The sequence below is a fragment of the Halichondria panicea genome, chromosome 14 (assembly GCF_963675165.1).
Source record: "Halichondria panicea chromosome 14, odHalPani1.1, whole genome shotgun sequence".
Taxonomy (NCBI): Eukaryota; Metazoa; Porifera; class Demospongiae; order Suberitida; family Halichondriidae; genus Halichondria; species Halichondria panicea.
The window spans coordinates 4,088,582-4,229,363 of record NC_087390.1 but is presented as its reverse complement, the minus strand read 5'-3'; the positions used below and the strand labels follow the sequence as shown (position 1 = coordinate 4,229,363).

The 140,782-nt window shown below is 40.7% G+C and overlaps 12 protein-coding genes, 1 long non-coding RNA gene and 1 pseudogene across 20 annotated transcripts in view; 9 read left to right on the top strand and 5 right to left on the bottom strand.

The window, feature by feature from the left end:
• Nucleotides 1-9,333, top strand: part of LOC135347762 (vacuolar protein sorting-associated protein 41 homolog) — a 19,354-nt gene extending 10,021 nt beyond the window's left edge. Inside the window, exons 9-35 of the mRNA XM_064545795.1 lie at nt 1-90; nt 140-213; nt 293-334; nt 736-889; nt 1,114-1,175; nt 1,273-1,326; nt 1,575-1,637; nt 1,749-1,810; nt 2,014-2,098; nt 2,245-2,337; nt 2,596-2,667; nt 2,969-3,024; nt 3,112-3,159; nt 3,283-3,379; nt 3,439-3,480; nt 3,550-3,606; nt 3,704-3,841; nt 4,119-4,173; nt 4,241-4,305; nt 4,498-4,573; nt 4,764-4,825; nt 5,295-5,369; nt 5,473-5,516; nt 5,650-5,705; nt 5,802-5,846; nt 8,292-8,365; nt 9,145-9,333. The exon at nt 1-90 is cut by the window's left edge and continues 7 nt beyond it. Coding sequence (XP_064401865.1) covers nt 1-90; nt 140-213; nt 293-334; nt 736-889; nt 1,114-1,175; nt 1,273-1,326; nt 1,575-1,637; nt 1,749-1,810; nt 2,014-2,098; nt 2,245-2,337; nt 2,596-2,667; nt 2,969-3,024; nt 3,112-3,159; nt 3,283-3,379; nt 3,439-3,480; nt 3,550-3,606; nt 3,704-3,841; nt 4,119-4,173; nt 4,241-4,305; nt 4,498-4,573; nt 4,764-4,825; nt 5,295-5,369; nt 5,473-5,516; nt 5,650-5,705; nt 5,802-5,846; nt 8,292-8,365; nt 9,145-9,222 — 1,919 coding nt within the window. The 3' untranslated portion in view covers nt 9,223-9,333. The remainder of the gene's footprint in view (nt 91-139; nt 214-292; nt 335-735; nt 890-1,113; nt 1,176-1,272; nt 1,327-1,574; nt 1,638-1,748; nt 1,811-2,013; nt 2,099-2,244; nt 2,338-2,595; nt 2,668-2,968; nt 3,025-3,111; nt 3,160-3,282; nt 3,380-3,438; nt 3,481-3,549; nt 3,607-3,703; nt 3,842-4,118; nt 4,174-4,240; nt 4,306-4,497; nt 4,574-4,763; nt 4,826-5,294; nt 5,370-5,472; nt 5,517-5,649; nt 5,706-5,801; nt 5,847-8,291; nt 8,366-9,144) is intronic.
• LOC135348116 (zinc finger MYM-type protein 2-like) lies at nt 6,650-8,285 on the top strand (annotated as a pseudogene).
• Nucleotides 9,334-10,886: 1,553 nt separating the features above from the next.
• On the top strand, nt 10,887-22,803 carry LOC135347761 (uncharacterized). Of its 3 annotated transcripts, none has more exons than XM_064545793.1 (19): nt 10,887-11,079; nt 11,528-11,626; nt 12,153-12,251; nt 12,421-12,525; nt 13,024-13,122; nt 13,200-13,281; nt 13,501-13,568; nt 13,680-13,778; nt 13,963-14,061; nt 15,592-15,681; nt 16,079-16,127; nt 16,219-16,710; nt 16,872-17,029; nt 18,737-18,901; nt 19,125-19,340; nt 19,642-19,751; nt 19,886-20,091; nt 20,702-20,812; nt 22,196-22,803. In XM_064545793.1, the coding sequence occupies exons 1-19, from the start codon at nt 10,975-10,977 to the stop codon at nt 22,585-22,587; spliced, it is 2,844 nt and encodes a 947-aa protein (XP_064401863.1). In that variant the 5' UTR covers nt 10,887-10,974; the 3' UTR covers nt 22,588-22,803. The 3 variants fall into 3 exon arrangements, with proteins under 3 accessions (XP_064401863.1, XP_064401862.1, XP_064401864.1); XM_064545792.1 differs by having other exon boundaries at nt 13,200-13,298; nt 13,470-13,568; XM_064545794.1 differs by lacking the exon at nt 12,153-12,251 and having other exon boundaries at nt 13,200-13,298; nt 13,470-13,568.
• A 967-nt stretch (nt 22,804-23,770) lies between these two features.
• On the bottom strand, nt 23,771-26,777 carry LOC135347767 (E3 ubiquitin-protein ligase TRIM71-like). 2 transcript variants are annotated; one of them, XM_064545810.1, is made up of 3 exons: nt 26,693-26,777; nt 26,378-26,421; nt 23,771-25,980 (listed from the first exon to the last, which is right to left on the bottom strand). In XM_064545810.1, the coding sequence occupies exon 3, from the start codon at nt 25,959-25,961 to the stop codon at nt 23,925-23,927; it is 2,037 nt and encodes a 678-aa protein (XP_064401880.1). In that variant the 5' UTR covers nt 25,962-25,980; nt 26,378-26,421; nt 26,693-26,777; the 3' UTR covers nt 23,771-23,924. The 2 variants fall into 2 exon arrangements, with proteins under 2 accessions (XP_064401880.1, XP_064401879.1); XM_064545809.1 differs by lacking the exon at nt 26,693-26,777 and having other exon boundaries at nt 26,378-26,466.
• Nucleotides 26,778-28,193: 1,416 nt separating this feature from the next.
• Nucleotides 28,194-32,304, bottom strand: LOC135347771 (beta-galactosidase-like). Its single transcript, XM_064545817.1, has 2 exons — nt 32,144-32,304; nt 28,194-30,184 (listed from the first exon to the last, which is right to left on the bottom strand). Exons 1-2 carry the CDS (start codon nt 32,269-32,271, stop codon nt 28,396-28,398), a joined length of 1,917 nt encoding a protein of 638 aa, XP_064401887.1. The 5' UTR covers nt 32,272-32,304; the 3' UTR covers nt 28,194-28,395.
• Nucleotides 32,305-32,309: 5 nt separating this feature from the next.
• Nucleotides 32,310-39,650, top strand: LOC135347778 (phosphatidate cytidylyltransferase, mitochondrial-like). Its single transcript, XM_064545824.1, has 8 exons — nt 32,310-32,497; nt 32,746-32,925; nt 33,253-33,345; nt 34,534-34,687; nt 35,120-35,256; nt 36,107-36,191; nt 36,319-36,381; nt 39,437-39,650. Exons 1-8 carry the CDS (start codon nt 32,378-32,380, stop codon nt 39,499-39,501), a joined length of 897 nt encoding a protein of 298 aa, XP_064401894.1. The 5' UTR covers nt 32,310-32,377; the 3' UTR covers nt 39,502-39,650.
• On the bottom strand, nt 33,611-34,352 carry LOC135347784 (uncharacterized). The gene is made up of 3 exons (XR_010398546.1): nt 34,073-34,352; nt 33,943-34,012; nt 33,611-33,891 (listed from the first exon to the last, which is right to left on the bottom strand). It is a non-coding gene; the product is annotated as an uncharacterized LOC135347784 (long non-coding RNA).
• Nucleotides 39,651-47,306: 7,656 nt separating the features above from the next.
• LOC135347775 (influenza virus NS1A-binding protein homolog) lies at nt 47,307-62,558 on the top strand. Of its 2 annotated transcripts, XM_064545820.1 has the most exons (11): nt 47,307-47,515; nt 47,573-47,620; nt 47,950-48,060; nt 48,196-48,261; nt 50,106-50,177; nt 51,044-51,115; nt 52,788-52,844; nt 53,487-53,558; nt 55,737-61,875; nt 62,236-62,285; nt 62,335-62,558. In XM_064545820.1, the coding sequence occupies exons 2-9, from the start codon at nt 47,579-47,581 to the stop codon at nt 56,700-56,702; spliced, it is 1,458 nt and encodes a 485-aa protein (XP_064401890.1). In that variant the 5' UTR covers nt 47,307-47,515; nt 47,573-47,578; the 3' UTR covers nt 56,703-61,875; nt 62,236-62,285; nt 62,335-62,558. The 2 variants fall into 2 exon arrangements, with proteins under 2 accessions (XP_064401890.1, XP_064401891.1); XM_064545821.1 differs by lacking the exon at nt 62,236-62,285.
• Nucleotides 59,801-67,881, bottom strand: LOC135347781 (uncharacterized). Its single transcript, XM_064545827.1, has 6 exons — nt 67,622-67,881; nt 67,359-67,528; nt 66,845-66,995; nt 66,348-66,427; nt 65,727-65,865; nt 59,801-60,114 (listed from the first exon to the last, which is right to left on the bottom strand). Exons 1-6 carry the CDS (start codon nt 67,767-67,769, stop codon nt 59,987-59,989), a joined length of 816 nt encoding a protein of 271 aa, XP_064401897.1. The 5' UTR covers nt 67,770-67,881; the 3' UTR covers nt 59,801-59,986.
• Nucleotides 67,882-69,195: 1,314 nt separating this feature from the next.
• LOC135347769 (BRCA1-associated RING domain protein 1-like) lies at nt 69,196-78,574 on the top strand. Of its 3 annotated transcripts, none has more exons than XM_064545812.1 (12): nt 69,196-69,509; nt 71,065-71,121; nt 71,253-71,962; nt 72,869-72,957; nt 74,460-74,540; nt 75,045-75,217; nt 75,695-75,815; nt 75,936-76,007; nt 77,621-77,684; nt 77,736-77,837; nt 77,929-78,059; nt 78,126-78,574. In XM_064545812.1, exons 1-12 carry the CDS (start codon nt 69,424-69,426, stop codon nt 78,456-78,458), a joined length of 2,019 nt encoding a protein of 672 aa, XP_064401882.1. In that variant the 5' UTR covers nt 69,196-69,423; the 3' UTR covers nt 78,459-78,574. The 3 variants fall into 3 exon arrangements, with proteins under 3 accessions (XP_064401882.1, XP_064401883.1, XP_064401881.1); XM_064545811.1 differs by having other exon boundaries at nt 69,202-69,509; nt 71,253-72,016; XM_064545813.1 differs by lacking the exon at nt 77,736-77,837 and having other exon boundaries at nt 69,197-69,509; nt 71,253-72,016.
• A 591-nt stretch (nt 78,575-79,165) lies between these two features.
• Nucleotides 79,166-85,812, bottom strand: LOC135347779 (cyclic AMP-responsive element-binding protein 1-like). Of its 2 annotated transcripts, none has more exons than XM_064545825.1 (8): nt 85,678-85,812; nt 85,335-85,402; nt 84,586-84,727; nt 84,072-84,174; nt 81,182-81,349; nt 80,880-81,027; nt 79,552-79,660; nt 79,166-79,475 (listed from the first exon to the last, which is right to left on the bottom strand). In XM_064545825.1, the coding sequence occupies exons 2-8, from the start codon at nt 85,378-85,380 to the stop codon at nt 79,328-79,330; spliced, it is 864 nt and encodes a 287-aa protein (XP_064401895.1). In that variant the 5' UTR covers nt 85,381-85,402; nt 85,678-85,812; the 3' UTR covers nt 79,166-79,327. The 2 variants fall into 2 exon arrangements, with proteins under 2 accessions (XP_064401895.1, XP_064401896.1); XM_064545826.1 differs by having other exon boundaries at nt 79,552-79,600.
• Nucleotides 85,813-85,829: 17 nt separating this feature from the next.
• Nucleotides 85,830-87,095, top strand: LOC135347782 (sperm microtubule associated protein 1-like). The gene is made up of 4 exons (XM_064545828.1): nt 85,830-86,153; nt 86,220-86,530; nt 86,601-86,735; nt 86,821-87,095. Exons 1-4 carry the CDS (start codon nt 86,020-86,022, stop codon nt 87,006-87,008), a joined length of 768 nt encoding a protein of 255 aa, XP_064401898.1. The 5' UTR covers nt 85,830-86,019; the 3' UTR covers nt 87,009-87,095.
• A 624-nt stretch (nt 87,096-87,719) lies between these two features.
• Nucleotides 87,720-110,125, top strand: LOC135347760 (serine/threonine-protein phosphatase 6 regulatory ankyrin repeat subunit B-like). The gene is made up of 18 exons (XM_064545791.1): nt 87,720-88,183; nt 88,529-88,753; nt 88,810-89,507; nt 90,484-90,647; nt 90,774-90,960; nt 91,270-91,455; nt 93,042-93,211; nt 94,664-94,758; nt 95,568-95,617; nt 96,131-96,289; nt 96,574-96,719; nt 100,633-100,765; nt 100,835-100,945; nt 103,236-103,393; nt 103,457-103,661; nt 103,718-103,834; nt 104,702-104,872; nt 109,940-110,125. The coding sequence occupies exons 1-18, from the start codon at nt 87,934-87,936 to the stop codon at nt 110,024-110,026; spliced, it is 3,312 nt and encodes a 1,103-aa protein (XP_064401861.1). The 5' UTR covers nt 87,720-87,933; the 3' UTR covers nt 110,027-110,125.
• Nucleotides 110,126-125,615: 15,490 nt separating this feature from the next.
• Nucleotides 125,616-132,428, top strand: LOC135347783 (histone acetyltransferase KAT6A-like). Its single transcript, XM_064545829.1, has 8 exons — nt 125,616-125,756; nt 126,131-129,247; nt 129,339-129,491; nt 129,564-129,784; nt 129,849-130,418; nt 130,539-130,976; nt 131,052-131,276; nt 131,333-132,428. The coding sequence occupies exons 6-8, from the start codon at nt 130,620-130,622 to the stop codon at nt 131,375-131,377; spliced, it is 627 nt and encodes a 208-aa protein (XP_064401899.1). The 5' UTR covers nt 125,616-125,756; nt 126,131-129,247; nt 129,339-129,491; nt 129,564-129,784; nt 129,849-130,418; nt 130,539-130,619; the 3' UTR covers nt 131,378-132,428.
• The last annotated feature ends 8,354 nt before the right edge of the window (nt 132,429-140,782 follow it).

Here is a 140,782-nt window from a genome sequence, read left to right as displayed (position 1 = left end):
CTGTGCAAGAGGGTGAGGAGGAGCAGAGATCTACTCTCACAACAGAGGTGGTGGACGTGCCACCAAAGAAGAAAAAGTTCATGTTTATATGTAAGATTTCTTCTCTTTTTGAGTCTCAACCAATTTTAATTTTCAACAGCTGCTCACAATACATTCCCCAAGTTCTTAGTGTGTGGAGTGGTCCCACTGATTGAGAACAAGCAATGCAAGCTGGTAGGGATGCAGTTAACTAATTCAAATGTTGCGTTTAATACTCTGCTGCATGCATTTACATTGTGTTACTATCTTACAGGTTATGCTTGGCTATAGTGCTGAAATCAGCCCAGATGCAACTGTAAGTGGGGTGTCAATCGTGGCACGAATCTGCATACTTGTATGACAGATAAGTCGGTCATGTTTATTTCAGGGACCCTGAGGCTTGACAAACATAGCTAAGAGGTGGCCTGGTACCACACTTTGAAGCACATTCCATCCTAGTCTTACAGATCAGTCACACTCCTGCAGAGAAGCGTCTGCATGAGCTCTTTTATTTGACATTATATTCATGAATTTGTGTTTGTTGATTGCTCGAATTCCAACTGACACTGACAAAAATCAATGGAATATTATAAGCGATTTCCCCCTCATATCAAGCTAGTAATAAATAAAACTATACGTAACGGAAATAATTATCATGTCATGTATTATTACGTACTATATATAGATCCTTATCGAAAGCTCCCATTTCCTATGTAGAGAAGTGCGCAGGTCCCGCCTCCCCACCTGGTCGTGGTGTCCCCAGGATATTACAACCCAGTTGACAAAGAATTCGAGCACCCAGAACACATAACCAAGGACAAGCTACTGCCCAAGGGATACCAATACTGTCACTGCGAAGAGTATCACTTGGGTGGGTACAAGCACTATATTTATTGATATTTCAGTGGTACGTATTATATTGCTGGAAGGGTCTGTATGATGTTGCACATTTTCTGATCGATAGCCAAATGAAGGTCTTGCATGGGTGCATAGGTCGGGCTTATGAATAAACCTACGTATGTATGACTGGTACTCATTAACATCAACACATCAACACATGTTAATAATTATTGTTCATTAATAATTATTTTGTAGAGAGTGTTGTATATGAAGACCGGTTCTATATTGTGACGCCCATTGACATCATCCTTGCTCAGGTTAGTTAACACAGCTTACTATTATAGTATAGTTATTATATAATGCATAGTCGTATTGGGGTGTGTATTCATTTCCATTTACCATTCTGCTGCTTAGAAAAGAGATGCTAACGATCATATTGACTGGCTGGTCGACAAACAAGATTTTGAGGTGAGCTACGTTGCTTATACCCCCTCTTCACAATTCTCTAGCTATTTATTTTTCTACAAAAGTAGCTATTTATGTATATCTTTGAGCTCACGAGTGTTTCTGTTCATGTACAATATACGTGAGCAAATAATAACTGGATTTCTCCAGGATAATAAAAATATGTTATTTGCTGTTCCATTTGTATTGCCTCTTCTCTTACATATACAATCATGTATGTATGTTATTAACTGAAGTTTTAACCTGTGCAGGAGGCTATGCAGTATGCTGAGAATCCTAATGTTGCTAGAGTTGTTGATCAGGGAAAGTTGCAGGTTAGCCGTCTACTTCATAAGTATGTGTATTTGTCCTGTATGTACATGTATATAGCATATACACATATTATTATTGATGACTTGCACACTGGCTCTTTTTGTACACTGTAGGAAATTGGTATTGAGTACATTTACTATCTCATGAAGAAGAAAAACTTCTCAGAAGCTGCTCGGTAAGACTAACAATGAATGAAGATTACTGATGTGTTGATGGAGTGAACGAGCAAACAAAAAAATGATCTTATAGCGTAGTTAATGCTCGTCTGTCATCTCCTACGATTAACAGTTGCTTCAATTGCAGTTACATGTATACGTATCTTTTGTATGCGAATTTTCTGAAGCAGCTCTCTACTTCAGTTTCACTGTCATATTACAGGAAATGCCACGAGGTGATTGGTAAGACTGACAAGAGGAGATGGGAGGACATTATTGTCACCTTCATGCAAAAGAAGCAACTCAAAGTTAGTCGCATACTGCAGTACAATTATGGTAGTAATTCCCCACCACAATGCAGTTGCTGCCCATAACATAAAAAAATGGCCTCATAAAAATTACACACTTCTAGATTGCTCTGTCAAGCTTATAAACTACATATTTTCATGTATAGGAGATCCGCCCCTTCATTCCAATCAGTGACCCAGTACTTAGTCCGGCCATCTACGAACTGGTGCTCCACGAGCTGCTGCAGGAAGACTGCCAGGTATCAACTACGTAGCTTGGGCTAACCTATTGACTCTTTGCCTTTTACACTGACTATTATTAATGTTTTCCTGTGAGCTACATAATTATATTAATTCTGCTAATTTGCCTGTTGTCATGATGAAATCTGCTTCAATCATGCCCCAGACCATGCAGCTACATAAGTTAATTGTAAGTAGTTTGACTGTTACCAAGCGATTGTACATGCAGCTGTACGATTTATAACAATTGCTGTTATTACTTTCTCTTGTATGCACAGACGGTGTACCAGGTGATCAAGGCATGGCCCACCACCTTGTACAGCCCTCAGGTCATCATCAACGCAGTAGAGGTACAAGTTTTGGCTCAGTTCTTCAGAGTATACGTGCACTGAACAACAGTCACTGTATTTCGTTAGTCATTAACAGCTAAAGGGTCGTGTGTGTATTAATTTTGTCACGAAGTCCAAGTAGCCATCAATCTCATCCATAAACTTACTTGCCAGAGCCAAAATATACATGTACGTATGGAATACATAATGCATGAGCACAACAAATGATCACCAGCTCGACGTATATATATAATTATGGAGTATACCTATAAAAGCCACTTCTGCTTGCACATATATGTATAATTGTGTTGCCTTGATTCAGATGAGAATGCAGTATGACCCAGGCAATAAGGGGCTACTGAAGGTCAAGGCTTGTCTGTAAGTACAGTAGAGTACTTTACTATTTAATGCTCTTTATGTATTCAACAGCATTAATTTTATAGTGGATAGTTGATTCCACTGCAGACACGAAGACCTTGAGCAGTTCGATGAGGCTATGAAGATCTATCTACAGTATGTTTTGTTTTTAGTAACCATTCCTCATTTCCCCATCTGCACTTCGTACGTAGATTGTATACAATACTAAGATTTGGCATATAGATGACTGTATGAAAGTAATGTTTATTCTCCTCTTAGACAAGGGCACATCGAGGTATTTGAGCTAATCCAACAGAAAAAACTCTACTCGGCTCTAGTGGAAAACCTCATACCACTCCTGAAGGTGGACACACAGGTATTGCTGTGCATCAAATTCTCAACTATTCTCAATGACGGTTTGTTTCATCTTTCTAGCGAGCTGTTAAACTGCTAGTGGAATGCAGACAAGATGTACCAGTGAGTGATCATTTCTCTACATCTAAAATGATACTGCTAGAGTAATGATCTTTATTTACTCCTGTACAGCCTCAAAAAGTGGTCAAGGAACTGGATGTATCAAGCCACGAAAAGTATTTGCACATGGTAAGAAAGCATTTACCCTTAGTTACTACATTTAGTACGTACGCGTGTGGTGCTTCAACTATCTTCACTAATAACTTGTTTATACCACCACGTGCAGTACCTTGACTGCCTGTTTGAGCAGGACCCCAAGTGTGGGGGTGTGTACCACGAGAGACAGGTGGAGCTCTATGCTCGTTTTGATCCCGACAAGCTGCTACTTTTCCTCAGATCCTGCAATGACATCCCACTACAGAAGGTGAGGGCAGCATTTGCCATTAGTTAATTATGCATATGAGCATAGCATAATTTTAATCTCTAGTTACGTCTTCATGTGTACTATTATAAGCTAACAGCCCGAATGCTTATACTCAAGAGTCGTTGTTGACGCGATTAGCTCTAGTGGTACACGTAGGAATTGGTCCAACCAGCATTGCCATTATTAGTTCATACAGGTTTTTATTCGAGAACGTTTACTAGCTGCCCTAAGACTCCTTGGCGTAATTTCACTCGTCTTACTGTTCTGAAATTTGCAGGCTCTTGAGGTGTGTGAGTACAACAAGCGCTACAAGGAGATGGTCTACTTACTAGGTGAGATAGCAGCACTTTAAAGCTTTGTATTGCTATCATAGCTAGCTCTCTCTTTCGATACTCACAGGAAGGATGGGTAACCAAAAGGCAGCCTTGGAGCTCATCATCAAGAAATTGGAAGACGTTGACATGGTAAACTCAGTCATGTATGTACATGTATTGATGATGAGCTCTGCATGGGAAATCAACGTGTTATCAAAGTGTACATACTGTTCTCACTGTCTATAACGGGATCTTCAACATACTGAATTTCAAGTGTTAAATGTATTTGACAGGAAAAATTACATTGTATGTTATACTTCTGTATGTTTATCTATTATACAGGCAATTGAGTTTACGATGGAGGAAGGAGATGAAGATCTTTGGGAGCTGCTCATATCACTTTCTATACACAAACCAAGTACGTATGTGCTGTGCAAACACTAAATACACGTAGTTTCTACTAACTGATCGGTAGCCCTAAACATGTACATTGTATATACCGGCCACCTGTGATCATGGCCCCTACTCAGTGCTCGACACGTATAAAAGTAGTTGACCCATGTGTTGCTTAATTTGTATGTATAATATCTTCTGTTTCTCGAGCACAGCGTTCATCACCGGTCTGTTGAACAATGTTGGAACACACATTGACCCCACAAAGCTCATCAAGGTGAGGTGTTCTGTGAAGTAGTTTAATGACAAGTGTAAATGTTATAGTTTCTGATTCACGTATATACTTGTATGTACTTAAATGTACGAAGCAATGAATTTTATTCATGCATGATCACCACAGTTAAACTGGTTTTCTTGTTGTGCAATATAATTATGTGTCACATGCTTCTACTGTATATGCAGTGTCCAAAGTACTTCCTTGCATTATATGTCGGAATTGAAATTGGACTTCATAGCCTAAATGAATCAATATTCACACTTACATGTAAACATTACGCGAGAGCGGCTTTCAATCTGAATAGCTATAGTGCTGCTCACCGTTATGACAATAATAATTTTTAGCTTAGGGAGGTGCTTGAGCACCCTGATCCCATAGCTGGATACGTCACTGACAAAATCACCAATCACTCATCGTAACAACATTAATGAACTGTGCATGCCTGTTGAATGTGTTGTTATTTCTTCAGAAAATTCCAGAGCGGACAGAGATCCCTAATCTTGGGCGCTCATTGGTCAAACTATTGCAAGATTTTCAAGTTCAAGTAAGTATATCCCAAAGTGCTAGTTGGTGTTTATGGTGGGAGTATAATTAATAATATTACGTTCAGCGTTGTTTACGCAGTTCTTCCCTTTATACATGTGCAGGTAAACTTGAGGGAAGGTTGTAAGAAAATCCTTGTTAAAGACAGGTATGCAATGCCATCAACTTTTTGCTGTTGCAATACCAGCAATGTAACGTGCTAGAAAAACAATTTTTGCTCTTGCGTGGTTGCTGTCACCTGACTCTTGGTTTGTATAATTATAACTCTATAACTTTCACAGTCACAGCCTCATGGAAAAGTTGCATCGGCTCCAAAAGCGTCCAATCCATGTTGACAGTAAGTAAGCCACCGATTCTATGTTTAGGGAGTCAAATAGTTCTTTTCCCCTATAATTATAACCTCTGCATGACATCCGTCTATTCTTCTCTGTAGATGATGCAAAGTGTAAAACCTGTTGTGGAGAAGTTATTGACATGGGTTAGTGGATACAATCAAAACATGCATTTTTGTAAGGACTTTGCTTTAACTGACACCACCACCACCAATCAGTTGGCTTGACAAGCTAGCTAGCACAACTAAGCGGTATAATTACCGTATAGCGCGACATTTTCAAGGGGCTTAATTTTCGCGGATTTCGTGGGTTAGCAATCCTACACGACAATTAAGTCCACGAAAATTGTTCTTTAATTAGAATTATTGCTATAACGTGCAAAGATTAAAGGCATGGCTTCCAGTACAGTTGTTCCGCGAACATTATGCAATGAAATGCTTTTGGAGGCCATTCCACGAAATATAAGTGCCTCGAAAATTTTGCGCTATACGGTATATAGATTTATGAGAATAGGGGCCCATTATCTGTATGACAGTAGATTTTTCATTGCAAAGTAGCAGCTTAAAAGTGTGTGTGATTCAATGTCACACAGAACCTGGGTGACTTAGCCAATTTTATCTTGACCTGATATTTACCCGCCTGTGTGCAAAGATTTTATGATATTATCCTATGGATAATGCATTTATTGCTTGGTTACCTTGAGATAGCTACATGTACAGGCACAAAAGCTAGCTATAAAACGTTGCATAGTAACCCTTTATTTAAATAACTCGCTATGAACAGCTCCCTGCAAGACTTCTTTGACAAAGAGATATTCCGAGACTTTCTAGCTGAGCCTACACTTCTAACTACCCTAGCAACTGAACCTACATGACTGACAACCCTAGCAGACCAGCCCCACCCCTTAATTCCAATTACTCGTCCCACTCCTCCAAACTCAGTCTCTAATATGGACAGTGCCCCAATTCCAGCCCCACCTATTGCTCTAATACCACATATCCCAGCAGACCTAGACGATGAAGAACTGGAACGCTTCGTGGAAGAACAAAAAACGAAAAGAAAACAAAATATGACGTAAAAAAATGGTATGAGTGGTCGAAGTTGGTAGGTGAAACAAGGCCAATTGAAGATCCCACCAGTCGAATTGAACCGACTCCTGGGACACTACTACTGCAAAGTGCGAAAAAATAACGGTGCAGCATACAAGCCAGATACCATAACGTCGCTTCGAAGTAGCCTTGACAGACACCTCACCAAATACCACCACAAAAGCTACAGCATCATTCGAGACGTCCAGTTTGCTTCTTCAAACGAAAAGCTTAAAGCCATTCGAAAGCAACTGAAAAAAGAAGGGAAAGGAAACAGAGCTAATGCTGCAGAAGCACTCGAATAGGACGAGATAAGAAAATTCTGGGACTGCGACGCCTTAGGTTCTTGCTCAGCGGAGAACCTTCAGCACACGATATGGTTCCTTCTGACCATGCACATAGGTATGCGAGGAAGAGACGAGCATCACAAGCTCACGTTTGGTGACTTCAGCATCCAGTCTGACAGTAATGGTCTGAAGTATGTCGTATTTAACGAGCGTGACACCAAGACCAGAAATGGACAAGCAGGCGGTTGTCGTCCTTTTCGACCAAAGATGTGGGCCACTCCAGAAAATCCTGAGCAGTGCCCAGTTGCTCTCTTTGAGAAGTTTATCGAAAACCAACCACCATCCATGTGTCTGCTGGAGTCTCCATTCTATTTGGCCATTAATTGCCAGGCAAGTGACAAATGTTGGTATAAACGGCAACCAATGGGTCGAAACAAGATTGGAACGATCATGAACACTCTTGCAGAGAAGGGAAACCTACAAGGGAAAAAAACAAATCATTCAGCAAGAAAGACCATGATAACTCTACTATCTAAACAAAATGTTCCAGACACCTAGATCCAGCAACAATCAGGACACAAAAACATCCAAAGCCTAAACTCCTACAAGTCAACCTCCCTTCAGCAACAAAAGCAAATGTCCCGTATAATCAGTGGAAATTCAGCTGGGACATCTGAAAACTCAACGCCCGAACTAAAGATGCCAGGTGGTCAAACAGGCTTATTTCAAGGAGCTCAACTCAGTGGATGCACTATAAACATTGGATTTCCGTTACAACAGATATCTTCTGTAGTAAATACGTTGGACTTACTGCCTCCCGCTCAAAAGAAGACCTGTCGAGATGAGAACTCTCTGGTGTAGGTAAATCTACTCACAGAAGTGTCCTCTGAACACTAACTATAGCTATAGCTAGCTATCTCTTCTTATCACGATTGTTTTACTCATCATGAAACGTTCATTCCAAATAAGAATCACTTCCTAGTGTGCAATAACAAGTGTGCAATAATACTTTCGGGTGTGCGATATGGAAAAATATCTGCACACTTGGTGATGAGTCGCTTCCTGTGCAATTTGAATGTAAAATGCTGATGTCAGCACTTATTAAAAAGCAATAATATCATGCATATACGTTACAACTCCTGAATGTGTGCTATAATTATAGTAACCAAGCAATGAGAATATGACAGTCTTTATGATAGTCTTGTTGTCACTATAGACGAGCAGTCAGACTATGTCATCTTCTTCTGTGGGCATATCTACCATCAGCGGTGTGCTCCCAAGAGGAATGATGTAAGTTGCACACTATTGATTTTTTGTATAATGATCACAATGCTGTTACAGTTGGAAAGACGTACCCAATAAGTTAGCCAAAATACGCCCATCCCTTTTTTGTTACAAACTTCTCACAAAGGAATTTTGACTTGAAAATACGCCCACCCAGAAGAGTTTGAGCATGCACAGTAGCTAAAATATCACCTGTTCACAATAAATAGCGAAGAACAGCAGTTTCATTAGTGAGTAGCGCTAGTAGACTCTACTCTATGTTGGTACAGCTAGAACATAGTTATAACGTGTCGTTCTGTTTGCCCTCGAAGATTTGAACAGAAGAAAAGTAGATCACTCAATTATGCAAGTTACCTTGCCTAATTGCATGGCTTGCTGTTTCTTCTGTGGAGAAAGTACCCAGAATGTATACTTGATACGTGTATATAGGTCTCTAGGAAGATGCCCAACTAACTACTATCCCTGCCCTTACATGAAGAGCAACGAATACGTTTCCATGTTCAGTAAAATTTCCCCTTTAGATCATAATTATAGCTTTAATTTGAAATGTTCATTTTGTACAGTACGTAACTCATCAATGATACAAATAACAGGTGGCAATGATGCTAGACCTTCAGGTAGTGGGCGTATTTTCGAATAAAACTTTATAGCTGTTCGTAAAAAAAATACGCCCTTCCCCTCTCATGCCTAAAGTTCTGGCCGAAAAGTGTGGGCGTATTTTTTGCGAGGGTGCAGTAATACTACAATGTTTTCTTGTTACTGATTCATGCAATTCACTGTCACAGATGATGGTATGCAGATCTTGTTATTCTGGAAAAACGATAACAAGTCAAGTACCAATGAAATCGAGAAGACTGCACTAACTACTATAGATGTATTGTACATTAAAGTTGGTTGTGTTGTTGTATATATATTAATTTTTATTGTGTGATGTAGTAAATTAGTGCGTGTGTTGATTATTTTTTAATGGCTGGGTTGTACTCAAGGGGTGATTGTTTCAGGAGGAAATAAAGCCAAAAAACCCCAAAAAATAATAGGAGTTAATTTCAAAGCTCTATTATGAAACTTACTGTACGTGTCATGTACAACCAATTTTTAAACCAATTTAAGCCTATAGCAAATTTAAAGAGGAAAAAATTCGAAAACACAGTTTGTGTTTCTCATTTTAATTCATTCAAGTAGATCATAATTATTATAACTGCATGTTTCTGCACTTGCACCTCAACCTAATCTCTTTAATTTGTTTGCTTGTACTATAATTATTAAGACTGCATCGACCTAGTGTTATTTTAGAGACAACTGATGATTGCATACATGTGTGTGTGCTATAGTCTTCTACATTGTACCATAGATAGAACTATGATTGTACAGCATGACTACAATGATATAACTCTGTTATAATAATTATAATTATGAAGTTCAAAAACAATTAAGAAGTATATATATATCTAGTGCTGCATGGACCTCACTTGAACCATGCCATAATAATTATCGATCAATGACCATCACCAATTACCCAGTCTCATGAATCAGCCGCACCTCTCATGCAGTGATGAGGTCTTCCCAATTGAAGAATGAGACTACATCAACCCATGCATGCATGGTTATAATTGTTTGCGTCTTTTATGGCCAATATTATACCCTACTTCAATCGATATTATATCCCTGGGCCCCCATGCATGCATGCATGCATACAGGGCTCTCCTTTGAGGGGGGGGGGCAATAATAAATATTTTATTATGCAAATTATTAATTAAGGTTATACACATGTAGCTGATTCAAATGACCTTTGAACCACGAATTCATTATTCCGAGCGATCGAAGCGAGGCTATAATTGGGGTAGGTTCAATTGAAATCAACGGTGGTAGTGCATATATATAGTGGTAGTGGTATAGTGCTAGTGGTGATGGTTGGTTGATTAAGACTAGCTCCAGTTGCTATCCACTCAAGCGGTTTTGCTCTAAACTCAGCTTCATTACGATCCGCCACAAAAATGATCATTACACAAACATCTCCAGCTACATGTACTGTACTGTGATGGTTGGTCGATTAAGACTATAGCTCCAGTTGCTATCCACTCAAGCGGTTTTGCTCTAAACTCAGCTTCATTACGATCCGCCACAAAAATGATTGATATCATTACACAAACATCTCCAGCTACATGTACTGTACTGTGTAGATCTAGCTACTTCTCTACCCTAGTGCTTCTCACAATTATTATGTATGTAGTGTACATCAATACAAACACAAGACTCTCTGGCCTATGCCGCCCACTTCGGATCTCACAAAGAGGTCTTTATTTGCTTTTGTTGTCTATGTTTCTGTTTTTTAATAATTTTTATTGTGCTGTCATGTCTTGTTTTTCAGTTTTTAGGTTCACATTACCATTAGCTATAATAAGCTATTTTCTGTCCTTCCCTGTATGCAATACAATGCATATATTGTTTACATGTATATATAAAGAAAAAAAAATTGAATACACAAACCTAGCTTTCTTATGTGCCGATCATTACATTACATTAATTTTCATGTCATAAGCCAAGCAAATTTGTACCTACAGTAGTAGTTATTTTTAACATGTAAACAAAACTTTCTAGCCACGCTTAGATGAGAAATGGCTAGTCAGTTCTTTAATGCAGCCAGAGTGGGCGACAAGAAAGCTTTGAAGAGATTCATCAAGCAAAGCCAAGGGTTTGACATAAACTCTCATTACAGCAGAGTGAGTTCAGTAAAACTAATTATTGTGTACTAAAATTTATAATGTAATAGCTAACTAGATAAGTAGACATCATTATCCTATTACAGTTCATGATCAGAATATTAGCGGTATATATCTACACGTACATGTAGCTAGGCCTACTGACTTAGCCAATGGTAAATCCGGCAGCACTTGGATAGGTAGCCTCGATCGAGACCAGGCTTGAGTAGTTGTGAACATGACTGTGGTAACTGCAAACACAACAAACAACATAGCTAGCTGTATGTTACTGTAAGCATCATAATTATACTCACGGATAAGTATGGTTGTTGTGGGCAATTATCGGTCCAAGAAATTCCTGACGAGTTCTACATTGGAACTTGACCAGGGGTTCTTTCAGACAACGAACGGCCTGGTCTCAAGGCCATCGGATAGGATATCCATTTAATTTACCATGATTCCCTCACAGAACAAGGACACTGCTCTGATAATAGCTGCCAGAGAGGGTCACAAAGATGTCATGAAGGAGCTGATAGCATCTGGAGCAGAAATTGACAGATGCAATTGCGTATGTTAATTTATAGAATTAACCATATTTAAGTTAGTGCTTGTCGGTATTTTTCACAGAGGAGGTCCGACATATGTGCACGAATCACTACAAGTTCAGTGCATTAATGTCATTGCGGTCACGTGATACCATCCTGGCCAAATGCACTGAACTTGTAGTGATTCTTGCACGCATGTCGGACCTCCTCTAGTATTGCATATAGCTTCAAGACTTTAATTTGTAAACCCTGAAGTGTGTGCATGATCAATTCACATTAATTCTCGCTTGACAATGCCCTTAGTAGCTGCCAACAATGTTGATGTGCCTTAAGTAGGGAGAACCCCCTCCCCCGTCTCCTTGTATTGGGTAATCCAACAACAATATCATCTTTAAGTGGAATGTTTAACTTTAAACAGCAGCCTTGTAATGGAACCATCACACATGCAATCAGTCGTATCACTATAATGCTATTTATGCCATCACCTTCAAGGTGTTAAAACACTAAGTGCTTGAAAACATTGAAATTTATGCACTACTTTATGCTCAGATTGGACGCACTGCATTGATGGTTGCTAGTCACAAGGGCAAAGCCAATGCTGTTAAATTACTGCTATCGAGTGGTGCAAAGCTTGGCCTATGTGACCAGGTAGGTAGAGCAACATAGTATATTCATACAGTGGAACCTTTGACCGAGAAAAGTCTGTGACAAATCTATGCATTATCCATTATCGTACAATTTCTATGCAAAAGACAAATCCATCAGAATGCTGACGTTGTACTAGCTGTTGTTGCAATCATTCCTTCCTTCTCCTTAGAAGAGGGATACAGCGCTAATTCTTGCAGTGAGAGAAGGTCGGTTGACAGTGATAAAGGAGATTCTAGCAGCAAAGTCCAAAGTCGATGTGAACCAAATCAATAGTGTAAGTACAAGTACCGTATAGCTCGTAATTTTTATGGAGAAATATTAATTTAACACTCGTGGTTTTCATGGTTAAACACTGTACCAAGGGTGTATGAAGAGAAGAGGGCATGCAACTCACAATGTATACTGTGTATGCGTCGTATTATTGATGAGTTAATCATTCTTTACTATTTTAGACATAAACCCCCGCCCATTTGTAATAGGATAGATTGTAGTTGCATGCCCTCTTCTCTTCATACACCCTTGACTGTACCATGAATATTGTACCCACGAATGAAGCGACCTTGCCTACCTTTACCTGCAGTGCAAGCAGCAACCACGAAAAAGTGACTCAATATTGCTCAACCACGAATGTTTTGCCCCCTGAAAATTACCCGCTATACGGTATAGCAAACAAGTTATGTACCATATAGCGGGTAATTGTTGTCGTTGGTGCAAATCTTCGTATTGCGATGGTATTATGATTTGATACCCATTACTGGTTCATTGTATTCAGGAAGGACAGACTGCTCTGATGGTGGCAAGCACAACCGGTCGAAAAGACATTGTTCAAAAGTTACTGTCACATGGAGCAACTGTGAATATGCAAGACAATGTACGTCTAGTCTCACAAGTATTAATTTTTATGTGTGTTTTGGTTGAGTTGCTCATAATAATATGGTATCCATGTAGGGTGGAAATACAGCTCTCATCATAGCTTCTGTAGCTGGATACCCAATGGCTGTGGCAGATCTGATCAGTTCAGGTGCTCTTGTTGATCAGGCAAACTATGTGAGTGCAGTGCAACAAAAAGATTTTATACAAGTTTACAACATGTACATGCACATACTGACCATGCTATTCTGTATGAACCGGCCCTAACACACAGATGAAGTATGATACGCACATAATTATATTACAGTAACACTGACAGTAGTTAATATTGTGTCTCCTCACATGCAGAAAGGGAACACTGCATTGATAATAGCCGCCAGAAATGGATCAGTAGCAATTGTACTGACACTCCTATCATCTTCTGCGTCAGTGGATAATGTGAATCATGTGAGTCTTGGTACATGTACCTATTATTCTAATGCACTTGATATGGCATTGCTAGATATAAGCTACATGCATGCACTGTGTCATTATAAGTGCGGTTATTTTTACATGTAGCTTGGACTTTCTGCACTAATGGAAGCTGCTATCATTGGTAATGTGGAGGTAATCAGAGAATTAGTCTCGTGGGGAGCGAGTCTGGAGCTCGTGGACAAGGTATGATATTGTTTTCATGATGTATACATGTAGTTCTAGTCCATATCCTACAATCATTGTCACAAACTGTAATTTAAAAGCGGTTTGATTTAAGCAGGTAATTTGTGCCCTGTTATAATTATAGCCATAATTTAAGCAATGTAATTAGTTTTCAATGGTGGTCATTATTACTGTTTCTTTGCAGGAGGGGAACAGTGCCTTGTTAATTGCATCTGTCCAGGGCCATATCGTTGTTGCCAGATTCCTGTTGTCTATTGGAGCTAATCTTGACCACACAAATAATGTTCGTGCAATTAATAGTCATTACATAATATTGTTTTCATGACAGTCATACCCTCCATGCTGCATGCCAACATTCTGTGGGTTTCACCATAGATTGCATGAGTAGAGAGGGATTGGAAACGAGGTACCCTCGAAGTACCATCCGTGTTTCCCCGCGGTTTTAATCGAGGCTTACTTCCAACGTGGGGTCTAAACAGGAATAATTCATGAGAATTGTTTTTACTGTCTGTAAAAAGCCCACGAGCACTTTTGCTGCTAAACATCAACTTTATCAAATACTTGTGGCCATTTGGGACACAGCATACTACTTAGTGACACAACCTTAGCTATATCATAGTAGCTAAACTAACATAAGCATGAAAAATCGCTCTGTGTTAGACTAGCTACTTCATGACAATCACGATTGTATTTTCTTTGTTTCCAAATGATACTCACCATCAGGGGGCATTTGTTTAAGTGTTAGAGGGGTCTTTGAGACACATGCATAGACTATGATTAGACTCAATAAGTTTCCCGGTAAACTTACCCGGGGTAGAAAGCGAAACACGGATTGCTTCTGAGCTCTACATAGACTTTATTGTAAAACATCACGTGAACCACTTCCGTTGTCAATCCCCTTCTACTGTATCTATGGTTTCACTAGGCATGGTTTGAGCCCTGAGGAGGTATGACAACATCACGTGCAGAACTATCAAACAACTTCATGTGGTATCCTGAAGCATTGAATAAGCATGCACTTTTGATTAACTATACTCTAAATATTTTGTCAATGAAAACCTTCGCGAATTTGAACATGCACTTTGCGTTCTAAGTTTGCACTAGCTGGTATAATTATGTTTTTGTTTTCGAAATTCGATGCTACAGTAATACGGTATCATACCATATTACTAGAATACTTCGGAGAATCGGAAGTACACTATAATTTGTCTGTTGCACAACACTGACAATTTGTGGTAATGACGGAATGTGGGGGTATTTTTGTATAGAAATCTCTTTGATCTTGTGCACACAGTCACTACAGTCACTGCTAATAATATATCATTGTAAGCATGCTTGTAAGAGAAAAGCCTCACGCTGAGTTGTTTTTAAGTAGAATTTTAGGAGAAAGAAGAAGAGTAGACTTGCTAGAGAGTAGAGAGTGAGATTTGAATATTATACGGATGCGTAGATCTATAAAATATTAGTATTGGTCAAAATCGGTCTTTCCAGATCTCTGCTTTCAGAGTAGCAAAACGCTTGGCCCTACCCCTAGTGTCGCTGTTGGCTTTGTCAGACTCGTACAACATACATATCTATACTAAAATTTATTTATTATGCTTCAGCCTAGCTAGCACAATGTAAGTCCTAGCATACCGTAGAAACTGGATTATTAGCGCTTACTCGACTATAAGCGTGTCTTTATTTTAAGCGCATGCTCAACTGCAGGCTTTTTATACTCGAATTGAAGCGCTTTTCCAATTATGCTAGCTACCTTTGATTTAAGATTCATGCATGCATGTTTATGATGATCGATGTACCAACATACATGCAGGAAGGATACACGGCTCACTCTTTGGCACTGAGAGTTGGCCATACTCTTCTAGCGTGGGAGCTCATGAAAGCGTGTGAAAATCGTCCAAGTGTAAGGAGCAACGCAATGCACATACAGATGTACATAATGTATGTACATAATACGTACGTATAAATTATACGATAATTAGGCCACTCTAACTTACTTTTCGTCCACAATTCAAAAAAGGAAGCAGGCGATACATTAAAATTGATCAATAATTGCACTTAGCATACACGTAAAAATTTCAAAATGGCATTATTATGCAGTAACTCAGTGAACTCAGTGCATATGTGGGCGGTGGACAAAAGTAGGAGTGGTCTAACTTAATTATGGTGTAATTATGACTTGCTGTAAGTGCATATGGCATTCTGTCCAAGCACACATTTGTACCTATAGTCTATAGTCTGCCTATTAGTGCCACAGTAACACTGTATGTTAATTGGTGTATTCGTGCTTCTCTTTGTAGAATGCCTCTCCAGTTTCAGTGCCACCGCCTCCAAAAGTCAGCAATAACTGTAAGGAATATAATTATTCTGTGAAAACATGTATACAGCAGAGTAATTATACATGTAGTTCGTGTCTTGAATGTAGTACATAATAATACAGATCCATTGATGAAGAGTTCCTCATATCCTCGTGTGACTTTTTATGATGAAGCTCTGAAGACAGACTTCACTTCTGAAGGTGGTCATACTGATTTTACTAATGGTATTGAGGTTACTGTCCCTCCAAACACTGTGGCACCTGGAGCTACTGTGAGTGTCAAAGTGAGGCCCAGCTTTGCACAGAATGATGTGTTTAAATTACCTCGCGGAATGCAATCAGCCAGTCCGTCTTATCTTGTCGAAACTAATCATTCTGGTGAAGTGGCTCTGATAATGGACCATCATGCGAGTGTGAAGACACAAGAAGAAGCTGATAGTCTTTGCTTCCTCAAGGCACTTTCAGCACCAGACATGATGGGGAAGTATTGTTTTGAGGAAGTACATCGAGAGTCAAAGTCAGAGTTCACTGCAGGAGGCAACGAAGGACGACTCACTACTAACGCTTCGTCTGGTTTCTTCAAGATAGGGCGGAAACTGAAAAGATTTTTTAGCAGTAAGTTAATTAGGTATCGATAATTATGGATTCATATAATTATTTGTCCACATTTTCTGTGTGTTTCCGGAACATTATACTATCAACTATCTTATTCGTGTAATTTGGTTGTACGAAGCGAGGTTTTTCTCTGAACTGAGCCCTGAACATTTTCACCACAGAACCAACTCCTTCGATCTCTAATCCATCATCCCCAGTTAGCCCCCACCCCCCAACTGCTAACAAGTACTCTGTCAGGATTTACCGCTCTCCCGCCCTCTCTCTCTACGACAGAATGGTATTGGTTGTTGTCAGTCTCTACGGCAGGCTCTATACAAAGGTGTGTGTTGAACTAAATTGTTTGTAATTTATAAACGTACATTGTGGACTTACGTTGCACAGAATAAGAGATTGCCTGTCACAATTAATGTACTCTATGAAAAAAGCCCATATATATACATAATTATAGTCTCATGAATCACACGCCCTTCCTAGGGGAGAGATTGTCTGAATACTTTAGTCTGAAGTTATTCTACAATAGAATGTTAATTGACATTACGCCAGTGTCATAAACGTAATTATTGTGCAACGCATGCAAAGGTGAACCGCGAACGCTTGACTAGGATGCAGCTGTGAATTTTTGTTTGGCTTGCTCAAGAATGTTGCTGAAGGAACAAGAATAGTGTTGCGCAGGCCTAGTGCAGTCAACTCGACTAACATGTAGTATTATTAATAGCTCCAACAGTAAAACTGACTAGCGCTAGATAAATGCATCCCACTGCATACGCTTCTTGTCATTCTCTAATTGTATAAATTTTTTATTTGATTGGTCAGGTCGGAATTCTGACCTAGCCAAAAAAGTACAGACTAGTGCTCAGATGGTCTCTCCCTAGGAAGGGCGGCTGATTTATGAGACTAATTAATAATTATACATGCATGCCATAATTATAGTGCAACTGTGGCAACCACATCATGTAAAAAATTATGACACCCACAAACTGGGTATTTTAGCACGGTGGTTGAGTTAATATTGCGCCCAGTGGTTGGATAAACGCCACTGAAGTCTCCCCAAGAAACGAGAATAGCTTACGAATTTCATTTTACCAGAGTGTCTTGGCTATAATATTATGCAGCCATTAATTATTCTGGTGTGTAGAAGAGTTTTAGCTATTGTTGCAAGCCAGCTAGCTACATGTAGGTACATTTATCTCCAGAATCTGTGAGGTGGCAAAATCTGTTTAGAAAGTTGCTGTTCTACTTAGCAGTACAATGTACATGTAACTCTAACTGGAGCGCTAGCTATTGGTAGCTGCAAGAGTGAGAAAATGCTGCTGCAAAAGCTGCTGCTAAATTACACATGTAGTATATGCACGCGTCTTGTATAGGGATATCAAGGAAATGCAGAATGATCATGATCGACGGTACCCATGTAACTCTAACTAGAGCGTTAGCTAATTGGTAGCTGCAAGAGTGAGAAAGTAGCTGCAAAAGCTGCTGCCTAATCAGTAGTAGCCTCAATTCCAGGCCGCTCTCAATTGAGAAGGCCGTGAGAGGGGCTGGGATCGAGGCTAAATCAGTAGCAACCAACTACAAACCAGTTAATGTGCACCAATCACGTTCGTACTTGGCGGAAATTATTGGCTTCGCGGAACTTCGGCTAATAATTTCCGTGAGTGCTTTTAACTACATGACATGTACATGTACATGCATGTAGTACTTACAGTATGTAGTCGTCACACATATAGTGCATGTCGTCACGGTTAACTACGGTAGTGTTTTTATCTAACCTAGCTAGTACACAAAGATTAGTAGACGTTTAATTGCTTAGAAATTGAATCCCCCTATATGCAGATCGCGCATGACATTTGTATGCATGTCCTTATATGGTATTATCTGCAGACTACAAGAATGTTTGTGCTAGCTGCGAATTATATAAAACAATTTGTGCACGCAGTAAAAAGGCATTATGACATACATGTACAATTCTATTGCCTAAGTGACTACAAAAACACGCAAGTCACCCCCCCCCCCCCATCCGCACACACAGTTTCTTGAGCACTTTGACCGGGAGGTGATACCCCACCAGTATCCTCAGGTATCCCCCCACCCCATAGACCATACAGTGTGGGACTCCCTGTGTCTAAAGGAGCAGTGTGTCAGACTGGAGGTGGGCGAGATACCAGGGTGGGAGGTCAACACCGACAAGGAAACGGTACTCACTCGCTTAGTAACCATTAGCTGAATGAGAAATGTTTAATTTCACGAGTAGCTGAAAATATGTATGCCCGAGAAGATAATTGACTGTCATGTGCTTCTCAGGTGTTCAAATCGAATGGCTATAGGCATGGATTTAGGTTCAGAATAGCTACCTCTGTTTGCGTAAAGCTAGCATAGTTGGAATAAATTGATAAATAAACTGATGAATTCTTTTGCAGATCGCAAAGCGTGAAGTAGACATCCCTGACACTGACAATTTCAGACCAGAAGAACTGCACAACTACCCACCCAAAATTGTTTGCTCGTTTTACCCAGCCATACCACCCATAAAGAGTTCTCGATGCTCGATGTCTTGTTTTGGCTTTGATGTTGAGGTGAAAGTCAACATCACACTGCATCCACCTATTAAACACGTTGACCCCTCCTCTCTGCAGGTATGTACATGTACATGTACTTAGGTTCTTTTAGCGATCATTATACACTGTAACAATGATTTTAAATCTGTCTGCATGCCGTGATTTTTGTGTGTTGTGGTTTATTCACTGATGGTCACAGGCGAAAAGAGACACCCATACGTGAATATACCATGCCTTCAAGTTTGAAAAACAAACAAAAGTAGTAATTAATATCTAAGTGCCCGTGAGAGTATGTTTAATACTACATATTATGTTTAACTTGAAATACCATTGTCGAAGGTATTGACATATATACACTGTATCATACACTTTTTCCCAGGATACCACCAGTCAACTCAGAAGGATTGCCTGTCAGGTTCATAGTAAACAGCTGGGTGTGTCAGTACACACATTTGCTTCTCTTATGGAGTCGTTGACCAGTGCCATAAGGTGATAGTGCAGTGCAGTACATCAAATAATTATGTGTTCGTTAGGTTGTAATGTGTGTTCTTTTCCTCTAGGTTGTTTGTTGAGCAATTTGTAAATAACTTTGCTTATAATAAAAAATTATGTAATTCCTGCAGCACGTCATTCTCACTAGAAGTTCTCAGTCGTCATACAGAGGCCATCAACAGAGAAGTGCAGGAGGTGCTGAGAGTGTCCCAGGAGATGGTTGCTAGGTGCAGTATTGAGACCATACGATGCAATATGGAGGACAGTCTGGCCAAAATGGATGCTTTGTCTCACCAACTCTGTCAGGTGGCTAAAGCTAAACTCAAACACTGTCAAAGTAAGTTAAGCTGTATAACTACTCAATGGTTGTAATGCAACAAGCACTAGGCTTCTGGCCACATTCTCTTGGATTTTGATTTGCTACATGTATAGTACAGCCACCATGCTATACGTTGTATGTTGACATGACAATATATTTATAGTCCCAGTGCATGTGAAAGCCTTGCCTCGGCCGTATTTGCTAGATGATCTTCTCGTGGGAGAATTCGTTATGGGTTCCACTGTACATGCAGCTAGTACATACCCTTCACATTTCCAACAAACCTACGTACGTTCATTACTGCAAGAGTGAGAAGAGAGCTGCAAGGCTCTGCTGATGCAGCCTGGTATTCATTTTAGACTTGGACTTTGGCATTGATCGTTTTTAACAACAATCATGGTCGATCATTACCCACTCTTTGAGTTTTTCTGTTATTCTGAATTCTGCCTTCATGCAGCAAAATTTATGCAAAAAGGTTCAATGATCATGATATAATGTGTGTCGCAGTGTATAAAGCTATTGCTAATAGTAGCTTGACACCTCCATCGAGGCATCAGCACCTGCGGTGCTTTCATTATTATAAAGTTTCTATAATCACATGTACATGTATGTATCATTTGTATTACAGATCAATATGAGCAGTCTCGTGCTTTGGAGGACCTGATTGAAAGTGGAACCACATTAATGAAAGAGTTCATTGGTCTCCTTATAAGCATCCATGCCCTCAATGAAGTTCAAAGTGAGTTCACGAAACCAGAAAGTTGCTATTATTGAAGGATATGCAATTCGTACGTCTGCATGGTAAAGTCAACATAATTATATGGTGGCTCAATAATTATGCCGCGGGTGTGCATGCGCAGCGAGGTATACGGGAGTGTTTGTCGGTCTGTTTGTTGACTGTTACAACTGCTCAATGATAAATGAACTTCAAGCTAGAGTTCTATAGACTTCTAGCCTCGTTTTTTTTGGATTGCAATTTGTGAATTTGCAATTGGATCGCCATTGCGCAGCCTTTTCAAAACAGTGCGCATTAAAACTTTCTATCGAGTGTGCTACTCTACTTGTAGTTAGCTCTGCACTAGAACGCTAGCTACATCGTATTGGTAGCTGCAAGAGTGAGAAAAGAGCTGCAAAGCTGCACTTAGCCTTTTCATGCAGCAGCCAATGGGTTTGACTTTTTGGGATTCTTTTTAGCTACGGTAATGGTCGATCATTTCTCACTTTTTGCACCAATTAATATAGCTACGTGTAGATTTAGTAGCTTCATGTCGTATAGCTTTGGTACCTCCACCGAAGCATCAGCATCCGCGGTACTTTCATTATAATAGCTTAACCTCTGTATAGTATGAAACTAGAGTATCACTTCCATGCGGTCGAGGTGTATGGGCGGCCCTTATACATGTAGTAGTATTCACGTAGCTACTTACATGTATGTTGCTTTAATACGTATAATATGCACTAAAACCACTTAACCTTCATTATGACTCTATAATTATGGAGTCAGTATAGTGAAGGCTTGTGTAATGAAGGCTTTTTTGTTAACTCTGCTTAGATGGGCGCGTTAGCCCGTCCTCAGCTATAAAAGAGGGGTACGGGTTTTAAGCGCATCAAGCATTTCTCTGCATTGCGTACTAACTATGAATAGCGTTAATTTTGGCTGCGACTGTAACCGCAGAGCTCAGCTTGCTGCGGGAGGGGCTGAGAAGCCAACAACTATTGGTGCTGAAATGCATTTCGTAAGCACTCTGCAATAATTATGATTGGTGCTACATAATTTTCTGCAGTAGAACAAATACTTGAAACCCGTTCCCCCCTTTTATGACTGGGGACGGGCACACCCATCTAGCCTCCACTATGATCTTAATCCCGGTAAATGTGAAAGCCTTGCCTTGACCGTGAGTGTAACACCTTTCTTTCGTCTTTCTAGGTTATTATTGCCCTATATAACCATTGACATGTAGACTAGTTACTCATTCCTCTAGTTACGAGACATGCTCTAAAGCATTTCACGTTGAGAGCTTAGCATTTCGGTCCTCTATTATAATAGTTGTTTCTGTAACAAAGTTAAGAATGCTATTATTAACCATGTTAATCATTATTATGGTACAAATATATGTCACAGGTCCAATAAAACCGACGCAGTGTCCTAGTGTGAACGGGATAGCAAAGACGGTGGGAGTTCATCCTAACCAGCTGAACCAACCCTGTTCCAGTGCTCATCTCATTGACATCTCACGGCTGATTCCCGATTGGTTAAGCTTCTCTATTGCACTGGGACTCACTGAGCAAGAGAGAAACAGCATCAAGACTAATGTTGAATTAATGAACTATGGAATGAAAGCTTATAAAATGTTGGAAGTGTGGCTAAATAAGGAAGCTTACAGTGCTTGTGGTAGTTACAGGAGACTTGCTGAAGCAGCTTTAGGACAGACCACACCTGACATCAAACTAGCAGCTGATATATGCAAACTTGCCCCTACCATACTCAATCAAGTTCCCATTTCGTCACTTTAAGTATTACAGTGGCATCATTGTGACAGTGACATTGCCTATTTTTTGTTAGTTTTTCAAATAATTGAAGTTAGGCCATAATGTTGTGTATTATTTATCTTTTTATCTCAAAACAATTACAGCCCATAATTATTGACATCACCCAGTAACAAGCTAATAACATGGTCACATGAATCTTTTTATCATCCTCTATAATTATCTTGTTTAATGATACCTTAAGCTGCAAACAAAGTATATTGTCATATGCATGCAAATCCTTGAGATGGTATTGAAAGTCCTTTGCGACTGAACATTAATGAATTTAATTTCCTGTTTGTTGTGTGATTGCATGCTGCATGCACGTACTTACGGCTGCCTGTTGTTTGTTTAGCTAGATTGAGCTCTATTATAAGTTTCCTGGCAGAAAAACTGTTCATGCTCAATGTACCATTCTGTAATTAACAGTCACCATGCAGGAATTCATTTGGGGGGTGGGGGTGCATGCATGGGGGATTTCCATTGGTATAAGTTGTCTTGTCTAATAATCCTTATAGCTCTATACCAAAAAACTTGGTTAAGCAAACCTGTCTAAAACAGTATTATAGTTTTTCGTTGCCTATCCTAGCTGTCTTGTCTAGCGTATCAATAATCCCTATAGCTTTATACCAATATAAACAGGTCAACAAAAACATCTATAGAATGTTCTACAACTGTGTGTATATGCACATGTATACTATGCTGCTTTGTTTTTCGTTCTAGCTATAGAGTAAGTGATCGATAATTGAGCGGTTTGATATTTCGCGTGCTCACCAACACAATTGGTGATACTGCAAAGCAGGGCGTCAAATAATAATTATGTCATTTTTATATATTAACGTGCATATTATAATTATAATTATCATGATCAGAAGCATAATGATTGTGTCTTAACAGAATGTGCGTACACGTAGTGTTATGCCTTTAATGTCTAATTTACATTATAAAGCCATAGTTATAAATTATATTGTGATTCCCATACTGCGGCGCTGCTTTTTACGATGATTGTAGGGTTGCATGGTAGATTATAATTATGCTTATTAAGCCACGTACTGCTCGAAAAAGGATATGGTTATGCTCTTCAAATTTCTCATTATTATATTATTTCTCACCACCAATATATTAAAGCCATAAAATTATACTAACCTAGCTACGTATAAGGTGGTATAGCTAATGATGTATAATAATTATAGCCAAGATTACGATCTACAAAATCAACCTAAAGAGCACAAAACAGGGCTCAATGACAATGACAATAACAAACAAAAATCTACCACACCAACACACCAATAATTGTAATCTATTGTTTGACAACACACCGATAATTAAAAAATCTGTAACCTATTGTTTGAAGTGTCTGACGCAATAATCGCACTATGGTATGCATACAAACATCCAATGTCCTTAAATAGACCCTCTTCGGTTCCGTTTCTTCCAAAAGATGAAACATACTTCCCTTGTGCTGTGTACTTAGTGATACAATGTCTTTTCAATTCGCTAACGTATATGGTGTTGCTGCTATCAACTGTAATTGCAAACGGTTTTTCAAGCTCTTTACCACTTGCTTTGCCATTAAACGATTGTATATATTGCCCATCAGCTGTGAAGACTTGCACTCGATTGTTACCGCAATCTGTCACATACAAAAAGTTGGAGCTATCAAATGCAGCATTCTTCGGATAAATGAGCTCTCCATCACCATTGCCTTGACTACCAAAACTGCTAACAAACGTCATATTTGTACTGAGGACCTGAATTCGATTATTTGCCTGATCGCACACATAGAGATGACGTGTGGTATCGTTAAAACAGATTCCAATTGGGTAGGAAAATTGAAGTTTGTTATTTCCTGGGCTCCCAACAGCGCCAAGAAATTTCCCTTCAGGGGAGAATTTCTGTATACGATGATTGTTAGTATCAACAACGTATATATTGTCATCTTGATCGACAGTCAATCCACAAGGATGTTTAAACTGGCATTTCTTTGAACCTTGTTTACCAAAACTCGCAATTTTCTGACCATCTGCAGTCATAATCAGAACTTGATTTTTGCTACTGTCGGTGACAATCAACTGTCTTCGACTGTTGCTTGTGACTCCAAATGGCCCACTCAGGTCACTTATTACTTTTACTGGTTTACGAAATGTCTCAAGTGAAGGGATAACAGCACTGTAATGAGGCATTTCATTAACAATTTGCTTCTCACTAGCTGGTGTTGGGAGGCTTGGTTTCTTTATACTGCCTCTTGACATTGCCTGGTAAGCGGAATTGGAAGATATTTCGAAATCCAAATCATCGTAGATTTCTTCGCCATCAATAGAGTTGCAAAATACAGTTCCAAATTCTCGACAAGCCTGAGTAACTTGATTGTTTGGATACCACTGTAGATCAGCTTCAGCGCTTAACTTTGTAGCGTTCGGTTCAAATTCTGCAGTGATCTCCTCAATTCCTTTGAGTGTAGATGCCTTCATTCTCAATACTTCACCCTCTGTTCCAACCTTAAGAGCAGCCTCAGTATACTCTAAACATCTGCTCATCTTTTCTTGTGTCATTTTGATTGTATCTTTGTGTATAGCGATCTTCTGCAACTTCTGCTCAGCATATGACTTTACACTTGCTAACAGCTCAACTCCTCGCTGGTGTAAGACATGTTTTAGATGATCAATTTCTTTATTGATATCTGTTTCGATAGTTGTTTTTTGGTCGTTAATTGCTTTGACCATATCATCTGAAGCAACCAAGGCTTCCTGGACAATGTGTAAGCCTTCTTGGAGTGGCTTAAGGCTAGAAATTAGTTCTAATTTGTGCTTGGGATAAACTGAACTAATAAGGTTATGTTTGTGGCCTTTGTGCATATCATTTGTGCATTTGGTACAAACCAAGTCAGAACAGGTCTCACAGAAATATTCGGCCTCAATTTCTCGGTGTTCTTTGCAATTATTTACTTGTTGATCAATTTTTGTATCGTCTGCATCTGCCAGCTTGTGGTCACTGAAATCTCCCCACATCTGATGCATTTGTATGCACTTGTCACACATAAATTTCTTGCATTGCTGGCAGTACTTCGTTGCTGCAACCTTTTGGCAGTTTTCACAGTCGCGTTTTTTGCTCTTCTTGCTCACTAATAGATGTAGCTGGTCTTTTAGAAGACTCTCAGCATATAAGTTGGGCTGCAGCCCAGCGACTCCACTGTTTGGCAAGGGGACAAGGTGTTGACAGACAGGGCAAGCAAGGGACTGTCCTCGACAATCCTGGACGACTAGTCTCTCGAGGCAGGGTACTTTACAGAAAGTGTGGAAGCACGGAAGAAGTTTTGGCTCTTGAAAGGTTTTGTTACATACAGAGCATTCAATATGAGACATTTTTTCGACTTTATTCAATCTGTAAATGACAGAAGATAATAACAAGATATTCATAGAGCATTCACGCTGTGCGTTGATCTTCATCGCGGGAACTGCGGCAAACAGATTATAACTTTTGACCACACTGTATTATGGGGAATTATTGTGAATCTAGAAAGCAATGATTATGTCGCCTTCGAAGATCGCCTACACGTTTTAACTAGCAGCTAGTCTAGTAGCCTATTATTTTTCAACCACCGTCTCCTTAGTAGTTAAAGCAGTCCATATACAAGTGTCTAGTTCGCTCAAACAGCTCATTTTTATGCACACTCACACACTAAACACTCTACCCCTGCTGCGCACGCACGGCCACATAAATATAATTATTTACACATAATTATCTATAGCCATGAATGATAATTATTTAATCAACCCACCTTGGCAAAGAATCCTGCGTCGGCACACAAACACAATAATTAAGCTGCATGTATGAAAACTGTAAATTTGCCAATCATGAGAAATCATGTGACAATAGCATGGTGCATGTATGGCCCTGGCTTTTTTCATATATGGTTTTCACATTGTGTATACTGGACAATGCCACACTCATTATCCAGTCACATGCAGTCATAATGTGCGTGCTAGACAAAATTAATTAATTAATTATTGATCACTTCGCCAGTTACGTTCACGCAATCATTTTTTAGTATGGGAAAGTTTTGTGACCAAGTATACTTATAATTATAATTTACGTGTGTGCAGTCATGCTTCGCTCATATAGGCCAGAGGTCCAGGTTCGAACTTGGGTTACTGAATATTTGTGGGTGATAAAAACCTTTGCGTATGAGCCAAATCAGCAGAAAATTTGACCCTTTTCGATCTAACTATTGCATTCTGGTAAGGATTGTGTGTATTTACCAGTACTTATTAACCCGAGGCGCACCGCGGCGCCCCAGGTTAAGTAGTTGGTCAGTCTGTCTGTCTGTCTGTCTCTGTGTATACTGAGGCGATATATAGCACTGCATGTGTTTATACCGTGGATAGCCTCAACACAACAAGGTAGTAGTTTTAAATTTGGCAGATTTTTATGTTAAAGCTTCGTTGTCGAATAAAAGCAAAGACGCTAAAAAGCTGGAACCTGACGTTGGCCTAGATGTACATGCGGTTTTGACTCGAGGCTGAAGACTCACTTAAACCTCAAATTAACGCCGAGGCCGGGTTTTAGTTTTATTGTTGCGAATTGATCAACCCTCGCAAAGTTTGCATAATTATGTTTGCGTGATGCTCGCAAAACATTCTAGTAATACTGTATAATTATAAATACTTTATCTCTTGCCAGACTACTATACTTCTAAGTACAGACTAGTGTCTCTTTAAACCTAAAATGTTAATTTCAGGGGCGGCCAAATTATATTTTCGCCACAATTAGCGGATATACAATTTGGTGCTCTCGTGCAATAAGGTGTAAGTCTGTTATTAATACATGTAGTAATTTATTAGTAATTCATGCATAATCAACAAAAACAAATTTCGAAAATCACCACGCTCACTGCTAATAAAACCCTCAATACGGTACATTAACTCTTTTTTGAGCAAAACAGGATCGCTGCAAGCAGGAGTGCTGCCGCAAGACATAACACTGTGGTACGTACTGAAACACTCACTCGTTAGAATCTGTTGATCAGTGCATGAGGAAGATTATATGCACATGCATGCTAGGACAGTGCAGCAAAGATTTAATATCGTCCATGGATAATTATTAAATGGTGATTGTGTGGCCGTGGGTAAATAGATACTAAGATACTATCAACATGGCGCATCTACCCATATACATTTATTCATGGCCCTCTATATCAGATAGTGGACATAACATAATTAATTGCCTAAACTAGCATGGATTAAATGATCGACAATAAGTTATGCTAATATGTACAGTGTCACCTGATTACATAAACTGGTAGCTGTCACTGAAACAAAGCTACGTATACCAGGGGGTGCATGAGGAAGATATTCTATGTATTCGTTGTCTAATGCAGATGTTCAGCAGCAACTTCGAGAAACGAGAGATGGAAGAGTGGGAAGAAAATTAAGGAGACGGGAGCACAGGATAGGAATTAAGAAGGGATAGGGGATCGAGAAACAAGAGGGCCTAGCTGGGAGAGGGGTGAACATTGCATGTATTTTTGCACTTTGCAAATCACTTTTCCTTGTTATGTTCTGTGACTATAAATTATAATAGAGTCATGTCATAATTATTACAACATAATTTTTTCCACAGTCATACTACATGTATATACGTACATACAACAGTACACATGTATGTAGTAATGGGTACAATGCATGTAATACATTATGTTTCTACTACAGTAGTGTCACAACACCTAATTGTTAAACCAACACGTACTGACACCCATGAGGATAAGTATTCTCGTCTGAGTTCTATACAGTCATGTAATTAGCCGATATTTGGAGTAGTGGAAAACGATATGGTACAGTTAGTGTTGTCTTGGCCATTGCATGGGGCAGCATCGATTTCGAAAAGTATAACATTGTTCATGCTATTGGACTTCAGGATGTTAGCAGGGATAAACAGCGTCCTTTGCGGCCCTACTTTAGGCCAATATCGACCAATATTAAAGCCGTTAACAAAAGCGACTCCCTTGCCCCAATTGTCAACACTAAGAAAGGTGTCGTTTGCTTGACCTGCAATCACGAAAGAAAACCGATAGAAAACAGCACTTTTAGGTAGATCATCTTTACCTACTGGATCAAACGGAACTAGTCCTTCAACTTCATGCATTGGTATTGCACTGGACACCCACCCTTCTAAGGATTGTCCATTAAACTCAACACTTCCAAGGATGCCTTTTGAGTCATTGATATAAGTACCGTAGTTTAATCTGCCCATGTTTTCAACCAATATGAACATTGTTAGCGGTGGTCCTGCTGTGCTATCAGGTAGTGTAAGGTTAGCTATCTTTACATCACTGCTAACAGGTCCTTCACGCATTCCCATACCAACAAGTGTGTGGTGATATGCTGGACCTGGTCGAATATATACAGATGCACGATCATGGCATCCATGTATAATTAGATCACCATGTTCAGCTTCAGAGCTTGAGAATGTGTGCGAATACAAAACAAATCCAAAGTTTTCGCCTAAACTCTCTATTGGGTATGGATCCGTTCCTTCCAGCTGGGTGAGATACAAATCGGTGGCGACCCACAATGAAGCTACACCATCTGGATTGATCTTTGAACCGTACTCTGATTTTGGAGTTGAAGGTGGAATAGTAGATGGCACTTCATGATACTTCTTAATTACATCTCTGATAGCCATATATTTCTGCCAAGGATCGCCGGCTTCCGTTAAAGGAGCATCATAGTCATAACTTGTGGGAACAGGTAAAAATGCATTTGAAACATCGGCACCATTCCAAAATGCAAAATTAGTTCCACCAATGAACATATACATATTAACAGAAGCGTTGAGAGTGAGAATAGCATCAAGAGATTTTGCAACAGCTGTCGAGTCTCTTCTTGAGTGTGGTTTACCCCAGAAGTCTAGCCAGCCTGTATAGAACTCAGAGTTTACGAGAGGACCATGTGGTTGAATAGCTCTTTGCGGAGCAAAGTTTTTTGCTGGATCAGATGTAATCCCAAAGTCTACTGTAGCATAAAACAATGAGGTGTTGGTACCACATTTAAGGTCACCTTCATTGTCACCATCCGTTGTGAAAAGCACCACATTTTGCCCTAGGTGCATCCTGAACACATCATGAAGGTGGCTTAGATAGTCTCCATCGCATGCAAAGTAGCTACCATATTCATTCTCCACCTGAACACTTATTATGGGACCCCCGTTCTCATATAGTAGTGGTTTAATCTCACCTAAGAGCACCGACATCCAACGATCAACATGCAACAAGTAGACTGGGTCTGAGGTACGAAGACGGATCCCTTTATTCATGAGTAGCCAACTTGGAAGGCCTCCCATTTCCCATTCAGCACAGATGTAGGGCCCGGCACGAAGAATAACATCCAATCCTTCATTCTGAGCCAATGTAATGAAACTAACAAGATCCTTATCACCCTCAAAGTTGTACTCTCCTGATTTTACTTCGTGGAAGTTCCATGGAACATACGTTTGAACAGCAGTTAATCCAGCAGCAACAAATTTTTGCAATCGATCTCTCCAATAAAACGGTGGTACTCGGCTGTAGTGCATACTGCCAGAAATATATCTGTGTGGAGGTAAATCATGATCAGCTTTTTAAGAGCTATTTTAGCACCCTACAAAAACAAAAACTAAGCTGATGGCGATCGTGGTAACATCATTATACCCAATAGCGATTTTCTAATGCAGTGGTGCACAAAGTTCATTCTAATTTTGACACGTTTCGAATGCGAGGCTGATCGAATGACACATTTAAAACTATTGTGAATTCCATGCAAAGCATAGCACGATATTATTACAGAGGAGGTCCGACCATCGTGCGCCTAGCATTAATTGTTGCTGAACTAGCGTTTCATAAAACTTGCCTTTACAAATGTTATTGAGAGAGTTAGCACTCCTATTGCTAAAGTATAGACCTAATAAAAGCACCGTGGGTGCTGATGCCTCGGTGGAGGTGCCAAAGCTACATAAAGCTACTAATAGCTAGCTTTTACACACATTGATTATAATTATCATGATGAACATTTTTAAGTTTGCTGCATGTAGAATCCAGAATCACAGGGAAACTCAAAGAGTGAGTAATGATCGACGATGATTAATTGTTGTTAAAAACGATCGATACCAAAAGTTCAAGTCTAAAATTAATGGCTGCAAGTCAGCAGAGCCTTGCAGCTCTCTTCTCACTCTTGCAGCTACCAATAGCTAGCGTTCTAGTGCAGAGCTAACTACTAAGTAGTGTAGCAACACTCGGTGAACAAGTTTTGCTACAGACTCTTCTGAAAAGGCTGCAATGGCATTCCAAATAAGCAAAACTAGGCATAACTCGAGAACAAAGCTTTATTTTGCAAATCCACGAATACGAATGCAAGAAAACATGACTAGAAGCCTATAGAAACCCTCACTTGCACTTTATTGATCCTTGAGCAGCTGTTACAGTCTACACACAGACACACAAACACACACCGTATACCTCGCTTGCGCATGCACACCAAGGATACAAGATAGAGGACTATTAATTTAAGTCTAAGAGGAGTGCAACACGTACCTCTAAAGGCAATTAATGAAAATGTTGAATTCAGCAAAAAATAATGCTAGGCGCATGGTTGTCGGACCTCTTACACAAGCGCATTACAGCTACATGGACCGGGAAATTCCGTGCGCATACTCACTCGATCTTTGGATTGTGATTTATGCGAAACTTCGCAATATCGCAATCGAAAGAGGCATTTAGCAAATAATATCATGTAGCTAGGCCAGTAGAGTAAATTAGGAGTTTTACAAGTTACTAGGGCTCAGATTGCCAGTGATCCTATCCTGAATGCAGACAAAGAACATTTAATATTTGAACACTCTAATAAGGTGGTTGAATATCAGCACTAAGCACATTAATCTAAGCACATTAATCTAGAAATTTCCAAGTGTGAAAGATACGCTCCAAAACACCTCTATCAAATCACAATGCACAGTCTTGAATGATATTCAATCATTACTTTTGACTAGTCTGACCGCGTGTCGTACCTCCGGATCCTCTGTGTGTATTCTAGCTGTGTGTATATCTACAGTTGCAATGCGAGAAGTAAGAGCTTTTACATGACTGTACATGTTTCTAGCCACGTTTGTTTGCAACTAAAGCTTCGTCTCGAGTTTTGGCCACATGCATGTACTCTTACAGACTAATACTTATATTGAAGGCTGTTGCAGGCTCTTCAGAATCCTGCGTAGCAAATAGTCTATTCAGTACATGCAGCATGGCCAACTTTTCCTGAACACTTATTGTTGACTCTCGTTAATCTGGCTCTCTGATTCACGGTCACCTTTGCTGTTTTCGTTATGCACGAGTCGCTAACTAGGTCAGCATTGTAAAAACTCGGCTTGAAATACGGCCACCTGCCACCACTACTGCTCAGAATAGCCTCTTAATAGTGTGTGTACTTACACTTACAAACAGTGCCAGATATAATTATTATTGTACTACAGATACATATTAATTAAACGATAGGTCATCTAGTACTAGTAGTGCTTATACCTGTATGGTTTACCATCCTTGAGGAATGTATCATTCTCATAGTCAATTAAAAAAGACCTCCCTGATGCTTCAGCAAGCATTATGCACCCACTGAAGAGCAGCAATAGAATTAGCTTGAATTCCCTCATTGTTTATTTCCCTAATAATAATTAATCGAGATCCACCCCTTTTCAATATCTTTGACGACCATTGCCAAAGGAGATGATGACTAGATCTATGTAGATCTAGTTCTGCATGATGAACTCGAACACAGTGAAGACCTTCTATCAGCTTACTCTCAAGAACATCTTCCCTCCTATCACGTATGCATTTGCCTATGGCTCTGCAGTTGTTCAACAACACGGAAGGCCAAAGGTGCACTGTAAACTTACTGCCTGCCTGGTTCCCACATTGATTTTCGTATCGATCTACCGATATTAAATTATGTGTGTACATGCGCAATACAACGATATTAGGCTATCACGTCGCATATTTTGTATAATTTGAGGCCTGTACATTGTACAATCCCAATATTAATCACAAATTAATTTTGTTGGTCGGCGCGCGCGCTATAATTATCAGTTGTGATTGCCAAATGATGCCATTAATTGACCCCCCCTCAGGGCAAAATGCTTGATCTTGTGTTTGCTGTTGATGATCCACGAGAATGGCATAAAAGCAACCTGCAGCGGAATGGACATCATTACTCATTTCTGAGACATCTTGGTCTAGACACTGTCGTGAGATTGCAGCAATTATCGGCAGGCGTGTACTATAATACACTGGTTACAGTTGATACACAGGTTTGTTGGTATACGGGCCTTAATTACCGTATAGTGGGTACATTTGGTGAGGGCGAATGAGGCAATTGAACTATTATTGGCGCTTTTAAATTTAACAATCATGCGGTATGGCTATTGATCAATTGTCTTTATTGTATTGCTCGATAGCTGCTTCTGCAGTGCATGTATTGATACGATAATTTACTGTTATGAGAACACTTGCATTATAGTACTATACTATATACTTTCAAATTAAAGTTGTAGAGCTACATGTACTTGTACGAATACAGTACAGTACAGTGTATATCCCAAGCAATTTCTCACTATGCTGTGTATGGTCATGTACAGCTGTTGAAGTATGGTGTGATATCTACTGATGACTTACTAAACGATCTGCTAAATTGGAAATGGCTATATATTAGTGGAAGATTACACAAGCCGGTGAGTTAGTTGTTACACTTATTAACAACAATACTTTCACAACCATTAATATGCATTTTTGAATTGGTTTGCGTGTTCATGACGTTGTGACAGATTGACATACAACTCTCTTCCGTTCTTGTTTCCTGGTTTTTGGAGTTTTCCCCGACCAATCCTAGCAATTTATTTCATCGCAAATGTGTTTTTGTTACATAATTTACACTTTTGCCATGTAGTCTAGTTTGCAACTAACAGTGGCCTACATTGTCACCTCAGGGCTACAAGGGAAAATATGGCTCATAAATTGGCACCTCAAGCATAATTATGCGGTGAAATTACAAGTTGTTTTTCAAGAGGAATGAAATAAATGAAATGTCTTGCGTAATGTAATGTCATGAATGAAAACATAGAGTTTGGGTGTATTCAGTGGACTAGTTCATTGAACATTCTGCCATGTGCTTACAGAAGGATATGAGGCAATTTCACTTGTTTAAGGAGAGGAGGAGTTGCTTTAGTTGACTGGGAGAGGGCTAGGGCTCAGGCTGAGCCTTGCTCACTGCACTAGGCCTGTTCAAGGGAAAAGAAACCAGTTTAATTATACTATTATAAGGAGTTTACCTTTGCTCGCCTACTAGCCTGGGATAGAAGAAAGCTGGGGTCTAGAGCCGTGTTTTCTTCTGGCTGGTTGCTGCAGAGGGGAGGGAGTACGTGGCTGACTAATTGAACAGAGAGGAGAGTGGTTCTGTACCGTTCGCTTGGAGGCTGGTTGCTCATATTCTGTCCATGCAGGCTGGGCAAGGCTTTGAGTGTAGACAGGAGCCCTGGTGGTGGACAAGCTATCTTTTCCTAGTTGTCTTGTGTTGCTTGTGGTAGTTAGTCATGCAAGCTTATATATAGGCTGGATGCCCAATCAGATGGGACATATATCAGAGTGCCTTGGTGTTTATGACAGTAAACCACACATCTCCCTCGGGCTACGCCCGGCCCTTATGGTCGAGAGGTTTACATAAACCCCTCTACACTGTGCATTAACTAATACACGTTCACCGGCTCTCTGTGTGGCTGTAATATTAATTGTGTTTACAAATCAAGCTTATTGACTGAGTTCATACATGTACATTAGAGGGTGTTTATAGCTCAAAGTGAAGTTTGCACTATTTCTTATTGTGTACGTTCCATAATTATTTTGGTCAAAATTCAAATCCGTAGGTGCTTTATCTTACTAAAGAATATCATTCCCCAATTTTAAATGCTCTGAAAGACAACCATCGATCTGCGGCCATTTGTGGCGTACTACTACAGGACAGAGCAGAGTTCACAGAGGAACAACTTTTTAGCAAAATCACCGAGTTGTCCTATAATGGTTAGTACTTATCTTGACTCTCCATTTAGTATAAGTTTTTATGCCTTTTGTGGCGTTAGTCTACTGTAACTGTGGCTTTTGCCCCCTCTACAATGGTTTTAGATGTAGCTGTCTTGATGCCAGAGAGTATAGCACCCCTTTTGGATGAAGAGCGTTCTGTTGCTCTGGCTTCTATGTGAGGTCTTCTTGACCAACGTAAGAAAGGACATGAGCCAGAGCTTCACAAAAGAGTAACCAATATCGGTAGTATGGTACCATTTTGAGCAATCATCGACTGGGCCTCGGTATTAGGTTTCTTGATTTTTGTAGGAACCTATGCCAAGTGAGTATTAGGCTTACATTAGAATTCCAAAACTCCCCGTAATAATAAGAATAAAGCGTTACTGTCCATAGAGTAGTATGTTTCTCAATTACCTTCTGCTATTGTTTCAGGGGACTTCCGACAGTTGGTGGGAGAAGACCGGCACAAAATAAACAATATCGTGGCTGCAAGCCATTCTGAGTTCTCCCGGCTCTACCGTCCATATTTGGATGATTTAGTGGACTACTCTAGTGGAAAATTAATAAAGGTACTAAAGTGTCCATACACTATATTTGGTAACCATCCTATAATTATGGTCAACAAGTTCCATGGATGTCTACAATAATTATTATGCCTCAGTGCGCAAGCGAGGTATATGGTAGTGTATTTGTGTGTCTGTCTGTCTGTCCGTGTGTGTGTAGACTGCTATAGCTGCTCAAGGATCACAATGAAGTGCAAGTAAGAGTTTCTATATAAGCTATACTAGTCATGTTTTCTTGGATTACAATTCATGAATTTGCAAAATAAACGTTAATGCTTCGTTCTCGAGTTATGCCTAGTTTTGCTTACTTGGAATAGCCATTGCAGCCTTTTCAGAACAGTGCGTAGCAAAACTTGTTCACCGAGTGTTTCTACTCTACTTAATAGTTAACTCTGCACTAGAACACTAGCTATTGGTAGCGATAAGTCTTCAAGAGAGCTGCAAGGCTCTGCTGATGCAGCCATTAAGTTTACACTTGAACTTTTGGCATCGATCGTTTTTAACAACAATCATGGTCAATCATTACCCACTCTTTGAGTTTGTATGCAGCAAAATTAATCATAATGTGTGTATAGCTTTGGCACCTCCACCAAGGCATCAGCACCCGCGGTGCTTTCATTATTAGTTCGTCATTGTCATGTTTTGAGTAAGATGTATGGGAGTTGCTCACCAAATTGGTTATAAGAACAAGCATCAAATATATCTATAACGGCACTTGTACGACATCACGATCCTTGCCAGAACGCACACATTTCTGCTGATTGGGCTCACTTGCAAGAGTTTTTCACGTGCACAACATTCTAGTAACGTATACTGTATGGTACTTATATTTTTCTTAAGTTGTATATTTTTTTAGAGACCAGACGTGTTAAAGAGCCAACTTCAAGTATTACCCCTTACTGTGCGAGAACATCTCGAAAATGGAATGAAATTAGATGAAGGTAAGACTTATAATTTTGATATTAGGCTCTTCGAAACAACCTTCCACACTCGGAAAGAGATTAGAGAATCATGCTAGAATGGGTATGGGTACGTTGTGTTATTGTTTCATTTTTACGTACATTATAGCTCTGAAGGCTATTGTTCGTGCGAGCAGCATCAAGCAGAGCAGTAAAGGGGTAATAACTGCAGGTGAGTGAGTGCATATACTATACGCCTTCATGTATTGTATAAGCCTCCTTCACACGCCTAATTGGATTGAAGAGAATTAAGACCTACTACTGACTGCTTGCACATGTGCAAAACTATCGGATATTTTCCCGTAAATTTCCCTTAATACTGAAATCTTCTCAGAAATAATACCGTATAGCGGGTATATTTTGAGGGTATAAATGTTCGTGGTTTTTGCGGATTTAAGTATGTATCGCACATTTAATATCGCATGCATGCATGCATGCTGCAAACTAGCCTCGATCCCAGGCCGCTCTTCCTTGAAGAGAGGGCCTGGTATCGACTGCTTGCGCATGCGCTAACCATTAGCCAGATACCGGCTAACGCAGGATAACAACGTGTATGCTCAGTAAAACAACGACGTCACAACAAACGGAAGTGGATTGAAGGAAGTAGATAGAAAGTTCGATTGAAAGTTTCTAGCCCATCTGAGAAAGAGCTGATAGCTACCCGTAGCCTGCTATGCTAACAAAAGACCCACAGCCTGCAACAGTGTGGATGACAATCGTCTGAACGGAGTGAAAGCTGACAATAGCCTAATGGACAGGCCACGCCCATCTAATACTAACATTGGTGAAAGTCTACCTATACTACTGCTACTGACTCTTATTAGAAAGAAAATAGCTGTACAACAAAACTACAGCTCTGTCTCTAGCTAGCTGTAGCTAAATAGCTCTGTGTATGACTTTCAATACTTTGTCAGGATATTTTCGTGATAAATCAGTAATTATCGGACATTTTACGGGAACAAATATCCAATAATGTTGCGCATGCACAAGCAGTCAGTAGCAGGCCTTCTCTTCAGGGGAGGCCAGTGAAGGAGGCTAGCTGCAAACAGGCTGCTATTCTACGAAAATTAAATCCACAAAAACCTTTCTAAAGGCATTTCCACAAAAATGTATACCCTCGAAATATACCCGCTATACGGTATACAGTCAGCTAGAATAAAATTATCATACACTGATCAAGCTATAATTGTAGCCAGATAGCTAGGGACACAGCTATAGGTTAGTAGCACAGCTATATTTTCTTTCTGATTGAGTCTATAACTTCCTTCAATTCACTTTCGTTTGTTGTGACGTCATTGTTTTACTGAGCATAATTATTATACGTTGTTATTCAAAGCCCCCAGATGACGGGGTGAGATTAGCGCATGCGCAAGCAGTCGTTACCAGGCCCACTCTCAGAAGAAGTGCGGCCTGGGATTGAGGCTAGTATTGTATGTAAAGCATCATGTGCATCGTCTTGATTAAGCGCACCTATCACATTTAGCTGTAACTTAATACTAGTGGACTGTTTTGTAGACACTATTATGTCATTACATGCACGTAGCTCTCAGTTCTGTTTTAACTTTACTTACAGACAATTTTCATAGACACTATTACATTTATGGTATGCATATATACAAATAATAGCACTATCATGTCAATGTGTTGTAAGCTATAATGGCAGGCATACTTTAGTTACTGTAACTTAGATCATGTTTGTCATAAATACTGCAATCTGATTGGTTAGAGGAAATGTTCTATCCAATTTAGAAAATCATGTACTTCAATAGAAAATCATGTACTTCACTTAGAAAATCATGTAGCAAAGATTAGATAAGAACATTCAAATCTGATTGGCTAAATACTCATGGTTGCTATGATCTAAAATGCTTAGACACTGTTTAGGAAGTTTCCACATGATTTAGAAGTCCTCAGGGCTAGTAGAACCCTCACTGCGTTCGGGATACTACAACCAGCCCTTTGGGCTTCTAAATCATGTAGAAACTTCCTAAACAGTGTCTAACTATTATGTAGAAACTAGATTATTAGCGCAGCCGCTTACTCAAAGCGTATTTTGATACGATATTATAATAGTGTTTCCATCCACGCATCAAACGCTCGGTGAATAATCATAGGCCAGGAGATATTGAACTGAAGCATTTATACGAATGAATGGGCAGGGCGACACAAAGCGTAATGTTGAATACAGTAAAGTAAGTTGCAGCCGTCAATTTGTAGAGAGATGGAGCGAGTTTGTAGGTACAGTACCTACCGTCTAGCGCGCTTTAGCTCTTCTGTATGAAGTTTTACAAGCTATATTATCTGTTCGTGTCGAAGGTATTTATTTACATCTACCAGCCTTGAGAGAGCTGCAACGCAGCAAGTACTTATTAATCGCACAAAATGCCGACAAAAATAGTGTTATACAGCGGTTTTGCCTTGAGAGAGCGCAAGTACTTATTACTTACACAAAATGCCGACCAAAATAGCGTTATACAACGGTTTTGCTTTGAGAGAGCTGCAAGTACTTATTACTCACACAAAATGCCGACCTACAGCTGTTTTGCCTTGAGAGAGCTGCAAGTACTTATTACTCGCACAAAATGCCGTGTTATACAGCGGTTTTCATCTTATCTTGTCTCTTAGAATTCATGTATTTATCTTCATAATCATTATAAAACAATAGTAATAGTAATTATATACAGTAGACTTTTTTCGTCCTGCAGCTAGCCAAATAAATAATTATGATAAATCACTACTGTAAACCTTAAGTGCAATTTTAACCATTTTTCATGCAAAGGAGGATAAGAATTGATTCAGCTAGCTCGTACAGTGCACGGTGACTATAATTATATCTGATGATATCTAAGCTTGGGGTACTGTGCACTTTTTTCTCAGAATATTTTTATAAATGTATAGGGCTGCCTGCTTGCCTAGTTCGCTTGCTTTCAAACACAGCTAGCTATTGGCGTACTGTGCACTTTTTTCTCAGAATATTTTTATAAATGTATAGGGCTGCCTGCTTGCCTAGTTCGCTTGCTTTCAAACACAGCTAGCTATCAAAAGGTTACTCGTCTCAGGGTCATCCGGTTACTGCATGGTTACTGCGTGCTCAATAACTCGATTATTAGCGCATACGCTAATAATCTGCAAATTCTGCTCATTTATATAAGAATAAACTGTTACAAATGACATATTTACTTCTTATTGAAACATATATCCTGGATCACTTTTTGGATTCTCTACAGGATTGAAGAAAACGGCCAAGTACAGCTTTTCAAAACTACAGAAGATGATCAAGAGCTACCGTTAAAAAAAGTTTTATTGTCCATTGTCCTAAACTCTAGCATCTATTGTCCAAAAACTCCAAACTATTGTAGCATTGTTTTGTGAATCCACAGACACTATATTATTTCTTGATTTAGCACTTATACAGCTTCCAAAAAACTTTCTCTTTTATAAGCCAAAAAATTGCACTCAGCCCAAGCTGGTGCTAACAATGTAATATCGATCACCGTGGACAACTCTGACCCTCTAAATGATATGACAAAGAGGCCTGAAGTACGTGTGGTGTCTCTTATGTCATGTGAGTGTTATGTGCAACAGCTAATCTGCAATTTTTGGTCTCTGTATTTTACAGCTGCATCTAGAGTACAGCAATGCATCTAATGCTAATAAAAAATAGGCCAAAAGGTAGAGTCCTAGCTACTGGCATCATAACCACACACCTTTTAATTGTAGCAACAGTAATTGGTGCTTCTTTTGAGCTGGCACTGTAATTACATCAACAATGGCTTCATTCCCCAAGTCAACTCTATAATAATTGTGTCATTTATAATGAGAATGCTATTTTCACACTAGAACTACTGCTCGTTGTACAGCTAGAGTAGCGAGGTGGCCGTGATTAGTCCTTGACAAATTATGCTTTTTTTGCCTATTATGTAGACGTCTACCCATTACACATCACTCTCATCTGCATTTATTTGTAGTTGTATTGTAGCATTACAGAAATGAAAATAATCCTCTAGTGCTGAGTTTTCCAAGAGTTTTAAAAGAGAAAATACTCCTCCATACCTTCTTGCCTAGTGGCTAGTGCTTACAACTAGTACAGATCTATTGTGATATACATTATAAGATAGAACCAAGGTCTACCAGACTCTGAGGGTCAAATTATGCTAGTTTAGTACCCTTAGCTACTTACCCTAGCTATAATTATAGTTTCTAGAATTAAGTCTCCATAATTATTATTATTCCAAAATAGCCGTGATATCTGAGGTACAAAAGACAAGCAAGCTATTATTATTTACACCAAACAGAAACTAAACGATAATCACTCGGTTCGTTAATATATAACAATATTTCCTTCCCGGTTAACTGATCATCTGACTGATCACCTGCCAAATGATTCTCGCTAAAATTTCAATCTCTGCTACCTTTCCCGATTCACATGCAGATTTGGCTACAAGTTCTCACCCACTGACCTCAATTTTGGCCCCTTTTTTCCCCATTGGTAAATCAACCCAGCCACACTGAATACTGTCGTGAAACGCCTCCCGTTTTGCAAATAACAGTCAGAATGAGCAGGGTATCTTTGATGTGTTGCACCGAGATATGATTGGAATATCCAACCAATTGTGCCTGTGGGAAATTTTACACTATTGAATACGCTTTTACATGCCCGAAAGGTGGGTTCCCCATACTCTGACATAACGAAATCCGAAACCTTACAGCTAACCTACTAACTGAAGTTTGTCACAATGTGAACGTTGAACCCCCTGCAACCCCTGACAGGAGAGTTGCTCTCAGGGGTCTCCTCTATCAGCCAGGACGGGGACATTGCTGCGAGTGGGTGCTGGGGAGGTTGCCACGAGAAAACGTACTTTGACGTCAGGGTGTTTAACCATCACACCCCTTCCAACATGGGTGCGAAAGAATGGGTATGAACAGCGTATCTGAGATGCCACCTTCACCCCAATCGCACTTGCAGCAATTAACTGGTGGCATGGCCAAAGAAGCAGAAACCTTTTATAAGAGACTAGCCTCTCCTTGCAGCAAAATGGGATAACACCATCCACACTTGCTTGGATTCGTTGTAAACGTCGCTTCTCTTTATTAAGATCGTCTATCAGATGCATCAGAGGCACAAGGTCAAGATGCGGACACGCTCTAAAATTGCCTGTCCTCGTGAGAGCAGAGTCAGGACTCAATCCAACTCTGTTTTAATTGTACTGTAATATCGTAGATGGACTTAAATAATTAATAATAATGAACTCTGAACAGGTATTTATACAAAATGATAACTCAAGGAATATTCTAGAAGAGAGAATATAGAATACAGACGTTAGACACAGTTTACAATTAACACCTGATAATTATAGTCTATTCAAGTTATGTCGCATGAATGTTCAAGACATCACATTCCTCCCCGCTTAGCTTGTAGTCGATCGATAGGGCGTCTCTCGTGAGTTCGTCTAAGATTGGTATCTGGGTGCAGGTATTTCATCTTGCTGGTCTTCGGTAGGAGGAGTGGTGTTGGTAACTTCCTCATTGAAGAATGTAAACCTATCATCTGGTGTAATTTTGGTCAATATGCCTAACAATAATCTTCCCGTTGTAAATCTTAACTTTGTACATGGTTGGACCGGAGCTGGTTTCAATCACTCTTGGAATCCATTTCTTCAACGATAAGTATAATCTCTGGCCATCACAGTTTGACCAGGAGTAAAGGTGCGTAGCTTGGCACGGTTGTCATGATACTTCTTCTGAAGAGACTCTTTGCACATCAGGCTGGAGCATTTCGAATTTAGTACGGACCTTCCTTTGGAGGAAGACGTGCTACACTAGTGGTGGCATGAGGAGTTGAACGATAGCTGGCAAGGAAGCTTGCAATTTGAGTATTCAAACTTTTTCCATCGTTCTCACTGGCCTTCATACTAAGTTTGTACAAATTGTTCCGCCAATCTGTTAGTTGATGGGTGATAGGGTGCACTTCGAATGTGCTTGATTCCACTCTGTTGTACGAATTGCTCAAATTCGGTCCATTATCAGACACCAACTGGCCAAATATTGCGATTTGGTTGAGATGGTAGTTGGTAGTTGACATTATAATGACTTCTGGCCACTTGGAATGGGCATCAACTACTATTAGGAACATTTTTCCTAAGAAGGGGCCGGCAAAATCTATATGAGTGTGAAGAGATGCCTGTTCTTGACATGGTAAACAAGATTTGGCTTGGTTCTCAACATCTTTATCTAGTCCACTCCACCTTCTGGCCATCACTTTCATTCGCACTACACCGTGTTCGATCGTGATTTGATGGTGACGATTGTGGTAGGCTTTAAGCTCGTCTGGAATTTGTGTTGGCCAGCCATAATCTCAAAAGTTTGCTCAGAACAGGGTCACGTTTGATAGCTTGTTGCACTTGTTGAAATGTTACCGGTAGAGACTGCACCTGAGACAGACTGACAGCTTCTCCTCCATTGTCCGAATCGAGAACTGGTAGAGAAAGTCCATCTGCATTGCTGTGAGATTCGGTGGGCTTGAACTGTATTTCGTAGTCATAATTATGTCGACAGAAGTAGGGGCCATCTTTGTAGACGTGCTGCTGCTAGAGTGGGTATGCCCTTCTTGGATCCAAATATGGCGTCAAGGGCTTGTGGTCGGTAATGAGGGTAAATTTCCTTGGTATTGGTGGAACTTTTTTACTCCGAACACGAGGGACAGTGCTTCTTTCTCCAGTTGTGCATAATTCTTTTCAGTCAGGGTGAGTGTTTGAGAAGCGAATGATATCGGCTTTTCACTTCCATCCGGTAACAGATGAGATATCACGGCTCCAATTCCATAAGCTGAAGCATCAGCGGCCATGCGAATGGGTAGGTCTGGGTTGTAATGGGGAGCACGTCAGCTGATACTAGCTGGTCTTTGGCCATCTGAAAGGCTGCCACGCATTCTGCAGTCCAATTCCACTTGTGGTTAGTAGCTGGTTGAGAATATGAAGTATAGTGGCCAGATTTCGAATAAACTTCCCGTAGTAATTCAATAAGCCCAGGAATGAGCTTGTACGTTGGTTGGGTGAGGAGCATTGACAATGGCATCTACTTTGTTTGGTAGTGCGCTAATTCCGTCTTTGTCAATTTTATGACCGAGATATTCCACCGACTTCGCCATAAATTTGCATTTTCCTCTCTTGAGTCGCCATGATCGGAAAACACTTGGTTCAAACTTCTGAGGTGTTCTTCTTGAATGTCGCATATGACTCCAGGGGTTCCTTGCAAAATTATCTCCATCAGCCTTTGAAAAATAGCTGGAGCCGATGCGATACCAAATGGTAAGCGAGTGTATTGGTACAGGCCTTGATGAGTGTTGATAGTCACATAAGGCTCGTCCAGCTGGTGAGACAGGTCCCCATTTGCTAAGGTTGCAAACAATTCTTCGGGGTCCAATGTAAGTGCCTGATTAATGGTGATCTTGTAATCGCCACATATTCGAATTCGGCCTTCCTTCTTATTCACTGAGTTCCTCAAGGCGGTCGAGCTCTTGTCCAACAATAGGGCAAATGGCATTGGTCTAGGCTCCTGATTGACATGTAGCGTTGCCGTGAATGGGTGTATCGAACCTAGATCGTCAGGGGCAATGTGGTCTTCCAGAAGTCCCTTGGATTCAGTTTGCACCATGGCAATTCGTTCCCAGTTGAGTTGGATGCCAGTTTCGTCCAAATAGGCTCGGTCCATTTCCATTTACAATGACGAGAACAAGGTGTGTGCCATATTTGACGTGCACATTGAGTTGTCCTATGACCTTCATTTTCTGATCAGTGTAGGTCTTCAAAATAATAATGCTTGATTTGCGGATCTGGGAAGATCCTCGCATCAGAGACAATCGAAACAGCTGCGCCAGTGTCTAACTCCATAGTCAACGGTTTTCCTTCCACCTCCACAGTGACTTCGATAGGTGAAGTAGCACATAAATGCACCAAATTAGTTCGTTGGCGGCGTTGTTGCATTCCTTGCGTATTTGTTGCAGGCATAGATCTGCAGACTGGGGCAATGTGGCCACAAGTGTGACAAATAGCATCCTTGAATTTGCAGTCGTTAGCTGCATGGTTGGTCTTCCCACATTTGTAGCAGGATTGCTGTGAGCGATACTATTCCTTGATCTTCTTAATTGATGAATCCTTACGTATTTGTTGCAGGCATAGATCTGCAGACTGGGGCAATGTGGCCACAAGCGTGACAAATGGCATCCTTGAATTTGCAGTGCATGGTTGGTCTTCCCACATCTGTAGCAGGATTGCTGTGAGGTCGAGTGTGAACGAGGTCAATACTGTTCCTTAATTGATGAATCATGACCTTTGACGGAGCGAGTATTTTTCTCAGCTGCCTCCATTGAAACGGCAAGGTCCATAGCTTTTGCGAGTGAGAGTTCCTTCTCTGAGAGCAATCGTCGTTGAACAGCTCCGCCGCAAACAAACCGATCGCGAAGGCTTCCTTGAGGTAATCCGAATTGACAGTGTGTTGCGAGTGAGCTGCATCGTACTGGGTTGCAGTCTCTCCTTCGAGTTGATCTCTTTTGTAAAAGTGGTAGCGTTCCACAATGGTAGCTCTCTTGGGCTCCTTGAGGCATTCGAAAATGTCAGCCAGTGTGACAGAACTTGGGAGTGCAGGAGCAAATAGATCCCGTAGAATTGCTGGGAGTGCAGGAGCAAATAGATCTCGTAGAATTGCATAAGTGGCAGGACCAACGATGCTGAGAAAAGTAGGCACTTGTTTTGCAGCGAAGAAAAGTTGGACACGTTCCAGATAGGAGGTGATGAATGAGTTGAGAGTTCCTAGGTGAGCAGTTGCCATTGTTAATCCACAATCCTCGTCGCCAGTTGTAATATCGTAGATGGACTTGAATAATTGAATAATAAAGAACTCTGATTCATGATAAACATACAACACAGGTATTTATACGAATATTGAACTAACTAGAATATGTATAAATATAAGACGTTACATCGTAAGTACAGTAGACACAGTTTACAACTAACACCTGATATAGTCTATTCAAGTTATGTCCTGCAAAGGCATGAATGTTCAAGACATCACATGTACTGTAGCCTTAAATATTTTATTACTTGTCCCACGCGTGTGTACAGGAGGAGTGTGTACAGGAGGAGTATTTTATTATTTTGTTATTTTGTTTGCTTTCTCAAACGTTATAAGCTTAGCAAAGCAAGAGTAGCCATAACTTTTTTTTACAGGTGCTCGGTATCTATGGTAATGTGAGCAAAGACGTCACATGATTGATGGCCAACCTCCTCTGCAGAACGAATGCTAGATAGGCGTCCCTCTATTTTTAGGGACGGCCGGGGAGGGGTTGGCTGTGACCGACGGGGCTGATGAGGGGCCGGCTGTGGGGCCATGTTGTTGTACCGCTGCCTAAATGGTTGGTAACACCGCGCCATGTGCCAAGGGCTACTGCGGGAGTCTGGTTTGTGGTACTGGTAGCCGGTGTTGGAGGTGTCCCAATTGACAGTGTACTCGAGGAGGTAGTAGCCATCTTGGTACAGAGAGGATGGAGGCTGTGTGTGAAGTCCCTAGAAGAATACTCGCGAAAGCGAAAGGTGACATCCAAGAGGCTGCAGGCTCAAACCAACTCTGCGGTGGCCAGGTAGCGGCAGCAGTCCACGCGGTGAGACACCTATTCAGCGATGAAGGCACGGAAGCCATGATACTAGTGGACGCAAGTTTTAACAGTCTGAACCGTGCAACAGCCCTGTCAACAACCCGTCCTAATGAACATATACAGAGAAAGCTTATTCTACAGCATTTCAGGAAGGCACAACACAGGGGGACCCATTGGCGATGCCATTCTACGCCATCGCCACACGACCACTCATCGACACCCTACCTCCCTGACCTCAGACAGATATGGTACGCGGACTGCCGTGGGAAAATTAAGTGACCTAAAACTCTGGTAGGACAAGCTCATCTCCTCCTTCGGTTACAATGTCAACACAAACAAGGCCACCTCCATGTTCAGTGAGCCTAAAGGACGCCCAGTACTTGGCTCCCCTATTGGAAAACCAAAATTTATCGCAAACTTTGTGAATGAAAAAGCGAAGGTATGGTGTGAAGCTGTGCCGATAGCCAACCACATGCTGGGCGTACCTCACTAGAACAACTCCAAACATAGGCACGATTTTTAAAGCTTTTAAACTCCCTAGAGCAAACCATCAGGTGTCGCCTAATCACTGGAAGAGAAGACACAGAAAGACAATAGACTTGGTGGGTTAAACTTTGCCGCAACAGCCAGAGAACAGTTTTTACTATGTCTAAGTCAACCCCTTGTGGATCTTCACGTACCCGTACGACACTCTGGTGGAACAAATGGAGGAGTGTCAGAGGTGAACATGCAAAACAATCTGCAAATATGGTTAGAGCGAGAAAGGCTGGCTATCTGCTTTACCATTGGAAGAGCACAAATTTACCCTACAGCCTTTCGTGACGCAATAGCATGGTTGGCCCCCAGCAAACACCATCCCACTGTGCTTGTGGACAGATGTTCTCCATTCAACACGCTCTCAGTATAAGGCACAATGAACTGAGAGACATCACAGAAACCTGTCGCAACAGAACCCACCCTACAACCAGTGACAAGTGAAACCTTTGAAGGCGCCTCAACAAATAAACAGAATGGTGCTCGCCTTGACGTGGTGGTGGACGGATTCTGGGCCTACGTACCTAGATGTGAGGGCCCTGGCTCCATGTCCGCCACATACAGGAGCCACGAAAAAGAAAAGAAAAGGCAATACGAACAAAGAGTCTGTGAGATAGAACACTCCTCATTTTACCCCCTCATGTTTTCGTTGACCAGAGGACTGGCCCCAATCGCAACCACTCTCTATAAAAGACTTGCCTCCCAATTATCAGAAAAGTGGATCATGTGCATTCCACAATAGACCTGACAATTGCTGACACCAACCTTAACTAACTCATCAAATCATTATCAACTATTATTATTTTGTTGTACTTTATTCTACATGCTTAGCCTTTGAAAAAAAAAGAGAAGTCTAATTCTTGACCACGTGGAACCTGCCTCATTGCGCATGCCCGTGGTTGGTCTCTTATGTCACACATGTATTGATCTTAGATTTCGAGGTGTAGCTGCTTAGCCAAAAGTTCTGCAGGAGCTAGGATCAGGATCTAGGAATAGTTATGGATGCTCTGCTTCCCCGGTTCCCTCTTTAATTATTAAATAGTTGGACAGGAGTTCAAATTAAGGGTGAAGTTGTTGCCTCTGGGAACATATTCTTGGAACTCGGGACTGTTTTGTGAAAAAAGTAAGTGTTATTAAAAACCCATGTTATTAAAACTATCGTATTTACCCACCCTCTCAGGTTTGCATGGCTAGCAGTGGGATCAACTCAGCAATAGAAACGCTCCAGGTACATACGCACAACTGACCCTAGAGAGTTTGTTGTATGGAATTCTACCAGCTAGATCTAGCTGTCAAGTGTCAAGAATTAATTCTACCGCTAATTACAACAGCACCATAAATTATTTATAGAAGCGCTTAGTTAAAATAGTTTTCTTCGATTGAGCGCTAAGCTTACATAATGCAGCCTGAAATCAAGGAAGTTATCCATTGCATTATAGCCTTGGAATATATATAATTATGGCTACTATAACTAACGCTATTAGCGCCACTCTGATGTAAGCGCCACTATGTACTGTAATTAGAAAAAAGACGGTAATGCTTTTTTTTCTAATACAGGTATTACCTGTACACGAGAAGCTTTGGGAGAAGAATCGGCAATTATTTGCGGTTACCAATCGTGTATTTCAACATGAAACAGTTCGAAACAGGAGGGAATCTCTGAAAAAGGTATGTTTTGTATCCGACAGCATTTCTATTGCAACAAAGACTTAAAAGTGTTGACATTGATATACGAGAATATTTGATGTACGACAATGTTTAGTATAAGTACATGTACATGCATGTATTAATTATTCTCCATAGGCTGAATCATCTGTGATGCTATCTCAAAGAGCTGCTACTTTAGCAAAAACTGAAGCTCTAATTCAGGTAATTTCACCCCTCTCGCTACAGCTTCAGCAATCGTAACAAAGCTACTAAAAGCTTCGTGTACGTGTTAGCCTTAATTGTTCCCCACACAGCCTGGAACGCTAGGTCAAAAAATAGACCTGGAATAAATGTATCTGGGTGTGGTTAAAACTAAACGCGTAACCATGGGTATTTACTCCGTAAAAGCTGCCGTAATCATGTCCCTGTTAAATTTGTCACGAAAGCTATTTAGCTAGCTAGGTGGTAGCAGGAGTACATTACTCCTGGTGGTAGCTATGGCCTTAGATTTCAATGGAACACTAAAGGTAGCATATATGCACTGCTTTGTGTCTGTGGTGGTGTCAAACAGAAGGCCTCACTCTCTCAATGAGCATACGGTTATGATGCAGTGTAGTCGTCATTATTTCTGATGCTTGATAGGGTGTCATACAGGATTTTGAAGCGAGGGGGGAAGTCACCAGAACATTAATTTGGTCAGCTGTTGTTTCAATACCCTAGCTGTTAGTTACGTGTAAATATTTGTTAATGGGTGGTCTTAGGTGAGTTTGGGATTGCCTTTTGCATTTATTATTACTCAGTCACTGACTAGAGGGGGGATATCCCTCTTCCCCCCTCTGAGTCTTAATTATATACATGTATATATACATGTACCTCCATTCTGTATTCTGTGGACTAGAATCACAGCAAAGCAACGAAGCCTGGAGTCTTAGAAATAATTTATGATGGTATGCATCCGACCACAATCATAATTCTAGCTTTCTACTGTAGTGACCCTGTTCCATTGTTCCTGGTAAGGGATCACTTCACTTGTAAATACGTAGGCTATCTCGAGTACATGTAGTTAGCTAGCTGCCAACGTGCAAGTTCAAGCTTCTTAGCTGTTGCTCACTTTTATTTGAAGCTTTAACATCGAAATCTACTACTGTTAAAATTAATAACTTGTTGTGTGAAGGCTATCCATATTCGATAGCTTTAACATCGAAATCTACTATTAATAACTTGTTGTGTGAAGGCTATCCATGCTGTAAACGCAGGCGCTGTGGCATCCAGGTAAGCAGATTCGCAAATTACAAACAGACAAACAAACAAACTAGAGCACTAAAGTGCAAACCCTCGGCTGGTGACATGATTATAAAGAAACCAGCTAGAGTACACATGTAGTACGTGATATAATGCAGTGCATGTAGCGTGTATGACTAGCACAGCAACTCAAGAGCAATAAAACTAAACCAGACTGGAGAGGCATGTGGATGCTGAAACATTTGAGAACAGTGGTACATGAGACATGCATTGTGAAGTCTTAAAGAAGTATGGTTCCTGTCGGGATGCTGGAGTATAGGATCCAGAGTCACTGCACTAGTCAACAACAACGCAGTCACAATTCTAGCTTTCAACTTTAGTGACCTTATTCCATTGTTTTTGGTACAGGTGAGTAGAAAAGGCTATCACAAACCAACAGACTACTATACCCGTGGCCGCCCACGCGTGCCTCGGTTAACAAACCAAACGACTACTATACCTGTGGCCGCCCACGTGCGCCTCACGTAATAACTGACCAGCTAGTAAATTTTGGCATTTTTCTTCAGTCTGATAGTGGCTACATGTAGGCCAACGTTATGTTTTGAGTATTCCTTTCTCTCTATTTTGACGACTAAAATTGGCTGTTGACCACATGACATTTGTGGTTAAGTGTGTGCCCTCTAGTTAGCGTGCTGATAGCTATCTAATACCTACTCATGAATTTTATGAGCTAATACTTCCTCGTTGCGTTAAGTTTAAGCATACAGTAACAGGTACTTGTACGTAAATGTGCTCAGAAATCACAACTATTTTTATACATGTAGGTGAACAAAGAACATATTGAAGTAATTTCACAAAAAGAAAAAGCTATAGCTGAGGGACAAGCTGTAATTCAGGTAAGGGTACATGTACATGTGTCGCATATTTTTATGCTTTGAGGCATAGCTGCACGAGGAATACGGGGAAATTGACAGTGTATGTTTCAGCTGTGCTCGACGATTGAGGAACCCAATTCCTGTGGACAGGTTCCTCTGGTGCAGCCATGTTGGTTGTAATGAAATGAAGCATGCAAAATTGCATGTACATCCTCACTCCTTACGTGTCTTTTGTTTGCGATTTGTTTGAGTATTCACAATTTACAATCGAAAGTGATACAAGCTACACTTCTATATCCTTTAAATCATCTCTATAGCCTGTTTTCAGTAAGCTACTTTTCTACTAATTAAGGCCACTATACACCAGGCAACTTTCAAGCAATTCGTTGCCTACGATATGGTACATGTAATTGTATGCAATGAATTTCCTGCTAATTTGCAAGCAACCCGCAAGCAACTCATTGCATACAATACAATACCCTGACCTTAAAAATGGTGGTTAAAAGTTTGTTGTTGGCTAGCTATTAGCTCTTCTCTACTGGTTGTGACACTAAGGAAAAGGTGGGGAAGTCGATTGAGGATTTGCTTGTACTGTAGGATACGTATGTCATTATTATACTGTATAGCGGGTAATTTTCGGAGGCAAACATTATTTTTGGTTGAGCAATTTAATTTTTAGTCACTTTGTGGATAATATCGTGGTTGCTGCTTGCACTGCAGGTAGTAAAGGTAGACAAGGTGCTAGTAGCTTCATTCGTAGGTAAAATATTCGTAGTCAGAGCTTCAACCACGAATATTTACTCCACGAAAATTACCCGCTATACGGTAGTACATGCATGTAGCTTGATGTTTATCTGTTGCTTATAATTATGTGATCATGCATGCAGGTTCTCAAAGAACAGATTTCTAAGAAAGACACTGAGTTAGCAGAGAAGGATGTCTACATTCAACAGCTGAAGGTTAGTACTTGTACAGTACATACAATGGCAGGGTTTCATAGAGAGGGGGGCCCTAGGATTCCCCCTAGAAATCTGAAAAATTAATGATATGTCATATAATATTACCGTATATCTTCTAATTTAACGGACACTTCTAATTACCCCGGACACTCTTTTGGGCAATTTTCGCTGTTCTAATACAACGGACACTCCAGTGTAATATCCGGACAATACCTTGAAAAGTTGAGTTACATTCATAGACGGCAAATAAGACTTAGAGTGCTGCAGTTAGATAGCTTTGAGTATAGCTAGTTTTAGATAGCTAGTGCAACTATTCAGTCGCACACTGTTCTATTAAACATAGCTAGCTCGCATACAGCTGCTTGCTTGTTCTAATTATTCCGGACACTTCGCATGCTCTATAAAAATCTGTTCCAATTATACCCGGACAATTTCCAAAATAATAATTTTTTGCTGTCCGATAAATTAGAAGATATACGGTATTATAACAGCATTTTTCTCCAAAAACGTCTACAATCTCTAAATCATGTACTTCATGGTTTGAAACACACAAAAACCCAAATTGCACCTCAGATAATAATTGCGTAATCCAGGGAACGACCCCCGGACCCCCCTGAATTAAATGTTTCCCCTTCCCAGCTAAAAATCCTGTATAAAACCCTGAGTCAGATCAGCAAAAAGTTAAATGTTAGAATGAACCTTGACCTGTTATTAAGTAATAATATTTATAGTTAGCACCAGCAGAAGTTAGTGAAATAAGGTTCAATTCCTTAGTTAATTGGTTCTCAATCAGGCCCGCCCACTTAGTGTTTTTTTTTATTGTTTGCTCCTTTTTTATTGCCAGATCGTCAAAACGACTGGTCTATAAAATAAGTTGTTCATATACCTTTGGCCTGACGACTGCTGTGTGCTATGTTAATGTGCATGTATGTATGCGTGCTGATCGAATACTTTAATTATTCCTGTGGATGTAATATATCCAGAATCCAGATTCTCCTGGCAGAGTCATCTTTTTCTTGAGGGCCTGGTAAGCCACAAAACACTACCATATAACAATAATTATAGATAACAATATGCATGTACACAAGTCTTTTCTCAATAGATATTATATACACTGAACTGATCTTGGAAGAATAAATGTTCTTCTTTCTTGAGGTCTTGGTAAGCCACATAATACAATAGATAACAACAATAGATGCATGTAAATAAGTCTTTTCTTCTCAGTGAGTTTATATAGATAAGCTAACTTTAATGTAAAATTCATTATAGAAACTACTATAACACTTGAGCGAAGGCATAACATGGCGAGAGGCATTAGCAAGTGCACGCTTGCAACACTCGTTATACATTAGTTTCCACGCTTTTGGTGTTTCCCCCGGCCAATGTAAATGTTTTCTAGATATAAACTGGGAAGAATTAACTTAGCAGATTTTCCAAAGTGTATTAGTTTGTCCTTGTTCAATTTAGTTCATGTCGTAAATGATATGGCCATGCATGCATAGACACAATTTTTAATCTTGTGTTTTGGGTTCATAACTCTACTGTTGGCACTACCTATAGCCTCCTACACAGGCCTTTAGAAAAGATGGCCGCGCGGCCAAATCACTGAAATGTTACTATTATTACATGTAATATTATATAGTTTAGTAACAATACCCGTACATACATGTAGGTGAAGAACGAAGAACACATTGATAAAGCTGTAGCCGAGAGACAAGTTGTAATTCAGGTAAATTGTACATTTGTATCATATAGAAGAGAAAAGGATTGGAAACAATGTACCCTCGAAGTACTATCCGTGTTTCCCTGCGGTTTTAATCGAGGCTTAATTCTAAGGGTCTAAACATGAATACTTCATGAGAATTGTTTTTGCTGTCTGTAAAAGTACACGAGCAGTTCTGCTGCTAAACATCGTGCAACTTCAACTATTTGTGGCCATTTGGGACACAGCACACTACTTAGTGACAGAACCTTACATGTAGCTACATTGTATATCAAAGTAGCTAAACTAACACAAGCATGAATAATCGCTCTGTGTTACGCTAGCTACTTCACGACAATCAGGATTATATGTTTTCCAAATGATACTCACCATCAGGGGCACTTGTTTAAGTGTTAGAGGGGTCTTTGAGACGCATGCATTAGATTTAATGGGGAAAGTTATTATCAAGTTCCCGGGGTAGAAGCGAAACACGGATTGTGTTATCACATAGACTTCATTGGAGAAGCATCACGTGAACCACTTACGTTGCCAATTCCTTTGTCTTCTAGCTATGATTGTATCACATAATTTAATTGTTAGAGTTATTATGGCTTCACGTATGGCGTATACGAACATGTTTCCTATACTATGGTAAGTATTTTTATGCAGGCTCTTAAAGAACAGATTTCCAAGAAAGACACTAAATTAGCAGAGAAGGATGCCCACATTCAACAGCTACAGGTACGTCAGTCAGGAAGCTATGAAGATGGTATCTGTGCATTTGTATTTATACATGTACATACATTCATTGTGCATGTATTCTTGTACATTAATTGACAATTTGTGGCTTAAGAATAGAGACTATTGCACATCCATCCACTTCTGAGCGCATATGATCCACGTGGCCATTTTGAGTAGCAAACGATAGCAATGTTATACGCAACTACATGTGTAATGCAAGGTCCAATTACTTTCAACAGCTAGAACGAAGAAATAGCCTCATCCTCTCGTCCATTCCCGCTGCTTAATAATTGCTTGGTCTGCTTAAATGCAGTCATTTCTAAGTAGCGACGAATGTACGTTTCAATGTTTTAGTAACATTTTCTCTATTATGCTGCTTATGCTTTAGTTTCATTTCAATTGTTGGTGACAATTTAATACTTTTATATCATGGGTCCTTACCGTTCGCGAAAAGACGTCCAGTCCCCTCTCATACTTAATTCACAAAAGGGTAGGCATAGTTGACGAGGATGCGGGTACGGGTACCCAGATTACAACACCCTATGTATAGTTATGCCTCGAGGCGTAGCCGCACGTGGGATACGGTAAAGCTGACTGTGTGTGTGTGTGTCTGTGTGTCTGTTCCAGCTGTAACTGCTCAACGGTTGCAATGCGACGAAAGCTAACAGCTTCTATAGGCTTCTAGCCACGTTCTCTTGGATTTTGATTCGTGGATTAGCAAACTAAAGCTTCTTTCTCGAGTTATGGCTAGTTTGATTCACATTGAAGGCTGTTGCAGTCTCTTCAGAATCTTTCATAGCATCATCTGTCCGCACAAACTTTCTATTCAACATATGAGTTAGCCTTGCACTAAAGCGCTAGCTTTTTATTAGCTACAATACTCAGAAAATATCTGTTAAAACAGCCAGCTTTGTAAAATTGATCTCTTTGGACACACCCTTTAATTATTCCTGTGGATGTAATGCGCATGCGCGCTCATTCCCCACGTGTGAGAAAATAACATCCAAGATCCTCCTGGCAGAATCATCTTTGTCTTGAAGGCAAGCCACAAAACACTACCATATAACAATATAGATAACAATATGCATGTACACAGGTCTTTTCTTCTTAGATATTATATACACTGAAGTACAGATCCTGGAAGAATCGATTTTCTTCTTTCTTGAGGTCCTGGTAAGCCACATAATACAATAAATAACAACAATAAATAACAACAATAGATGCATGTACATGTAAATAAGTCTTTTCTTCTCAGTGACTTTATATAGATAAGCTAACTTTAATTTAAACTTCATTATAGAAACTAATATAACACTCTAATACTTTTGAGCGAAAGCAAAAACATGGCGAGAGGCATTAGCACAGCGCCAGCTTGAACACTAGTTGTGTATAGTATTTTGAGCACTGAGGCTGAGGAAATCTTAGCGCTGCTTTCCTACATATACACATTGATTGACCTTGGACCCAGACATTTCAAAAGCATCGGAGACTTGGCTACGTCAACGTTGCCATAATAATTGGTAAAACATTAACGTGATCCCCGCCGACACGATTTTGTCAGGAAATTCATTAGCAGTTTGTTAACTACAAAATCTGCGTGCATGTATTGTACACTACCAGAAGCAGCCCTTGTGTATGGTGGCCGACAGGATCACCCGTCACCACCGCTGCCACACCTATAATGATAATGTGTCCCTGGGGCCACGCCCACCTTAGCAGCCGTTCTTTCCAGCTTCTGAGCTTTGTCACTAAGAGTCTGGGACAGCTAGCTCTAGCAGAGAGAGTCAGATACTCAGGAGAATAGCTAACTAGCTAGCTAGCTCTTAATTTTTAAGCGTGGGTGGGCGTGGTCTCAGCTGAGAGCTGTGGCAGCAGCCAAAAATACATGTAGCATAATAAACAGCAACAGTTTGAAATAGACATAACAATAAGCGCCCATCTTGTTTAAACTCCCCCTCTACATAATTATGTTGCTAGGAGATAAACGCCCAGGCGTTTAATCATGCTTCTATAATGACTGTTTGCGTTCATTGTACAATAACATAATATATACAAAGCAAACTAATTACCTCTTCTAATACTTTTTGAGCGAAAGCAAAACATGGCGAGAGGTATTAGCACAGTGCAGCTTGCATCACTCGTTGTGATTGTTTTATTGCATAATTTCTTCCACTATAGGAACCAACCCCTGAAAATAGTCTTTTGCTTTCTCCAACTGATTGGATAAAGTCAAAAAACATGCCTGTCAAGATGGGTGCAACGATTCAAAGTGTTGTTGTGGGTGAAGCAATCTATGTAGGTGGAGGTGAAGCCAGCAGTGATCGCGATATGTGCACAGTGATGAAGTTTGATATTCAAGCAGACCTTTGGACCAAACTGCCTCTGTATAGCTTCAAGTCTTTTGCCTTGACTTCAAACACCGATAAGCTGGTAGTGATTGGAGGGGTAGATCCAGATTCTCGGAAGCGAACTGGTCAGGTTGCTGTGTTTGACTCAGATAAGTGGATACGTCCATATCCCCCGATGTCCACTGCTAGGAATAATTTTACAGCACAGTTATTCAATTATCACATAATTGTGGCTGGAGGACGCAATGATGAAGATAAACGAATTGCTTCTGTTGAAATCTTTGACGTAAAGTTACGGATATGGTACTCTGCCGAGCCGCTACCTATCCCACGAGCCTCCATTAAGTCCTCTCTCGTGGGACATAACCTCTACATCATGGGAGGATGGGATGCAAATGACACACCAAGCAGTGTGGTTCACTGCATCCATTTGGAGAAGCTCATTGACAGTGCCAGAGTGAAAACTAGCTCTCCATTTGCTCTTTGGATGACAATCGCTGACACTCCTGTTAAACGATCCACACCTCTTGGTGTAAACAGTTCACTTTTTGCTATTGGTGGACGTGATGACAATGACAAGCCAAGCTCATCGATTTACTGCTATCAGCCGCACATCAAAGCGTGGTCAAGAGTTGGGGATTTGTCTTCTCCTAGGTACTATTGTACATGCTCATCGCTGTCGAGTGATAAGATTTTCGTGGCTGGGGGTCAAAGTACTTTTTTCAGTAGTATTCTAACCCACTTCTTGAGTACCGCTGAGGTTCTCAATTTGGCAGGTTGTATCTATGCTTGCTGAGCAATTTTCTATACATGTAAATAGAGAAAGTATTATTTTTTTGATATTACAAGCATGTACACTGTAAACATGTTATCATTCCTTGCTTATACAAAATAGCGTGTATAATTATAATTATGTGAACATGGTTTTCAATGCACCTATTGTAAAAGTCAATTAGTGAAGTGCACCCTATTGAAGCACAAAAGGATTCTTTGGCATTTGCACACTTATAATTATTGAGTCCGCCCATTGTACGTAACAGGATGTTACACTGTGGCAATTCCACATACTGTACAAACATTAAATCTTGGAGTGTCCGGATTAGACTTGTGTACAGTTCTAAGTTACTGATGAAGTGCAGCCACTGTTGTCATGGATTCATGTGGTTTGTGATCTTAGTATTATTTGTGTGGTGGTTTGCCCTGTTAGCTGGATGCGCTCACTGTTTGATTGCCCCATTTGCTGCTTGCTGTCGGTGTGCAGAAAAGGCGATGAACTTAACATTGAAAGTGATCTGTTTACCGTATCATGTCTCTGTTTTCATGGTGGAAGGAAAATCGGTAAAACAAGCTGTTGTTTCTAAAGTTTTATTTTGAACTTATTGTTAGAATCTGTATCTATATCAACGAGACTCTAGTGATTGCCCCATGTGTTAATTTTGCTGCTTATTAAATTGCTGAGTGTGCAGAAAAGGCGATGAACTGTTCATTGTATGCAGGCAAAAATCAGAAGCAGAAACTCAAAGAGTGGGTAATGAATGACCATGATTGTTGTTAAAAATGATTGATGCCAGACACTAGAAAGTGAGTAGCATAGTCCTATTCGAAGCAATGAGCCAGAATTACACGATTAGTCACAAACTTCCAGCTTTTGCTGCACTTTCCTTAATTGAGATAAATTAAAGTGCTGACTCAGCGGGTTGGATTTCTTCTATGGTTTCTGTGCATTTTACTGGAGGTTACAAAGAAAATTAGAAGAATCCTGACCAACCTCCACTGATTATCAAAAATTGATTTTTGTTATTGATTATTGATATTCGATAATCAATTTTTGCTATGGATTCGATCATTGATAATCCATTAAAGTAGGCCGCTGAAGCCAGAGGAGGTCGGGAATCACTTCCTTTTCGTTTTTACTGACTCAGCAGTAGCGTCTACTGTGCTTCTGCTGGTTATTTTCATATTTCAGCCCTTTAAAAGTTGGGCAGCCTACCGTAATCGTTCTAATTATAGAACCAGTAATTATTTTTCTAGAAACAAAAAATTTAATATGCTAGTATAATTATGGGCGTTATAAAAGAGGGCGTCCTAACCGAGGCTGGTTCTATAATTAGAACGCTTACGGTAATCACAAGTCTATGATTATGGCTGATTTATGAGACAATAATAATTATTATGTTTTGCACGGTTTCTGTTGCTGAACCTGTTGACAACTAGTTGCATGTGTTTGGAGTCTGCGATGGTTATTGGACCAAATAAAGTTTTATTTTGAACTTGCTGTTAGAATCTGTATCTATATAAATTATCAACAAGACTTTAGAATTACTTTGTGATTGCTCCATATTAAAGCGTGTGTTAATTTTGCTGCTTAATTTTACTGCATGCAGGCAGAAATAGAGAAACTCAAAGAGTGGGTAATGAATGACCATGATTGTTGTTAAAAATGATCGATGCCAGACACTTAATTATGTAGCAGGTGTAGCAATGATAGTTTTAAAAACTACCATAGACTAACAGGAGATGTTAAATGCATGCAAGAAAGATAAACGCTCTAGAATGCAAAATGAGATAAAAGTGCTGACTCAGCGGGTTGGGATTCCTTCTATGGTTTCCGTGCATTTACTGTAGGAACTGGAGGTTACAAAGAAAATTAGAAGATTAATTAACAATCATGACCAACCTCCACTGATTATCAAAAATTGATTTTTGATAATTGATTCAATTTTTGCTATGGATTCATCATTGATGAGGCTAGCTGTGAAGCCAGAGGAGGTCAGGCACCACTTGAACTTTTAACCTTTTAATGACAATCCAGGCCATTTGTTTTTACTGACTCAGCAGTAGCGGCTACTGTGTTTCTGCTGGTCTCATATTTCAGCCGCCCTTTAAAAGTTGGGAGGCCTATAATCACAAGTCTATGTTATATGGCTGATTTATGAGACAATAATATTATGTTTCTACACGGTTTCTGTCGCTGATCTGTTGACAACTAGTTGTGTTTGGTGTCTGCGATGGTTATTGGGACTATACCCTATCAGCACATAATATAAATAGCCACTAGCTAGATCTAGTCGTGTTCTACTGCTGATTCAGCAAAACGAAAAGCAATTCGGCCTGGAAGTCATTAAAAGGTCATAATTAGTAAAAAGTTCAAGTGATGGGCGGCCTGGAATTTACTTTGTATCGAAGGAATTCAAAGCATCGAATTATTCCAACTCGATTAAGTTGGGCGGCCTATAATCACAAGTCTATGTTATAATTATGGCTGATTTATGAGACAATAATATTATGTTTCTGCACGGTTTCTGTTGACAACTAGTTGTGTTTGGTGTCTGCGATGGTTATTGGGCCTATACCCTATCAGCACATAATATTAATAGCCATACTAGCTAGATCCAGTCGTGTTCTACTGCTGATTCAGCAAAAACAAAAAGCAATTTGGCCTGGAAGTTATTAAAAGGTCATAATTAGTAAAAGTTCAAGTGATGGGCGGCCTGGAATTTACTTTGTATTGAAGGAATTCAGAGCATCGAATTAACAAGCAAAACAATTCAATATACAAAAAATGCTATAGAAACTCTAAGTGATCAATCAGTATGTGTTGATCGACCTCCATAAAGTTGTAATAAAACTTCATACTTTACTGAAATTCAAAGTTTCATATACCATTGGAACCCTTGTTAAAAAGCGCTTCTATATATCTATATAATTATGCTGTAGAGCTGGTAAGCTCCAACCAGCTAAAAGCTAGCATTTTCCATGTAGAAGTCCCATGGCATACTTGCATGTCCACTATGCACACTAGTAAAGCATATATAAATGAAGTCATAATTGACTACACAACTTCCGGGGGCGAACTCAACGTGTAATTATAAGTCATGCATGTGAAAATAGACATCACATAACTATAATTATGACATGATAATTACATCCAAAGTATCTACATGTACTCAGAAAAACATCAATGCTTATAAGTTGTGTTATAAGAAAATCGATTATGTACAAATGTATACAATTATACCACTAAACAATAAGAATAAAAGGTTACACGTACCGTAGTTTGCTATTGACTAACTTTACTCTTTATTTCTCAGCAGAGTCACCCAAATACGCATTGAAGTCCTTGACAAGATTGTCTCTAAAAGCCTCCACAACTTGCTGGTGCTCAGGCTTTAGAATACCAGCTTCCTTCTCCAATATGGCAACAGTACCTGCAGTCATGATAGTTATAATGTAGGTTCTTGCATGTGTTATAATCTCACTATAAAATTTATGTTCAGCTGGTACAGTGTGTGCTATTGGGAATCAGTGACGGATCTAAAAGGGGGGTTCCAAGCACACTTAGTTGAGCGGGACAAAGACTCTGACAGTTTGTGCATGCATTAAATCATTGAATTTCACCTAAAAAAAAGGTCAGCATTAGCACGTGCTATTTCTAACAGTCAGCATGTGCTGGAGAGTTTTTGGCCTTTCAGTCACTAAAACTGCACAAACAAACCAGTTACCTTCACAGGATTTGCAAGAACTAAAAGTATAAGTGATAAGCTAGTGCTAGATCTAGTAAGAAAGGAAAACTAGCAAACTAGTTGCATGCTTAAGTCTCCCCCACTCACTTATGTCTCAGAGGGGGGTTCAATTGAACCCAAAGAACCACCTCTACTGGGAATCGAATCTCCTACAGCACGAAGGTTTGCACAGATTCCAAAGAAGCGAGTTATGTTTTTAGCTGTTAAAGCCAACCAAAAAGAGTAGACATTGAAAGCAATTATTATTGCCTATAATTATAGAAAAGCCAGTCCATATAGAAAGTGCATGCATGCACAATGATGTTTGTTCTTGTTCTGCAATAATTATTGGTCCCAACTATATAGAGGATCGTTGAGTTTCTTGTATAAGATGCATGAGCACATAATAATTGTTACATGTACCCTACACTGCTGAGGAAGTACACTGCTAATTGTGTTATAGTAAGTGTGTTACCTACATGTACCTACTAGGGTACTACACTGCTGAGGAAGTACACCGTTCCAGTGAGTGTGTACCCACTGTTGAGCCGACTGCAAGACAATAATTAGTATTCGCTTGTGCCTCTCAGCAAGCTATAAACAGCTAATATTGGGCTCGAGGCAGGAACATCAGCATTGACTCAGACACCATAATTTAAATAAAATCGAGTTAGACACTCTTTTGGAGGTGTCTATGGGATTTAGAAGCCCAAAGGCACTGACTTAGTATCCCGATATCAGTGTCCATGTGATTTACAAGCCCTCAGCCACTTGTAGTACCCTCGCTACGCTCGAGACAAAACAGTGTCTAGATACTAGTGCGCATGCGCAACCTTTCTCTCGAAGCTTGACTATAATACATTTACTTGACAACGGGATACTAGGCATACTAATTAAGTAAGTTGCAAGTAAGTTGCAGGTATACTAAGTCCCATGATAGCAAGAGTCCATAAGAAGGGAAGAGTGTCAAACTACTGATACTTCTACACAAACACTATGCACAAACTCGCACGTGATAAAGTGTTGTAAATTTACTAGTAATCTCCTAGTAAATGTGACAGTGCCAATGAAAAGGGACCTTAACGCGGGCATTTTCGAATCAGTTTTTATTGTTGAATCAGATAGGGCGTCCTTTAAGCTTCAAAATGATACCAAGATCGACCTCCTAGCTACTTTCTTTCCGGAGATAATTATGTTCGAGGGAACGCTACGAAGGTATTGCAATGCCCTCTTGAGTAAATGACGCTCAAACGTCATGATAATTGAAGTTCAATTATTGGCTTCCGGGCACTTCCGTATACTCATAAAGCTTAGTAAAAGATGTTCTGGAGAAGACAAGTTAGTTAGATGAAGGCTAGGCGTTCTAGGACTCTCTAGCTAGCTAGTATAGCTATGTAGCTGGATTGCTTGGCACCTAGGAAGGATCTTCGAAGAAATAAAGAGACAAAGACTCCCGTCGCTCAAATGGTAAGCTCTCATGTCTTGTTATAAGCTTGTACTTATTATCTGTGTAATGTATCAGTCTTATAAAAGATCCCTAACTTGTATGGAGCCTACAGAAAGTGTCTCTGTCCTTCATACAGCTTAAAGGAAGCCTAAGTGATCTATTATAGGTAGTGTTTCACTTAGTATTCGTCCATATCTATCTAAGGCTTGATCCAACTTATTAGTAGCCTTATAAGAAGCTTTCCTCCTTTAATTTAGTACTGGTATCACTGCCATTGTGCTTAGTAGTAACAGGCCTGATGGGATGGGTGATCACATCATGGAGGGCCCAGGAAACTGCGTGGAATTGTCGTATAACATTTATATTGATGGTTCCCCCAGGTGGTGGTAAGTGTCGGAGGCCTGAGAAACGCTAGTCTATTGGCTAGAATGTAAGTGACATTGATATTGTGTCTATCTTAACTTACTACTTATCTGTAGGTTGTTATGGAGTGTTTATGAGGACAAGTGGCACGGGATACGTACATCTAAAGAAACAAGAGTGGATCTACGCCAAGCTAGCTAGCTAGATAGCTGCTCTTTCTAATCTATTTCTGTTGCTAAATTATGTTTGTTAAGAAGTGGAGCTATAATATACCTGGCTCCTCTTGATGATTGTAAGTACTGGGCTGATGAAATAGTCCTGTACAAGTTGTCATCTTTTATTTGTTAAAAATAATTAACAATAATAGAGAAATTCCCAGGGAATTTCCCCTCACGTAGACAGTAAATTTCATTGTAAAAAATGAACGTTCGGTGAGTTTCTTCAACGTCCGCGCTTGACCTGTTTAAAGCTTCGTAGAGACCCAAATTTTTTCAGGTAGGTAGAGGAAGGGTTGAAGTTAGCACCTGTGAAAAAAAAATTTTTTGCCCATGTTTTTCATTTCTACTAAATTGGCCTATAGCTTAATTTAATTATTGCCGCGTTAAGGTCCGTTTTCATTGGCCCTGTCACAAATCACAAATGTTAACCGTGATGTTTTTAGGGGTGTGGTTTTCGAACAATTCTAGCTATCAATTGTTCAATGTTCGCGTTCAACGTTCAGAGCTTATGGAGTTGCTCACTGCACACTGAGACGATATCTTCACAAAAATCATCTAAATATAGAGACAATAGTCGAGTTGATCCTCTTTACTTGCAACTCTTTACTCACCATTAACAACTTCTGTGCGTTACGTAATTATGCGCAAAACGTCTCTGCGCACTTAAGGCCCGGGTCAAAGTCTGAATACCAAAATTTAACACAATGTTCATTCTGCTGTATTATTTGCAACATACCATTTATGCTACATCAAGATGATTCAACATGAAGCTCAATGTTTTCTTTTTCCAAAAAACATGTATCAGTAGTTCGACACTTTTCTCTTCTTATGCACTCTTGATGATAGTATATACCTCCTCTGAGGCACTTTTCCCATGTATTTCCCATGTACATCTTAATTATCAAAGTGTCTAAGGGGTGTCAAGAGTCTGAGGACAATAACTTTGCATGTAATTCTATAGTGCATCCACTCTGATAATTATGTCGTATACATGCATGTACCGTTGAGCCTTGACTGTCCGAAGAATTAACACCTGGTGTCCCACCTCATCTGGGTGGCTGGTGACTCTCAATGAGCCACGCCCATCAATAATTAAAATAACTAGAGCACTAAAGTGCAAACCCTCGGCTGGTGACATGATTATAAAGAAACCAGAAGACTGATATAATGCAGTGCATATAGTGATGTTGTTATCATCATCATGCATGACTTGCACAGCAACTCAGGAGCAATAAAACTAAACCAGACTGGAGGCATGCTGAAACATTTGAGAACAGGTAGTAGTACTATAAATATATGCACTGTGGATTGGGATCACAGCAAAGAAGCATGGAGTCTCAGAGAAGTATGGCTCCAGGTCTATGGAACGCCGTTTGCGACAAAATTCAGGCAGAATCTGATAGGCGTGTGCATCCAATATAAAATCGATTTTTGAAGATCGATTTTTAATAATCGATTTTTTACAGTTGATTTTCGATTTACACGTGAACGATCTTTGACAATCGATCTGATAATCGATTTTTGAAATTCGATTTTTGAAAATCGATTTTTGATAATCGATTTTTGATAATCGATTATTGAAATTCGATTTTTAATAATCGATTTTTGATAATCAATTTTTGATAATCGATTATTGAAATTCGATTTTAGAACTGCTCTGAAGGGGGCTGGGGGGGTCCCTGTCTAAAGCTGTATCACGTGAGACTATCCTTAGAGAAATTTTGCATTGAAGAACCCACTATTCATGACTTCTATTCTATCTGGAATCACCAAACTCTTTCTCAGCTCTTTCTCTAAGCACACACAAGATGGCCAAATAAAACAGTGCTGGCAAGAAAACATACAAAAATGCGTGCACGAAGGAACTAAATAAGATTAGCACCAACAGAACAGTTCTAAAATTAATGATTTTTATTGTGACTTATGGCCCTCCTTTTTAATGGTTCCAAAAAAACAATAATGTTTCGCTTTTGCGTTATAGTCTATCATGTGAGATAGCTAACCAAGCCAAGCTTTGATTCCAGGCCATGGAGAAGGAGTTTGTACTAATTGTGCATGTTCTGAGTTTCAAGGGCGGCCTAACTGTAGCCTTGAATCCATTTTAATCGGCCTGGATTCGAGGCTAGTATCAATCAATTGCAATAGATTTTCAAAAATTGATTATTAAAAATCGAATTTCAATAATCGATTATCAAAAATCGATTATCAAAAATCGATTTCAAAAATCGAATTTCAAAAATCCATTATTAAAAATCGAATTTTAATAATCGATTATCAGATCGATTTTATATTGGATGCACACGCCTATCAGATTCTGCCTGAATTTTGTCGCAAACGGCGTTCCATACAGGTCCTGCATGGATCCCAGTCAGCTAAAGCAAGCTTTCTGCTTTAGTGACCCTGTTCCAATATTGTTCCTGGTATATACAGCTTTCTACTTTAGTGACCCTGTTCCATTGTTTCTGGACCTGGTACAGGATCACTTCAGTTATAAGTAACGCATGTGCAAGTTCTGTTCAAGCTACATTTTGCTCGCTTTTATTAGACAACGAAGCTTTAACACCGAAAGCTGCCACTATTAGAAGTACTGACTTGTTGTGTGGAGGCTACCCATGCTGTAAACGCAGTGCTAGAGCATCCAGGTAAGCAGACCCAGTCACAAGCTTCTTAGCTTTTACTCGTTTTTATTTGACAACGAAGGTTTAACATGAAATTCTGCCACTATTAAAATTAATAACTTGTTGTATGAAGGCTATCCATGCTGTAAACGCAGTGCTGTGGCATCCAGGTGAGTAGATTCACCTGTCACAAACAAACAAACAAACAAACAAACAAACAAACCAAACGACTACTATAACCCGTGGCCGCCCACGCGCCTCGGGTTAATTATAGTGCTCTACATTCAAAATCAGTTAATTAATGATGTTCAGAGCTCTTACAAATTAAATGCATGTACTGGCCATATTGCATCAGTGGACAGAACAAGGTAGCAAGCTGTACTGTTAGAAGCGTTTAGCTGCTTCTGCTAATCAGCAACACAAAAAGCTTTCGACTATGTACGTGGCACTTAATGAGCATGTGCGTTTGCTATGAAAATTAACCATTAATCTTCATCTGGATAATCGCGCGCGAGGCTCAAATGTACTAAGTATTATGCAAACCTAGATTGCCCCGCGCCTATTGTCTCAACCAGGATTACACCTTGCCGTTTGGTGAGCCATAAAGGGATACCCCATTGAGTATGTATACAGAAAACAGGACGGTAAACATAATATCAAAATCTCAAACACCTTTTATGTCCCTGACTTGCCATGGTGCTCCTAGGTACCAACTCAACCCAAGCTGAACGTGGTCATAGTTTTCCTTCATGCCTTCCAGAAAGGTGGAGGGCCCGTCCAGGAACAAGGTAGTTTTTTTTTCAATAGCAACCTATTACATAAAAACATATTTACCCGCATGTCTAGTTCAGCTATAATAGTGTTAATTATACTACTTGTAACACCTACCACAGGGAAAAAATCTGTACTATCTGGATCGATAGTGCAACATTTCCTATAGACTTTCCTATAATATTATGTTTCCTACAATTTTATGTCCTAAACTTCTTCAGGATTGGTAAAGGAAAACTGTACAGGAAATTTTGCTTTGTAAGTAAGTTTTAGGACACCTGCAGGACTCCTGACATTTTCAGGAAATGTGCACATTATAAGGCCTGCACTGTAGCAGGAAATTAACTAACACGTGGAATGATGGACCTTGTGTGTGTGAATTCATTCAGGTACATCCTGTTTATGAATGCAAAGGTACAGCAAGGGAATAATCCTGACCTTTCATAGTTGGTTGATTATACTTATACTTATAATTCATATACAGGCAGCTAAGTTAATTCTATGTCTGAGCTGAGTGCATACCTGGCAATAAAACTTTTCTTCAGTGCCATCCTTTCCCTTTGGTCCACTTGAACCAGGTGGAAACGATACGGCAATCTCACCTGTGATTAGACACACCATTATTATTCATCTTGTATAAACATTGCCAGGCCTTTCCTGTCATGACAATCATAGCATATCAAACTGCATGTGTGGTCCTGATAGAATTGGTAACAGTAACACCACGTGTTAGGTTTGTGAAGCGAAAAAACAGGTACCAAGATGTTCAGCACAAACTTACACGGGTACATTATATACTTATGGCCTGCATGTGATCATATAACCCTCAATACTAAGCTGTGGTTATTTGGTGGGAGTAAAAAAGCTCGCTGCTCGCAAAAATACACGCAGTGAGTGCCCCCTCTCAACTGACAAGCATAACAATTCTTGTAAATAAGGGTGGGCATATTTAGGGTACGGTACTGCATGTATGTACGTTTGAAGCACCTAAAATCTTGCAATGAATAAGTTATTTTTACCTATACTGCAGACAACAACCATATCTGGGCCAGGAGTGTCCAAAAGGATCAAAATGCCAGTGATGGGTCTCTCTGCAGTGCCACCTAACTTTGAATCCAGCTCAGAGTACAACTCTTTTTGCCACTTTTCACGCAACACCTTGGGAACTACCTACATAACAATATGCATTGTATAATGTAATAATTATTGTGCATAACATTGTGCACATGCATGGTTACACATCAGTACATTGTCAATAATAATTATAATACTTGTCTAGTTGATATAGTAAACAAACATCACATACAGTTATGTCTAGTCGTTATAGTGTAAGAACATCACATACAGTTGCACACTGAGAGTACTGATCGAGATGGTGGTTATTATAATTATATATACGTACATCAAAATAACAGTGAAATAGGATCGAGATCAGACAGAAGAGTGCTAGGAGTAGTTCCTGGCATAGCATTAACTAGGACATCCCCTTGTTTATTTTGAGCAACAGTAAAAATCACTGCACTTGTTTTATACCTCAATGAAATCGGTGACTAGTGGCGTCCTTAGCACCAAGGGGGAGTCCACACTCGCCAAGCACTCTTTTATCATTGCATCCAGTTTCCCTTGCTTGTCTAGTTCCTCTAGCTGCTGAAACCCTCCAATACATTTGTCATTTAAGAACACTTGGGGAACCGTCTGAATACCTACAGCAAAACAAATTAGATTGTTTGATCCTGCACACTAAGAATCGTAATGTATGGGCCAGGGTGCATGGTTGGTAAGCACAATAATCTTACCTCCAGTCATAAGAAAGAGTACTTGTTTCCACTCAGGAGATTTTGTTAGAGATACAATTTCAACATCGACATTTTTGGCAGAAAAGAGATCAATTGCTTTCTTGCACACAGGACAGCCATCCAGAGTGAATAGGCTTACTTTTCCCATCCTTGTAGTATATGTACGTGTTTTCAGCAGTGCAGTTTAATAGATCTAAGGTCACAGTAATTCAACTATAAAGTACTAATTAAGCCTAGTTTATGTATTTTGCATGCAGCTCAGGGGCGGGCCGAGATACAAGCGTTCTAGCCTCGATTCAAGGCCGATTAAATACGTATTTGTCACAAAGTTCACATCAGAGGAGGGAGGACACAATTAACCTTAGCTCTAATTAGCTAATTATCGCGACCTTTAATTACATTCTTTGAACGATTCATCTTTTCTTTCTTTATAACCTCTACATATTGGGGCACACAGAACAGTAGAGTAGAAGAGGGTATTATGAGATGGAACCAATTATGAGACAGCTGTTTAAAACGGGAGTGCTTCAGCTATTCTGTCTGCAGTTAATAGCACTACCACTCTAGTATTTTTTCCAAAAGAAATTTGGAGTTGTATGCTTGTGTTGACAGAGATACCACAATAGTTTGTTTAAGTACAGAATTTAATTGGAAAAAACATTTTTAATTGACCAAATTTAAGTGGGTGCCAAATGTTTGTAGTAAAATTCACTAGGTATCAGTTAAAACAGGAGTAACTGTTTTTATAGGCAAAATAATCACTATATTTTAATATCAAAAAGTTCCAGATATGTTAGAACAGCCAATTAGCGTTAAAATTAATTAATTGCAATGGTGTCTCGTAAATACCCCCCCTGTCTCATAATACCTAAACCACTTTGAACACTAAAATGCTAGCATTAGCTGCAAACAAAGCACTGTCACTAATTTTTTTGCTTACATGCAAAGCATATTGACCATAATAGTTAGTGAACAGGCTATTTAGCTCCCTCAAGATTACTGCAAAACAGGGGGGTCAGACACATTTAGAGGTCTCATAATACCCCCTTGTACTCTACTGTAGTATGAGTGACAGGCAATTCTTGCAGGCACAGAGCAAACCATACAAATAAAGGGGTGCTAGAAGCTGAGACTAACAGTCTCATTGATTTTCTTCATGTTGGAGACACTCTGAACTAAACAATTCCATGTTGCAGCTTTATCACAGAGACAGGAGTGCCTGGGGTGCTTCTCACAGGGATCTTGGAGACAGGAGTGCCTGGGGTGCTCCTCATAGGGATCCTGTCTCCAGGATCAAGAGTGCTTCTCACAGAGACAAAATCAGAGTGCCTGGGATGCTTCTCACAGGGATTTTAGAGATAGGAGCACTTGAGGTGCTTCTTATAGGTCCTATTACCTTTAGGTCCTGACAACTTGGCCATAGGGGTACCTCCAGTTGGAGAAAAGGCTCTAGCTCTTGTGTCCAATATGTAGAGGTTATAAAGAAAGAAAAGATGAATCGTTCAAAGAATGTAATTAAAAGGTCAGATAATATTTTATTAGCTAATTAGAGCTAAGGTTAATCGTGTCCTCCCTCCTCTGAGTTCACATAATTATGAATGGTCGAGCCACGCCCAACTAAATTGACCTGCTCAAACAATTTTGGCGCTACTCAAACCTCTACTATCTATGCTCAAACTCATAGACAGACTCTGACTCATAGATATATCTACTGAAGTACAGTACTAGTGCAGTATAGTATAGTATAATACTAGTAGAGATCTAGTCTATGAGGGGATCCTGCTACACTTATAAAACGCAATATGGCACAACTGGTCAATGGTGGATGTTGGATGCAATGTCAGAAAGCTGTAGTCAAGCTTGAGCATCTTCTGACATGTTTCGTATGGTGAGTATAATTATTTAAGTGTTTGTGCCCCCACCCCCCCCCAAATATTCGGCCAGACGTCTTATCCTTGCCTTGGGTGGCTGTCCGCCTTTGACAATCAGAGAATCATGATTATACCATAAATTGTATTAGGCCACTCCAAGTGACACTCTTATTTTTGGTCCACCAGCGTCAGATTTATTCTTGAATGTCTATTATTTCTACTATATATATACTAGTCTCGCAAGTCCAGCCCCTTCACTTTGACAGGGTCTGGTAACAGTGTGCATGTGGAGTTGTCTCAGTGGAATTTAATTTAGTATTTACTCTTCAGCGCTCACTCTATACTTGGGCGTGACAGCTTAGTTGCTCAGCCTATCAGCATGCTAATCTATGATATCATGTGGGTGTGGTTTTATGATATTATGAGTGGGTTGATGATGATATTTAACAAATCTACAATCTGATTGGCAGCGCCAAGATCCTTGCGCAGGGGACAACTCCACATGCACACTGTTGTCAGACCCTGAATGAGTGAAGGGGCTGGACTTGCGAGACTGTATAATATATACTACCGTGTTGGTGTGTTTAATGATATTCATAAGGTGAAACTAGCACGACAAAAGCCGCCCGCCCGCATGCAATTAGAGAAACTTCAGGACCAGAAACCAGAGTATTACTTGGAGTGGCCTATACCTGTATACCTGTAACCATTTATGAGTTATTGTTATTGTGGCGTGGGCCTTAGGGCTGCCACGTCATTACTATGCCATGTGATGCCTTAGGGCAGTCTCGTGTTACATGAAAAGTGTTGAGTTCAGTGGGAGCTTCTCTGGGGTACTATTATTAATAAGCTTGTAGGCCTGGGGGTCTAGGTAGCAAAGTTACATACCGTAGTGATGTAATTACAGCGCCACTCCATAATAAATATTTATGTTTTATAGCACAAATTAAAAACTTTCTGGTGCTGTATTTTACACAAACTCCGGTAGTGTGTACGGCACCGGATGTGGAAACGCCCTATCATCTTTAACAATTACAGCTATCTCTCGTCACCCTTAACCTTGGTACACCCACATCCGGAGCTGTATAATTATGCCAGTCGATCTGGACAATGCACACTCATGATAAGTGAATATGTAGGCATGCTGTGGCTTGATTTGTATTGATCTGAATGCCCACGTTCATTATAACGCGACTTGGTGAGGCACGCTCGCCTATTTAAGGTTGATTCTGCACGAGGACGTCACTGTGATTGGACTAGTCCCAAATTGCTACATGTAGACAGTAGAAATTAAAGTCCAGCCATGAGGTAGTTAGAGTGGGCCAGTTATTTGTTCTTCAATTTCCTCCCGTATTTTATCTTAATCACCTCACCCTGTGACAAAGGTAGAGCCTGCGCAGGAGGCTAGAGTTATGGTTGGGTGCTGTTTTGATAGCGAAGGTGACGTCAAGAGACCATTACCATTGGCATTCAGTACCCTGTGGCGACATGCATACATGTACATGTACATACATGTACTATATATATTATTATGTACATGTTTTATTTGAAGATTGTGTGATTCTTTTGCAGTGACAAGGTAATGGATGATCCACACACCCTAGGAGGCTGTGATCATCACTTCTGCAGGTATTTTTTCTAAACAATTCGTAGAGTTCTGAGTATAATTATATACACATGTACATGAACAATTGCTGTTCGAAACTACTGTATATTAATAATTATCCCGTTTGCTTTTACTTTTCAATTCCATTTCCTAGGTTATGTATCAGCCATGCCATGCAAGAGACCATGAACTGTCCTGTGTGCGGTCTTCCTGTCTGGATCAGAGACCTCAAAACCAACAGGCAAATAGAAAACCTGATTAAGCTTGTATCCGATATCAGAGATCTACTGTCACAATCTTGTAACTTCTCTAAACCGAGTACGTACGGCAGTGCCAAAATGACCAGTGAGCCAGCGACCATTTCCAACACTTCTATAGCCAGCATTAACAATGAAAGAAGGAATTATGATGATGGAGTCTTCAAGAAACCTCGCCTTTTTCGAAAGCGAGCAATAGGCTACCACACACATGTACATGTACCATGTCCTGTTACCAACCTTGAGCGAACCGAAAGACCATTCCTCGATTCAAATTTTTCTCACTGTCCCTCGATACAATCTCCTTTACTGTCCGTTCAAAAATCATGTGATTCATTAACCACAACTATTGACTCTACCAGAAGCAATATAGATACTATTGTCCATAAACGTAGGCACAGTGTCTTCAGATCATATGATAAACCATCCCGACCTCGAAAGCGACCCTCATTTGTCCTTGATGAAGTTGCTGATTCTATATCATCAAATGGTGAATTTCCGTTCTCCCCAATGGTCACAAAGACGAGAAACTATTCAAAGCTAGACAAATCTGCCAAGCTGCACCGACTACAACAAGCTGGCTATGGGAGTAACGCTGTCACAAAAAGTAACTCCAAGCAGTTATCACACTATTTAGATGAGAGCAAGAAAGAGAACAAAAGTAGGAATTGTCAGGTGGCCCTCAATGTTATACGGTATAGCGCCTTATTTTCGAGGAGCTAAAATCCAAAGACCTCTCCACTGCAGGGGTATGGTCATTTATTCATTTCAAAGAAAATGTAGCCTCTCGAAAATAAAGCGCTCTACGGTACCTTGTATCAGGTTTTGAATGCGTAGTTAATCATTTGTGAATTACACTATGTCACCGTACAACCCCTATTGCAACTGTTTTTTCGATCCTCATCTCAAAGCAACACCCACAAATTTTTGTAGTAAGCTAGGTGCTTATTTTTGTTTAGGCCGGTGGTGGTTATATAGAACCAAACCACCATCAACCAGTGTGGGTATATCCCTGCTATTGCGTTTCTAACTATCGCGAATTGCATGCGTTTACATGTATGTTCACTCTTTGCGTGTGTTTGTTTGCGTTCTAGGCGAAAACTCGCAATTTACAATCGGACAGCCTATCATTTGAATCTTCTCCACTCAGTAACTCGAGGTGCATAGGCGGCCACGGGTTATACATACAATGGACGAAAGTCCTCACACACAGTATAATATATTGTGTCTTACTGTGTACTGTGCTCAGCTACAAATGTACTCTCTATCAATTTTGTACTTCCAGATGTTAGTTATAGTACCGTATAGCGGGTAATTTTTGTTATTTTCGTGGGTAAGCTGACCGAAATCGTAGGCGTGGCTTACCTGAACGCATGCAATGCAGTGCAGGCAATAAAGTCAAACGAAATTTTTACCCTCTCTGTTCGAGTTGAACGAATTTTTTATCCCATGATAATTACTCGCTATACGGTATTGATTGCCATATAATATCAAGAGGTACATGTACATGCAGCCTCCCCAGCCCGGCTCACTTCACAGCAAGCCAAAACAATGCGTCGGAACATAAGAGGGGAAACGCCACTACACATTGCGTCCATAAAGGTCAGTACACAAAGTATCAATACGTCTACTTTAATACACAGTGTATCACCTGGATGTTTTGTACTGTGGTGATGATTGGTAACTGTACCACAGTACCCTACCGTATACCTTCTAATTACCGCACCGCTCTAATACTAGCACCAATCTCGAAATATACTGTTCCAATTGAGCACCAAGTGTAAAATTGAATTTTTTCTGGTGCTTATAGTGTCACCGACTGGATCCAACACTCTAGTTAGGACTAGCTATTCAAGGTTACCGTAGCTTGAGCTTTGAATCATCGACACAACACACAAAATACAGACACACCGAGTCCAGTTCTACACGAGGTTTCTCACAAAACTCTCTGCAATTCAGCCTTAGCTCGCATTACGTCACAAAAATTAAACATAAGGTAAATACATCTACCTAACAAATACAAAACGATCAACACACACACAATGTTCCAGTCTCTTACTAATTAAAATGACCATGAGGTAAATAGAGGAGGCAACAATAATATACCAAGATATATGGATTGCATGCAGTCATACATACAATGAATATAAACAACTGGGGATGATGCAAGAACCTGGTAACGCTGATAGCAGTAGCCATACATGTATATATATAATTAAAGCTGTACCTACAGATCGTCGCTTCTCTACTAAACTACCACACCCATTTTTAGAAATTGTCCAAACTCGCTCTTTTGCTATGCACCGCTCTAATTGAAGCACCAACCTCGGAATTACTAAATGAGCACCAAGTGTAAAATTGAATTATTTTTTTGTGGTGCGGTAATTAGAATGTATATGGTATCTGTGACCTGGTAAAGAGCACTGACCAAGTGTATACGTTATAGTTATAAAACATGGGCATGAGGGGTGTATGGTATATATTGCACTAAAGCACGAGGGTGTAAGCCTCGATGCCATGCATTCCGAGTGCACGTGTAATAACTATTTATATCCCGAGGGCATAGCAACATAACATTATCTTAGTAACACTATCTTAGTAACACAGAACTGCACCAAATGACAGAGACAATTAATCCTAGACAGAGCTCTATCTCTTCCTTTCTTCTAGACGATAATGTGCCAGTGTATAAGATTGGCATGGACCAACGAATGGCTTGACACAAATTGTTACTGCAAAACAGCCCCCCCCCCCACCCCATCCCACAATACTGCTGCTGCAAAAATAGCTCCACCTATCACTGCTGCTCCGCCGGTCTACCTCACAACAAAGCGCAGCCAAAGAAGCTCACCTCTACACAGCTCAAGCCCCCAGCAAAAAGAGCCGCTTCTAGATGCTTAGTGCAAAGTTGAATTGAAGGGCTTACCTACAAGCCATGCATCAACAAGGAACACAGTTAAAACGTCCATGCATGGTTGCGAAGAAGAAATTCCAGCAGTGCTGAACATACAGTGTCCTGCATGTTATTATGTTTTTTTCATTATGTCAGTCAAATGCTGCACTTGTCAACAAATAGCAACGGGATATAATTATAATATATGCAGGGTGATGCCGATGAAGTGATCTCTCTGCTGAAGCAAGGAGCAGATCCCAATGTTAAAGATAACGCTGGGTGGACCTCATTGGTGTGTTACTTGATTAGTACTTGTTCATTTGGTTGTGGCTACAGTATGTCTAATATTTAGTGGTTAGTATATGCACTGGAAGTTCATTATGCTATTTGTATATGACTCGTACATTATATGTATGACGCTGTCGATCACGCCTCTAGTGCAGTACAATGGTTGGCACAATGCATGCTCCCTGTGCACAATAGCTGTTGTGTTGTGACCAAATGTTGCTGAGATGTTTCCAAGATGTCACTAGTCTATACTAGACGATGGCAAGAATCTTGGTTCTGTATTCTGTAATTGCTCAGTCAGTACTGGCTCATTATGCATCACGTCCGTACTTCTTTTAGGTGTGAGTAATGAACGCCTCTCTCGAATTGTAGCCTCTTTTCCCAGCAGCATTTTAGTAGCAAATACGGTATTTAGTGGTTGTGTCACAGGCATACATACATTTTGTATGCGTGTCTAACATCCTGTTTCACATGGTTTGCAATACATGCACACTATTGTCATCTCCAGCATGAGGCGTGCAACCATGGTCACACTGCTGTTGTCACAGTTTTGCTGAACAACAATGCCCTGATCAATGTACCAGGATTTGACAATGACACACCCCTTCATGATGCCGTGGCCAATGGACACGTTGACATTGCCAGATTGTTGCTGAGGAGAGGAGCCATCCTCAATATCAAGTCAGTAAATAATTGCATGTACATTACGTAACGTTGTTATTAGCTGCCCCAGAGGTTTTAGTGCAGACTTCTGTGCTGTACGTACTTTGTTTCTCATTGCTGGACACTTACTGTTAGTAAAATTGATAGTCATATACTGTATCAGTGCGTCGATAGTTCCTGATAGTCAGCTGTATGCAAACACACATAGTAGAACGAAGCATTAATTTGCAAATCCACAAATGAAAGTCTGTAGAAGCTGCTCTTACATGTACATGTAGGAACTGATCATCGAGCAGCTCTAATAGCAGTCTACAAACAGGCACACTTACCGTATACCTTGCTTTCGAATGCGCACACCGAGGCACAAGCACACGTGAACCTGAATTAGAAGGTAGTGATCAAGACTGTTTTATATTTTCAACGTTATCTTTAGCCTGAGGGATTAATGACATTCTTGGGTTCTTTTTTTACTATGTTTTTTGCGCTGTTCCTTAGAAACCGTCAAGGTTTAATTGCCTTGGACTTCGCCTGTTCTGATGAGATGAAAAAAGTGTTTTCTCAACATTCTGCATCGTCTAGTGTTCAGATTTCCCCGAACGCCATCGTCAGTCCACATGTGAGTGCTCATACATGTGACACATTGCTTAGCACATGTCATTGTGCCTGGCAAAGGTGCATAACTTCTTTAATTGTACCATGCATTATTGCCAATGATTTAATGTACTTATATATACAGACCTCACCAGAGCAAAGTGGTGGTTCAAACCAAGTGGTGATATTGTGCACAGGGCTCAAATTATATCAGAAAGTAAGTGGGTTACATGACTATTACGTCACTATAAACATGGATGCATGTTTGTTTACCTCAGTTACATTGTACATTGTATGTGGAGGAGTGCTAGGTGCACTCTAACTTGCTTTGTTAACCTGAGGCGCGCCGCGGCGCCACGGGTTATAGTAGTCAGTCAGTCTGTCTGTCTGTCTGTCTGTCTGTCTGTCTGTCTGTCTGTCTGTTTGTGTATTCTGAGTCTACTCACCTGGATGCGATAGCACTGTGTTTATGCCATGGATAGCCTCAACACAACAAAGTGGTAGTTTTAAATGATGTTAAAGCTTCCTTGTCGAATAAAAGCGAGCAAAAGCTAAACATCTTGAACTTTAATACACGTTGGCAGCTAGCTAACTACACACGACCTTTATTCGAGGCACCCTGCGTATTTACAGCTGAAGTGATCCCGTACCAGAAACAATGGAGGAGCGCTAAACTAGAAAGCTAGAATTGTGTCTGGCTTGCTGTCTCTGCTAGGTCCTACTCCAGGTGCCATACTTCTCTGAGACTCCAAGCTTCTTTGCTGTGATCCACAGTGCATACATGTATATCTGTACCACTAAAACTCAGCATCTGGTTTAGTTTTACTGCTCCTGAGTTGCTGTGCATGCTAGACAGCTCAGTCATACATCACTACATGCACTGCATTATATCACTCGATCTTCTGGTTTCTTAATCATGTCACCAGCCGGTCGAGGGTTTGCACTTTAGTGCTCTAGTTGAATCAGTTATTTGCTTGTTCTAATTATTCCGGACACTTCGCATGCTCTATAAAAATCTGTTCCAATTATACCCGGACAATTTCCAAAATAATTATTTTTTGCTGTTCGATAAATTAGAAGATTACGGTACTACCGTATAGCGGGTAATTTTCGTGGGGTAAAATATTCGTTATTTTCGTGGGCAAGCTGACCTCCACGAAATTTTAACGTTAGGCGTGGCTTACCGAAACATAGGAATGCAGTGCAGGCAACGAGATTTTACTCACGAAAACCACTGTTTCTCGAGTTGAACGAATTTTTACCCCACGAAAATTACCTGCTATACGGTATATAAAATGTGGAACTCAATAACTTTTTCTTCTAAATATTCGTAAATGAGTTTTCCTATACCGTATTACTGGAATGTTTTGAGCATCAAACATTTGCGAACTTTTCAAGGGTTGATCAATTCGCAACAATTAAATCCGCAAACCTAAGTAAATACACATGATCCTTTCCAGAACGCAATAGTTAAGATCGTAAAGGGTCAACTTTTCTGCTGATTTGGCTCATTCGCAAAGGTTTTTCACTCGTAAAATATTCTAGTAATACAGTAACCTAGCTTGAACATAATTATTATGTATACCGTATGGCGGGTATATTTCGAGGGTGTAAACTTTCACGAAAATGCCTTTAGAAAGGTTTTCGCATAATGGATTAGGCATGTATGTTCGCGATACATGCCTAATCTGCGAAAACCACAAACATTTATACCCTCGCCGCTATATGGTAATTATATACATGTATGTATAATAAATAATACGTACATCTTAAGTGCTTACTTGTAAGGTACTTGCTGGTATGTGATATTGTCTGTTTTTTGCCACTCAGAACCGAGTGGAGGAACTTGCAAGTCTTCTGGGAGTTAGGGTGGTTAATTCTTTTTCAACTAATGGTAATTAATTCAATTTCATAATTTCTTTATGCGATAATTATAATTATGTAGTGTCCCACATCGTGACAAATTGCAACTCGTCCAAGTGCTGCTCTCGAACACTAAAGTTCCTTTGTGGAGTTGCAAAAGGAAAATGGATAGTCAGCTTCCAATGTGTGTTAGCTGTTTCACCTACATGCAGTGTATAAATTAATTACGAATTTCCCGGGCTTCTTATATACATGTGTCAACTTTAACTTGTCAGGGGTAACGGATTCTCTCGAAGCAAAAAGTTGGACAAATGAAATAAACTATGAGATAAAGGGTGTTACTGTGGGAGATTCCAATCTAGTTAGTGATGCTCCAAAGAAAGGAAGAGAGAATGCGATAATGAAGGTATTAATTTTAGCATAATTACACAGGTAAAATTGTTATGCCATATAAATATATGCCATTGTGTAGCTCCCTGGGTTGTTTGACGGATGTGAGATCTTTCTGAGTGGACTCTTTGCTCCACCTCAAGCATCCAAAGATGAGCTTGGCAAACTGATTAAACTTGCTGATGGACAGCTACTTGCAAGGGAGCCCATATATTTGCCACATACAACCCACCCCTATCATATGAAGCAAGGCTCCAAGTCTAAGCCATGCTCTACTTTTGTAGTCTGTGATCCTTTTTGTGAGCAAAGGGACAAGTATGTGGTTTCTAGTAGACGAACGAACGTCAAAATAGTTCCTGCTTCATGGCTTTTGGATTGTCTATCATGCTTTGAAATAATTCCTTGTCAGCAATAATTTCATACTGTACATGTGCACAGTTACTAAGTTTTTAGATTTTTTATGTTTAATATTACATTGTTTACTCCGCGGCCACAAATAAAAGCCATTTTCTGTGTTTCAGACATTTTAAAGTTCATGATTGTGGCACAACAATTAAGCGCTCTGCATGCGTGGGTAGTTGGGTGTTCATCACAATCCAATTAAGTTTTGCTTTAATATAGGCGTTCTTATTAATTTTTTACCGCCTAATTTAATTATACCCATGCATGCGTATAAAATGACAGAGACAGCTACATATCGAAATGTTGATGATTATGCATGTGTAGCTATAATTTATTAATAGTAAGTTACATTGATGGAAGATCTTCTCTTTTAGGCATTGCATACCTGTATAATTATGATGATTTTGAGTACAGGGCAGTATCTTCACCTATGTGCAACACCATAACATTAATTGTAACACCTCATAATTATCTGTAATCGTATGATCATCAATAATCCTATCAATGTCAGAGGAGGTCCGACATGTGTGCACGAATCACTACAAGTGCCAGTGCTATTCGCCTGGACATAATTATCACTAGCTTGACCGCAATGACCACAACGCACTGAACTTATTGTGATTCGTGCAAGCATGTTGGACCTCCTCTGTATCAATGTGATGTCCCCTCACTCTTGAGGTTAATTACAGAGTGGTGCAGTAATTTTAAATGGTATATGTACTTATTCACACCATAACTATTAATTTATTGTGAAGCAAAACTTGAAAAAGATAATGAGACTATTATAACAACGTGACTAAAAATGCTAATCATGTATACATGCATGCATGAACATTAACAGAGAAAGCGGGGTAACAATCAATTATGCCCATGAACGTTTTTTTAGTCTTGACTCTTTGGCAAATACAACTCTTTCAACGCCCTTAGTTCACCGATCAAAGCTTGATTCTGACTTTCCAGGACAGCAACTCTGTTTTCAAGACAGCGTACATATTCCTTCTTCTTTCGACGGCATTCACGAGCAGCTTCTCTGTGAATGAAAAATACATCGATTATAATTAATTTCTACATGCATGTGAGTAAAATAATTACAACCTTAAACTGACCTATTTTTCATGAGTCTGACATCTCTCTTCTTGATGCCCTCATCTTGAACTATGACAGGGGTATTTTGACGTGCAGCAGTTGTTAGTGAACTCAACATTGTAGTAGACCCTAAATACATGCAATTATTACAATGTGCTACGGTAACCGCGTTCAATTGTATTGCTAGCACCTTACACAACTGTAGTTCATGACTCTACTTGTAGCTTACTGGCACACATATTACCGTACTACTACATGTAAAATGCATCAAACAATTATTATGCGAAGTTTGCTCACTTCAAATCGCACGATCCTTGCTAGACGTAATAGTTACATCTAGCCTCATTACCAGGCCCTTTGGTGAAAAGAGGGCCTGGTATCCACTGTTTTGCATGTGGGTGGATTCAATAGTAGTAAAACTCTTCAATTACTTTTTGTACTATGGTCACCCATGTGGTTGATTATAAACTCTATTAGTGGCCAAGACAGAGAAATCCTTATCACAAATCTATAGGCTCAGATGAGGAGCACTGATCCTATATACTGAGATTGGCATCAAACAAAAGAGGCAGCATCTGAAACAAATAGACTAATTGTCAGAGGCGGTCGGTACCGACAGAAAAACACCCACCACACCACTACAGTACAGTACCTGACTTTTCAACACTGAAGAGAGCAAGAGCAGAAGAGAAGTAGAATCCATCACAACAGAACTAGTCACTATTCGAAGCCATAAATGTGATAATAGTACCTGTGTTACTGATTCTATAATTTGTGCAATGACATCACTGTAAAAATTAATATAAGTATACTGACTAAGATATCTCGACTCCCAAAATTCTTGGGGCAATTTAGCTGGCTGTCTTTCTCCTTTCTGCTCTTGCTCACGCTCTCTCTAGTGTTGAAAAGTCAGGTTTTGTCTTCTTTTGTACTGTGGTAGAGTGGTGGGTGTTTTCTGTCTGTTACCGTCTGTCAAGTCTACTGGCTTCCAGACGCTGCCTTTCTTGTTTGATGCCATTTCAGTAGGATCAGTGCTCCTCGTATGAGCTTAGTGTTGTGATGGCGATTTCTCTCTCTCGACACTAATCCATAGTACAAAACAAAGAGTTTCACTAACAAATTTACTATTGAATTCACCCGCGCGCAAACAGTGGATACTATAGACCCTCTTTTCACTAAAGGGCCTGGAATCGAGGCTATAAGCTCTATAGCTAGCTGTTTCTTTGTTTAAACAACTTGTGCCTTGGCTTATCTTATTGTCTACAGCGCAAACCATAATTATTATAATAGTGGCCCTATTTAATTACGCTACAATGCATTTTATCACACTCTAATTCTCTATACATACCAGGATTCATGACGCCACCAGTTGCGCTTAGTGTGGCAGCCATGTTGGCATTAATGAGGGCAGAAGACAGTAGGCTTGCTGGAATGTTCGCTTGGTTAGCTAGTGATTGGACAACTCCAGAAGAAGCATTTAGTATCGCAGTCTGCAACTGCAAATCAGAGTATGACATGAGTGCACACACAGAGCTAGAAACTTAATAAAAAGGGAGGGCATGCATACAATAAAATGTCTACATGTAATATAATACAGTGTACGTACTCCTGGTATTAGTCAAATGACTGGTGGGTGAATGACACTCTTACTTGTTGTTGTGTCGGTAACAACATTGAAAGCTGTGGTTGTGAATCTCCATTGGTTGCAGAAGAAGTAGGCGTCCCTTCACCCTGGTTAGCATGAATCCCTTGAAAAATTCCAGAGAACACAGCCGGGTTGGTCATGCCACCAGACGAGGCAGCTTGTTGGAGAGCAGCCTGCATGTGTGCACAGGAATTAGAAGTCTGCATTTCAAGGAAAAATCGATCATTTGGAACACACAGGAAACTTCTTATTCGCTAGAAAAGAAGTCAACGAATGCTAGATTGACTGAGAGGCACGACCGACACTTACTTACGGTGTCGAGGCGAAGCCGAGTGTAACCGAGAGCCCATCCGGTTACACCAGTATTAAAAACATGTGATCTTGGCTAGGAGTGTTCTAGTGCTGTCCCATGCTTTAGCCTCGTACAGACTGCCATGTGTACAGCTTGAAAATATTACAACCAGTTTTGTATCTGGCTACATTCATTGCACACTGAGCTATAATAAATATGATAATGCTGAGTTGGCTCTTCTCTATAATGATTGTACATGGTATCCACTGTTTTCCATGGTTCTAAGCATCCTACTGTTCCATAGTTCCAAGCGTTGTTACATGAAAACCTTGTGACGCAAACAAAATTAATTTGGAGTGATATCCATTTTCGTGACAAAATGGATCGATGCTCTTCAGGCAAGCTTAACGTAATCGTTCTAACTGGAAATGGTGCTTACACAGTGTATGTAAAAGAATTATGGTTCTAGAATGATTCTTAGGCAAATAGTAAATCGCAAAAACCATAAGTAAACCAAAACACTATTAATAGAGCAAGGGACAAAGTTCACATTTTGACTCACGTAAGATTCTGTAGACTACCATATAATCTGGTTAATAAGCGCACACCAACTAATAGGTGCATACTGGTACGTTAGCAGACCAAGAGCCTTGATAGAAGGCGCATGGTTGTCTGCACAGTTCTCTGCCCAACAACTGGTCTCCACACTTCTTTATATATAGTCTCTTTCACTACCTACTGCTGTCAGATATATGACTATAGACCTCTTGCAGACAAACGATTGATCTAGCTAATGGAGATTTTCTTCATTGACACGTCATGGGCGTGGTTAATCTCTATACGCATCCGGACAATAGGCGCATAGAGGCCTGCTCTTTTCCCTATATAGGCGCATGCGCTTACTAACTAGATTATACGGTATACATGTATAGATCTATTAGCCTCGATTCCAGGCCACACTTCACATCAGGGAAGTGGGCCTGGTATCGACTGCTTGCGCATGCGCTAATATCCCCCCGGTATCTGGGGCTTTGGATAACATCGCATATGCTCAGTAAAACAATGACATCACAACAAACGGAAGGGGATTGAAAGAAGTAGATACAAAGTTCGATTGAAAGTTTCTAGCACATCGGATAGCATTCTCTGATAGCTACCCTTAGCCTGCTATGTTAACAAAAGACTCACAGCCTGCAACAGTGTGGATGACAATCGCCAGAACGGAGTAAAAGCTGACAAGAGCCTACATGACATGGACAGGCCATGCCCATCTAACACTAACTTTGGTGAAAGTCTACTATACTACTGCTACTGACACTATCAGAAAGAAAATAGCAGTACAAACCTACAGCTCTGTCTCTAGCTAGCTAGCTATATAGCTTTGCATGTGTATGATTTTATGCCTCCGTGCGCATGCGCAAGCAAGGTACATGTATACGGTAGTGTGTTTGTAGACTGCTAAAGGATCAGTCAAGTGCAAGTAAGAGTTTCTATAGGCTTCTAGTCATGTTTACTTGGATTTTAATTCGTGGATTTGTAAAATAATGCTTCGTTCTCGAGTTTTTTGCTTAGAATATTTGGAATGCTATTGCAGCCCTTTCAGAAGAGTGCGTAGTGTAACTTGTGCATGGAGTGTTGCTACTCTACTTAGTAGTTAGCTCTGCACTAGAACGCTAGCTATTGGTAGCTGCAACATTGATAAGAGAGCTGCAAGGCTCTACTGATGCAGCCATTAATCTTAAGCTTTAACTTTTGGCATCGATTGTTTTTAATAACAATAATTTTCGATCATTATACCCACTCCTTGAGTTTCCCTGTGATTCTGGATTCTGCCTGCATGCATGCAGCAAAATTTAAGACATAATGTGTGTAGAAACGCTATTAGTAGAGCTTTATGTTATGTAGCTTTGGCACCTCTACTTATAAACTTACAAATTTTACTGCAGAATTTTACAGAATCAGAATCACAGAGAAACTCAACGAGTGGGTAATGATCGACCATGATTATTGTTAAATTGATCGAGGCCAAAAGTTCAAGTCGAATGGCTGCTATCAGCAGACTTACAGCTCTCTTCTCACTCCTGCAGCTACATTGTGTACCAATAGCTAGCGTTCTAGTACAGAGCTAACTACTAAGTAGAGTAGCAACACTCCATGAACAAGTTTTGCTACGCACACTTCTGCAATATGGCATTCCAAAGTAAGCAAAACTAGGCATAACTCGAGAACGAAGCGTTATTTTGGCAAATCCACTAATTAAAATCCAAGAAAACATGACTAGAAGCCTATAGAAAGTCTTGAGTAGCTGTAGCAGTATACGCACGCACACAGACACACTACTGCATGTATACCTCGCTTTCGCATGCGCACCGAGGCATAAAAAATTGACTACAGGTATATGTATGCCAGGTTAAAACAGCAACAGGGGTGGCCTTATAGGCTTTACATGTACAAAAAAAATGAAGATAGATCTACAGATAATTTATTGGTTTTACTACAGAGATTTGGACTTCAGGCAGTGATATTATATGCACGTACACTGTAGTACGTAAATTGAATGGGAACCTTATTTTGACCGATACAATTAACGTAAAGTCAATTACCTGTGCTTGTAGAGTGGCCACTGCAGCAGCATTAAGGGGGTCAGCAGACACATTAGCCTTCTGTAAAGTAGCTCCTGCTGATGACAGGTCGTCCAATATCTTCCTATGGGTGATTAACAACAGGATGCAAGAAGATAAAGAAATTGTCAAACAGCAACACAGAAAATACAATACACGTACATGTACAATGTCTGTACATGTACATGTCATGTAGGCTGTGACTTGATATTGATATTCACGTAAAAATAAATAAATTGATGTTTGTTTATGGCGCTATTTTAGTGCCACAATCCAATAGAAAAATTTGTGTGTGTCTGTCTGTTCGAGCTGTAACTGCTCAACGCGACAACCCAATACTAAGGTGCATTGGGTATATTTCGAGTTAAACCATGCGTTTGCAAAAATACTCCTAGTTTCTTTTCAAGCCTAAAATTTTTTGGCAAAAAAAAGGTAACTGTTTTTTCGGAAACTAGTAGTCTGTAAGTGGTTTTTACATAATTATATGGTCACACACTTGAAAGACGGCCTCCTGGCTAGTTGATCATCAGAGAGAGCCTCAAGTACTGAGGGCTCGTCGTCATCATCATCATCGCCGTTGTCCACTGGAGGATTGTGTGTAACTGAGGAGGCCCTAGTAGTGTGGTCATCTGGAGGGCCTACACACAAGGTAGCATTACAACTATAATAGGCACCATGGCATCATATAATCACCTATAATCACAATCATGTCGTGCTTGTAGCTACACTACACACAAAGAAACATTGTTCTACAAAAAGGTACACGCTTGTACTAATGCGATTAAAAATCCCCCCCCGGCCCCTATGGAGGTAGAACAAGTGTGTGAGATCAAATTTCATAAAATACCTCAATCGTTACAAACATGTACATTGTACGTGCAGCAACCGTACTTCCTCTATGCAACCACATGCATGCCATAAAGAAAAATATTTGGTTCTCAGGCCCGCCTGCTTTGGTTTGACGTACATCACTTGCTTCTTTATTATTGCAATGGATTGTAACGATCGTCAAAACAACTGGCCTAAAACCTTTTTAGCATGACATGACAGACAACATTAAATTACGTGACCTTTTTAATGTACGCTGCACTAAATGCCATACAAAAAGGCCGCTTCCCCTCACCTAATTTGATGAAAAGGTCAGAAAACCAAATTTAATTACTTTGTCTGGCCTAGACTTCAAGATTAATACTAGATTGTACAGATTTAAACCGTAATGGGACAACCACAACACAGCTAGCGCACCTTCTACTGTCAGTCCGATCTGTTGTACAGGTTTCAGCGTAGACATTTCTCAATATGCGTACCTAGATCTACACACAAAATTAATGTTTAAAACCATGGACACACATTTATACGTACATGTACATAGAGCTCCTCTAACCTACAACCCGTACCCATCATCAATCAATGTGGTAACACCCAAAAATCAGAGAGGCCTCAAACACAGTTGGTATGACAAAAATGGCGGTATAACCGAGCCATAACATGATAATTTAGGCACAGATCCTTATGACAGAGCTAAACATTGTCTAAACAACAGGGTCAAACGACCAAACACGAGCTTCAAAAACAAAAGTTGACAAACCTGTGTGTCACAGAACGTCACCCAGTGTCGATGTCGTCTTGATAAAGAAACAGTTCTAAGAACCGTCACATCGAAGCGTTATGGCGTCAGTTAATGCTGAGTCACAAAGGACCAGCGCACATGCGCGGAAGGGCGTGGTGATTTTTCTACCACATCACTAATGTGGGCGTAGCTGGTAAACAAATCTAAGATCTGTATGCAGTTTTAAACTTGATAACATAATTATTTATTGTTGAGCTATCTATAGTTGTAGAAATCTCATACAGCAGAAACCTGATTATCTAGCTGAGGATTAAGCCACCGTTGGTTGCTGCTGCACTATCTTGTTGCAAAAGTAACGCCATGGCTGAAGGTGATGCACATAATCTTGAAACTAGCCGAAGTGTAGTGCTACCTCCAATAAAGCCAAAGAGAGCTAAAAGTGCAAATACAAATTTTCCACACTACAGACGTTTCAAATATGAATCTCCAGAAAAGTGAGTTACTCTATGCATGTGTCCAATTGTGTCCAATTGTGTATCAAAAACATTGTTATAATACAGGCTAAAGGAGCTGGAGAAGTCATTCGTACTGGATGGGATTACTCTCAGTAAACAAGCGAATGATGAGGTAGACAGAACACAGCCTTCTTTGAATCTTGGAATACCACAGTACAACGCTCTTCATGATAAGCACTGCAAGAAGTATTTTAAAAGTAAATCTCTGCCAAAAACTGTTCAAGAGGCCAAGCAAGTGGTATCTACCGGAAGTAGTAGTGAGCTGAGTGCTTCGATGATGGGACAAGTGTTCGACAAGTTCATACGTAATAGCTCTACAAAACATTACCTACAGGAAAGGGAGGCGCTGGGAGCTGGTAAGAATCATTATCACATGTCATGTTTGAAGATGTATAAGCAAGATAGACAATTAATCCTTAATTGCAGGTTACACACGCAAACTATATGGTGGTCACCTCTCCATCCCCACAACTCCTTCAGTTGTTGGATATCATGGTGATGAGGGTTACCGTCGAAATACTTTTGACCTTCGAAAAAAAAGATCTGCCTTTGACTATGAAGGTAAGCAAGCGCATAATTATACAATCATGCACGTAGCACAGCTAAAAATAACCCTATTATAATTAACAACTAAACAACTCAACAGATCCGTTTGATGATCCCAAACCTCTAAACCGTAGACTTCGTACGCAGTCGGCTCCAGCCACTGTTCGACTAATGAGATTGAAGTCTGCTAGCATATACAGAGCACCACCAGGAGGTAGAAGAGCGGTATCTGCAATCCCCAGAGCTGCACCACAACACAGAGAACTAGCAACTGGGCCAGTGGCTTAAATTATAGTTTTGCATGTATTGATATAATCTTGTTATATAATTATACTTATGCGTGTGTGTCACTGAATGTGCTAAATAAAAAACTGGTAGTTCTGCATAGGTAGAGGACCTCTACTATCGATAATGATTCTGGGTAGTTCTGGCTATTAGTATTATAGCGGGACCAAACCTTTGCTTATAAAATAATACAGGAAGTGTAAATAGCTAGATCTATAGCTGCATCATGTGGAGTCACGCAGTCTCTGCGCAAAGCAATTACCATATAAATAATTATAAGATTGACCATAGATTTACTGCATAAAGGAGATACGTTTATATTGTGACCTTCCGAGTGAAGCGACTCTAATCGGGTAATGTTGAGGTTTTGGCAGAGAAAAAAAAGGGAGGACGACAGTGAACACTGCTCAATCGAACTAGGCCTACTGGCTCTGGTTGCTGCAGACTGTAACGCCTTACGGTTCGACTTCAAAAGTTGGAGGACGTGTTACTGTTAGTGATTGTACTGAAGACACTTTTGAGCTCCATTCTACAGCTCAGAAGGCCCTTTTTCAAGCTCAAGCATTCTGCTCATAAGCTAGACAATGGTCACTGATGGTTCTTATTCGGATCATGCGCGAGTGATGCCCTATCTATCAAGTCTCATGAATCAGCCGCCGTTCTTTGGTTCCAAAGAACGGCGGCTGATTCATGAGACTACTATCTATCTCGGGACGGTCAGGCCACGCCCAACTAAAGACTATCCATAAGAGTTTACGATAGAGATAATTATATCATAATACTCTTGATAATAATTATGGCTGATATTAGCCTCTCATCTCCTTGATCGAGTAAAGTTATACCCAAGAGATCAAGACTAGATATTCGATTGCAGCATAGATTGAAGAGTTAGATTGCAGCCGGATAGACCAACAAGGTAAACCATCAGATGTCTTCTGAAAGAAGGCGTTTCTCAGTGCTGAGTAAACTGGGACAAGCCCAGTCAAAAATCACAGCCCTCGAGGATTTCATTAGAGAGAGGGAGCGTCAATTCCATACAGCTGTCACCCGATTAGAGAGGAGTGAATCTCGACCACCACCCACAACTGCATCTAGAAGAAGAGTAGGGCTTACTCATGACTTGCTTCGTATGCATAGCCTTAGCAGCACGGAAGAGAATCCTGAGGACAGTGAAGCTGGTATGTTTGATAGGTCAATAATATTAAGATAGTACGTACTAAGTACGTACATCATACGTACATGTAGATATAAAGAAGGAGGGGGATTAGAAACGGAGGACGTGCACACATTCATTTGGGTGTTTTTGCATGTCTGTTGATCCTTGTTTTGCCTCAAGCCACCCTGCCAATAAAGCGGTCTATCATTCATAGCTCCCCAGTTCAGTACATACAACGGCTTTGCTACTACATGTAGTACAGTATTAATTATACTTCTAGATAACCTGATTTTTAATTCCATGCAGTCTATAGTTCCCGTGTATACACCATTAATCCCAAAAGTGTTTTTTTACTTGTCATGTGCAGGAAATATTTTTGGTCAGCCATTGAAAGAGCACATCCAGCTGAAGATTGCTCGTGTCCTAGACACTGGTAATTGTCATATTCCATTCATTCTGAGACGTCTCGTATCGCGCGAGTATCATATTGGGCCTGAGGGTGCTATCATCGGTTCTGGTCCAACGTCTACTATCCGTCTACCTAGCGAGGCTAGAATTTTGGCCAGTCATGTTAGCATCAAGTGGATTCCTGGTATGTAAGTAAATGTTGGCTTTGCCATGGATGCACATGTTCTTTTATCCATTCAGCTGAAGAAGTCAATTCTGTCATAACAGAAAATCAGCCCAAGCCCACCTTAGTCGATGGTCATTTCGTTTTATCCAACAGTGAAATTGACGATTCATTTTTTGTGCAGCCTGGAGGGCCTTCTCAAACATCTATCCTTGAACACTCTCAATCTGTTTCAGACGATGAGGACATTAGCATGAGCCCTTTAGCGACATTAAATCATGCTCAGAGTGTTCGAATCAGTCATGGTGTAACATTCACTGCCGGTCAACTTGAATTCACTATCACTGCATTACCACTCAATCAACTTCGCTTGATCCGAGCCTTCACAGCAGCCAGAAAAGGAGATTTGTCTCTGTTAAAATTGATTTTTGACGAAAGCGTATCAGGTGGTATCATGTCACCCCACATTATGGTAACACCCACTATAGATACTGACCACCATAGCTATTCCACTATCGCGGTAATGACAGAAGAAGGCCTGAATGTCAATATCGAGTACCAATTGCCTGTGTACGATGATGAGTCTATATTTTCGTACAGTAGTGGGCGACGACGAACGTCGGAGCTTGTACAACGACTGGCTGTTCCAGTCTCTCCTATGTCTCCAATGCCTCAAATCAAGCAGGAGAGACAGCCCCATCGCTTGTTGCTTCATGTAGCCATTGAGAAGAGAGATGTGGCCATGGTGAGGTTCTTGCTGGAGAAAGACGCTGATGTAAGTTTACATGAACACATGTAATTATGTGCGTATATAATAATATTATACGTTTATACGTACACTATACGTATATACGTACACACTTTAATCACACGTAGAATCTTGTTATAACTAGAGCACTGAAGTGCTAACCCTCGGCTGTTTACATGAATGCAGTTGTACGGAGTTGTATGTATGGTATGAAGCATGGAAGCTGGCTAAGTAGCAAGTAACATGAGCAAAGAAATTCTACAGACTCTAGAGGCATGCTGAAACTTTTGAAAATGGAGATTTGGTATGGATGTACTGTGGACTATGATCACAGCAAAGAAGCCTAGTCTTAGAGAAATGTGGCTCCTGGTATCTTCTGGTGCTAGGGCTAGGGGCAAAGAAGCAAGAATCATAATTCTAGCTTTCTACTTTTAGCGACCCTTTTCCATTGTTCTTGGTACAGGATCACTTCAGCTGTAAATACGTACCGACCTCGAATAAAGGACGCATGTATGCTAGTAGAGGCCAACGTGCAAATTCAAGTTTCTTAACTGAATAGCTTTTGCTCGCTGGCTTTAACATAAAAAGCTGCTTAACATAGAAAGCTGCCACTATACTAACTTGTTGTGTGGAGGCAACCTGCTATAGCATCCATGTAATCAGACCCAGTCACAAGCTTCTTCGTTTTTATTTGACAATTAACGAAGGTTTAACATCAAAATCTGCCACTAATAACTTGTTGTGTGAAGACTATCCATGCTGTAAACCAAGTGCTGTGGCATCCAGGTGAGTATAGACTCAGATCTGACAAACAAACAAACAAACAAACCAACGGACTACTATACCTGTGGCCGCCCACGCGCGCCTCAGGTAATTATAGCGATACGTGTACGTACACATGCATGTGTTAAGCTACATATTTTTATTACAGTGCACAAAAGGAAACTATTTTAATCATTAAGATCAAGTTAAGTATTTAATGTTCTCTAGCTCTCCCCTCCAGGTAAACCAGTGTTCTGGAGAGTTCAACCAAAATGCACTGCATCTGGCTGCGTTGTTGAACCTAGATGAGATCATGGTGGAACTGCTTAGATATGGCGGAGATATTGAGATCAGAGATGCCAAGCAGTTGCAGCCACTAGCACTCACTTCTAGTTACAACATCAGGTTGGTACTAATTAATCTAACTGTCAAGTAGTACGTACCTTGTTGCATGATAGCTAGTGCATATGTGTTAAACACGTTGAAATGATAGCTTTGATGTTATGTGTACACGTGTATTACACAATGCAGGCGGTTGTTGTTGGGAACAATGCTACTGTGTGCAGCTAGTGACACAGGAGACATAGATGAGGTTGTAAGGCTAGTGAGCACAACGTACATCAGTCCAAATGGTCGGGGACTGCGCCACAAGAGTGCACTGCATCTGGCCTCTGCCAAAGGTCATAAAGTTGTTGCAAAGTTTCTCCTTCTTAATGGGGTGAGTGTTTATTTGCTTGTTTCCATTGTTTTTGGTGCTTTCCCTGGTCAGTCTTTGCAATTGTAGTAATTCGGCTGTTATTTTATACGGGAGCACCTAGTCTATCTATAGTTGCAATTAGCCCATTAGTACATGTAATTAATGTCCACGTAGTGATACTGTATCAGCACCTTCAGACTTGTGAGGCATCAACACTTCTGGTGTTTTCATAAACATAGTCAGTCACTAGTAATAATAATTATGTTTTAATAGTTTTGGAGAGTAGCCTAATAATTCTAGTACTTTTTATGTACATGTACGTACATGTAGGCTGGTGTGAACAATAAAGGTGGCACTCGGCAACGTACACCCTTACATTATGCGAGTCTCAACAATCATGTGGAGGTGTCATCCATACTGTTGGAAGCAGGTGCTAATGAGTTTGCTCGTGATGCCTACGGCTACACACCACTCAACCTTTCGATGGGAGGGGAGATGTGCAAACTGTTACACAAGGTTAACATTAACATGAATATAACATTTGTATATTATATACTCTTATAATTATTATTGTATGCTACATGATCACATTGTACATGACTGCCAGGGTAAAAGGTATACATGCATGTAATAGAGCCCTTGGATTTGGTTTTCCCCCTCTTTGAGTTTTAAATTCAAACATTATTATGGTATCTTGTCATGAGCTAACTATAGATAGTTTGATCGTGAGCAGCATGAGTTGGAAGCAGAGGAGGTTCGACAGGGTCAAAAGGTCAACTAATAGCAGTAGAACATTCTTGGGTACTGCATTCCCGGGGACTATAACATTTTTCAACTGCAGATCATATACAATATAATTATAGCACCAAATGCTCAGTCAAGAAATTTAAATGTCCAGGCTGTAACAGTAACTTGCCTCTTGAGCGCTCTCACCTGACGTACTCAATCTCTTAGCCATATCCTACAGGGCTGCATTGAGGGGGGGTGAGGGGGGTAATTCTCCCCTCCCCCTGGGCACTGTTTCGCCCCCCCCCCCCCCCCAGGATCTGGCAGATTCATTTGTACTGCCATAATTCTGATGACTTCGCCCCTCCTACATTTTTAATTTGCCCAATTCGCCCCCCCCCCCTGATCCAAAATCCTGGATGCAGCCCTGTCCTATAAACTTTTTATCACTGGAAAAAAAACGTGTTACTTTTAATGGCTCAATCAATCACATGAGATTTCCCATTTTTTGAACATTTTACACATGATATTTTTTTGTCCTGTCAAATTTATGATTGTACGTTAGCCTCGATCCCAGGTCGCACTTTTTCTGAGACGTACATGGTATAACAACAGCTTGCGCATGCACTATTAATTCTCACCCTGGTATCTGGGGTCTTTGGATAACGATGTATACTGACCTTTATTACCCGAGGCCATGCCGCGGCCAGCCGGTATAGTAGTTCTTTGGTTGGAGTCTCTGATCCTGAGTGATGTGCCAGTTCAGCTATAATCTTGTCTGAAGTACAGGGTACTCTTCACCAGTTCTCTTGAGTTGTTTGAGGCTTCACATACTCTATCTGCACTGTGTTGTTAGCTTGCAGAGTGATACAACATAGACTGGTTTCTTCCTCCTAGAGTCTTTGTTGGATGGTTCGTGTCCTGATAATCGAGGTTCTACTGTATACTTGCTGCCGTGAACATTTTTGTATGTCATAATTATAGCACACATGCAGTTATAGATACAGATTTTTCGTTGCTGAGTTTAAATGTATATTTATGCTTTAATTTCTCGGTACATGTACTCTGTAGCGACACGTTTTTAAGGCTTCTCGCCCGCTGCCGAAATTATTCCTATGTTCTGTGAAACAGGAAATGACACTAATTAGTACTACTACTTTATTTTTCACGGACTAGTATACGCAGTAGACCGTTTCATAGCGTGTCGAGATACAGCCCGAACCTATCTCACAGGCTCCTTCTAAGTATCCTCCTCGTTTTACAAATCCTCGTTAAATACCTGTTTCTTTTAAATATCCACAACTCGATTTCACTCTAAATAGACTATAGTAACATGTACTACGTGTATATTTATAATTTATTATCTATCCGCTTAGGAGCCGCTCTCATTATGCCTGGCTGTTCAAAGTGGAGATATTGAGAGTGTGTGTCACATCCTGGCCAATTGTGAGGAGCAAGCTGGGAATGATGACCAGGAGAGACTGGTGGATCAACGCAACCAGCAGTCCCATGCACCATTGCACCTTGCTTGCACAGCAGGAAATTTGTACGTTCCATTATGTAATCATTAATTATACCAGATTGATATACATAATTATACCGTATATGCTTGATCAGGGGCCGCTCTCACATAGTAGCCTCAGTAACTTTGACTCTAGCATTTCTGTACGTGGCATAAGCAGCTGTAGTTAGCAGCTTGTTAGTGCTTCATAAAGACTTTCTCACGAGTTTATGCAGGTGAAAATGACTTTTGGTGACAATTAACTAAACGTTTTTGAATCTCTCTTGAACAATGGCCTATTTCGAATTGTAGCCTCCTCTGCCAGCAAAATGAAACATTTAGTAGCTGCGGCCTCTGATCAAGCATATACAGTAGTCATGAAATAGTCGTATACATGTAGTTACTTGGTGGGATCGAATGTTCATTCCTGTTTTGCAAGCATCAAACATATACGCAAAGTTTGCAAGTGCTAATGGCTTCGGCTGGTATGTATACATGTTGTTCACGCTCAATGTACCTTACTTTAAATTAACATTTATTAGAACCTTATTAACACCTCACGTTATGTAATATTTACTACTACCTTAACCATGATTTGATGTTTGATGTTGATATCATACTCTTTTCTAACAATTCTCATTGTTAGTGCTCCACTTCCTCCCTTTGTTGTTGTGCGAGCCTCTGGGGCCCCGCTCCACATATTTAAGGTTTTGTTTTACCTTTTTTGCCTCACTTCACTTTAACTTCGTTTTACTCTCACCTTACCTGTATTGTCAGTTGATGTTTTGCTCCTCGATCTAAGAATTTGGTTAAGCTACACTGTGAAGTCAATTTGTCTATAACTAGTTGTTGTTACTTATAGCTAGGATCCTGTCTCTAGCTAATTTGTCTAGCCTGTCTAGAATCCCTCTACACCAAGATAAGAGCTCAACACATGTAGATGCCGATAATCATACATTTGTAGCTTGCGCCAAATGGGCCCTTTTCCCAGAGCCTGTCACCGAATCCATAATTACTGGGAAACCAGCCAATACCTGATACATGAATGGATACAGTCATGCTTGCTCTCACGTTCAACCTCTTTTGCCTCAGAATATATAATTATATGCGCTATAGGCTTTGACAATAACTGCTCACCAAATCAGAAGCTGCCGTTTGCTCAGGCTCTGCTCTGCATTGCGTAGTCTAGTCTATCAATGTAAACAAACACTACTTAATTGTGACACTATCTCTTAGCCACAGCCTTGACTAGAAAGCTTTGACTGTGGGCCAAGAGCAAAAGCTGTTGCATGTGTATGCAAGTAGGATCGAGAAGTAAAGTAGTAATAATAGCTGCAGCCATGGTTATTAATAGTTTCTGAACATCACCATAATTATATCACTATGAATAACTGTAAACTTACGAAAACATGTCCAGCAGTTTTTGCGAAGTGTTTTGGAAACTTATGTATTCATGCAGTTGGCATTGTGAATTTGAACATCTCTGACCCCAAACAGAGCCATGGTTCGAATTTTGGTCTCTCATGGTGCTAACCTCAACCTTCCTGGTGGATCTAATGGCTGGACCCCACTGTTTTATGCAGCAATGGCAGGTAAGGGTTATTGGTTATACTGTATGACTGGTAATTTGGCGAATTTTACCAAAGGTCACCAAATTTATAACCGCCAATATTAAAGCTAAGCGAGGACGTCAGAATCTTTCATCGCGCGCATTGAAACAATGCATATGCTGTCTAGTAAATTTCCCACAGGAACCACAAATGTATCATTGTCAATTTTGCTCAGAAGCAGTCTCAATGCTAGCTGTGTGTTGACCTCGAGAACAAGCCGCTCATGATATCAAGGCTAGTACAAGAGCACTGACTTTTGATTGTATCTCTGCTTTTGAGCAAAATTGGTGAGAATAAAATTTGACCCCCCCTGCAAAATAACTTAAAAACTAGGCTTGAAGTAGTCTGCAAGAGAAATTTGAAGAAATCCAATTATTAGTGACCTTAATTAGCTAAGGTCAAGTGGTTCCAGCCTTCTCTGGGCTGCCTTCTTACATGTAGCTTTTGCTCGCTTTTATTTGACAACGAAGCTTTAACATCGGCCGCCCATGCGTGCCTCGGGTAACAAACCAACAGACTACACGCTGGGTACGGCATGGCGTCGGGTATCAACTACTATAACAAGTGGCTGCCCACGCACCTCAGGTTCACTAACCAACGGACTCCTATTATAACGCTCTGGCCGTGGCACGGCCCCAGTACTATTAATAATCGTGGCCGCCCACGCGCCGCGGGTTAACTAACCAACGGACTCCTATAAGTTAACCCACTGGCTGCGACACGTCCTCGGGTTAATAAAGTAATACATGAGTATGATTAGTAGACACATGTATGCTAATTGCTTTGTGCAGGTCATGAACAGATCGTCGAGTTCCTTCTTTCTGTTGGGTCAAGTACAGAGGTACGTACATTGCAATGAAGTTAAAGCCGCACTTTTGATCGTTATTGTGCACGCGGGTGAATAGTTGCTAGTTGAGTAAATAATAAATAAACTGTGTTGCGGTAGGAAAGATAGTCACGCACTGTTTAATGTTAGATCTGTCCATGACAGTTACTTCATAACAAAATGCCTTTTTCGAGTCAAAATTTGCTGCAGGGATGCGCGCGCGGTTTTAAAAACAATGTGTTTCGTACAGCATTTTTGGTTATCGTGCCTAAAATGATTAAGATCGTGCCTAAAAGTCGTGATAAGCCTAGACAATCTTTGCAGCCCATCGTAAAAAAAAACTAAGCGACGAGCGATTTAGGTCGAGGCTCAACTGTACACGGAAATACTGTAGGAATCATATTAGGTATAGATACTTTTGGGGCAAAATCAAGAATAAGCCTGAAATTCCACAAATTGACACCCAAAGTGTTTCGGGTGACCATACAGGGATTGTTGAACTGCCTGCCTATAATTATTCCTGTACAGATACTAGATACGGATGGGAAAAGTATGCAACATTGTGTGGAAAATTCCATGGAGAAAACAGCTGAAAGACTGACGAAACTTGATAAGAGTGGTCGTTTGGTGTCAGTGGTAGATTCTCCATATATTCAGGTTGCTGATCCCACGACAATGATTAGACAGGTAGGTATCATTCCTGTTGGGTACTAACATGTACCTATAGAGCCGTTTTGTGTTTTCATAGCGTGCCTACCGCAGCCCGTTTAAATTCTTCCAGTATGTATAATTGTAGTCTAATGCATTCCGGAGGGTGCTTCATCTTTGTTAGCTTGCCTATAACTATAGACATAGTTAAAGACAGTCTGTATTGTAGTTTTTCTCATGCATGACTTTGGTAGAATGCTTAGCCTGCCTACATAGAGCATAATCATTATTTCAAGTATGCATGGGGTATCTCATATCTGCAGGAGAGTGCTTCATCTTGTTCCCCTGAGAGCGAGAACACCTGGTTGTCTACACGTTTCCAGCAGCTGAAACTTGTGTCACAATTGTTGACATCTGGACCGGACAGACTGCTGAAGGCCATCGAAACAAAAAACTTGTCGGACTTCAGGTTAGTGCAATTAACATTCGTACGGTGGTGGCCGATATGAAGCTTCTAATTAGAACGCACTATAGCTACATAGCAACAATTATGTTGGCGTGGCCTAAACTAAGGCTAAGCTGTATATATACTAGAATTCCTATTCTTTCTTCACTTGTACCATGATATGCTCTGACACTAAGGAATATCCATTGAAACTCTCACGATACTCTAGGGTACAAATCCCATGTACCCTGCTAGTGTGACATTCATGTACTCTCGAATTTAGCAATGTTACAACAATCAATAGTTGGATTTAATTTCCTCCATGATTGCCTTTTGCATTTCATCATACTGCAGTTGAGAAATGGCACCTTTCTCAAGCAGTGAGTGCCATTTAACTAACTGCTCACTCCGGAGGCCAGCCCTTTTACTGGGAGAAGTAATAATTGATGGTGAAGACTTAGAGGCAGCTTGAGGTTAAGGTGGAGAATTCTCGCGTCCTTCACTAGCAGTCTGCAATTTTCGTTTCATTGTTCCTCGGAAGTAGGGTCAATCTGGAGGATCATCGTGTGAATCGTGTTTTCCCACATGAATCAAATATGCCCAAGCATTACACTTTTTTACTGAATATTGGTTGCCATGCTTATCTTGAAGTTTCTTCACGATGCACTCAACTTCGCTAATTTTCGAAGCAAGTGCTTCCTTCTTAGATTTGGAGCTTGTCTCTGCTTTTTTCGATTTACTGCATGTAGTAATCTCAGATCTTTTAGAAAGCACCAGAGCAAAATCTCAGTCTTTCTCTTGTAAATGTCATACATAGTATCCACATCTTCATCTGCATGTATACAGCCACCTCTGCTTCCCTTAATCCATGCCCTGGCTCAATGTAGCCAATTTGGCTGGGTTATATTTTGTCCAAACACTTTTTCAACTGTTCTGTTAGTTCATCAAATGAGGATCATAAGCACTAAGCTTTCTGACAGTGTATTCGGACTTGCGTACTGGGTTGACTACCTTTACCGAATATACGTAGTGATAATTTTGAAGGGGAAACCCTAACCCGTGCTGTTTTACACTGTATACACAAAGGGTATTACATGGAAAACGTGTTAGCTTACTTACTTCTACTTCGAAGCTGCCGAAATTTCCACTCTACTTTGGCGTTGCCAACAACGACCCATAGAGATAGACTTCAGTGAGTGGACTGCACAATTCTCCTTGTAACCAGGCCAGCCAGAGTCCCTGTTACTGTCAGACACGTACGAGTCAGCCATGTCATTGAACACTAGCACTAGCACTGTGAATAATCTGAGATTCACGTGGAAGCTCATGTGACAATGTAACCGCGTTTTTCCTATCATATAGCGCAACACGGAAGTCCATATGTCAACGCAACATTCGAACGCAACTGAAATCCACTGTACCATGGATATCTATCTGCATGTGTATTGTTATTGTACTACCTCTTGCAGTTGTATGTATTCCCTCGGTAGTCAATACACCCTTGATATCCATGGTACAACTATTACATGTACTGTATGATTATTATTTTTCTTTGTAGGAATTTATTTTGAGCGGAATATTGCACATGTAGAAGTACCACTATTTAGCCTGTTCAGGCTCTTGTAATCATTTTGGCTTCAAAACGGTTGTCACGCTTCTCTTCTGCTATATAGCGGGGCAGACTGTCTCTTCTTCTGATACACTAGAGCATAATAGAAAGCAAGCACCCGCTGTTTAGCCTTCAAAACTATCCATACAGTTTAAAAATGGGTTGCTGGTTGTCAACGTTTTCTTGAATTTGTTCCTATCTGCTCTCTACAAATCTTTAAGTAGCCTTCTGCAAGCTCTCCTGGTGTTTTAGAGTCTGCCGTCCTCTTCCTTTTCAACTGGGAAAAAACCAATTTTGTTGCTATGCATCCTTCTGGTTGACAAAGCAACCACATGTCCGCATGCGCAGATTCAACCTGCATTTTGGTTTTTAAGTTTCGGGACTATTCGTTACCACAGCAGAGGAGGTTCATTGGACACGCGTCATAATGTTGGAGGAAATGTGTGTGCATGGAGAGATATACGGAAACCTGCAGAGAACAGTAGCAATCCAGCTAAGCCAAAAGACTGCAAACGATTATAGCACTCCATACTAGTAATAAATGATGCTAAAAATACTCAGTGAACTAGAAACTGCATGAGTAGCATAGTCATACTAGAAGCAATGAGCCAGAAAACACAAACATTGAGTTGTTGCTGCACTTGCCTTCGTTTTTTTTACTCGTGTCTGGATGTAGTAGGTACATGTATATAACGATCATAGTGTTAAACTACTACGACTCCTGAACTAATAGGAGATATAATACAAGACAGATATACAATACAAGAGAGATGCTGACTCAGCTGGATCGAAGGAAATGCTCAGTTTTAAGCGTATTCATGTGATTATAATGATGACTACAGATGGCGCGTGTCCAGCCTCCTCTGTTTCAATGAGAGATAGACGAGGAAGAGTTGGGTAAAATGCTGACTCAGCTAGATATCAGGTAAGTTAAGGACTGGGACCAACAATTATTGCTGAATCAGCTAAAATGCAGCCACGCCCACGATTTTTAATATGTTTTGTGTGTAAAAAATCAGTTTAGCTACTTCTCTTTTTTAGCTCTAAATGCGGATGTAGCCATTCTCGTCGGGAGGGAGCATTGTACTCTATGAAAAGTAAGTTAGCTTTTACATGTAAAGTTAACAGCTAGAAAACTAGGTTTTTTAAAATCTCACCTTTGGCTGAAGGAACAGCTCCCTCCGATTGAAATGTCTGCACAAACCTTCAAACTACCTACTACACTAACAATTTAGAGCTAAAAGGAACGTTTAGACATCAGCTAAAAAAGATAAGTAGCTACCGTAAAATCTCGATTTAAAGCGACACTTTTTAGTAATTACGAAGCCAGAGGTCGCATCTTTTGGAGGTTGAAAAATTATATTGAAGTCCTGGTGTTGCATATTTAGAGGGTCGCATCTAATTGGAGGTAACTTTACAGAGTCTACTTACCTCGATTTCAGGCCGCTTAAAAACACTGATTTCCAGTGGGCTACAATCGAGGCTAGGGGGTGGCTACATTTACCTCTATTTAGAACGCGACATTAAAAAATAATTGTCAACGCAGCTGTCGCTACTTTTAGAGGTCAGAAAATTGCTGAAGCTCCTGGGTGTCGCATATTTGGAGGGTCGCCTTAAATCGAGGTCTTACGGTAAACTGAATTTTTACACATAAAACATTAAAAATTGTGGGCGTGGCTGCGTTTTAGCTGATTCAGCAATAATTGCTGGTCCCAGTCCTTAACTTACCTGAGATCGAAGGAAAGGCTCGGTTTTAAGCGTATTCATGTGATTAATGATGACTACAGATGACGCGTGTCCAGCCTCCTCTGTTTCTAAGGAATTCTACCCTCTCCAGTAGCTTCAAGCAGCATCCCACAAATCTCTCCTGGTTTTCTGTGATCGAGTATATATACCGCACAATTATTCTTTAATGCACTGCTATTGATTAAAGGCGTGGCTTCCAGTAAGCAGTCAACCCACTAAACGTAGAGGTATTCTGTGGTTGTGTATAGCCCGCCATCTTTGCAAGCAAAGTTAATTAGCCCCGTTTCCAGTCCAATTATTTTGTTGAACTGGGTCTGCATGGTTCCCCTGGTGCAAATTACATACCGTATAGCGGGTTCTTTCGTATTGAAGAACATCATACGAAAGTTAAAACGACGAAATTATTCTACCGCAATAGATTCAACATCAATATCCTGAACAAAATTAATACAAAATATTTGAAAATTTGCACCAACAAAAATTACCTGCTATACAGTATTTTTCTTGTCGCAGTACCACAAAAAGATGCAAAATATTTTTTTGTTTATAGTGTTGTTTGAGTGTTGTTAATTTGCTCCTTAGAGAACTACTAAACTCACTTGCTGTTGATCCAAACACCCAAGTCGATAAATACTGTCCTTGCTCTGCGATTGTGAGAGTGTGCGAGGATGGCCTGTTGGAGTTTGTGAGGGCATTAGTGGAAAAAGGAGCTAATGTGAGCGATGAATTGATCATGCAGTTGTATACTTTTATGTTGCTGCTTTAATGATGATGGCGTGTGCAGATTAACGTAGAAGGCACTGCTGATCAAATTCCTCTTCATGCTGCAGCCAGGGCAGGGAGAGCTGATATTGTTCAGCTACTAGTTGAAAGTGGAGCTAACGTTGAAATGAAGGTGTGTTACGTAAATCAACTCATTATCATCATTATCATCACAACTGGTCTCAGTGTAGCCTCGATTCCAGGCCGATTAAAACATGGCCTGGCATGGGTGATAGTGCGCATTTAGTTCGAACATAGCCACGATTCTTTGAACTCTCTCCCTCGTATCGACAGAAGGCTCTAAGCAGCTAGCTACAATGCATGACCGTATTCTACAACTAGTAAACCATGTACAGCTGCTGGTCGAGGTCTGACTGCAAGCCGTTAGACAATGGTGGCCTCTTGAAAAAGTGCAGTATTGCCATCAAAATCCGAACCTTTTTCTTTATAATCTCCAGTGTAGCCATGACGTAAGACTGCAACTTTAGGCAAAAAATGGAGATTATGAATAAAAAGGTATTGATTTTGATGGTAATACTGGACATTTTCAAGAGGCCACCATTATCTAACGGTTTGCAGTCAAACCTCGAAACCAGAGCTGTACATAGCTTACTAGTCGTAGATTACAGTCATGCATTGTAGCTAGCTGCTTAGAGCTTCTGTTGATACGGAAATCGTGGCTATGTATATATTCGAACAAAACTGTTCCAATACATGTAGTTGAGTATTTGGCCCTGTCACTCTGCCGAAGAAGCTTTTTGTTGGCCGTGAGTTTGGACTTGAATAGACTTGTCTATACCTAGGTATTATCAGCTTAGTGCTCTGGGCTGCTGTCCTCAAGAACAAGCGTTCGAAAATAGCACGTGTTTGATAATCGGTTGTTTACTTTACTGCTTCTACCAGTGCTACTGCTGCTACCAGTGCTACCAGTGGTACTAGTGCTACTGCTGCTACCAGCGCTACCAGTGCTACTGCTGCTACCAGCGCTATCGGTGCTACCCGTGTTACCCGTGTTACCAGTGCTGCTGCTTCTACCAGTGCTACCAGTGTTACTGCTGCTACTGGTGCTACTAGTGCAGCATATACTGCTGCTATTATACACCTACCAGCTACTATGACGTCATTAATAAAATGTATAGATGATGTAATCTAGGATTGGTTACATGCATGGAGAAACAACCCAGATTTCGATGTTAACTTAAATCTTTGTATAAAAGCTAGCTCTACACGCGACCTTTATTCGAGGTAGATATATACGTTTAAGTGATCCTTTACCGGTTTCTATTAAAAGTAGAATGTAACGGAACACTCCTCTGGTTACATGGAGAAACGACCGAAATCTGTCACTTGTTGTGTGGAGCTATCCATGCTGTAAACGCAGTGCTATGAGCTGCTAACCCTCGGCTGTTGACATGAAGAAATAGAATCCAGAGGAGTAAAACAGTACTTTTAATAGAGACCGGTAAGGATCACTTCAGCTGCAAATAATTATTTAGATCCACCTCGAATAAGGTTGCGTGTATAGTGTTGTATTTTCCTCCTCTGTTTTTTCCCCTTCTTGGTGACTTGCTTGGAGATAATAATCTTCCTCATGGCAACGTTTGACTCGTCCTACAAGTGATGGGAGTAACACAAATGATTACGTAATTATAACAGCAACAAACAGGTGCTTTTTAGTAGAGCTAGGCAACGTCAGTGCAAGTTCGCTTCGCTTGCTTTTATATGACAACGAAGCTTTAACATTGACACTTCTAAAACTAATAACTTGTTGTGTGGAGTACTGTTGTGCGGAGTACTCCACACGTGGCATCCAGGTGAACAGACTCACATGTCAATAGACAAACAAACCAAACGACTACTATATACCTGTGGCCGCTCACGCGCTCGGGTAACTACAGCACTGAAATGCTAGCACTCGGATGTTGACATGAAGAATAAAGATGTGAAACTTTTGAAAACTTAGTAGTGTATGAGACATTCATTGTGAACTAGGATCACAGCAAAGTCATGAAAGAAGCTAAAAATATGGCTGCTGTGGTATATAAATGCTAGGATCAGGATAAGAAAAGAAGCACCACTTTCTACTTTAGTGACCCCTGTTCCATTGTTCCTGGGTACGGATAAATACGTATAGCTATATAATTTTGTTCCAACGCGTAAGTTCAACAACGAAGCACTTTAGCATCTGAGTATGCCACTTAAAATTTAAGTAAACACAACGCTATAAAATCCAGGTAAACCAGACTCATGTGTCACAAACAGACAAAGAAACCAGACGACTATTATACCCGCTAGCCACGGCACGGCCTTGGGTAACAAAACGCTGGCCCCGGCACGGCCTCAGGTAATAATATAGCACAGGCACTCAGTCTCTATTACATACGTACGTGTACGTGTACGTATATCGTTTCTGCATGTTTCAGAGTGTGGATACTGCGACCACTGTTCTTCATGAGGCAGCACGCTCTAATAGTCTGGATACAGTGGAGTACTTGCTATCCATTAAAGGAGTGGATATCGACGCTACTAACAACAGTGGGGAAACGTCTTTTGACTGCTCATCAGCTGTAGAAATCAGGAGGTATATTACAATGGCTGGGTTTCAGGTAATGTATAAAATTGTAAAATTGTATGAAATGTGCAGAATGCTAGCATCTGGAGCCAATCGACTGTTAATAGCAGCATCGATTGGGGATGACAACGAAGTTAATCGTTTGGTTGTGGAGGAAAAGATTGCAGCATCCCAGGAATTCAAGCTAGGTCTAACTTCCCTTCATGAAGCATGTGATGCTGGGCACTTGTCCACTGTGAAACTTCTTTTAGATATGGATGCCAATGTTAACAAACAGGTACCTGTGTATGGGGTGCCTTGAAACTAGAATATTAATTCTACTCTCACCTACAGACCCATGTGTCTCTGTTATCTCCATTACACATCACTAGTCGAAACAACTTCATTGATATTGCTAAAATTCTTTTGCAAGCTGGTGCCAAACTAGATCTGAAAGATAGCGATGGAAAGGTAAAACATTTACGGTAGAGGCCGAACTAAAGTTTCTGTCCCTTGAATATTTGGTGAAAAATGTACATGTTAATAACGTTGTGGCCTGATTTCTTGTTTCTTCCAAGGTGCTTTTTTTGGTCAATGGTGTTTCCCAACTTTTCACATGCAAATGTTTTTGTGGGACTAGGTATACCTATTCTTTGTTTGGAGCTGACTCCAAACAAAGAACCTTGTGAAAAATCGATGGCAAGGGTTTGATTGTATATCGACACAACTTATTATGCCTCGGTGCGCATGGCGTGCGTGCGTGTAGACTGATACAGCTGCTCCAGGATGAATCAAGTGCAAGTAGGAGTTTCTATAAGCTTCTAGTCATGTTTCCTTGGATTTTAATTTGTGGATTTGCTAAATAATGCTTCGTTCTTGAGTTTTGCTAATAGTTTTGCTTGCCATTGCAGCCTTTTCTGAAGAGCACATAGCCAAACTTGTTTACCGAATGTTGCTACTCTACTTAGTAGTTAGCTCTGCACTAGAACGCTAGCTATTGGTAGCTGCAAGAGTGAGCTACAAGGCTCTGCTAATGCAGCCATTAATTTTAGACTTGGCATCGATCGTTTTTTAACAACAGTCATGTTTTTGCATGTAGCAAAATATTGTTTATCATGTGTATTAGTAGCTTTATGTATGTAGCTTTGGGTATCTCCACCGAGGTATCAGCACCTGCGGTGCTTTCATTTACAAGAGTGTACGTGTATTTTTCTAATGCATACTCTTCATATCAGTGTTCCATTTTCTGTTCAATTGGTGTAGGTCAATTATCACACCACACTGTATTGCAAGTTTGTGTGTGTGCACACGGACAAAAAATCATTGTTTTGCATGCAGGTCCCATTTGAAGTCGCTTATACTAATCAAATGAGGAAGGTACTCGTGGAAGCAAGAACACTTCGAGCCCCACCTATCATACTTGATCAAGGCAACAGCTCTGGTTTAAAGAAGTGTATGATTTGCATGGACAATGTCATCAACACAATAATCCTACCTTGTGGACATCAGGTAGGAAAAAAGTGCAGTGTTTGATTGACTCAACTCTTAATTATATTGTATAAAATGTTTATGTTAGTTTATTATTGAGTAGCAATTGCCATGCAAAAGTAATACACCCTGGATGTATAAATAAAATGCTCTGGAAGAATACCCACCCTGTGTGCGTTGGTGTAAGTATATGCCTCGGTGCGCATGCGTATACGGTAGTGTGTGTGTGTGTCTGTGTAGACTGCTATAGCCTCTCAAAGATGAATGCGTATGTTTTCTCTTCGTGGATTTTAATACATGCACATGGTAAACCTGAGTGCTCCTCTGTAGCATTAATTATTATTTGCTGAATCAACAAACATTAATGTTACGGTAGGTTGGGCTTTAGGTTAATTCAGCCCTGAGGAGGTCCGACAACAACCATGTGCCTATAGCATTCATTAATAGTTGCTAATTATTACGGTTGTAGGACCTCCGCTATGCCAATATCCAGATACTGACCAGTTCACCATGTAAACTGGGCACACTGTCCTTTGATCTCAGAGGTAAAAATGCAACAATGTGAGTTATGGCTTAACCATATTTTTGCCGGACCTCCCCTGACTTCAGCCCAGTACATCTAACCGCTATGCCAATATTCAGATGGTGAACTGTGCCATATGGCGAGCTATACCTATACATGTAGTTTTGCTGTACCTTAATCATTAATTTTTGCCGGACCTCCTCTGACTTCAGCCTTACTGTGCCAGTATCTAACTAATATGCCAATATCCAGATATTGGCACACTTTGCTTTACCTTAACCCTTTATTATTGGTAAGACTTGAGATCCATTTACACTTCAATAACATCTAGTAGTGTCTACATTACATTTCATGTGTAAAAGAAAATAGTGGGTGTCAAATCAGAGTAGTGATGAAGAGTTAAAGTAGGATATCTTAGCCTCAACAAGAGCATTTCAGAAGCATTGATCCATGTACTAGGGTACCTAACAGTAAAACAATGCTTTATTTTGCAGTGTGTCTATGTCTTCACAGGGTTTCCTGAAGACTTGTTATCTATAGGTAGCTACTATTAGCTATAATTATCAGCATAGGATTTTAGTCCACGATGCGAGTTTTTGCTAGTTTTGCAAAATTCCTGTAGCCTCACCCGCTACTGACTATGCAATAACAAATTGCACAATGTGCTGTACATGAAATGCCTTAGCTACAGAATGATGAGTCTCTGGCTGCAAGGTAAATATTTTTAACAGATTTATCTATTTGCGTTGAATTCGAAGTTATGTGGTCAATTATGGCTTAATTTATTTTATGCTTTATGTGGTGGACAAGTATGCCTAGGACTTCTACATGGCTAGGACTTCTACATGGAAAATGCAAACTTTTAGCTGCTTACCAGCTCTACAGCATAATTATATATCCGACTAGAAAAACATTTGCAATGTGAAAAGTTGCTAGGATTGGCCAGGGGAACCACAAAAAAGCGTGGAAACAACACTTAAACTTCCATGCTCACTCTGTAATAAAACAATACCACCTAATACAAGGGTTGAATGAAAATCTATAATACTACGTGTCACATAATAATTATTGTGACAGTATGAATAATTATGGTCACATACTGTTAGCAAAGTATTGAGCAAGTGTGTGTTAGGTACCTGTATGAACTCAGTTTGTCCAATCTCTGGACTTGAGTGATGTCAGTCCCACTACTGCACTTTTGAGCACACCAGAGGTACTAGACTCAGTCTTCACGATGTTCAATTCTGCCTTGAGGGCCATCTGTTCTGCAATGGATGTCCCTATGATCTGTCCCAATGATTCATCTCATTCAAGTACAAAAAATGGTAGACGGCAAGCACGCGACGGTACTGACGCATACTACTACGCATACGCACATTCGAAGGAAACTATAAAGTCTATTTGTGTTGAGTTTGACCTTGGTTTGTCATACTTCAAGTTTCAGGTTCATTGGATTCCTTGTTAAAAAGTGCTTCTATTAGTAAAACCAGTAGGTTTTACATAGGATTGGCAGTGGGTTTGGCCGTGTTTAGCAATATTTCAATTATTTTGACTCATGTTCAAACTGTTCTATCTCTGCAGGGAAAGGCCACATCAAGAAACTGAATGGACAGATAGTTTATTTAGCCTTTTCTCTCTTTGTATCTCTCATTTCATAATCCATGAACGTTTTAAATGTATGAATATTGTCATTTTAAAACTTGCACTATTTCGACGTTTCACCTCTCTTTGTCTGACTGACTAAGTAAGTGAGTAAGTAAGTGAGTAAGTTTCTTGCCCAGCATTTACTCCAAGTACAGCCCTCTCCAGGACATTCTGCACAGGGTTTCCAAACGACTACAACCTGGATTACAAAGCGCTTCTTCAGATTTGCGATTGCTTCCACGAGGCCTCTCAGTCTCTATTTCTCTTACCTAGACAATTCAGGCCTCTCAGTCTCTATTTCTCTTACCTAGACAATTCCGCCATCTTTAATGACTCAGCAATTGCGTTGTGGCCAAATAATAGATAGACGTTGCTAAGAAACCGTGAGCCTAAAATCAGTGCAGTGCTAGCCTGGAGGTGTTGCTTTTCTTCACACTGTTCAGCTCTAGCTCCCTTTCTCTGACAAGCATGCTATATGCACTGGCTATATATATCATGCTCTTAAAATGGCTGTCATTTAATACTGATTCACAAATTCAACATATCAAGCAATATTACTATAATTATTAGTCCAGAGATATTCGAGAAGATATCTGATTAGTCCTGTCTTCTCTTCTTGAACTTCTGTACTGCCTCTTGACGTTCCACTTGTATTGAAAAAGAAAGGGAATCCGACTAGAAAAACATTTGCAATGTGAAAAATTGCTAGGATTGGCCAGGGGAACCACAAAAAAGCGTGGAAACAAGAAATCCGACGAGAGCATAACTCCAATCCGTTACAACGTCATGAACATGTACAATACATAGTATTATAGACTGTGTTCCAGATCCATCTCTACCAGCTTCCATCCACCACATCATTCCATGCAGGTCACCAGTACGGTCCGTGCATGTTACTACGCATGGATGGACTGTGTGTACCTGTGCCCAACACTGCATGTATTAGGAACATCAATTCATCACAAATCATTATGATTATAATTTATGCGCACATTCCAAAATGGATGTATAATAAAAGGATTGGTCATCACCCCACCAGTAAAAATTGCGTATTTATATAATTATTAGCCGGGAAAACAACCATGTGATTGACGTTGTAACGGATTGGAGTTATGCTCTCGTCGGATTTCTTGGAGTATTCAGGTGGTGCCGTGGAACGGTTCTCAGCAAGTGTAGCAAACAAGAGTTGGAGGAGAAAATAATGTGTGCTTTGGAAGCCAGTTTGGGCCTGGTCATGGTTTCAACTGTTGATAGTGATGCTGATGTGGCAATGGCTCTTACAACCCCTATAAAATAATTTTGGGCGATGATAAAAGCACTCAAATACCTGAAGAAGCTACCACTTGTCAAAAATGGCTGAAGTTGACACTTCTGGACGGTTTAGCCCTGAGCAACTTCCAGCCTGGGCTCAAATGATTCAGCTAAATAAACATAATAATGACGAGCCTCCAGACAAGCGCCAATCAAAGTTGAAGAAAGGATCCTCAAGGACGGACTATCACCTGCCAAACGAGGTCTGAATGCATTGATCAGCTTGAGAAATGGCACAAGCTGATGGAGTGAGTATAAGCAAGAACCAGAGGAGGTTGGTCACGAAGCCAAAAAGCTAATAATGACATAGTCTTTATTAAATACCTTGTTTATCAAGCTCCAGCAAGGCCACCTTTTCATTCTGGAAACAAGAGTATACTTAGATAATGATAATATAGCTGAGCTTTACATTTACTCTACAGCACGGTAGCTCCTACTTTATAAAGGTTAGAGGTCAGTTTGACATGACAAAACTACGACCTTTGTGAGAGGTCACCCCTTTTAGGCACTGCACGATTTCTCTAGAGGGCTAAAAGTTAACTAATTTGCAGCAGCAGTAACATGAAGGGGCTACTTTATCACGATGTGCAGTCAAACTTGTAAATTTACTGCACAAAACATAAGCTCACGTGATGATTTATTAGTGACCCTGTCGACCCTCCTCTGAGCAAGAACATTCCCTTATCCATGTGATGTTGTCAAAAGCTGATTGAATAATACTTTGACGGGTCATCTGTTGTCAGATATAGTAGGTTTCCTCTATTCCAGCATCCTCGAGTACTTCCGGCACATGCATGGTGAATGGAACAAGAGTTCATGTTGGGTTATCAGAAGAATGTACCAATTATATATACCAGTTACCTAGAGGATTTTCAGCTATTATGCATGCAAGTGCCTGGTTTGTGTTGTCTCCTGAAGTTTTAAATCGAGAAGTACCTACTGACATTCAAAGGGAAGTGAAATCAACAGTACCGCTGTGGGGCATATGATCCGTGGCGTATAAAGGGTCTATTATAGCAGTAAATTATTTATCAGCACAATATTAATTTGTCAAAAATGTATTTAATAGGGTGAGTTTTAAATTAGTATGAGTTTTAAGGTTGTTGGAGTCAGATACAGATGAAAAAAGGGCTAGTTTTTTCGCGTTTTATTATTAGCGCAGACTCAATTTAGTGTTGCAAATTCGCTAAAATTATAGCCGTTTATAATAGTAACATTAAGGTGTTATTGCAAAAGCAAAACTTGTCCGCAGAGTGTTGGTACTCTACTTAGTAGTTACCTCTGCACTAGCTATTGGTATCGCTACACACTACATCGATCCTTTTTAGCAAGTCAATCATTTGAGTTTCCCTGACAGCAAAATTCATAAAGTGTGCATGCATACATGTCTAAATATTCGGTGTGTCTGGCTCGCAAAAGTAACTGTATCTAGTTTACAAATCTAAAAGAACATGCTACTGTTAGTTTGCAACTGTGAAGTTACTGCTCGCACACCCACACGCACCCGCACACGCACACACCCGCACGCGCACACACACACACACACACACAAACACACACACACACCTGTGCGACATAATAGTGTACAATAATTGTTCTTCTTGTTACAGGCATTCTGTACGGAGTGTGTTTCCCGCATCAGTATTTGTGCCCTGGACCGTCAAGCCATTGGAGAAGTAATCACAGTGTACAAATAACATGTTTTGAATAATTATAGCACATTATTATTCTTTTGTGTCATGCAACAACATTATTTTTGTCTTGCGACAACTATAGAGTGTGTTTCATTACAGCAGTTTTTTGGCCTGTAATACTGGCACATGGCGTAGGCTAACATTACCTAATCTTTTCATACGACTAGCCTCGATCCTCGATCCCAGGCCGAGTTTTCGCTTTTATAACTGTTTTCGCTTTTATAACGGTGAGTAGTATCTATTGGTAGACTCTCTGGACTATCTTGGTAGCCATAGAATATTTTCAAAGAGGAAGGAGCAAGCCATTGCGTATACAGGCACTCGTAATCCGTTCAGATGGTACCCTAACCTTATCCTACCACACTTCACAAGTGGACACAAGCACTACAATAGTGCTTAGTTGACCAGAGTGCAGTTTGTGCACATCCATTGACCATCTCTACTAAGCCATAGCATAGCTACTATCTATGATTGGGGGTGGCGACAAAATCAAGCTAATGCCGGAAAATAAAGGATCTGCTATCAAACAATGGGGAGAAAGGTGGCACTCTTCACCCAAACATCCAAGACTCCCCACAAGTAAGCATCATAAATTCCGTTCCCCAACCTATCCACCCTGCTCAGATGCAAACTAAAGTGATGGAACTACTGTGATTGTGCGATATGGAGCTGTATTGTATTGGCCGCGTTTTGGCGAGGCAAGCCAAAAACCGAGCTGGGTCTTTTTTTTGGATGATGAAACATGTGATGACAAAATAATGGATAAATTAAAATTAAGATTAAAAACGACTAAGTGAGCAGAGTAGGGGCTCATTGCCCTGCCACAAAGCCAAGCTGATCGGTGTTTAGTTGTGTCCGTATATTTAGTTGTGTCCGTATCTCGGTCGGCACCTGATCGGAGACGAATCGATCGGCCGATGACTGTCAGACCTGGGTTAGAAGCCAGCTTGCGCTAGACTCCCACTTGGAGAGTGTGGCCCTGGGTATGCGCAGCTACTGACAGTGTGAGGGGCTGGAGAGGAGAGATGACGTGGAGTGGATGAGCACTAGACTCTGCCTGGAGTTTCAATGGAGGGGCCAGATTGAGCAGCCTTGAAGCATCCCGGGTCAGCAACACAGCGACAGTTGTTGTGCAATGGGACCCCAATCCAGTAGGAACGAAACGAGAGAGGGGATCACATTCAACCAGTCGTGGGGTCCAGAGCTCTCGATCTCGTTGTGGGAGCTGAAGATAACAAGCATTCAAAAGCAGAGCTGTCAATGGCAGCGGAGAGGGCACCCAAGTCTGGGCGAGCGGAGGAAGAGGCCACTGTTTCAATCAAGAGGGCCGAGGAGGGAGGGGGGCGGCCAAGCAGACCTTCAATCAGAGGAGCAGAGCAAAGAGATGATTCCAAAAAAGCTTACTCCTCCAAGCAGCACAAACCACTCTACTACGCTCGTGTTGCCACGTCAACTCATGATTTCGACTGCTCCACCCTAGAAAGTATCTTGTGCGGTATCTACATGGCGGGGGGCCCGACGGGGCAGCGAGGGGGGAGTGGGTTGACAGAATCATCAGCGTCAGCCAGGATGTATAGGAGAGACTTGGCTTTATTAAAGTGAAATGAAGGCAGCAGAGGGGTTTGTCCGGGGCTTGTTGAGCTGTGAGTCGAGGTGAGTGAGTGGCCACAAGGTCCTCCTTGACCTCATCCGTGTTTGGCGAGTGTCGTATTGCAGAGGCAACTTCAAGTACCTTGTCTGCTAGGTCTGTGGTGACAGCTATTACATTCGCAGGGAGTCTTTTTGCAGGAACAGTTCCTTGAGGAAGTGTCTGCGTCAGCACCCAGTTGATCACCCTGCATTCTGCGGAGGAGGGCAGAAGCAGCTGTCCTCTTGATGAGTTCTGCCTTGAGTGTGTTGTAGGGGTTGTCTGTGGGAGGTAGATCACGGACTTTAGTAGCAAATTCGGGGCTGATCACATGGTTCTTCTGAGTGGTGGCTGTGCTTCCACTTGTGCAAACCAAACTTCAGGATAATCAGTTGTGTGTAGTCTACGTCTTAATTTTGTATGTCACATTTTTTGGGAATAATCAAAGAATAATTTTTTATGAGAATAATAGGCAAGAATAGAATAATGGGTGAAAAAAAACATAATTTATCAGGGCGTATAGAATCAACTTACTTCTTTTTCGGTTAGCCACATAAACTAGATAACAATAGATAAGTCTAGATACACGCGTACACAAGGTTCTCAGTATTAATATACTGTACTACTGTGCATTTGACAAGGGTTTGCAGGCCATTAATAATTAATTGATTTAATTCTGTGATTGAATTGTACCTTTGACAAATGTTTACTCCCACTGTTTGCCATTTAAGACGATCAGGATGAAACAGTTAAAAAATTTCATTATTTACCTATTCTCTAATACTTTTAAGGCTCAGTTATTGTCCTGATCAGAGGAGGAATGCCAGGTCACTAATTAAAAACACCACGGGGCCCTATGTTTTACATGTAAAACGACAGAACCATGCAGCTGGGGAAACTCTCAGGCCGGACCCGACAAGTGTAAGTGATGCACACACTAATACACAATTTTTAGTTGATACAGGTTGACGTTCTCCTGAGATTCCCTCACTCTCGTGGACACACCCATCCTCGGACTCCGACGCTCGATGTTCAGAAACCATCTGACTTCCTCTGACATGTCCCACAGAAAACTTGTAGACACACACACAAACCTCTGAGCGCAACACTGTACCCCTCACTCACACAGGTTGCTGTCTCTGATGCCTACAGGATCACCAACCTCAGCCCATCCCAGACGTCTCGCCCCAGACTGTCTCTGTGTCGCAAAGAGTCCAGTGGGCATCATCAGACCTTCTGCTAGTGCCTAGACCTCCCCCCTCCCCACTCCACATGGTTCCTAAGAAGACTCCTGGTGACTGGCGCCCCTGTGGTTCCTGTCCCCCACATCCATGATTTTTCTTCCTCTCTAGCAATGCCAGTCTAATTGTCAGATCATCCTGACATCACAATTATTACAATTTTGTACATTTTATATTTTCAGACATAACATGAGATCATGAGACATGCATACCATAAAAAAACATTAATTAATTCGTCGTTCCAGCATCAGTTGTACCATCTGTCTGACTGAATGCTGAAAAATTTAACGCTCAATAAAATTTTAGAATCATTATGTACAATATCTAGTGTACATGCATATTTGGTAGGCCCTCAAGAAAAAGATGATTCAGGATCAGCACATGCATGATCATGTATTCATGACCGAGCCATGGTGTTGTTCAAGCATACAAAAAGGCTTCATTTTAATAAAAGGTAATTTTTCTTTAGCAATCATGTATGCTACTACCTCACTACCTGCCTTGAGCCTTCATCCAAAGTTGAGAGAGCATTTTCAATTGGGGAATACTCAACAAGGTCAACCCCTCTTTTATGCATTGTACTAGCAGCATGGTCTTTGAAGCTTGATGTTCTAAGATTTTTCGAGCCATCCACAAATGCACTGTTATAGTTCCCAACTTATCATTGAATTTGAAGCAGACAGAACATTTCAAGCAGTCTATATGGACTCGATCGACAACATCGTATTTGAGCCATGTGGAAGTCTCAAGTTCTTTGTCATATTCAGTTATCCAGTTATCCACACTGCTCTAGTAGGTCTCTTTCTAGAACTTGAACTAGCACTTACACTAGAACTAGGCGGTACAGTAGAACTGTCTGTCAGACTAAACATTGCATAATGACCGGATATTGTCCGTTGACAGACTGTAATTTCGAGGATGTACCTGTTTGAACCTGCCTCTGCCCAAACGATTTATGGACCAAGTTCTCCGTGGGGTACCAGCCAGCCCCACCCACGATGCAAACTGTTTTCGAACGCCTCTCTGCCAACGGTGTTCCCCAACACATGCCTGGATTTCCTTGGACACCACATTGACCAACACGGTATCACCCGACAAAGTGCAAGTGCAAGCTGTTCGGGACAACCTCACGCCAACTCCGGCGCTTCATTGGACTTGTGAACTTTTACCATCGTTTTCTACCTCACTGTGCCCGCAAAACCCAAACACACCAAAACCCAAACACTCACATGGAACAATTCAGACGCAACTAAGGATGCTCCTCTCTTACCCTCAACCGGATGCCCCCACCTGTCTCATGACCGACGCATCCGACACTGCAGTTCTACAACAGAACATTAACGGCAAATGGAATCCCATCTCGTTTTTCTCCAGGAAGATGACTCCAGCTGAATCCCGCCTTTGACAGCTCGGTGTTTACCTCCTCTCCATCAAACAGTTTCGCCATTTTCTCGAAGCCACAAACCCACGCACTGAACGTTCGAATTCGCAGCACGACACATCGCTCAGTTCACCTCGACTATCAGGCACGTCAGGGCGTCACAGTGCTGACGCCCTGTCTCGAATTGAAACGAACGCCTCCTCTCTGGCCAATCCCCTCAGGTGGCCATGGCGCCACTGTCCGTGCACTCCAATCCTCACCATCCTCAACTCTCATGGTAGCCCTACCGGACTCAACCGACCCGCGATACTTCCATTGGCACCCAAAGACCCCTGGTTCCGCAACCATGGTGACGAACTGTCGTGCCACTCAGAAACTAATTACTGCTCGATTTGTTTGGCCAGGCATAAACTCAGATGTTCGACCCGCTCCTGTGTACAGTGTCAACGAGCCCCTTTCCAAATGTCATCCACATTGACCTGGTTGGACCACTCCCGCCATCCCATGGACCGCGTTGATCGATTTACTCGATGGCATTCCGTGGTTGGATCTCGCGATTCGGGGTACCATCCACCATTGTGACAGACCACGAGTAACTTGGTTCCAAACGCTCTCGAAACGCTCTCGAAACACCTCCTACCACCCTCAATCCCTCAACGGATAGATACTCTACCTCTCATACTTCTAGGTATTCGGACTGCACTATATCTCCGCCACCACAGCTGAGCCCGGTGAATTTCTGCCAGGCCACTCACCCCTCCACCAGAATCTACAACCAATACCTACCCGTTCCACCAATAGAAACTCTCACATTCCTGACTAGACTCGCAAGCCACTCCCTTTTCTCTGATTGGACGGGGGCGGGAGAAAAGGGACTGGTGACTCTGGGCTACATTTTGTGTCTCTACCAGAATTTGGGTAAAGATTATTCATTGATTTTTCCATGTGATAAGTAGAATTGCGTAGCCTGCAAAAGTGATTGTGGGCTTCTTAGCTACAGTTTGAAAATGGATGCTAGTGCTAGAAAAGAGAAGATGATGGAGTAATAACGACATCAGGCATTCAGCTAGGATATAGTCATCTAAGACACCAGCAGAGATTAGCTTTTATGTAATGAGAACTGGCAGCCGAAAGTCATTGGTTGCCTAAAGCTTTTAATAACCTGTACAATACAAGACAGATAATGGCAGTTGAATTGAGAGTAGTCAGACTTGTACAAGCTGTCTTAAATCGCTGCCACTCCTCGGTTCAAAGAAGGACTGCCAAGATTTCTACGTTCATCAGCTGTTCCATGCTAACCCACAAGTTGTGGCACAACGACACTGGTACAAGGATCTATAATATCAAAAGGCTGGCTAGATAGATCTGTATACTTGTCTTCTGTGTGTCTTTAACATCAGAATAAATTGAATAATTTGCACGTGACATTAATATTTAATAGCATTCCTGATTTACACAAGCTGTAGCCCAGAGTCACCAGTCCTCCAATCAGAGAAAAGGGAGTGGCTTGCGAGTCTAATTCCTGACGGACTAGCGTCAGCCACACACGTGTTTGTTCGCCATGATGCAATCACTCGACCATTCCGTATTATCAAACGAACTGATGAACATTTCTGTCTCCATCGACCGCCTCAAAACAGCCCACATCGAATTCGATCCTCAACAAACAATACCAATACTACTACGTTATGTACACACCAACCGCTAATTTGAACACGTCACCACCCACTGTTTCCCCCACTACGTCGGGTACACACTTTACTTTATTAGTCAGTTTTCCGTTATTATATCAATACAATGCGCTACTACTTTATTCATCTCTTTGTAGTCGTACCTTTGTTAGCACACACCCTCACTTCTTCACTTTATGTCACTTTATGTTTGTGGACAAGAATTTGGAATGAAACTACTAAAACTGGCTGAGAAAATTGTGGGGACATTGGTATGCAATGTTATGCAAAGCCCATATCCGAAGCCTGCTGACCCATGCTCCACTCAACCACCCCCTCCATCTGGGGAAAATCGAACCTGTTACAATTGTGGCAAGACAACCAAAAAAAGACAAGAGTGAAGATCAATCACTTCAGGAGAAGGTGACCGAACTGAAGTACATGCAGCCGAGAGAGAATGAACCGCCATGTTGGGGGTGAACGGAGTCAATACTGAAGCCCTGATTGACACAGGCTCGCATTATATCGCTTTCTTCGCCATGCAAGTGTTGAGGAATGACCTCCAATCGTATTCATCGTAAGCTTGAGGGGCCATAGACAGGGATCACAGGCTCAGTTCAGAGTCTCCCAAGGAGGGTGCAGAAGGATGCCCCACACCAGGTGCTATTAGGCCAACCCAAGCTATTATTGTTGCTATACCAGAAGGTATACTTAGTGATCCCCAATCACAAGGAGAGGAGGTAACTTCTCTACCTTCTCTACGAAATAACTTCTCTACCATTGCTTGAAACAGGCCGACAAACAACAAGTAACTTCTCTACCATTGCTAGAAACAGGCCGACTATCAAGGAAACAAACACAGAGGCAGGCCTACTCAAGATTGAACCAACGAAACAAACACGGAGGAAGTGACTTCTCTACTGTTACTGGAAGCAGACAAAAGTACACCGTCCAACAGACAACCAGAGTTGCCGATCAAGATGTACTCACGGGGAAGGATTGGTTGTTTTCCTCACAGCGACCACCAATGTTGTCGCACATCATACCTCCCGTTTGGCAGCAGAACACCATTTGCCCTCAGAAAGCCAGTGCGAAGTGTAATCCTGCGAGCTAGAGACCTTCGATTCTGTGTTGACTTGAGCTCGTGCTTCTGCAGGTCTTACTCTGGTCTGTACGAATTCAGAAACATAATGGAAATAGGGAAATAGTTTTGAGTGGGAAAGAACTGTTTTGGTGTAGAGACCAGACCTGGAGGAACATCGGAAAAATATAATCCAAGTCTTCGACCGACTCCGACATGCTGGCTCAAGCCGAAGAAGTGCAAGTTTGCCCAACTGGAAGACGTAAACTGATCGCAGTCCAGCCACTGTGAAAACGCTCCCTCATATCCGACGTTTTATTCCAAATGTTGCCGATTAGGGCCTACCTGTATGGCCATCCCCTGAAGTCCCTACTGAACACAGGGATGGCCATACAAGAGTTGGACATCCCATCGTGCTGGACATACAACGCAGATGCCTTGTAACGATGAATCCCCGGACCACAGTGAACTGCCAAACAAGGCTAGATGAACATCTCATAGCTAGGTACTAGTATCCTTGATGGGAAGAGTAAGAGTTATTGTATTCTTGAGATACACAAAATAGTTTCTTTTGAGGGCCTTGTTTAAGTCCGCCGTATTTGTTGCCAAAGATAGTTCTAGCAGCAAAATACATTGACCTTATGAACATTAATAAACATTATGAAACATCTACATATCTACATCATCTACATGGCAATGAATAAAATTAGTGCTGCACGGATACTACCCGACGACGTCCAAGACGTTACTTTTAACTCGGACCCAGTACATGCTGGAAGACGATGTGTTGTACCATGTTGGTACATTGAGGCAGGACATTTGGGTGATGCCAAGGTATTTAGCGAGTTACAACGCATACGGAGTGACCTCGGGCGTTGGTGTTTGGTGTGTACCACACGTGACGACAGACTCGAGTCCTGTGAATGGTCGGGTTGTCATCTCGTTCTCAAGCTTCCTAAGTTCTTTTTTTCATAGGTGAGCAAAACTACTGAGTTACTGAGTACATAAATTACTGAATACTAAATGATAAAAACCATGTACATGCAATTATAATTATAATGAGTACAAAAAGTGATAATAAAAAGTGATAACTACCGTATAGCGCGAAATTTTCGAGGCACTTATATTTCGTGGATTAGCCTCTAAAAGTATTTTCGTTGCACAATGTTCGCGGAATGACTGTTTACCGGAAGCCATGCCTTTAAATCTTTGCACGTTTTAGCAGGTAATTCATTTGGGTGATGCCAAGGTATTTAGCGAGTTACAACGCATACGGAGTGACCTCGGGCGTTGGTGTTTGGTGTGTACCACACGTGACGACAGACTCGAGTCCTGTGAATGGTCGGGTTGTCATCTCGTTCTCAAGCTTCCTAAGTTCTTTTTTTCATAGGTGAGCAAAACTACTGAGTTACTGAGTACATAAATTACTGAATACTAAATGATAAAAACCATGTACATGCAATTATAATTATAATGAGTACAAAAAGTGATAATAAAAAGTGATAACTACCGTATAGCGCGAAATTTTCGAGGCACTTATATTTCGTGGATTAGCCTCTAAAAGTATTTTCGTTGCACAATGTTCGCGGAATGACTGTTTACCGGAAGCCATGCCTTTAAATCTTTGCACGTTTTAGCAGGTAATTCAATTTTCGTGGACTTAATTTTCGTGTAGGATTGCTACCCACGAAATCCGCGAAAATTAAGCCCCTCGAACATTTCGAGCTATACGGTATACTATACTATAAGACGTAAGACTATGCTATTCATTTTCCACACACAACACACACACCAAACACACACTCTACACACACAAAAACCACGCACACACACAAACACAGGCAGCGTGCACACCCCCCCAACACACACACACGCACACACACACCACACACCCACACAACGCACCACACACACGCGGCGTGCACAACCCCCCCTACACACACACCACACACACACCACACACACATACAGACACACACACATACAGACACACACACAACACACATGCGGCGTGCACAACCCCCCCTACACACACACACAACACACGGCACGCACACCACACACACACAGGCGTGCACAACCCCCCCATACACACACACACAACACACCACACAAACACACCACACACACAACACACACACACACAAAAACCACACACATACACAAACAAACACGGCGTGCACACCCCCCATACACACACAACACACACTCACTCCACACACACTCCACACACAAAAACCACACACACATACACAAACAAACACGGCCCCCACACACACACAACACACACAAAAACCACACACATACACAAATAAACACGGCGTGCACACCCCCCACACACACATGCACACACCACACACACGCACACAACAAACGGCCCCTCCCCACACACACGGCCGCGTGCACCCCCACACACACACATACAAACACGGCGTGCACACCACACACACACAACACTCCACACACTCCACACAAACACGGCGTGCACACCCCCCCCACACACACACCCTCCACACACGCGTACACACCGCGTGCACACACACACACACACCCCACACCCCCTCCAACACACATAAACATGGCGTGCAAACCAAACACACACACACACAGTGTGGGGTGTCCCACACACACAAACACGGCATGCACACACACACACACACGGACACGGCACACACACCCCCCCACAAACACACACACACACAGTGTGCACACCCCCTCCACACACACACCCACACTCGCATGCACACCCCTCCACACACACACACCCACACTTGCGTGCACACCCCCCACACACACACACACAAACACGGCGTACACACCACACATACACTGCACACCCCCTCCTCACACACACTCACACACACCACACACCCCCCACATACACATACACACATACCACACACACACAAACAGCGTGCACAACCACCACACCACACACACACACGCACACACTACACACACACACACGCACACACACACACACACGGCCCCCTCCACACATACACACAGCGTGCACACCCCCCCACACACACACGGCTTGCACACTACACACACTTGCACACTACACACACGACATACCATCACGGCGTGCATACACACACACACACTACACACACATGGACCCTCCCCGCCACACACCACACAACACACGGCGTGCACACCTCCATTCCCCCCCACACACACACAACACACACAGACAGCCCCCTACACACACACCCCACACACACGGCATGCACACCCCCACACACACACGGCCCCACCACATACACGGGCATACACACACAACACTCACACTCACACACTACAAAACACACACTCTCACCCACACAACACACGCATGCACACAACACAACACACTCACACACCACACACACTCGGCGTGCACACTCCCACCTCACAGACACGGCCCCCCCACACACACAACACACACCACACACACACCCCAAATATACAACACACACACACACACGGCGTGCACACCCCCCCACATACACACACACTACACACACATAAACACGGCGTGCACACCCCCCCCACACACACACACACGGCTTGCACACACCACACACACCACACAGCCACACCCCACACACAGCCGGCAAAGGAATTTGCCAAGAAACACAACATCAACACAACAAGCAAGCAAGAAGGGAGGTGGGAATATATCAGCACCATCATACCCAAGCGTCCAAAACTCATGGAATGAGTTAATTGAGACTAGGCATACCGTGTGCACTGATGTACATAAAGCAGTGGTGGGTATGTGGTTGTTTTTACAACAGCAACAAATTATTATAGTGACTTAACATCAGTGAGCTAACATATGCATGAATTAAAATCGGTACACACGCTGTTTCGTACTGTGTTTTTGGGTGCTTAGGGAGAGATTTAATCGGCTAAGGTCTATTTTTTTTACACATGTGGTAGAAGCAATTTTTTTAGAAACTTTTATTTCCAGAGATACAATCATCCCCGTTCACCTAAATGATCCAATGTTTTAGAGAAATATTTTTGAATATGTTTGTAGCTTATTCATTCACCAGCTTAGAAATGTTCCAAACTCAAAGATACTCTTAAGTTTGTATTCTACTCCCTAGGCACTGTATAGTTGTAGCTTTGGCATCTCGCATCAGCACCTGCGGTGCTTTCACTACAAGTCATGACGTAAAGTACTCTCCCACGCATTCAGGGCAATCTTGTCGTAACCGCAACTAGTAGAAAATGCGCATGCCTACTAGCGTTGTACATTAGTGATCATTATCACATCATTATGCAAATTTGATTTATGAGTGAGTTCGCACTGTGACCCCGTTACATCCAAATCCCTTTGAGCAAGGCCCGGTGTCATAAAATGTTAGGCACCCCCCCCGGGCCTAGAATTTTAAAATTTTGGGCCCCCTCTTAAAACTAGCTATTTCTATTTGCAGTCTTTACAGTGCCAGTCACTGAATGGACACGGGTACCACCTGTCGCAGCCATCACACTGCACCATGTCGTTCCACGAGTCAGGCCTTATGCTACTACAGATATGCACACTATCTCACTTCGAGGGGTCTCCTGCCTTGATTTTGGGAACCTTGATAGTTTCTTCTTTTCAAAGCCTTACCAAAATTAATGCCGTCTGAGTTTTTGCTGGTCAGTGTCAGCGAGTCTCCAACTAAGAGAGTCTCCAACTAAGAGGTGAAATAAGCCATGACTCTTGTTGTTGGACAGGCGGACACTACTAAGTGTTAGTTGATTTTCTAGGAAATTCGTTAGTGCCGGCTGTCATGCACATATACACATGTCTGCACTCCTAATATATAATACTCCTAATAATTATATAATAAAAAGAATTGTTTCATAATTTTGATTGTTACATAACTCACCTTGAACCCTGGCAATTGCAACCCAGAGCGATTTCTATGATAAACTGAGAGCAAACACATGCACCATGGATAGAAGACACCATGTACCAGTTATATATACAACAATCCTGAATTATTAGCACGTGTATATATATACACCAATAATTAGTTGGTACAGATTAGATATAGATCTAGATTAATCCTCTACATTGATATTGATTTGTTCAGTCTCCTTTGTCTTGACTTGAAAGTCTAGCATTCCATACTCTAGCTCTCTTCTCTTCAGGTTCATAATATTTACTAGCAATGTACTCAATAACTCTGTAATACAGATAACATAAATGCCACAATAATTATTGTATAAAACCACAATTGTATTGAAAAAGTGTATACAGGGTTTTTAGGTATACAACCACAGAGCAACTTCCAAACAAGGAAGTCTCAGCTAGGCCACAAATTAGATTAGTTTAAGCAGTTATGCACACCTGTAGTACTAGTTCTTTCAGTGTTGAAGTGTTAATGGATCCTGCAAGAACGAATGACCAGTTCAACTGGTATGGTGGTGCATTTTCCAACCCTACAGTTGTCCTCTACCAAATGATTCTTCTCAAGCTGGTGGCTGTGGGCAATCCATCATGTGCTGAAGAGATACCACCTACAGCCGATAAAGATAATGAATGTGATGAATGTGTAACAGGCTCTAATTCTTCTTACAACTATCATCTCAAAATACTATCATCTCAAAAGCAATCCATCATCTGCTGAAGAGATACCACCTACAGCCGATAAAGATAATGAATGTGATGAATGTGTAACAGGCTCTAATTCTTCTTACAACTATCATCTCAAAATACTATCATCTCAAAATAATAATCCTAAGAAGAAAAGTGACTATTTAGTGCATATGTGGCATGGGGTATCCAGAATGTTCAAGTCACCGTTAGCATGAGTCGTTCCCCGATGATGTGCCATCAACTGCAGATTTTCTGGTGGGTTAGCGTAAAGCATCGATTATCGACCTATACCTATTATCGGCCAATCATCAATCAATTATCGACTAGGCTAGTAATGTAACGGTAATCCGTACTTTCGCCCTTGTGCCAGTTTTGTAAAGAAGCTATACTCGACTCAAGCATACGCATATCAAGAGCCATCGACTTCCAGGTAAGTAGTAAGTCAGCTATGATGATGATAAAATGTTTGAGCGTTTGCATTAACCAGAAACTTGCGTCAGTAGCTTGCTTTTTTATTTGATTTTTTACTATAGCTATAATATTATTAATTTATGTACTAAAATAATGCAGCTGTCCCACTGTCCCAAACTAATTGACGACTGCATGGACTCCCTTTCAAGGTGAGAAAGTTTATAAAACTAGTTGTACTTGTAGAGGAGGAGTAGACCTTCATGTAGAAACTTAAAACAAGCTTTAGAAGCGCGCAAACCCCAGTTGATATAATTGATGGCTTACGCTACCTAGAAGGAAACCGAAAAAAGAGATTTCATCTTCGAAGATAACACTGTGGTGTGATGCTAAGTTTTAGAGCCACCTGTTACGAAAAAAAGGAAAACTGAATCCACACCTCGATCTAATGAAGAGGATTCTACTGATGTAATTTTTAAAAAAGCTAAAGGGTATAAATCCGACAACTACGGCTTTGGGCTAAGATGATTTGTAAAGGGCGTCACGACAACTACACTATCCCACCTCAAATACCTCTCATTACTGCCATCGAAATAGAAGTCTATTAATGTAGCAGATGTATTGACTAATGCAGCTACTGCAATTGTTAGTGCTATTAAGTCACCATCACAAATCACACCTCAGAAATCACATTGTCAGGTTGGTGCCAGCCTATGAGTGGTAGAAGGAGTTGCCTTGATGACTTGAAGAGACTACATGTCACTTATCCCAGAGGATGGTCTTTTGCAGATAAGCTGTGCAACAGAGAACAATTGGCGAACAGCTGGTCATCAAAGCCAAGATGCTGTCCGAATGTACAAACGACCAACACAAGAGCACCAAGAGCACCACCAGCTTGTTCTCCAAGCACCACTGTTCTCCAAGCACCACCAAGCACCAGCACGCTATTGCAGCAGCACCAAACTTCACCAAACTTCAACGAGGAACACAGAACATTGTCATTCAATACTACCAGTCGCACTAACACTTAGAGTAGAAGAGGGTATTATGAGATGAAACCAATTATGAGACAGCTGTTTAAAACGGGAGTGCTTCAGCTATTCTGTCTGCAGTTAATAGCACTACCACTCTAGTATTTTTTCCAAAAGAAATTTGGAGTTGTATGCTTGTGTTGACAGAGATACCACAATAGTTTGTTTAAGTACAGAATTTAATTGGAAAAAACATTTTTAATTGACCAAATTTAAGTGGGTGCCAAATGTTTGTAGTAAAATTCACTAGGTATCAGTTAAAACAGGAGTAACTGTTTTTATAGGCAAAATAATCACTATATTATTTTAATATCAAAAAGTTCCAGATATGTTAGAACAGCCAATTAGCGTTAAAATTAATTAATTGCAATGGTGTCTCGTAAATACCCCCCCTGTCTCATAATACCCAAACCACTTTGAACACTAAAATGCTAGCATTAGCTGCAAACAAAGCACTGTCACTAATTTTTTTGCTTACATGCAAAGCATATTGACCATAATAGTTAGTGAACAGGCTATTTAGCTCCCTCAAGATTACTGCAAGACAGGGGGGTCAGACACATTTAGAGGTCTCATAATACCCCCTTGTACTCTAAGGTTATTTATTATTTTATTTATTTATGTAAGCTCTTCAATCTATGATTCTCTTTCATTCTCTGTTCTCTGTTATTAGTAGTTGCAATACATGTAGTAGTTGAATACATGGACCCAGCATTGACCCAGCATTTGCTCTAAGTACAGCCATCTCCAGGACATTCTGCACAGGGTTTCCAAACGACTACAACCTGGATTACAAAGCGCTTCTTCAGATTTGCGATTGCTTCCACGACCTCTGACAGGCATGCTATATGCACTGCACTGGCTAGATATCATGCTCAATCATACAACTAGTATAAATACAAATTGGGGTATTCCCCCTCCCCCGTGTGCCACTTCTATGGTCTGTGGTCTGTACCTATTTCATAAACTAGTGTTCAAGCTGGCGCTGTGCTAATGCCTCTCGCCATGATTTGCTTTCGCTCAAAAGTATAGAAGAGAAAGTATAGAAGAGGAAAAAGTGTATAAAATAATCTGTCTAAAACTGACTTGCAATTGTATAATTATGGTATCATTGTTGTGTTTTGTGGCTGCTTATACCAGGACCTCAAGGATCTAGGAAGCAACAAAGAAGAAGATTTTGTTTTCAATTAATTATAAGCGGAAGTGCATAATTATTTCATAAAGTTAGCTTATCTATATAAAGTCACTGAGAAGAAAAGACTTATTACATGCATCTATTGTTGTATTATGTGGCTTTAATACCAGGACCTCAAGAAAGAAGAAAATTGGATCTGTAGTTCATGCAGTGTATAATTATAATATTTAAGAAGAAAAGACTTGTGTACATACATATTGTTATCTATAGTAGTGTTTTGTGGCTTACCAGGCCCTCAAGAACCCTCAAGAAAACTATGATTCTGCTAGGAGGATCTGGATCTGGGGAATGAGCGCGCATGCGCATTACATCCATAGGAATAATTAAAGGGTGTGTCCAAAGAGATCAATTTCACAAATGGCTACTGCTAGCTAGCTGTTTTAACAGGTATTTTCTGAGTCTTGTAGCTAACAAAAAGCTAGCGCTTTAATGCAAGGCTAACTCATATGTTGAATAGAAAGTTTGTGCGGACAGATGATGCTATGAAAGATTCTGAAGAGACTGCAACAGCCTTCAATGTGAGTCAAACTAGCCATAACTCGAGAAAGAAGCTTTAGTTTGCTAATCCACGAATCAAAATCCAAGAGAACGTGGCTAGAAGCCTATAGAAGCTGTTAGTTTTCGTCGCATTGCAACCGTTGAGCAGTTACAGCTGGAACAGACACACACACACAGTCAGCTTTACCGTATCCCTCGTGCGGCTACGCCTCTAGGCATAAAAATAACACAGTCTCAACAGTCTCATGACAGTTATGTTGAGCTGTGCCTTGTGCACCATGTTAACCTCATCGGCACACGAGTAAAATTTAGCTATAATTATGATGATAATTATGATGTGTGCATTGTGGCCATTGCTATAATATATGCATTGTTGTTGCACCATCTAACTCAGGTTCCATCTAATCTGTGTGATGTGACCCCTGGCTGGCCCCTCCCCTCTCTTGCAGCAGCGACGCTTCTTGTTGCAGCGACGTCTGTCAACCCTGGCCCCTCTAGCGACCCACCCTGGCCTTCTTGTTGCAGCGACGTCTGTGAACCCTGGCCCCTCTCTTGCGCAGCAGTGACGTCTGTGAACCCTGGTTGCAGCGACGTATGTGAACCCTGGCCCCTCTCTTGCTGCAGTGACGTCTGTGAGCCCTGCACTGTAAAAAGAGATGTGCACGCGTGTAGCGTGTTACACATGTGCCAAGCTGCCCTCCAGAAAGGTTTATCACAGCTAAAAGTATGTCGTTTTGACCCACTGAATGAAAACGACACATTACACATGTGTCCTTTCTTATGTACATTACATATAAATGTACATTAAACACACAATCACTTGTAAAAATCATACTTCATAATTATGTCCCTGGCAACAAATGTGACATAGCAACGAGTGAGACTGTTTAAATGGTAGCTAGCCAACCAAGTATAGTACAGTACAGTCAAGACACTTCAAAGAATTGAACTGCTGGAACCACCCTCAACTCTGAAACTACAGTTTATTAATATGTAATTATTGCAGAATTGATAGACTCTACGGCTGATGAGTCAGTAATTCTCCTTCCTCAACAATGGCAGACTCCTTCGATTGTGATACGTTTCCTATTGTTATAGCTAAGATTTTTTGCCACAACACATACACTGGCATTTATGTGTGCAGTCTGATTCTTTTTACTAACCGTTGTCCGTTGTCAAGGTACAGTACTAATAAATAAATAACTATTATTGTAGCTCATAATTATTCTTCTGCAGGTAGGCCGTGAGCTAGCTGTCTGAATCTTAATACTGGTCCCTGGTCCCTGTCAGGGCACAAATTTGAGGCCTTAATTTGTTATAATTATTATAACCGTACATACAAGTACCACATTTTTTGCCACAACACATGCAGGCACATGCAGGTAGGCCTTCCTAACCACCCTCAAAGTGAGCTAGCTGTCTGAATCTTAATACTGGTCCCCCTGATGAACGTTTCCTTAATTTGTTATAATTTTTTTTCCACATTTTTTGCCACAACACATTGGATTTGTAATGTTACATGTAGGCTATCCTCAAACTGCTTTATTTGTGCGGTCTGATTCTTTTTTCTAGCCATCAGCATAATTATTCTGAATTATTATTCTGCCGGCACAAATTTGAGGTACATTTCCTATCAATTTAATTTGTTATAGCAGTTTTACCACCACAACACATACACACATTGGATTTTGTATGCTATTATTCTACATGACTATCCTTTTTATTTTTGCGGTCTGATTATTTTTTCTAGTCGTTGTCAAGGCATTTACAGTGCTGTCTGAATCTTAATACTGGTCCGAAATAGGTATGTACAATGCGTTCACAACTTATAATATTTTTTTCACCATTATTTTACGCAATTTTTGCAAACACTTCTGAACACTTGTTTCATTATCAGTTATAATTATGCTATAGACTCGTCATTATTTATTTTTGTTATTTTATGAGATTGAAATGGCATTAATTGGAAACTGACCCGCTAGAAGTGGGTCAACGACACACCTTCAATTTGACACACGTGTAGCATGTCATTTGGAGAGTGTCAGTTGAAACAACCCACTTGTTTTTACAGTGTGGCCTTGCAGCAGCGACGCTCTGTGGTTCTCTGGAGCAATGACACAAGGTATAATTAACCATGTTAGCCCATATGTACAGATGCCTGGAAACACAATTATATATACATATTAATTCCTGCCTGGAAACAATATACATAACATAATTGTGTTTCCAGGCAGGATCTGCAAGTCTTCTGCCAGACAGTGACATGGCTGAGCTACCACCATGGAGAGATAATTCCAAGGTGCAATAATTAATAGTGTCGTGGGCAAGAAAAAAGCCCAGGCTCTGAAGGGACGTGGTATGGTAATTAAGTCTCTCCGCTATCAGTTGCTACCCTTTTTAATGGACTACAAGCTAGGTAAGACCTCTTGTTGACAAAAGTGTTGTTCTTGTTGTCTCTCCTCTTGTGTCTCTCATGATTGACCAGGTCAGGAGTCTGAACAATAGAGGCTGCCATCCTCAGTAGCAATAAAGGAATCGACAATTAAAAATTTGGTTGCCACTGCCAGGGAATTATTGCCTGCTGTATACTGCAGCATCAGGAAACCCATATAGTCTGCTGTTTCTTATTATACGAATAAAGGGGCAGGGCGACTCGAAGAGTTTTTCCCAAAAGAGAAGTTGAAACCTGGAAGCTATGCAAAACTTGACGCTAAAATTTATCCAGCTGACCTCAGACCTAGCTACAATAATAGCTAGCATTCATTGGATTATAAGACATAGATACTTTTAGCTACAATAATTGTTTCATGTTCTTTTTTCATTGGCTAGTGATAATCATTGCTAGTTACAAAAATAATGTAGTGATGAGATAATGTAGTGATGAGAAATAAAGAAAACCCCTAAGGCCCGGTGTCATAAAATTTTGGGCCCCCCCCGGGCCTAGAATTTCAAAATTTTGGGCCCCCCGGGCCTAGAATGTTAACAGTTAACAGTTTAGGCCCCCCAGGGGGTCCAAACTGTTAACATTCTAGGCCCCCCCTCTTTTCTGCAGGAACAAAAAGCGCTTACGGACTTACTATGACTTCTGGCTATTAGCTGACTTATTTATGCATGATACTAATGGACAAAGCAAAGGGAGTGCTATGACACTCTATGACTTCTGGCTATTAGCTGACTTATCTATGCATGATACTAATGTATGCATGATACTAATGGACAAAGCAAAGGGAGTGCTATGACACTATGACTTCTAGCTATTAGTTATCTGTGAACCCTCACCTCAGATCCTGTCAGAGAGTGTATAAAAGTAGCAAATATGTTAGCAGGCATGTTACTAAATCTACCATGGAATCCAAAAGTGAAGGAAGATTTACCTTTGAAGTTATTCATGCTCTCATAAGCAGGAACGAGTACCCTTCATCCTTTAGTAAAGAAGACAAGCGTTCCCTGAGGCGGAGAGTTAAATGCTTTGATACAGTGGATGGAGAATTGTACTATGTTGGATCTACCCGTAAGAGACCTAGATATTATACATATAGTTATCGCTATAATTATATTTATGTCTACATACTGTTACATGCAGTATTACATTTTCAAAAAAGGTGATGAGAAGAGGCTTGTTGTGGAAGACAAGGAGCAGAGGAAAAGGATTATAGGAGCAATCCATGATCCAAGTCATATGGAAGTCAACAGAACATTGGACATCGACAGCCAAGTATTACTGGCCTGGTCAAACAAATGAAGTCAAAGAATATGTAAGTGAAGCCGGACTTTACTATAATAGTATTGCTTTTAGTGTATTTGCATGATATACTTATTTCTTATAGGTGAAAACATGTACCAAGTGCCAGTGTACCAATCCTAGACTACTAAAACCAGCATCAACTCTCCACCCAATACCAGTGACACCAAAGGTTTGGCATACAGTTGGGATGGATTGAGACACCCAGGGGCAACAAGTATGTCATAACGCTCACCGACTATTTCAGCGGAAGCAGCCCCACTACCAGACAAGACAGCACATGGAGTAGCTAAATTCCTTTACTCTGTAAGTGCACTATAGCAATAATTATTATGCACATCATTTACAGCAAATCAATCTCTCTTAATAGGTTATGTGCCTTAATAGGTTATGTGCAGAATGAGCTGTGCAGAAGTCATCATCACTGACCAGGGTCGGGAATTCGTCAACACTCTCAGCCCAGTTGTACCAGAAAACCAACACCCAGCATAGAATCACTAGCGCTTACCACCCTCAGACAAATGGATTAACTGAGCGGTTTAACCAGACTCTTTCTAGGTGTTTGGCTAAGACTGTGAATGACAACCAAGATAACTGGGACGAGAAGATCAACATGATTCTCATGGGATATAGGGCATTGCGTCAGGCATCAATTAAGCATTCTCCTTACTTCATGCTCTTCCAAGCTGAGAAGCTGAGATGCGTTTGCCGATTGATAGTGAGCAGAACCCCAGAAGAAGTTATTGAACATCTTTTGAAGAGCCGTGAAGAAGTGTTAACATCAAGTCAGCACAAGGCAAACAAAAAGAAACGTATGTCAGCACACTTAGCGTGGGTATGAAGGTTTTGCTGGAGAATACTGCTCAAAAGCAGAGGAAGGAAGGGAGGAAAACTGGACTCAAGATGACTAGGTCCATATATTTCATCAACCGAGATTTAGGTAAGTTATTATTATTATTTTAGTGATAATAGTTATATCTATACAGCCTGTATGTTATACAGCTAAAATGAATTCACATGCACTATATATAATTATATATATTATTATATGTATATATAGGTAAGGGCTTATATGAGCTAAAAAACCTTTCTGGTCAAATACTCAAGAAGAAGGCGAATGTCTGTCGGCTGAAGTTGTTTAATGAAAGGTTGTTTAATGAAAGGAGCTTGTCTAGAGACAATAAACAGCCACCAGAAGGCGATCGGAGAGACGACCAACAGCCACCAAAGAAAGACGACCCACAGCCACCACAGCCACCAAAGAAAGACGACCCAAAGAAAGACGACCCACACCCACCACAGCCACCAGAGAGACCCACAGCCACCAAAGAGAGACGACCCACAGCCACCAAAGAGAGACGACCCACAGCCACCAGAGAGAGACGACCAACAGCCACCAAAGAAAGAGGACCCACAGCCACCAGAGAGAGACGACCCACAGCCACCAAAGAGAGACCCTAAGTCAAACAAATGTAAGACTAAGGATGTTTTCAAGAAGGTGAGTGTTGTGTCTCAATCAATTATCTTTTGTCTGTTACTGTACCTTTACTGTACTATTCTTACCTTATCATAGACCAAAGTACAGTGGGTCAATGAGCTCTCTCTCACGGCACATGACAGAGAGATACTACTAGCCCCAACAGGCATGCTGTCTGACAAGCATGTGGATGCTGCAATGATACTTTTAAGTGGCCAATTCTCCAAAACATCTGGGTTGCAATCGTCACTTAAAGTGCAGTTTCGTCTTGGTTTTCGCCCAATTGATTTGGACAAGCGCACGAGGGTTCGAGGGTTCAAGGTGAGTTATGTAAACTGTCTCAAGATTATGAAACAATTCTTTTTATTATATATTAGGAGTGCAGATACTGTTTGTGCCAGAACGTCATCACTGGATCCTGACAAGTTGTATTGAAGGCAGTGTCTACAGTGCAACAACCAAAGAGAGTAGATTTTTTTTTTTGGTACACATTTTTTACATTTTGTGGCATATCTTTTAAAGTAAAAGTGATATGATCTATTTGAGTGCAGGTACTTAAAGTTCAACTATTGGCGCTTCCATTGGACCACCACCTGTTACATCACATGACATCATCAGTATAAAATGGCTGTCTGAAGATGTGTACTTCCGAAAATATGTTAGGAATAGAAGTAGCTTATTTTGATCTGAAATTTGTTGTGCATGTACCTGAGTATATTGCTCATCTTTTGAGCTTCAACGGAAGTCTGGGCTACTAGTAAGTTCTGAGAAATACTGCATTTTGTTGTTTTTTGGTGGCAAATATGTTAGGAATACAACTTTCGATTTTATATTAGTTAAGGTCTGATTTTTGAGCAGCATGTACTACAATAGTGTACTTTTCATCTGTACTAACTTACAGGAGTTAGGCTAGCCTCCCATCTTGTCAAAAACAGTGCTTTTTATGACTTTTGGGGCGATTTGCCTACGTATAAGGCTCAATTGCCACGCCCCTGTGACACAGAATGACCAACACCAACTGTGTATTTGCAGGTAGACATCACATGACCTTTGGATGTAGCAAATAGCAAATAACAATTTGTGATGTCACAAATCAATGAATATCATTGCATACGTCAGCAAAACGGACCATTTTTGACAAGAAGGGCCACTCTAGCAAAGAAGAGACTTGTCTAGCTCTTGTAAGTTAGTGCAAATGAATTTTACACTATTGTAGTACATCCTTCTCAAAAATCAGACCTTAACTAGCATAAAATCGAAAGTTGTATTCCTAACATATTTGCCACCAAAAAACAACAAAATGCAGTATTTCTCAGAACTTACTAGTAGCCCAGACTTCCGTTGAAGCTCAAAAGATGAGCAATATAGTCACAACAAATTTCAGATCCTACTTCTATTCCTAACATATTTTCGGAGGTACACATCTTTAGACAGCCATTTCATAGTGATGATATCATATGATGTAACAGGTGGTGGTCCAATGGAAGCGCCAATAGTTGAACTTTCAGTACCTGCACTCAAATAGATCATATCACCTTTACTTCAGAAGATATGCCACAAAATGTGAAAAATAATAATACAAAAAAAATCTACTCTCTTTGGTTGTTGCACTGTATATAGACAGGCACTAAGGAATTTCCTAGATCTGTAGAAAATCAACTACTCCAGCTCTACCATCCCACACTTAGTCCACCACAACGTGAAGAAATTGGTTTACTGGCAGAGTGTCCACCTGTCCAACAACAACAAGAGTCATATGACTGTGGCCTATTTGCTATTGCATGGGCATACCACCTCTTAGTTGGAGACTCTTTAAACACGCTGACACTGGACCAGCAAAAACTCAGACGGCATTTGGTAAGGTGCTATCAAGGTTCGACGATGATGTCATGCCACTTTCAGATGAGAACTGCAAATACGGCGTTGAAAGATGCCAATATCACTAGGGCTAGCTAGGTACTAGTATCCTTGATGGGATTCTGAGATACACAAAATAGCCTACCTCTAGAGTGGCTAAAGAAGCAGAAAGTTTTCCTTCCCATCAAGGAAACATGAGGGCCCTTGTTTAAGTCCGCCGTATTTGTTGCCAAAGATAATCTATAATAGTTTCTAGCAGCTAGACGTCGTGCAATGAATAATATTATGAATCTCATTAACACTACATCATCTACATCATCTACATAAAATGTAGTCAATGAATCTTTATCAGTGCCTGACCCAGGCCTTAACATTTGATAGGTGTCTGCAGGTAACTTTCCAGAGTGGGTAATGGTCCCATTCCTGCAGTTATTCCGCTTCAATACGTAATGGAATTGGTGGTTTCGCTGATATTTCTTGGAGGCAGGTGCTTTGGTTTGGACTCAGCTATTAGCTTAAGAAGTATCACAGATTTCCCATCCTTGTCTATGTGTCTTTCCCAAGGTCTTTACAAAGTCCTGGTTGATTTATACTGTTTAGGAATTGCTCTCATAAGGTGTTCTTTCTTTGTTCGCACTTTGATCAGCGGGGCATGCGTCATCGAAACAGCTCATGACATTTGGTTAATTAACACAACTAAAAGTAAACACTATGCCCTCAAGAAAAAGGTACATCCACAGGAATAATTAAAGGTGAGATTAATTTCAGCTAGTTGAGCGGAGTCGAACCAACTGCGTGGGGTTGGGCACCACTCCAATATGTTCAGAGGAGGTACGAGCTCAGTCACTGCATTGAGCATCAACGTAGTTACACATATTTGCTGACTCGACATGTAGGGCAATATTACATAACAATCACGTGTCAGCAAAATATGCCTTATACCTGAGGCTAGCTACAATAGAAGTGATGGTTTTTATTGGCGAACGTATTTATTTCCAGTATGACTACTAGAAAAGAGAAGAGCAAAAGAGAAGAAGAGCAAGTAAATAGCATGCACTTCTAAGCGATAATTAGTGGGTGTGGTTTTCGGTTAAACATTTTTCGAGGGTACGCCCCTGCTCTGGGTTTTGTTGCATGCAACTCCTACATTCTGCAAAGCAAGGCTTAGGTGGAAAATGAACGGAATCATTGGCAAACGGGTCAAGTCACTAAGCTTGACCCTTACCGAAAACTAGCAGGGGGACCAAGCTATACGATCAACACCTTCCGCTCCAGCCATATTCCAAAGGGTCTTCAGTATGACATCCTTATTGTGTTGAGGAGTCTTGGAGTGGTACATTCCGAAGAGCCTGTAGTTGCTGAGGTGACCCAGGAGGATAGTAGCTCCTCTCATCTCATTCACTCATTCAAGCATTCGTGGAAGTGGGCATAAAGATCGGCACACATATCTAAGGAACGGCAATACACAAGTACTCGTCTTCCTCTCACACCGCCTTCTCTCAGACTCTCAACCAGTTGAGCAAAATCATCCTCGAGAATCGATCGCCGCTTGACAGAGTAAAAGATGTTCGGTTTGTTTGGTGACTCTGAAACAACACGACACTCCCTAGTCATGCTGAGAGATTGAATGATGCTTCGGCGAACAGAGTCAGTAACGGTGGCTGTGAGAGCTAGAATGGGTGCACCAAAGGGGACAAATGCACGAATCTCATGAATGTGGCCATACACATGTTATGATTTAATGAATTTTTATACTTACCACTTGTAAACACAATGCGCTTCGTCTACAGCCACTGCCACAACTGTGTGACACAATGAAGGTTCCAACAGACACCTGTCTGCACCAACGACTGCTTCAGGACAGCTGTACAGAAGCCTGAAACACCCAGACTTGATGTCAGCCTCACTAGCAAGATATTGCTTGTCTACACCAGCATTGCCAGACAATATGGCAGCAGACAATATGGCAGCAGACACACCTCGACTGCGTAAGGAGGAGACCTGGTCCACCATGAGAGCGAGTAGAGGTGATATTACAATTACACAACACCGATGTGTGTCTTGGGCTTCGGTACTGCCACGCCTGAAGTCGAACATGAATGGCAGCAGTTGATAGCAAAGGCTTTTGCCATATCCAGTAGGGAACCATACGAAAGTGTCGCTGCCATTGTAGACTGCCTCCAACACTTCCACTTGCTTTGGCTTAAGAACAAGGTCTTTGTTGCCGATACACGCCAGGGCGTGCTTCACAGCACCAGAGAAACTTGACTGACTACTAGCCATCACAAAACCAGGCACTAGCTAGCTGAGCTTGCACATAAATATAAAACGGACAATGTGGTTTCAGAATACTGTAAGTGGTGCGGAACTGTTATGTAATAATTTTACTGATATTTTACTAAAATATCCTGATTCCCAGAAATTCTGGGAATGGTTGCGCATGCGTATGCAACTTATACCAGGCCCAGAAGTATGAGGGGCCTGGATTCGAGGCTAAATCACTTGTTGCTTTCATTATGTTGCTTTCATTATGACCGGTTCATTGGTCTTAATTTTCAATACCTCAGTTTTGAGGGATGATGACATCTATATATGAATTGGTGTATGTAATATGCAATGTGCTATAATATATAGCTTTATAGCTGATAATTGTTAAAGCCATTTCAATGCATAATTATAATTATATATATACCTCATAATTATAATTGTTTACCTACCTTTATACCTTTAGGCACCAGCACCTTTGAAAGAAAAAATGAATAACATTAATAGACTCCATGGACCATGGATCAATATCAGATGATGTTCTGTGGTTCACCCTCGGTTGGAGGCAGGTAGTGCATGTGTAATTATGAAACTCCGAGCTAAAATCATGCATGCATGCACATGCATAATGTGGATTATTATAACGGCAATGAGCACAAGTGCGCAAGCTATATTAATGCGGATGAATGCATGCATGCATATAGGCTGGCAAGGAAAGGAATAATTATCGAGCAAGATTCAGTATACATCAATACATGTAGAAAAGCAGATACAGATACAGTCATTTTAGTAAAACTTGCAATATTCTGAGTAGACTTTGCTGTAACCACAGTTGTAACCACAGTTGTTTTAACAAGGTTGCACAACATCATGTGACCAAGCACATGGACAATTCCAAGCAGAGATTCCAAACTAGCTAAATAACATAATTATACAACTCTGAAGCTAATTTCTCCATGAGCAGTAAGTTAACAGTTTGTACTGTACTATATCGCCGTACTATATATACTGCCTGGTTATAAATTAGCTGTTATTTTTTTCATAGATGAGCAGGCTAGGCCGGCTATCCTACAAGTACAAAGTCAAATTCATAAACCCCAAGAAAAGTGTGATTTCATATTGTTAACATGGCATCAAGTCAGTTCCAGATTTGAAACCGTCTTAAACTAAAATTAAAAGATGACTTTCCAGGATTTGTGCCAGATTCTACTGAATTTCATGGTGGGGTACATGGAAAATCGTACAACCCAACAGTGGGTGTTTGCACGAGAAGACTTAGTTGCGGTGGGTGCTGACAAGCTATTGTTAGCGCACTCAAGGGATCACCTAAGAAACCCAGTAGTGTGCCGGTGTCCATGACCTACTCACCAGGCGAATTTAAGACGTAAAAATTTAGAGGATCTACGCACAACTTCACAGTCTGTATGAAGATGGTGTTTTGAATGATACTGAATACAGTGAGCAGAAGGCAAGCATTTTGTCATCGCTACGTGAACTTAATCCCTCAAAACCCTAAACAGTTCATGATGTAAAATAATAATAATAATTATTTTGTTAATAATTATACATTCAATATCCTGGATTGATAATCCAGTTGACACAATCTTCTGAAGTTACTGCAGTGAAGCCGCACAAATATTTGTCTCTAAATCATATCCACTTAAAATGTTCTCATTGGCCTTCATAACGTATTTAACCTTTGAGAATAGTTCTTCTATTGGGTTTAAATCCGGACTATAGGGAGGTAAAAAGTACACAAGTACACCTAGTTGTTCTAGTCCTTTGACAACTTCATCCCAATCTGCATGGTGTATTGTAGCATTGTCCATTTGAAGCATTGTCCATTACAAGCACACTTCGTGGATTTACTCCATCAAAAGGAAGAAGTTTACTGCTTAGTTCCACTTCTAAAAAGGTTTGGAAACATTCAGCATTAACTCCTCCCCTCCCTCAAAGATTAGAGTGCCAATAACACCGTCTGTGCACATTGCAGCTTTCCTCTATGTAGATGACTAACAGCTTGGCACGGTTGACCTCTTAAGCTATAACCATACTTGCGCAAGGTATCTCGACAATCGAAACCACTTTCGTCAATGAACACCAGCATTTCAGGGGGAAAAATACAAAGATCCATCATGTAAACACTCCTGGAAAAGTCCGAGCGTTGGCCAGCTATTCTTGTTAGTTTGCGACGTGTGAACCTATTCTTATGCAAAAAAGAACAGATGGAGCTGATGGAAATGTCAGTACCAGTTGTCTTGAATACCTCGTCTCTCAAGTATATTCCAGGGTGTTCAGCCACTAACTCTAAAATCAAAAACTCTCTTATGCACTTCAGATGGTGATCATGTCCATTTGGATGAGGTAACATCACCACTTGCCTCAAATCGTTTGATTAGTCTAAATACTGTGGTGGTATCAACATTCAAAACTTAGCTGTAGTCCAAAATACTGATATACCATTCTCCATCGGATTTCATTTGCTGTTCTTTGAGGCTGTGCGGAGATGGAGAACTGGATTGATCAAGAACAAAGGGAAGCTGCCAAAATCCATCGATTTGTTCGAGAAGGAGAAGAATGAAGAACTTTCGAAACTAGCGAAAAGGTATGTACAAAACAATTCTTCCGTTAAAGGAAAGCCGAACATGACTACCAATACAACGCTACTCCTACGCTTGAGCCTGGATTTCCCAGGAAAGTTTCTGTGTCTACTTGTCGGAGGTGTCTACTTGTCGGAGGTGGCTCTGTGCTATGGTATTTGAGGTACCGTAAGGGTGTTTTCATTGACGGACATGAGCGTGCTGCGTGCTGATGTTGTTGAAGCGGATTTGTGAACCTTCTGAATGCTCAACTGATGAGTCTCGAGCAGCTATACCAACAGACATTGAACCACCGACTGCCGAGAAACGAGAGAAAACAGTGTTTTTGTTTCATGATGAGAGCATTTTCCATTCAAACAGAGATACAAAAGAAAGGGGATTGGAAGGGGATTTGAAACGAAATTTTTACGAAATTTTTGCGTGAAGCATTCCGCGTTATAGGGCGTGGCTAAAACTACAAAGGATTATATTTATAGTCAGCATGCTCATTACCAGTCTTGACTGCTCTACAATGTGCTGTACATAGAAACAGTGAAATCGATCATTTTTAATGTTGATTTTTCTAAAAAGTAAAGAGAATTTAGCTTTAAAAAGTCGACTAAGCCATGCAGCCACTATTACTAGACAAATAAATGCTATGCAAGAAGAAATAGCCTTTACTATGAAGTCGTAGGAGGGACAGGCCCGTGGTGTGTCTAAAAGTATACTAAAGCAGTTTGAAGGACTATACTGCAAACGTTTATGAACAGTACAGCTTATTTATAGCATGAAGCCATTCTATGTAGCACTTAGATACATAATAACCAAGTCAAGCAATGTCCTTTGCTGTTTTGACTTCACAGGAGGGACAGAGAAAAGTTGACATAGAGTAATTCAAGCTAAACTCAAAAAAATTGGAAACAGAGTAAAGACAACGGACTTAGAGCTTGTCAGTGGTATAAGCTTACTTCTCTCAAGTATCTCCCAGGCCCTGAGTGATCTCTAGTGGATAGGAGAGCTAGAAACCAGGGATACAAAACTTTTCCATGTAATTATTTGCGAGCGCAATAATTACACGGAGTGCTTCACCGGATGTCAGTCCTTTTACATAGGGCGTGGGCGGTCGTTTCCAATCCCCTTTCTTTTGTATCTCTGATTCAAATGATGATCAAAACCTCAAGTGGGGTGTAAAAGGCAAGAAAATCATGATGGAATAATGGTGTCTGTTTATCCACGAAAACAACGGTTTTTTGTTTTTTGGCCTTATCCGAAACGGAGTATGAATAAGAAGCAAAAAAGTCCAATCCAATCATAAAGCCTTAATTACGCTAGAGAATTTCTCGAGTACGGCGAAAATAAAGAGGGATACTCACGTTTTATGTCTCAAATAAGAAGAGCTGCTGAACTTGCAGAGCGAATTTTCTGGGTGTTTGACAACAGTAGTTGCCACAATGCGATCGCATGAACGTAAAACCCGGTGGAGTACTTTGAGATACTATTATTTACAATGGCAAGCCCAAAAAATGTATTTCCTCAAAGGAGGTAGCCAAAGGAATGAAGAGAGTTCTTGAGGAGCGGGGAATTTCGACAGAAGGAAAGAATGGTGACTGGATGCGAGAGACGCTTTCACAACATGTGGATTTTAGGTTCGAAAAATCTGAATCGAAAAGTATCTAATCAAAAAAGGCACCTACATTCCTTCCACACCTACATTCCTTCCAAATTCCTCAACCCCGAGTGTGGGCCCAAATGAAAAAATACACGAGAGCTCACTGCAACTTGTGAGCTCGGCTCCCTTCGACGAAACATTCATTTTGATTCCGGGAAAAGAACTTGATCAACGCTTAAAGAAAAGAAGTACAAGACAGCAGTCAAATCTCATCGAAAAATTAGAGAGAATAAATAGACGCTCTTTTGTCCTCAGTAAACTTTTTTCTATAATTTGTTCACATGTTCCTTTTTGCCTATCTTATTCCACTCTATATGTGAAATTTCACTTCCTCTATGTAAAAATTAAATGACTACTTACATTTTTAGTGAAGACAGTGCACTTATAGCTTGTTCAATGGAATTCCTGGTGTTTTAACAATCAACATGGTATGGTTTGCAAGGAATACAGTGCAACAACCAAAGAGAGTAGAACTTTTACGTTTTTGTGAATACTAAATGACAATTCGAGTGCAGGTACTGAAAGTTCAACTCTTGGCGCTTCCATTGGACCACCACCTGTTACATCATATGACATCATCACTCCAAGATGGCTGCTACAATAATTATGTGTACATTGAAAATATGTTAGGCATGAAACTAAGGGTGTGGAGGTACAGCTGCATGTGAGGTACAGCTGCATGCGCCAAAAGGCTGGAACTCAAAAGGCTGGAACTCAGACCACGAAAATAAAATCGAAAATCCTTTGTAATGGTCCATCAGCGAAAATTTATACCCTCGAAATATACCCGCTATACGGTACACGTCACTGTTGAATTAAACAAATTGCATTGCTGACAAATAAAAATTAATTTTTTTATGAATGGAATGCATGTCATGCAGGATAGAGGGTACAGGGTACACACATTAATCAGCACTCCTGGGGTGTTTCCATACAGCACCTTTGGGGTGCTGTTAGTGCTGTTATTAATTGTTAATTGAAGGTGCTATTTCTAAACATTAGTGGGAGCACCCCTAAAGGTGCTGTCATAGCACCTTAATTTTATCAGTGTAGTTTTGCTCCCATGCTACTTTGCTCCCATGCTACGTTCGAGAAAGGCCTCGATATCATCTACAGACACCTCAACTTCAGTGAGGTATTGCCGACGGCGCTCCTCTGCAAACTGCTCCTCCCGCATTTGTCTGTCTCTAGCGAGTTCCTCCTCTCGTTGTCGCCTTTGTTCCTCTCTCAGCTCACTCTCGGCACGTCTTTGTTCCAGCTAGTTCTTCTTCTCGTTGTCGCCTTTGTTCCTCTCTCTGCTCTCTCTCGGCAGCTAGTTCGTCTTCTCGTCTCTGTCTCTCTTGTGCTATCTCCTCATCTCTCTTTCTGCGGTCCTCTAGATGTAAGGTCTGTCCCCTCGTTGCTACTTGCCTGATCTAGTAGTCATGAACTGTAGGTCAGTGGAAAATCTGTCACAC

Bases quoted from the DNA above. Each gene is read 5' to 3' on its own strand.
- LOC135347775 (XM_064545821.1), top strand. From the start codon at position 47,579: ATGGCTAGCAGTGGGATCAACTCAGCAATAGAAACGCTCCAG. The intron at 47,621-47,949 runs GTACATACGCAC...TTTCTAATACAG, and splicing joins CAGCAATAGAAACGCTCCAG to GTATTACCTGTACACGAGAA. The intron at 50,178-51,043 runs GTAAGGGTACAT...TCATGCATGCAG, and splicing joins AGGGACAAGCTGTAATTCAG to GTTCTCAAAGAACAGATTTC.
- LOC135347782 (XM_064545828.1), top strand. From the start codon at position 86,020: ATGGCTGAAGGTGATGCACATAATCTTGAAACTAGCCGAAGTGTAGTG. The intron at 86,154-86,219 runs GTGAGTTACTCT...GTTATAATACAG, and splicing joins AAATATGAATCTCCAGAAAA to GCTAAAGGAGCTGGAGAAGT. The intron at 86,736-86,820 runs GTAAGCAAGCGC...ACAACTCAACAG, and splicing joins ATCTGCCTTTGACTATGAAG to ATCCGTTTGATGATCCCAAA.
- LOC135347771 (XM_064545817.1), bottom strand. From the start codon at position 32,271: ATGAGGGAATTCAAGCTAATTCTATTGCTGCTCTTCAGTGGGTGCATA. The intron at 30,185-32,143 runs GTATAAGCACTA...ACCTCCACACAG, and splicing joins AAGGATGGTAAACCATACAG to ATATATTTCTGGCAGTATGC.
- LOC135347778 (XM_064545824.1), top strand. From the start codon at position 32,378: ATGATGAACTCGAACACAGTGAAGACCTTCTATCAGCTTACTCTCAAG. The intron at 32,926-33,252 runs GTTTGTTGGTAT...GGTCATGTACAG, and splicing joins TGGTTACAGTTGATACACAG to CTGTTGAAGTATGGTGTGAT. The intron at 36,192-36,318 runs GTAAGACTTATA...CGTACATTATAG, and splicing joins TGGAATGAAATTAGATGAAG to CTCTGAAGGCTATTGTTCGT.
- LOC135347767 (XM_064545809.1), bottom strand. From the start codon at position 26,427: ATGCAGCTTAATTATTGTGTTTGTGTGCCGACGCAGGATTCTTTGCCA. The intron at 25,981-26,377 runs GTGGGTTGATTA...TGTCATTTACAG, and splicing joins ACGCAGGATTCTTTGCCAAG to ATTGAATAAAGTCGAAAAAA.
- LOC135347783 (XM_064545829.1), top strand. From the start codon at position 130,620: ATGAAAGGTTGTTTAATGAAAGGAGCTTGTCTAGAGACAATAAACAGC. The intron at 130,977-131,051 runs GTGAGTGTTGTG...ACCTTATCATAG, and splicing joins CTAAGGATGTTTTCAAGAAG to ACCAAAGTACAGTGGGTCAA. The intron at 131,277-131,332 runs GTGAGTTATGTA...ATTATATATTAG, and splicing joins CGAGGGTTCGAGGGTTCAAG to GAGTGCAGATACTGTTTGTG.
- LOC135347761 (XM_064545792.1), top strand. From the start codon at position 10,975: ATGGCTAGTCAGTTCTTTAATGCAGCCAGAGTGGGCGACAAGAAAGCT. The intron at 12,252-12,420 runs GTAGGTAGAGCA...CCTTCTCCTTAG, and splicing joins AGCTTGGCCTATGTGACCAG to AAGAGGGATACAGCGCTAAT. The intron at 20,813-22,195 runs GTGAGTTCACGA...TATATGTCACAG, and splicing joins TGCCCTCAATGAAGTTCAAA to GTCCAATAAAACCGACGCAG.
- LOC135347760 (XM_064545791.1), top strand. From the start codon at position 87,934: ATGTCTTCTGAAAGAAGGCGTTTCTCAGTGCTGAGTAAACTGGGACAA. The intron at 90,961-91,269 runs GTGAGTGTTTAT...ACGTACATGTAG, and splicing joins AGTTTCTCCTTCTTAATGGG to GCTGGTGTGAACAATAAAGG. The intron at 95,618-96,130 runs GTACGTACATTG...ATTCCTGTACAG, and splicing joins CTGTTGGGTCAAGTACAGAG to ATACTAGATACGGATGGGAA.
- LOC135347769 (XM_064545811.1), top strand. From the start codon at position 69,424: ATGGCACAACTGGTCAATGGTGGATGTTGGATGCAATGTCAGAAAGCT. The intron at 71,122-71,252 runs GTATTTTTTCTA...TCCATTTCCTAG, and splicing joins TGTGATCATCACTTCTGCAG to GTTATGTATCAGCCATGCCA. The intron at 77,838-77,928 runs GTGTGTTAGCTG...TTAACTTGTCAG, and splicing joins ATGGATAGTCAGCTTCCAAT to GGGTAACGGATTCTCTCGAA.
- LOC135347779 (XM_064545825.1), bottom strand. From the start codon at position 85,380: ATGTCTACGCTGAAACCTGTACAACAGATCGGACTGACAGTAGAAG. The intron at 81,028-81,181 runs GTAAGAGTGTCA...TCTGATTTGCAG, and splicing joins TGTTACCGACACAACAACAA to TTGCAGACTGCGATACTAAA. The intron at 79,661-80,879 runs GTATGTATAGAG...GCATGTATTTAG, and splicing joins TGGTGGCGTCATGAATCCTG to GGTCTACTACAATGTTGAGT.
- LOC135347781 (XM_064545827.1), bottom strand. From the start codon at position 67,769: ATGGGAAAAGTAAGCCTATTCACTCTGGATGGCTGTCCTGTGTGCAAG. The intron at 66,996-67,358 runs GTATAAAACAAG...ATTGTTATGTAG, and splicing joins TAGTCACCGATTTCATTGAG to GTAGTTCCCAAGGTGTTGCG. The intron at 66,428-66,844 runs GTAAAAATAACT...GTCTAATCACAG, and splicing joins GGTTGTTGTCTGCAGTATAG to GTGAGATTGCCGTATCGTTT.